This window comes from Apodemus sylvaticus, chromosome X (assembly GCF_947179515.1).
Source record: "Apodemus sylvaticus chromosome X, mApoSyl1.1, whole genome shotgun sequence".
Classification (NCBI taxonomy): Eukaryota; Metazoa; Chordata; class Mammalia; order Rodentia; family Muridae; genus Apodemus; species Apodemus sylvaticus.
Genome location: NC_067495.1, coordinates 56,528,451 through 56,672,629, shown reverse-complemented (window position 1 = coordinate 56,672,629; position 144,179 = coordinate 56,528,451). Strand labels below are relative to the sequence as shown.

Here is a 144,179-nt window from a genome sequence, read left to right as displayed (position 1 = left end):
TCCTCCTGATTGGTGGTTGTTAGGAAGTGAAGTGTCAGGGGCAGGCTTGCAGCCTGGAAACTAATGCTAGATGCAGGCTTGTTGGGGAGTAACTCTAGTTCAACATTAGGTCAGGTTCTCTAAGATGGAGTCTGAATCTGAGATCTGGTCTCTGAAATCCACCTTTTAAATGTTTGTAATTATACCCATAGATAAATGGTACCCTTGGCCTTAATCCAAAAAACAAAATGGACAAACAAACAAACAAACAAACAAAAAACCCTCTTTCCAGTGAATAGTGGTGAAAGCAGAGACTCGTGGATGCATAAGGTTCTAACAATAAGAGATGAATGAGTGCTCAGCCCTAACAAAGACATTTATATCATCTCCTCTAAGGGTCAGGGAACATTGTGAAAGATGGGAGAAAAAAAAAACATAAGAGCTAGAAAATAGAGAGAAATATCATGAATGTCATCTTCTGCACAAGACTCAGTAGCTGCTAGTATATTTGTCTGCAGAAGAATAGACACATCAAAATTCAGGCATTAATAGATGAATAGCTTACAGGGTCCTATCCCTCACTACTGTTTTATTTACTACTAATAGATTCATGGAAGGGGGAAGTCATCGCGTTTGATTGTCTTCCCATGGCTCCAAGTGATGCTTTGAATCCAGTGGTCACACAAATGACCCTGGTAAAACTAAACAGGTCACAAAACCAAACCTTAAGCTTATGAAGGTGGAAAAAGGACTAGTAAGAGAGTGAGTGGAGGCTGGAGAAATGGCTTAGTGGTTAAGAGGTCCTGAATTCAAATCCCAGAAATGACATGGTGTCTCACAACCATCTGTAATGGGATCCAATGCCCTCTTCTGGTGGGTCTGATGAAAGCTAAAGTGTACTGATATACATAAAATAAATAATTTTTTTAAAAAAAATGAGAGTGGATGGGTTGTTTCATAGGAATATGAGAGACATAAGAACGATGTAGGGAGAGAGTAACCAGATGCATTAAAAGCATGTATGAGATTGTCAAAGAGAAAATTTAATAAAAGGGTTGTTCTTACCCACTTCACCTTCAGCATTTGCTTTGTTTCTATGTCTGCTTCAACTCCATCTCTTCCTTCATGGTCTCACTTTGTCACTTGGACAACTTGGGGAGCACCTAGGGCCACCTTTCTAGAAATAGTTCAGGTTGACAGCAACTACCACCACCAAGCAATAAAATAACAACGAAAAAATAGTATATGTTTGCTGCTCTCCAAGGCCAGAAAAGGGTGTAAGATGACCAGAAAATTGATTTTTTTAGATGGTTTTGGGCTGGCATGTGAGTATTGGGAACCAAAGTCAGTTTCTCTGGGAGAGAAGTTCTCTTAACCATGAAGGCATCTCTCCAGGCCTTGAATTTATTGTTTGATTACCTGTTATCAAGTATCCCTTGGGCCTTTTTTGTACGTCATTAGTTTTGATTGGTCCTCTCTCTCACTCCTTCCTCTACTTATCTTCTACTTCTCCACTTAAACCTCTCTGCTTTTTTCCTGTCCTTTTTCATAACACATGTTCTACTACTCCCCTCAAGTCTCTGTATCTCTACTTCCACGGCTCTCTTTCTAGTTTTATGGCCCTAAACACACTCTCACCTAAATGCACACATATAAAAATTAGCAGCCAGGATCCTTACCTGAGATATAATATGTGGAGTTTTTTGATCTTGAGTTACTTCAGTTATGATAAGTTTTCCAGTCCCATTCTTTTACTGATAATTTCATAATTTATTCCTTCACAAGTTAATAAAATCCATTATATATATATCACATTTTAATTATCAATCAGTTGATGGGCATGTAGGTTACTGATTCCATTTGCTTGTTCTTATAAATAGAAAAGTAATAAACATGAATGTGCAAGTACCTCTATTGTAGGGTTTAAAGAGACCTTTTGTTATTGTTAAGGCCTAGGTAACTGTTATCTGTCTAGTCTGCCTTTTTGTGATGTTAGTAATATAAGGAAACTTTTTCATGTTATTTCTATTGTTACTAGGAAACTTTTTCATGCCCAATTTAATTACACATTCTGTTATGTTCTGTGCTCTTGGAAACCAATCACAATAGAAGTCAGTTTGAACTGTTTGTATATTTAGCCACAATAAGCTTGGACCCTAACCAACTGCCAGGCAGCACCTCCTACACCTAAGTATAAGCTATGGTTTTTGCATTTATAAGCTGCCCCTGGGATAGGCCCCAATGTAAGAGAAACATCTGTGCCAATATAAGACGCTATTTAAAATAAGACTTCCCTTTTGAGTAGGGGTCAAGCAAAGTTTAAGTTCTCAAGATCTCTCCGGAAACTAACATCATACTTACCAGAAAGAGACATGTACATGAGTAACTGACATCCTGATTGGCAAATTAAGACATGAATATTAGGTAAGGCAAATCCTCTGCCACAGTTGAATATCCCAACCAATGGGAATGTCATAAGTGTACAATGAAGATATATTACTAAGTAAATCCCTTATCCATAAATCCTGATTGGTTAAATAACTTGGCCCAGATATTTACAGATCTCTGATTTATAGGATCTTGACTCAGCATCTCAGTTCAGCTTCTGAGTTGATCAATCCTGGGGCAGATGCTCAATAAACTCTCCCTGTCTGACTGAGATCAGTGTTTGTGTGATTTGTGAAGCAACTCCTGGACCCCAACATGTAAAAGATTTACTTTCACTTGTTGAATTTTCTTAATTCTGTTTGACAGTTAGAGAAAAAAGCAAATAAAACTTTTGATGTGATTTTTAATGTATCACATGAATAAAGCATAATAAAGGGACTTAAAGGGTAGGAGTTTTGCCTGATTCCTGAGCACCAGGCCCCTGTCACTAGCCACAGCCCCCCTATAGATTTGTGACCATCAGTCACAGTAAGGGGCAAGTCCACTTGTAGAAGACATGACCTGTGGTAGCATAGGCTCAAGCCAGATCTCTATTTTAATGAGGTCCCTAAAATCCTGGAGGGCTTAACCAATCAGCTTTCCTTCCCAGACATTCCTCTCTGAAAAAGGTTTTTAACCCCAGGCACACCCTGAGAAGTGGGCTATGTATGGTTTTACTCATCTACTTTCTGCCAGGGCAATAAATGCCTTCAGATCATGGACTGCCTCTTTTCATCAGGATCCGCCTTGGGGAGCCATGGAGAAGGCTTTCGCCTGTAGAGCAGCCATCTGATCTCCCATAGAAGACCTCTCTGCACTCCCAGACACAGCAAACACCAAGCCCAAGCCAACCGTCACCAAGCCAAGGAATCTCCACCATTGGACCAGCCAGAGCTCAACCTTTCACACCACATCCCTGCCTGCCCCTGGCTAAATCCAGCCTTTGGTGGCCCCTACTCTGTTCTCTGCTCTTCAGTGGCGCCTGGGTGTCTGAGAGCCCAAGAACCAGATGGCCCCTGGGGACCCCCAAATGAGCTCTGGCTGTCCCTTGCCTCAGACTGTGCTTCCCCACCCCAGAGCAGTGTCCCAGGGCTGCCCTACAGCCCAACACCTGCCTGGTCAACTTCTCATATCCTGTCTCCCTGATCAGCCGAGCCTTGTGGTGGAGCAACTGAAGAACCCATAACCCTACATGTGTGTATATTCTATAGCAAGAAGGGGGAAGAAGGGAACTAATAGGAGGAGGGAAGGAAACAGGATGTCACAAGAATCTTTCTAGAATAAGCACTCTGACACCAATAAAAAAGAAAGAGACACTGGTGGACCAAAGCCAAGATAGCTTTGGTACGGGTTCCAATTTGTATTCTCATTTTATACTCTAGAACCACAAGTTGGGGGTAGGCAAGCAAGCAAGATCTTACAGAAGAGTATGTGGCAGCCAGCAGATTGTTACAAGCAACAGGTCATTCTGTTCCAGGTAGCGAAGTGAAGCCATGCTTGGCAAATATGCAGTACAAGTAGTGCTTTAAGTAAATCACTAAATAAATCAATATCTAATAATTTGTCTTTTATATTTTATTCTACTTCAAGAACAACATGGTAATGGGAATTGAATAAAGTCAAAATATATATGACATACTTGAATGTATGATGAAATTCATCACTTTACACACACATATATGTACATACATATAATTCTAATATATATTTGAACAAAAGTTTTAAAAAAAACTAAGTAGAAAGCAAATCACTGGTTATAGGGAAAAGAGGTAGGACACAGGATGTTGAGGTCAGATAAATTACTCTATATGGTGTTAACATATCATGAAGTATGTTTGTTGATATACATCTATCCAAAACCATGCAATATACAATAAATACCAACTGTTAAGTCAAAGGTAAATTACAGACCTTGAGTGAAAACTATTTTAAAATGTAGGTTCACCAACAGTAGCAAATATGTGTGTGTGTGTGTGGTGGGTGACAATTTAGAAGGCTATGCATGTGTGAGGCAGGAGATGAATGTCATAGTTTTATGCATTTCCATTTTGTTGTGAACCTAAAATGTCTCCAATAAAATTTGTTTAAAAAGAAAAGGAAGAAAGTGATGGATGGCAGTGTTATGGACTAATAAAAATACTTAATTTCACCCATAGTGAAATAAATTAAAGTAAGATTTCAATTCTCAGCTATCAGATTTAGATGTTCTACTTATGATTGAGCATTCAAACACATAAAATTTTTATAGACATTTTCTAATTGCCTAATTTCTATTCTGGTTGTGTAGAATAGTGACTTTCTCTTGACTCTATCACTAACACTTCTTAACCTAAATGAGATATCAATATCACTCTGTGGTGGTTTGAATATGCTTGGCTCATGGGGTATGGTAATGTTAGGAAGTATGGCTTCATGAGTAGGTGTGGCCTTGTAGGAGGAAGTGTGTCACTGTGAGGGTGGGTTTTAGATGTCTCCTCCTATGCTGAGGTTCCACCCATTGTTGAAGACACCCTCTTCCTACCTGCCTGGAAGTCGGTCTCTACTGGTTGCCTTCAGATCAAGATGTAGAACTTTCAGCTCCCTCTCCAGCATCATGTCTGCCTAGATGCTGCCATGCTTCCTGTCATGATGATAATGGATCTCTGAAGCTATAAGCCAACCCCAATTAAACGTTGTACCTTATAAGAGTTGCCTTGAATTAAATCTTTTAAAAGAAACTTAAAATCATAAGAGTTGCCTTGACCATGGTGTTGAAAGGATAGAAAATACAGCCTAACTCTCTAACGGCCCCAAGAAGTCAGAAGTTTAAAATGCTATCTCGCTCCAAAGAAGCTCTAACTCCAGCCTTCTAAGGAGCCCCAAACACTTCATATTCCAGAGCCTGCTCTTTGTGCTCTTTGTTAGAAACTAGGTAAAAGGTCGCATTCCAGAGCCCGCCCTTTGTTTGGAGCTAGGCAAAAAGGCCTTGAGTAGGTGATCCTGGCCCCATAAGGTGACTGGAAATTAGCTAATTATCTGCTTATCTTGCTTCTGTAAACTGCTTATGCTATTACCCCCACCCAGGAGTTCACGCAGCTATAGACCTCCAAGAAAATAGGAAACTAATTGGTCCACAGAGTGTGGGCTCCTATAATTTAAACTGATTGGCCTAAAAACTATGGAGTGGTACAAATCGCTTGGCTAGCACTACACTGACTCTTGATGCTAAGGAATGATTGGTTTGTGATTAGCGGGCTTTGTTGTAAACTTATAAAAGCTGTCCCAATTCTGCACTCAGGGTCCCACAGTCCTCTACCCCTGTGCAGTGTACGACTGTGAACCCCAGAGCCTCTGGCCCTTAAAGAGGAAACACAAAAATCCCTTAAAGAAATATAGAAGATCATGGGTCAACAGGCAGAAGCACTTAAATAAGAAACACAAAAATCCTTTAAAGAATTACAGGAAAACACAAACAATCAAGCAAAGGAACTGAAAAAAACCATCCAGTATCTGAAAGTGGAAGTAGAAACAATAAAGAAATCACAAAGTGAGACATCTCTGGAGATAGAAAACCTTGGAAAGAATTCAGGAGTCATAGATGCAAGCATCGACAACAGAATACAAGAGATAGAAGAAAGAACCTCAGGTGCTGAAGATACCATAGAAAACATTGACTCAACAGTCAAAGAAAATGCAAACTTCATAAAGCTGGTAACCAAAACATCCAGGAGTTCCAGGACACAAGGAGAAGACCAAACCTAAGGATTATAGGTATAGACAAGAGCTAGGATTTACATCTTAAAGGCCCAGTAAATATCTTCAACAAAATTGTAGAAGAAAACTTCAATTTTATCAGAAAATGTTTGTAATTCCCCTTTTAATTAATTTAGTAATGTTTTTTATGTCTACCATTTTATCTGCATTATTTTTTCATGATAATCTTCAGTTTTAATATGTCTTTCTATAAACTTCCTCTATTTTATCAGAAATGTTTTCAATGTAAATCTTTGATTTTATCACAAATGTTTCTAATTCCACCTTCAATTAATTTAGAAAGAGTTTTTATATCTACCATTTTATATGTAAAATTTTCCATGAAATAGTCAATTTTAATGTGTTTGTCTATATATTTCTTGAATTTTTGGGGGGTGTAACTCTTTTTTTTTTTTTTGGTTTTTTTTTTTTTTTTAAGACAGGGTTTCTCTGTGTAGCCCTGGCTATCCTGGAACTCACTCTGTAGACCAGGCTGGCACTCAGAAATCCACCTGCCTCTGCCTCCCAAGTGCTGGGATTAAAGGCGTGCTCCACCGCTGCCTATATTTCTTGAATTTTACCAGAAATATTTTCCATGTAAATCTTCAATGTTATCTGAAAATGTTTATAATTCCACCTTCAATCAACTTAGAATTATCTTTATGCCTATCATTTTATCTGTAAAATTTCCATGATAATCTTTAATTTTAACATGTTTTTCTATATATTTCTTCAATTTTATCAGAAATATTTTTCATGTAAATCTTCAAGTTTATCAGAAAATGTTTATAATTCCACTCTCAATCAACTTGGGAATGCTTTTATGCTTACCATTATTATATCTATATAAAATTTTCCATGATAATCTTCAATTCTAACATGTTTTATACATTTTTCTACAATTTTATCAGAAATATTTTTCATGTAAATCTTCAATTCTATCATAAAATGTTTCTATCCCATATTTCAATTAATTTAGCAATGTTTTACATGTCTACCACTTTACTCTTTAATTTTCCATGAAAATTGTCAATTTTAATGTGTTTATCTGAAATATTTTCCATGTAAATCTTCAATTTTATCATAAAGTGTTTTACTTCCCCTTTTAACACATAAAAATAGAAAATATCTTGTATAAAAAATTAAATAAAAATATTTTACACAAAAATTAACTTTATTTCCATTTACTCCAGGAAAAATGGGTTCAGAAGTGACCTAGTCAAGATCATACAGTCAACATTAAGGGATGACTCCTATGCCCACTTAAAAAATGTTTAAATTCTAATCCCTAGTACCCCAAAGTGTGACTCTATTTGGAGACACTGTGATTAAGTTAAAAGGTGGCCATTCCTGTATGCCCTAATCTAATTGAAGGATTAGTGGTCTATTTAAAGGGAGAGATTGGAAAAGAAACAGGCAGACAGACTAACACAAAAAAAGACCATATTTAAGCCATAAGCAGACTTTGAAAGAAACCAATTCTCTTGATACTGTCCCAATGTAACCCTTCAAACTGAGAAAATGAAATGTCTCTTGCCTATAAAATCACCTGATCCATATGTGGTATTTTGTTATAGCTGTATGGATGGATTAAATCTGCAACACTGATATTCAAAGGTGGAACTGATATTTATTTCTTGAATGGAATAAAGGAAGAGGCAGAGAAACAGGGGAAAAATGTGAAAGCAAATTTGTTTCTAGGTGTGACTTGAAATTGCATCTTGGTGCCTGATTTTAAGTATGGGCCACTAAGTAAATGATTCTCTTCTAAAGTAAAATTAAAAATTGTGTTCTCTTTTTATTTAATTTTTATTTTTTGAGACAGGGTTTCATGTATTCTGAACTGTGAACTCTGTATATAGCCAAGGATAACACTAAGCCTCTGATCCTCTTGGATGCTGAGATTACAGGAAGTGTGCCACACAGCTGGTTTGATGTCATGCATGTTAGGAAAGCACACTGCCAACCAAGATACATCCATAAGTTCAAAGCTTCTCATTTCCTAAGAAACCACTTATAGAGTCACCATTTTGTACAGAGGAAGGCCCTGGTACAGATAGACAAAGGAATCACAGATTTAGAAAATGTGGCAAACTTTCTTCTGGGTTCCTCCTGGTCCTTGTGCCCTGAGAGCTGTCTGAGGTGTTTAAGGCCTGACAAGAACTAACCCTAAAATTAGAAGAAGACCATGATTCCAGCCCAACAAATACATTTAAAAGCCCCAGCATGAGAGGAGAGACAGAGCTTTGGCTTCCTGGGTGTCCCCTCTGCTTTGCAGGAGGTCTTTGTCTCCGTGTCCCTTGCTGTGCCTGTGCACATCTTCACCTTTAATAAAAGTATTTTCCATCTGTTCTGCATGCTGTTGTGTCTGAGATTTTTTCCCCTGCTGCTATCAGTCGTGCTTGAGAGTTTTTCCTGCCTGTTAATTATTTAGCTTGAAGCGGGGAAAAAAAAAAAATGAATCCAAAGCTGGCCCAAACACCTAGAGGGTGATAGAAACTTAGAAAGTGGTTCCAGCCTTGAACATTTAAAAGTGGGGGTGGGGAGTGAGGTTTGTTCTCATGTTTTCCTGACTTCTAATTTCATGTTCCTGTGAATGTATCTGTGATCACTGATTGACTGTTTGTTTGTTTGTTTGTTTGTTTATTAAATCCCAAATGCTGCCCCCCCTTCTGATTCCCCCTCACATGTAGGGAGAGGATTCCCTACATCCTCTCTTCCCTTCTACTCTGAGAGGGTGGGACCCCCCCCTGGGTATACATCTATTCTGGTGCAACAAGTCTGCGAGGTTAGGTGCATCCTCTTCCTCTGAGGCCACACAAGGCAGCAGCTTTAGAAACAGCCCCCGCTCCAGGTGTTGGGGTAACCACATGGAGACTGAACTTCATATCAGCTATATATGTGCAGGGGGCCTATGTTCAGCCCATGTGTGTTCTTTGGTTGGTGGCTCAGTCTCTGAGAGCTCCCAGGAGTCCAAGTTAGCTGACTGTTGATCTTCCTGTGGGGTTCTTGCCCCCGCCCCCGAGAGCCTTCAAGCCTTCCCTTCAACTCCTCCATAAGAGTCCCTGACCTTATGTTTGGGTTTGGGTCTCAGTCAGCTGCCAGGTGTAGCCTCTCAGAGGAGAGTTATGCTACACTCCTGTCTGCAAGCAAAATAGAGTATCATTAATAGTGTCAGGGATTGGTGCTTGATCATGGGATGGATCTTGAGTTGGGCCAGTTATTGGTTGGCCTTTCCCTCAGTCTCTGCTCCATCTTTGTCCCTGCATCTCTTTTAGACAGGGCAAATTTGGAGTGGAAAGATGGGTTTGTGTCTTTATCTCTCACTGGGGCTCCTGCCTGATTATAGGAGGTGGCCTCTTCAGGTTCCATGCCCCCACCACTGTTAGGCATCTAGGCTGAGGTCACCTGCATTGATTCCTGGGAGCCTCCTCATATACCATGTCTCTGGGACTTCCTAGAATTTCCCCTCCCCCTCCCCCACCCCTGCCAGCTGCAGATTTCCATACATTCTCCTAACCCTCTGGACCTCTTGCCTGTGTCTCCTCATACCTGATCCTGACCCCCCTGTTCCCCTCTCCCACCCAGTTCCCTTCCTCCCTCTGCCTCCTATGACTTTTTTATTCTCCCTTCTAAGTGGTATTGAAGCATACTCACTTGTGCCTTTTTCCTTGTTTAGCTCTTTGAGTCTGTGGGATGTATCCTGTACTTTATGGCTAATATCCACTTATCAATGAGTACACATTATGCATGTCCTTTTGGGTGGGTTACTTTACTCAGGTTAATATTTTCTAGTTTCATCCATTTGCTTGCAAAATTCATCATGTCCGTGTTTTTAATAGATGAATAGTATTCCATTGTATAAGTGAACAACATTTTCTGTATCCATTCCTCTGTTGAGGGACGTCTGGGTGTTTCTAGCTTCTGGCTATTATAAATCAGGCTGCTATGAACATAGTGGAGCATGTGTCCTTGTTATATGTTGGGGCATCTTTTGGCTATATGCCCAGGAGCAGTATAGTTGTGTCTTCAGGAAGAACTATTTCCAATTTTCTGAGAAACTGCCAGATTGATTTCCAGAGTGGTTGTACAAACTTTCAATCCCACCTGAATTGGAGGAGTGTTCCTCTTTCTCCACATTCTCACCAGCATGAGCTGTCACTTGAGTCTTGGTTCTTAGTCATTCTGGTGGGTATAAGATGGAACCCCAGGGCTGTTTTGATTTGCACTTCCATGATGACTGAGGATGTTGAATATTTCTTTAGCTGCTTCTCTGCTTCTCAGACATTCAAGATTCCTCTGTTGAGAAGTCCCCCCACCTTTTTTATTTTTGTTTTTTAGGATTTGGTTTTTTCGAGGCAGGGTTTCTCTGTGTATCCCTGGCTGTCCTGGAACTCACTCTGTAGACGAGGCTGGCCTCAAACTCAGAAATCTACCTGCCTCTGCCTCCCAGAGTGCTGGGATTACAGGTGTGCACCACTACCTCCCGGCTTCTACCCCATTTTTTAAATGGGTTATTTGGTTCTCTTGAGTCTAACTTCTTGAGTTCTTCATATATTTTGGACATTAGCCCTCTTGGATATAGGGTTAGTGAAGGTCTTTTCCCAATTTGTGGGTTGTCATTTTGTTCTATTGACAGTACCTTTTTGCCTCACAGAAGCCTTTCAGCTTCATGAGGTCCCATATCAATTGTTAATGTTAAAACCTGAGCTATTGGATACGGATTTCGGCGGCGGCGGCGGCAGCGGCAGCAGCTGCAGTGGCTGCTCCAGCTGAAGGGCCATCAGCAGTGGAACCAAGGCGTCACAGGGACCAGTTAGGCCCTGCGCCCACGACCACTGACCTTCGCTGACCAGCCGGACAGCAAGCAGCTGCAGTTGTGCGGCGCCTTTCCTGCAAGGAGGCCACTTCAGAACTCAGCCTCCCACCAGTCAGGAGAGGCGCATCCATCTTGGTTCCGTACTCCACGGATCGGACTGAGGTACACAAACATAATCCGAGGCCAACACCGCGGTGGTCTGAGCCCGACGGGCGTTGGCCTGCACCCAGGCCCTGGGCGGGTCGGGGGGCCATCTGGGTGTCAACCCAGGCAGGAGGTTTTTTTGCACAGGCCTGCGAGCGCGCCGCCGCCATTTTGCCTGCAGGACGACAGAGAGCTCAGGCGGGCAGACCTGTAACAGGCATAGCCTAAGGCTAACAAAGCGGGGGTCCAGGCCCCAAAAGGCACAGGACTGACCCCAAGAACTGGGCGGCTTGGTGGGCCATCTGTGAGTCAACCCGCCCAGGTGATTGTTAGCAAAGCAGACTCTCCCAGCGCTTTCAGGGAGCGCGGGCGCACACGCCCGCCATCCTAGTCACCTGGCAGACCCAATTAACAGTCATAGCCCTAGGGGAACTTTGCTCGGACCTTGGCCTCCCAGGCTTTTGCCTGGACTCAGGGACTGGGCGGCCAGGCTAACCTTGTGTGCGACAGCCCGGTTGGCGGATCGGCTGCCCAGCGGAGTGAGCAGAACACAGGGGAGGTCACAGTAGCATACACCGTCTGCACTCCCTGGGAGTGCACACGGGCTCCATCTGCTCCACAGACACAATCTGGGGCAAGGCCTCAGGCAGAAGCCCTTAGCTCTACTCTCTCCGCTTCCGGATCCAGATCAGTCTGGGCGGCAGCATTACATCTCCAAGTCCTGCAAGTGGCTAGCTGGGCTTCCAGGCGGCCAGCTGGGAGAAGTCAGTGTGCTCCAGTGAATCCAGCGGGCCCCAGCGGGAGCCTTCTGGTGCCTGCTTTGGGATCTGAACAGCCTGGGCAGCAGCACACTGTCTACAAGCAGTGCAGGAGGTAAGCTGTGCACCAGAGGCCAACTGGGAAGGGGCAGCTTGCACTGGTGAGTCCAGCACTGAGAAGATAAACTAACACCAGTGAGAACTAGATGGCAAAAGGCAAACGCAGGAACGTCACTAACAGAAATCAAGGCAATATGGCAACATCTGAACCCAATTCTCCTCTACCAACATGTCCTGGATACCCCAGCACACCAGTAAAACAAGATTTGGATTTAAAATCACTGGTCATGATGCTGGTACAGGAACACATGAAGGTCATACATAAAGAAATTCAGGAGAAAATGGATCAAAAGTTAGAAGCCCTTGCAAGGGAAACACAAAAATCATTGAAAGAAATCCAGGAGAATACAAAAGCCAACAAGGAGGAAATGCAAAAAACACTTAAAGAAATACAGGAGAACTTTGCTCAACAGGCTGAGGTCATGAAAGACGAAACACAAAAATCTCTTAAAGAAATACAGGAGAACTTTGGTCAACAGGCTGAGCTCATGAAAGAGGAAACACAAAAATCTCTTAAAGAATTACAGGAAAACACAAACATGCAAGTGAAGGAGCTAAGCAAAACCATCCAGGATCTAAAATCAGAAGTAGAAACAACTAAGAAAACTCAAAGGGAGACAACTTTGGAGATAGAAAGCCTTGGGAAGAAATCAGGGGACAGAGATGCAAATATCAACAACAGAATACAAGAGATAGAAGAAAGAATCTCAGATGCTGAAGATTCCATAGAAACCATGGACTCAACAGTTAAAGAAAATGCAAAATGCAAAAAGCTTGTAACCCAAAATATCCAGGAAATCCAGGACACAATGAGAAGAACAAACCTAAGGATTATATAGGCATAGATGAGAGTGAAGATTTACAACTTAAAGGGCCAGCAAACATCTTCAATAAAATTATGGAAGAAAACTTCCCTAACCTAAAGAGAGAGATGCCCATGAATATACAAGAAGCCTACAGAACTCCAAACAGACTGGACCAGAGCAGAAATACTTCCCGTCACATAATAATCAAAACACCAAATGTTCTAAACAAAGAAAGAATACTAAAGGCAGTAAGAGAAAAAGGCCAAGTAACATATAAAGGAAGACCTATCAGAATTACAGCAGACTTTTCACCTGAGACTATGAAGGCTAGAAGGTCCTGGGCAGACCTCATGCAGACTCTAAGAGAACACAAATGCCAACCAAAACTACTATATCCAGCAAAACTCTCAATCACCATAGATGGAGAAACTAAGATATTTCATGTCAAAACCAAGTTTACCCAATATCTATCCACAAACCCGGCCCTAAAAAGGATAATAGGAGGACAACACCAATACAAGGAGGGAAACGTTACCCTGGAAAAAGCAAGATAGTAACCTTTCATCAAACCCAAAAGAAGTTAAGCATTCAAATTTAAAAAATAACGTCAAAAATGATAGGAAGTAACAATCACTATTCCTTAATATCTCTTAACATCAATGGACTTAATGCCCCAATAAAAAGACACAGACTAACTGAATGGATACGTAAACAGGACCCTACATTTTGCTGCTTACAGGAAACACACCTCAGGGTCAAAGACAAACACTACCTTAGAGTAAAAGGCTGGAAGACAATTTTACAAGCAAATGGTCTCAGGAAACAAGCTGGAGTAGCCATTTTAATATCAGATAAAATTGACTTTCAACCCAAAGTCATCAAAAGAGACCCTGAGGGACACTTCTTGCTGGTCAAAGGAAAAATACAAAAAGAAGAACTGTCAATCCTGAACATCTATGCACCAAATGCAAGGGCACCCTCTTTCGTAAAAGAAACTTTATTAAAACTAAAAGCACACATTGCACCTAACACAATAATTGTGGGTGACTTCAACACTGCACTTTCCTCAATGGACCGATCAGAAAAACAGAAACTAAACAGGGACAAAATGAAACTAATTGAAGCTTTGGACCAATTAGATTTAACAGATATATATAGAACATTCTATCCTAAAACAAAAGAATATACCTTTTTCTCAGCACCTCATGGTACCTTCTCCAAAATCGACCATATAATTGGTCACAAGACAGACCTCAACAAATATAAGAAGATCGAACTAATCCCATGCCTCCTATCTGATCACTATGGAGTAAAAGTGGTCTTCAATAGCAACAGAAACAACAGAAAGCCCACATACACGTGGAAACTGAACAATACTCTACTCAATGATACCTTGATCAAGGAAGAAATAAAGAAAGAAATTAAAGACTTTTTAGAACACAATGAAAATGAAAACACAACATACCCAAACCTATGGGACACAATAAAAGCAGTGCTAAGAGGAAAACTCATAGCCCTGAGTGCCTCCAAAAAGAAAATGGAGAGAGCATACATTACCAGCTTAATGACACACCTGAAAGCCCTAGAACAAAAAGAAGCTATTTCGCCCAGGAGGAGTAGAAGGCAGGAAATCATCAAACTCAGGGCCGAAATCAATCAAGTAGAAACAAAGAGAACCATACAAAAAATCAACAATACCAGGAGCTGGTTCTTTGAGAAAATCAACAAGATAGATAAACCCTTAGCCAGAATGACCAAAGGGCACAGAGAAAGTATCCAAATTAACAAACTTAGAAATGAAAAGGGAGATATAACAACGGAAACTGAGGAAATCCAAAAAATCATCAGATCCTACTACAAGAGCCTATACTCAACACAACTGGAGAATCTGGAGGAAATGGACAATTTCCTTGACAGATACCAAATACCAAAATTAAATCAGGACCAACTAGACCATCTAAACAGTCCCATAATGCCTAAAGAAATAGAAGGAGTCATAGAAAGTCTTCCAACCAAAAAAAGCACAGGACCAGATGGCTTCAGTGCAGAATTCTACCAGACCTTCAAAGAAGAGTTAACACCAATACTCTTCAAACTATTCCACAAAATAGAAACAGAAGGAACACTACCCAATTCCTTCTACGAAGCCACAATTACGCTGATACCAAAGCCACACAAAGATCCAACAAAGAAAGAGAACTTCAGACCAATTTCCCTTATGAACATCGATGCAAAAATACTCAATAAAATTCTTGCCAACCGAATCCAAGAACACATCAAAACGATCATCCACCATGATCAAGTAGGCTTTATCCCGGGAATGCAGGGTTGGTTCAATATACGGAAATCCATCAATACAATCCACTACATAAACAAACTCAAAGAACAAAACCACATGGTCATTTCATTGGATGCTGAAAAAGCATTTGACAAAATTCAGCATCCCTTCATGCTTAAAGTCTTGGAGAGAACAGGAATTCAAGGCCCATACCTAAACATAGTAAAAGCAATATACAGCAAACCGGTAGCTAGCATCAAACTAAATGGAGAGAAACTTGAAGCAATCTCACTGAAATCAGGGACCAGACAAGGCTGCCCCCTTTCTCCTTATCTTTTCAATATTGTACTTGAGGTACTAGCTCAGGCAATTCGACAACATAAGGAGATCAAAGGGATACAAATTGGAAAGGAAGAAGTCAAACTATCATTATTTGCAGACGACATGATCGTCTACCTAAGTGACCCAAAGAACTCCACTAGAGAGCTCCTACAGCTGATAAACAACTTCAGCAAAGTGGCAGGTTATAAAATCAACTCAAGCAAATCAGTGGCCTTCCTATACTCAAAGGATAAGCAGGCTGAGAAAGAAATTAGGGAAATGACCCCCTTCACAATAGCCACAAACAGTATAAAGTATCTTGGGGTGACTCTTACCAAACATGTGAAAGATCTGTATGACAAGAACTTCAAGACTCTGAAGAAGGAAATGGAAGAAGACCTCAAAAAATGGGAAAACCTCCCATGCTCCTGGATTGGTAGAATCAATATAGTTAAAATGGCCATTTTGCCTAAAGCACTATACAGATTCAATGCAATACCCATCAAAATCCCAACTCAATTCTTCACAGAGTTAGAAAGAGCAATTATCAAATTCATCTGGAACAACAAAAAACCCAGGATAGCTAAAACTATTCTCAGCAACAAAAGAAAATCTGGGGGAATCAGTATCCCTGACCTCAAGCAATACTACAGAGCAATAGTGTTAAAAACTGCATGGTATTGGTACAGTGACAGGCAGAAGGATCAATGGAACAGGATTGAAGATCCAGAAATGAACCCACACACCTATGGCCACTTGATCCTCGACAAAGAGGCTGAAAACATCCAATGGAAAAAACATAGCCTTTTCAACAAATGGTGCTGGTTCAACTGGAGGTCAGCATGCAGAAGAATGCGAATTGATCCATCCTTGTCTCCTTGTACTAAGCTCAAATCCAAATGGATCAAGGACCTCCACATAAAGCCAGACACTCTGAAGCTAATAGAAAAGAAATTGGGGAAGACCCTTGAGGACATCGGTACAGGGAGAAAGTTTCTGAACAGAACACCAATAGCGTATGCTCTAAGAGCAAGAATTGACAAATGGGACCTCATAAAATTACAAAGTTTCTGTAAGGCAAAGGACACCATCAAGAGGACAAATCGGCAACCAACAAATTGGGAAAAGATCTTCACCAATCCTACATCAGATAGAGGGCTAATATCCAATATATATAAAGAACTCAAGAAGTTAGACTCCAGAAAACCAAACAACCCTATTAAAAAATGGGGTACAGAGTTAAACAAAGAATTCTCACCTGAAGAACTTCGGATGGCGGAGAAACATCTTAAAAAATGCTCAACTTCATTAGTCATTAGGGAAATGCAAATCAAAACAACCCTAAGATTTCATCTTACACCAGTCAGAATGGCTAAGATTAAAAATTCAGGAGACAGCAGGTGTTGGAGAGGGTGTGGAGAAAGAGGAACACTCCTCCACTGCTGGTGGGGTTGCAAATTGGTACAACCACTCTGGAAATCAGTCTGGCAGTTCCTCCGAAAACTGGGTACCTTACTTCCAGAAGATCCTGCTATACCACTCCTGGGCATATACCCAGAAGACTCCCCACCATGTAATAAGGATACATGTTCTACTATGTTCATAGCAGCCCTATTTGTAATTGCCAGATGCTGGAAAGAACCCAGGTATCCCTCAACAGAAGAGTGGATGCAAAAAATGTGGTATATCTACACAATGGAGTACTATTCAGCCATTAGAAACAATGAATTTATGAAATTCTTAGGCAAATGGATGGAGCTAGAGAATATCATACTAAGTGAGATAACCCAGACTCAAAAGGTGAATCATGGTATGCACTCACTAATAAGTGGATATTAACCTAGAAAACTGGAATACCCAAAACATAATCCACACATCAAATGAGGTACAAGAAGAAAGGAGGAGTGGCCCCTGGTTCTGGAAAGACTCAGTGAAACAGTATTCAGCAAAACCAGAACGGGGAAGTGGGAAGGGGTGGGTGGGAGGACAGGGGAAGAGAAGGGGGTTTGCAGGACTTTCGGGGAGTGGGGGGGGCTAGAAAAGGGGAAATCATTTGAAATGTAAATAAATTATATCGAATAAAAAAAAAAAACCTGAGCTATTGGATAACTAAAGGAGATGATCAAGGGGACACAAATTGGAAAAGAAGTCAAAGTATCACTATTCACAGATGATAAACATTTATGTTTAGTTATCCAATTGCTCTGACTAGAACTTCATGTACTATATTGAATAGGTAGGGAGAGAGTGGGCAGCCTTGTGTAGTCCCTAATTTTAGTGGAAATGCTTTAACTTTCTCTCCCTTTTATGTTTTCTATTGGCTTGCTGTATATTGCTTTTATTAAGTTTAGGTATGTGCCTTGTATTCATGATCTCTCCAAGGCTTTTGACATGAAGGGGTGTTGAATTTTGTCAAAGGCTTTTTAAACATCTAAAGAGATGATCAGATGATTTTTATCTCAGATTGTTTATACAATGGATCATGTTGATGGATTTTTGTAGATTTCACCATCACAGCATCCCTGGGATGACACTTGGTCACAGTGAATTATATTTTTGATGTGTTCTTGAATTCAGTTTGTGAGAATTTTATTGAGTATTTTAGAGTCAATGTTCATAAATGGAATTGGTCTATGTTGAATGCTTGTGTTGTTTAGCAATCAGTGTGACTGTGACCTCATAGAATGAATTTGACAGTGTCCCTTCTGTTTCTATTTTGTGGAGTAGTTTGAAGAATATTGGCATTAGCTCTTCCATGAAAGTCTGGTAAAAATCTGTACTGAAACCATCCGGCCCTGGCCTTTTCTTTTTTCCCCCATGGGAGACATTTTATGACGGCTTTTATTTCCTTGGGGGTTATAGGATTGTTAGTTAGTTTACTTGGTCTTAATTTAACTTTGGTAAGTGGTATCCATCTAGAAAATCATCCATTTCTTCCAGATCTTCCAGTTTTGTGGAGTACAAGCTTTTGAAGTAAGACCTAATGATTTTTTTTTTAGTTTCCTCAGTTTCTGTTGTTATGTCTCCCTTTTCATTTCCAATTGTTTTAAATTTGGATACTGTGCCTTTTAGTTAGTTTGGCTAAAGGTTTTTCTATCTTGTTGTTTTTCTCTAAGAATCATCTGTTGATTTTGTTGATTGTTCTCTTTGTTTCTAAATGATTGATTTCAGCCCTGAGTTTGACTATTTCCTGCCACCTACTCCTCTTGGGTGTGTTTGCTTCTTTTTGTTCTAGAGCTTTCAGGTGTGCTATTAAGTAGCTAGTATGAGATCTCTCCAGTTCCTTTATGAAAGCACTTGGTGCTATGAACTTTCCTCTTAGCACTGCTTTCATTGTGCTCCATAAGTTTAGGTATGCTGTGCCTTCATTTTCATTGAATTCTAGAAACGGTTTAATTTCTTTTTTCTTCTCCAACCAAGGGATGATTGAGTGGAGAGTTGTTCATTTTCCATGAGTATGTGGGCTTTCTGTTGTTGAAGTCCAGCCTTAGTCCGGGTGGTGATTTGATAACTTGCAAGCAGTTATTTCAATTTCCTTTTTATTTGTTGAGGCCTGTTTTGTGACCAATGATATGGTCAGTTTTGAAGAATGTACCATGAGGTGCTGAGAAGAAGGTATATTCTTCTGTTTGGGGGTGAAAGGTTCTGTAGATATCTGTTAGATTCATTTGGTTCATAACATCTTTTAGTTTCATTGTTTTTATGTTTAGTTTTTGATTTGTTGAACTGTCTATTGGTGACAGTGGGGTGTTGAAGTCCCCAGTATTATTGTATAGTGTTTGATGTTATTTGAGTTTTAGTAATGTTTCTTTTCCAAACGTGGGTGCTCTTGCATTTCAGGGAAAGGTGTTCAGAATTGAGAAGTCCTCTTGTGAATTTTTCTTTTGATGAGTATGAAGTGCCCTTCCCCATCTCTTTTGATTACTTTTGGTTGAAAATCTGTTTTATTGGATATTGGAAATGATACTTTAGTTTGTTTTTTTACTCCATTTGATTAGAAAACCTTTTCAAACCCTTTACTCTGAGATATTGTCTATCTTTGTTGCTGAGGTATATTTCTTATGTGTATCAGAATGATGGATCCTGTTTATGTATCCAGTCTGTTGGCCTATGTTTTTTTATTGGTGAGTTGAGTCTATTGATTTTGAGAGATATTAATTACCAATGATTGTTACCTTCTGTTATTTTTATGTCGGTGGTGGTACTATGTGTTTGTGATTCTCTTGGTTTTTCTGAGATGATTAATTTCCTGTGTTTTCTTGGGTGTACTTACCCTCCTTCTGTTGGAGTTTTCCTTCTAGTATCCTCTGTAGGGCTCTATTAGTTGAAAGATATTGTTTAAATTTTGTTTTGTCATGGATTATCTTGGTTTTTCCATCTGTGGTAATTGAAAGTTTTGCTGGGCACAATAGTCTGGGGCTGGCATCTGTGGTGTCTTAGAATGTGCAAGACATTTGTCTCAGATCATCTGGCTTTAAGACTCTCTGTTGAGAGGTCAGCTGTAATTGCTTATCTAATGACTTTACTTTCTTTGTATTCCGTCTGTTCCTTTAAAAAAATTATTTAGTGTTTCTTTTAAGAAAGCATTTCATGTAGCCAAGTCTGGTTTCAAAGTGGCTATATGGCCTTGAACGTTTGACCCTCCTGTTTCTACCTCCCCAAGTGGTGAGATTATGTCTTGGGTTGACAATTTTTTGGTTGAATTGTGTGGTTAAATTGACTTAAAAACGACTAAGAAAAATATCAGGGTTGAAATATAGTGCAGTAACAGAGCATATCATCCCTATATACAAAGCCTGGCTTCAATACTTGGTAAGACAGTTTTATAGGAAAATTTCAAAGATAAAACAGATGTATCTCAAAAATTATCAACACCATTCTCGTTGCATCTCTATCCTTTACTTTCACAAATATCTAATTTATTTTTCATAATTTTTGGATTTAAAATTTCATACAGTAAATTACATACATTTAATGTGTAAACTATATCTCAGCAGTTTAGCATTCATTTTGCATGGGCATACCCTGATATTCAATCCTTAGAGCTGCAAAAATAAGTGAGTAAATAAATAAATCATAAAATTCGGTAAGATTTCACCTGTAAAATCATGACCCCAAACAGCAGCAATAGCACCACAATACATGTTAGTTGCATCAGTCATGAAAACACGTATTTTTAAAGTGCAGGTAAAAATACAATAGCCACATGGGGACCACTTTTGGAGAAACTGGTTAAGAGGCAAATGTGAAGGGCACTGGATGCTCATTTTCTTCCCTTCTCCAGCAGTTTAGTAGAGGGCTGCTCTGGACTGAGCTATCTGTGGAAAGACAAGGTCTTTGGCTAATGTCAGCATTCCCAGCAGACAAGACTTTTCCTAGGCTCCTTTGTATGCAGACCTTGATCTTGGGCATACACAATCCCGAGCATTGTTCTTGTTTTCAAGATCATTGATAAATTTTTTGTTACTCGGAGAAAACTATTCAGTGCCTAGGCAAATTTTCTGGGGTGGAGTTAAAGTTCACTTTTTTCTTAGAATGCCCACAGTGGTACAGTGGCCTGCTAAGTAGACAAGTTCCTCTTTGCTGGAACCTTGTATATGGTTCATATAGAAGATTTGTAACCAACCTCTGCTACAGAACAAGGAGAGTTCAGAAGACGGCTTGCACTACTGCTCTTTGGCTTGCTTGTAAGTGCCCCACCCCACAATGAATTCTAAGCTATACTTGTATTCTGTGGTATGATCAAAGTGGACTCCCCAAGTAAGAGCTAAATTGTGGGGAACGGAGACATAGACGCTGAGAGGCATAGAGACAGAGAGGCCACTGGAGGCATAGAGACTGAGGGAATGAGAGGCCAAGGGCCATAGAGACAAAGGAGCATAGAGACAGGGGAACGGAGATGCAGAGAGGCTCAGAGATAGAGGCTTGGCCAAGCCCAGTAATAGAGAGCCCAAGGGGCATAGAGGCTGAACTATAGGGACAGAGAGGTTGAGGGGTCCCATGATGGTGAGGGACACAGAGATATAGGGACAGAAGAGTTGAGAGGCATAGAGTCTCGGGGACAGTGATGCAGAGGGGCTTAGAGACAGAGGCTAGGAAATGCAGAGGGACAGAGAGGCCAGGGGACATAGAGATTGAGCTGTATAGAGACAGAGAGACTACGGAGGTCATAGAAGATGAACTGCATAGAGGCCACAGCGGGCAAAGAGCCCAAGCTCCACGGAGACAGAGGCTAGAGGGGAGCATAGTGGCTGAGTTGCATAGGGCCAGAGAGGCCGTGTGTGTGTGTGGGGGGGGGGGCATAGAGTCTGAGCTGAATAGAGACAGAGAGTGCATGGGAGCATGAAGATGGAGTTGCATACAGAGAGGCCACGGGGGCAGGCATAGAAGCTGACGGAAAGAGAGGCCTGGCGTCATAGAAACAAAGGGGCATAGAGAGGGGGACAGAGATACACAGGCGACAGAGATGTAGGTACAGAGATTGAGGGACATAGAGGCTGGGCCCTATTGAGACAGTGAGGCCATGGGGGTCATAGAAGCCAAGCTGCATAGAGATAGAGAGGCTCCACAGGGCCATTGAGGCTGGGCTGTATACAGAGAGAGGCGCCACAGCGGGGGTGGGGGTGGTATGGGGCGTAGAGGCTGGGCTCTGTACACACAGAGAGGCCAAGAAGGAGGGGGCATAGAATCCAAGCTGTATAGAGACAGAGAAGCCAAGGCAAGGGGCATAGCAACTGGGCAATATTAAGACAGTGGCGAAGGGGAGGGGATAGATAGAGGTCAAGTTGCAAAGAGGCAGAGAACGGGGTTGGGGTGGGGGATGGGCATACAGGCTGAAGCAAAGAGATGCCAAGGGCCATAGAGACAAAGGGGGATAGAGGGATAGAGAGGGACAGAGATGCAGAGGGCCACAGAGATCAAGGATCCGTGAGGTCGAAGGCCAGACAGCCACAAAGAGATAGGGACAGAGAGGCTAAAGGGCATAGAGTCTTGGCAACAGAAAGGCTGAGGGACAGACAGGGTGAGTGGCATAGAGGCTGAGTTGCATACAGTTTGGCTTCAGAGGGCATAGAGGCTGGGCTGTATAGATACAGAGAGGCCATGGGGAGGGCATAGAGGCTGAGTTGCACAAAGACAGAGAGACCGCGAGGGGATGGGGGATGGGGCATAGAGGTTGAGGCAAAGAGAGGCCAAGGGCCATAGAAACAATGGCACGTAGATAGATAGATAGATAGATAGATAGATAGATAGAGATATATATTAGAGAGAGAGAGAGAGAGAGAGAGAGAGTCAGCTGACAGGGATGCAGAGGGCCACAGAGAGGATAAGGAGCATAGAATCTCAGCAAGAGAAAGGTTGGGAGGCAGAGGGACATAGATGCTGAGCTGTATAGAGACAGAGAGACCACGGAGGTCATAGAGGATGAACTGCATAGAGAGGCCACGGGGGTGGGTGGTGGTGGCATAGTGCCCAAGCTCCTTGGAGACAGAGAGGCCAGAGGGGAGTAGCAAGGCCGAGGTGCATAGAGACAGGCCACGGGGGAGGGGGTGGGGACAAAGGCAGAGAGTTTACAGGGGGCGTGAAGACCAGGCTGCATAGAGACAGATAGGCCGAGGGGGGACATAAAGGCTGGGCTCTATATAAATACAGAGGTCACAGGGTTTGCATAGAGGCTGGGCTCTGTACAGAGAAGCTTTGCTGTGTAGAATCAGGACACAGGGAGGAGACATAGAGGCCGAGGTGCACAGAGACAGAGAGGCGGGGGAGGAGGCATAAAAGCTGTATAGAGACAGAGAGGCTTTGAGGGCTATAGAGGCTGGGCTGTATAGAGACAGGCTACAGCGGGGGGGGGGGGGGTGGCGTAGAGGCTGGGCTCTGTACATACAGAGGGCAAGGCAGGGCATAGAGTCCAAGCTTCACAGAGACAGAGGAGGGGGAGGAGCATAGAGGTTGGACTGCATAGAGACAGTCCACGGGGGTGGGGGGCATAGAGGCTGCAGGAAAGAGACCGAAGACCATAGAGACACAAGGGCACAGAGGCTGGGTTGCATAAAGCTAGAGAGGCCACGGGGACATAGAAGTCAAGCTCCATAGTGATAGAGAGGTTCTAGGGGGCAATAGAGGCTGGGAGGCTACAGGGGTGGTATCAAGTCCAGGCTGCATAGAGACAGAGATGCCACAGTGGGGGCGGGGGAGGCATAGAGACTGAAGGAAAGACAGACTGAAGACCACAGAGACAAAATGGCATAGAGAGAGATGCATAGGCTGCAGAGATGGACAGAGGCTGAGAGGCATAGGGGCTGGGCCCTAATGAGACAGGCCACGGGGCGGCATAGAGGCCAAGTTGCATAGAGACAGAAAGACTATGGGTAGGGGTCATAGAGACTGGGCTGTATCCAGACAGAAAGGTGAAGAGGAGAGCATAGAGGACCTGTTGCAATGATACAAGGGGAGGGAGGCGTGGGTATACAGGCTTAGATGCCAAGGGCAATAGTGAAAAAGGAGCCGAGAGACAGAGATGCAGAGGGACAGAGAGACTGAGGGGCATAGAGTCTCAGCAACATAAATGCTAAGGATCAGATGGCAGAGGCTTAGCTGTAAAGAACAAGAGAGGACACCGGGGTCCTAACTGTATAGAGACAGAGGCCACAGTGGGGTAGGAGGCATAGAGGACAGAGAGGGGAGGAGGGGAGGCTGGGCTGCACAGAGCCAGAGAGGTCACGAGGTTATAGAAGCCAAGCTGCACAGAGATAGAGAGGCTCCAGATGGCCAGAGGCTGGGCTGTGTACAGACAGAGAGGCCAGGAGGAGGTGTTTTGTTCATGAAAAGGTAACGGGGGGGATATGTCCTATGGAGGTGTGGTGAGGTGTGGGGGAAGGGGGTGCCTCATCGGCATCCCTTCCCCCTGAGGGACCAGACATACGACGGTATAGAATAGAGTTTATTCAGGGCAGGGGGAGGGGAGTTAAGAGGGTAGTGGAGGCAGAGAAAGACGGAGATAGAAGGCAGAGAAGTAAAGGAGTGGAGGCCAGCCATGAGCAACTAGAGCCAGAAGGGGGAAGAAGGAGAGGACAGAGCAAGACAGAAGACGGGCAAGCATCCCCTTTATATTATAGTGAGTCTTTTATAGTACATCAGGTAAACCTGACTGTCGCCAGGTAACTGTGGGGCAGAACCTACCTGGCTGTTGCCAGGTAACTCTGCGGTGGAGCTTAGACAAAATGCTAAGGGTGGGGCATAGAGGTTAGATAGCATGGACAGAGGCTGCGGGGAGAGGGGCGGGGGGTGGCAGGCAGGTTCGGCTACAGAAAGGCAGGCCATGGGGGAGGGGCATAGAAGCCGAGATAGAGGCCCCAGGGGTGCATAGAGGCTGAGGGAAAGCGAGGCCGAGGACCATAGAAACAATGGGGCATAGAGATAGAAGGACTGAGATGCATAGGGCTACAGAGATATTGGGACAGAGAGATCGAGGGGCATAGAGGCTGGGCTATATAGATTCCGAGAGTCCACAGGGACCATAGAGACGGAGCTACATGGACACAGAGAGGCCACAGGGTGCATAGAGGCTGGGCTGTATAGAGATAGAAAGTCCACAGTGGTATGGGGGGGGGGGGGGCATAGAGTTCCAGCGGCCTATGCTCTATAGACAGAGGTGAGAGAGGAGGGAGCATAGAGGCTGGGCTGCATAGAAACAAGAGTCCGCTGTGGGGCGTAGGCGCTGGGCTGCATAGATACAAAGAGGTCATGGTGGTCATAAAAGCCAAACTTCATAGAGATAGGCCCCCAGGGGGCCAGAGAGGCTGGGCTGTATATGCGGGGGCTCTATACTGACAGAAAGGCCATGGGGGCTGAAGAGTGGCATAGAAAGTTTGCTGTATAGAATCAGAACTCATAGATGCCTAGCTGCATAGAGACAGTGAGGCCACAGGGGTCATAGAAGCCGCGCTGCATACAAATAGGCTCCCGGAGGCCATAGAAACTGGGCTGTATATAGACAGAGAGGCCTGTGGGTGGGACATAGAGTCCTAGCTGCATGGAGACAAGCCAGAGGGGAGCATAGAGGCCAAGCCGCACGAGACAGAGAGGCCATGGTGAGAGAGGGAGCAGAGAGAATGCGCCACGTAGAAACAGAGAGGCCACGGGGTCATAGAAGCCAAGCTGCGTAGAGATAGAGAGGCTCCAGGGGGCCATAGAGGCTGCACTGTATACAGAGAGACCGGTGTGGGTGGGGCCTAGAGTTCTAGCAGCGTGGAGACAAAGAGGCCAGAGGTCACGGTGGGGGAGGGGAGCAGAGAGAATGCGCCACGTAGAAACAGAGGCCAGGGGGTCATAGAAGCCAAGCTGCGTAGAGATAGAGAGGCTCCAGGGGGCCATAGAGGCTGAGCTGTATACAGACAGAGAGACCAGTGTGGGTGGGGCCTAGAGTTCTAGCAGCCTGGAGACAAAGAGGCCAGAGGTCACGATGGGGGAGGGGAGCAGAGAGAATGCACCACGTAGAAACAGAGGCCACGGGGTCATAGAAGCCAAGCTGCATAGAGATAGAGGGGCTCCAGGGGGCCACAGAGGCTGAGCTGTATACAGACAGAGAGACCTTGTGGGTGGGGCCTAGAGTTCTAGCTACGTGGAGACAAAGAGGCCAGAGGTCACGGTGGGGGAGGGGAGCATAGAGACAGAGATGCAAGGGGAGGAGGGGGCATAGAGGCTTGTCTGCATAGAGACAGAGAGTCCATGGGGCTCATAGAAGCCAAGCTGCGTAGAGATCGAGAGGCTCCAGGGGGCAACAGAGGCTCGGCTGTATACAGACTGAGAGGCTACTGGGAGGGGGGCATAGAGTCCAAGCTGCATGGAGACAAACCAGAGGGGAGCATAGAGGCGGAGCTTCATAGAGATAGAGAGGCGTGGGAGAGGGTATAGAGTTTAGGCTACATAGAGACAGAGAGTCCACGGTGTGTGTGTGGGGGGGTGGCATAGAGGCTTGGCTGTATAGAGAGAGGCCACGAGGTTGAAGCATAGAGTCCAAGCCGCATGGAGACAGAGGCAAGAGGGGAGCATAGAGGCGGAGTTTCATAGAGACCAAGAGGCGGGGGGGGGGGGGGGGGTGTATAGAGTTTAGGTTACATAGAGACAGAGAGTCAGGGGGGAGTGGCATAGCGGCTTGGTTAAATAGAGAGGCCAGGAAGAGGAGGCATAGAGGTCGAGCTTCATGGACATAGAGAGGCCACAGGTGGTGCATAGAGGCTGAGGGAAAGAGGCAGAGGGCTGTAGAGACAATGGGGTGTAGAGATAGAGTGACAGATGCATAGGGCTACGGAAATGTTGGGACAGAGAGGCTGAAGGTCTTAGGGGCTGGGCTCTATAGATTCTGAGAGCCCACAGGGACCATAGAGCCCAAGCTCCGTGGAGACATAAAGGCTGAGCTGTATAGAGACAGAGAGGCAGTGGAGGGGGCATAGAGGCTGGGCTGTATAGAGACAGAGAGGCCCCTTGGGTGGGGGTGGGGTGGGGATGGGGGTAGAGACTGAGGGAGAGAGAGGCCGAGGGCCATAGTGATGATGTGGCATAGAGATAGAGGGACAGAGATTCGTTGGGCTACAAAATTGTTGGGACTGAGAAGCTGAGTTGTATAGAGTCAGAGAGTCCACTGAGTGGGGGTGGGGACATAGACATAGAGCCCAAGCTACAGAGCGACAGGGAAGCGGGGCGGGCCATAGAACCTGAGTTACAGAGACACAGAGTGACCACAGGGGGCATAGAGGCTGAGCTGTAATTGACACACAGGCCTCGGAGGACATAGAGCCTGGGTGGTGTTGAGACATAGAGGCCGAGCTATATAAGGACAGAGAAGGCTTGGGGGAGTGGCGAGCACATAGAGGCTGAGAGAAGAGAGTCCGAGGGCCATAAAAACAAAGGTGAATTGAGAGAGGCGGAGGTGCAGAGAGCTCACACATAGGGACGCAGATGCTAAGGGGCATAGCGTCTCAGCAACGTCTCAGTCAGAGCCTGAGCTGCCTAGACACAGAGTCCATTGGGGGGGACGGGGGCATAGAGGCCAAGTTCCTAGACACAGAGATACCAAGGGACATGGAAGCCAAGATTCTTAGAGACACCAAAGGAAAGAGGCTGAGGAAAAGATAGCCTGAGGGCCATAGAAATAAAGGAGCGTAGAAATAAAGGGGCAGAGAGGACGCAGAGGAATGGACGAATAGAGGCGGAGCTGCATGGGAAGGGGCCTAGAGGCCAAGGGGCCTAGACACAGGGACTCCAATGGACATAGAAACTGAGCTGTATAGAGACAGGTGCTGCGGGGTGGGGGTGGCATAGAGCCCGAGTGAAAGACATGCTGAGGCCATTAGAGCTATAGGGACAGAGAGGCTGAGGGGCATACAGGCCGAGCTGCATGGAGGTGGAGTGGCCCGGAGGTTGGGGGAGGCAGCATAGAGGCTGAGAGAAAGAGCCTGAGAGCCATGGAGAAATAGGGACAGAGGCTGAGCTGTATGAAGACAGAGATGCCACGGAGGGCATAGAAGCGAAACTGCATAGTCAGACAGGCCACAGTGTGTGGGGGGTGGGTGGGAATAGAGGCTTAGCTGCATAGAGACAGGCCTAGGGGAGCATAGAGACAGGGGCAGAGAGGTTGAAGAACATAGAGTCTCAGGGACAGAAATGCAGTGTGGCATAGCGACAGTGGCTGGTAGGTGCAGAGGGACAGGGAGACCAAGAAGCTTGTAATCTGAGCTGTATGGAGACAGAGAGGCTGCGGGGCATGGAGGCTGAGAGGCATAGAGACATAGAAACCAAGGGGGAATAGAGGCTGAAGGACATAGAGACAAAGTGGTTGAGAGGCCGGGGAAGGCAAAAGTAGGAGAGGCTGAGGGGCATAGAGACAACAGGATAGAGAGGCCAAGGGGCATAGAGGCTGAGCTGTATAGAGATAGAGAGGCCTGGGGAAGGGAGGGGCGAGGGGCCTGATATGCCCAGGGCCATAGTGATAGAGGGACAGAGAGGTTGCGGGGAATAGTCTCACAGAGATGCAGAGGGGCTTAGAGACAGAGGCTAGGAGGACCTGAAAGGTAGAGGGACAGAGGTCAAGTATCATATAGGCTGAGCTGTATAGAGAGGCAGAGGCCTGGGGAAAGGGCAAGGGGCCTGATATGCCCAGGGCCATAGAGATAGAGGGACAGAGAGGTTGAGGGGCATGGAAGCCAAGTGTCACGAGGCCACAGGACGGCAAGGGGCATAGACTCTGAGCTGTATAGAGACAGAGAAGTTGAGGGGCTGAGGGCCATAGAGATAGAGGGACCAAGAGGCCGAGAGCTCTGACAGGCCAGGGGGCATGGAGGCTGAGAGGCACAGAGACAGAGAAGCCAGAGGGCAGAGAGACCAAAGACTTAGAGACAGGTTGAGGAGCCAGAGAGTTTGAGAGCCATTGAGATAGATTGGCAGGGGCATAGAATGTTGAACAGAAATGCAGAGGGGTTTAGAGACAGAGGACATAGAGGCTGAACTGCATAAAGACAGAACAGGAGGCATAGTGGCTGAGAGCCGGAAGAGCATAGAGACAAAGAGGTTGAGGGACCAGAGAGGCCAGGGGGTGCTTAGGGGCTGAGGAGCATAGAGACAAAGGGGCACAGGCTCGTGCATGAGAGCAGGTGGTGGTGCATAGGGGAAAAAACACCCCAGGGGCGGGGGGGGTACAGAGGTGCAGCATGCCTTAGAGTCAAAGGCTAGGGGAAGCTGAGGCACAGGCCAAGGGGCAGAGAGTCTGGACTGCAGAGAGACAAAGAGGCATAGAGATAGGCTTAGGGACAGAAAGGCCAAGGGGGAGAGAGGCTGAGCTGCACAGAGACAGAGAGGTTGAGGCTCCCAAGAGGATGAGGGCTATAGAACTGGAGCAGCACAGAGGCTGAGGGCCTGAGATGCTAAGAGGCACAGAGACAGATGCTCAGGGACAGCAGCTAGGGAGGATGACAGGCCTAGAGGCCGAGGGACAGAGGCCAAGGGGCGTACAGCCTGAGGGAAGGAAAGGCCCAGGCACATGGAGGCTGAGAGGCATAGAGACAGGGTAGAAAGAACAGATGCAGAGGGGTTTAGAGACGGTGGCTGAGGATAAAAGAGGCTGGGAGACAGAGAGACTGTGGGACATAGAGGTTTATGGGCAGAGATGCAAAACAACTTAGACACAGGCTAGAAGAGGCTGAGGGAAAGAGGCCAAGGGCATAGTGACTGATGGGCATAGACACATAAAAGTTGAAGGGCTGGAGAGGCTGCTGGGCATAGAGACAGGAATAGAAAGAGGCATTGAGACAGAGGGGCACAGAGGCAGAGACACAGAGAGCTTAGGCACACACACAGAGGCCAAGGGGCATAAGGCTGAGGGAGAGGGTAGGAGACGATGTGGGGCATAGAGGTGGAGAGGCTGAAAATCAGAGGCACAAAGACAGGTAGAGGCAGAGAAGAGGGCTGGCTACAGGGCAGAGCCTGGGAGAAGAGGCAGAAGCAGAGGAGCAGAGGAAGGAATGCAGAGGGAGACAGGCTAACGGGTAGACAGGCAGAGGCGTGGAGGCTGAGGTCTGGAGACAGGCAGAAGCAGAGGTTGACAGGCAGCGAGCCACACAGGCCAATTCAGAGTGGAGAAGTAGATAGAGATAGAGAGGCAAAGGTAGAGAGGCAGAAGCTGAAATACAGAGGCAGAGCAGGGGTAGAGGGGCAGAGGGAGATGCCCAGAATGCTAGAGCAGAGAGACTGGAGAAGGGAGAAGAAGAGGCAAAAGAAGCTGAAGCCGAGTTGGAGAGGTAGCAAGGCAGAGAGGCAGAAGAATGCAAAGGGAGAGTGTAGGGGGACAGGGTGATACAAGGCTTTCTCAGGGGCCCCATTGAAAGGGAAAAAGGGAGCATTAGTTGTGTGTCCTTGCTCAGGTGCAGTCTGGCGCTCGGGGCCGGGCATCAAAGGAGTCAGAGTTGCAGTTTCTGGGATCCGAGTCTTCCCTCCAGGCTGTGGTTATCAGTCCCGCAGCAACTGTGTCTGAGCATTCTGTGTTCTCTTTGCCATCTTTGTATCATTTAGCTTTCTGCTGGCCTTGACTATCCATCCCTCTCTCCCCTGCCAACAGTAAGTAAGAAGCTGTGTGGCTTAATAAACTTGCTTGGCATAAGACAGCTTGGGCAAGAACTCCTGAGCCAAATTTTCATGTCTTCTTCATCTTCTAATTTTCTGCTGCTTCTTCCTCGAAGCCTGTCTTGAAGAACAACTCATTGGCCCACCCCAGTCGGCAACTGAACAGGGACTGGAGTGAGGAGAAAAGGGTAAGTATGACTGCAATACATAGATAAATGAGAAGTCCGTCCGAAGGGACTTGAAGGAAAAGGTGATGGAGTCAGAAGTGACACATGGGGCAGAAAGAGCTCAAGGAACACTTTCTTTGTCTACAGATGCTCCATCTGCTTCTTCTGCATTGTTGATCTTGTAATTTTCTGAAGCTTTTTAGAAAAGTTCTTCATTTTCATTTAAAAAAATAAATAAAGCCCCTTGGTTCCCTTAAGAAATGTCTGTTAATTTAAAGACATGGGGATGCACAGATGAAACTTTAAAAACCAGAGTATCACTTATTTGGGCCATGTGAGTTTCCCATTGATTGGTTAGCACTATGGAATTTTATATATGATTGTTTAGACCCACACTGTGAATTTGATTCATTTGTAATTCAACACCCCTTTGAAGCTAGACAGTTTACTCCAAAACAGACTGGGGGGGGGGGCAGAAGGTAGAAAAAAATACAAATCAAAAAAATAGAGATAAAAGGCCCTGAGGACAAGGAAGCAGCTTTAGTTTCTTGAGTTAATTTAGCGCCATGATGTCTCAGAGGAACCTTCTTTTTTGCTTGATGGTATGGTTATAAAATCATCTGAAGTGGCTCTTACCAGTTTAACTGATCGAAAAGTCCCTCCTTCATCAAATAAGGGATCATTAGGTCCCCTATTATAGCCTCCTGACCTTCATTTTCAGAAGCCAGGTTAACCTGAACCTCCTGTAATAACACAGTCACATGTAAGATGGTAAAGAATCTAGAAGCTTCCAGGACTAGGCCTAGGTTAGCCGACTGAGGCAGTAAGCCTCCGAGATGGCATTTACATCAGGAGAATAAAATTTACTTTTACACCCTGTTGCATGGTAAGACTTTTCCTGGGGAAATGCAACACACATGCCTATTCACTCCAGATAGGGATGCCACAGCAGCCAAAGTAAAGACCACCAAAGTCCAACCTAATGAAGCAATGGATTTTATTGAGGTTGCTTACAGGAATATGGGTGAGGGGTTACTCCCAGGAGCGGAAATGACTCAAAGACAGCTGCATGACCAAAGCCCACCCCACTATGAGTAACAGCTCACAAAGCTGGGAACCTGGAGTACACGGCTCAGCCTGCAGGCAGTGCAACAGCTTGGAGAGTGTCCTTTCCAGGCAACTCAGCTGGTTTCTGCTTCTTCCTGGCAGTTGGTCTGATGTTAGAGTTGTCTTTGCAGCCTGGCTTGTCTGAGAGCAACTCTCAGCAGCCTTTACTGTTTACTCTGGCAAGGAAAGGGCCTAGTGAATCTGGCCAGCTTCAGGGACTTCCTATGATCAAATTAATGCCAATGCTCAACAGTTTTCTCAGAGACTGTCTACCATAGACCTCTGAGGAATTTTCATAAATTCTTCGAGTCTGGAAGAGCTCTCTCACCCATTTGTTTGTCACCTCTTACAGGAAATGAGTCACTTTATTGTTGTGGAGACATGGAAACTTTGTCTGTTTGCTTCCACTCCAAGCTTTGAGGTTATTCCCTCAACCTGTGAATATTTATGTTGATAGTTTATTTATTGGACAATTGGACAGGTTTCCCAAATACTTCCTGGTGCTTTTATAAAATGGACTGGGGATAAAGAACTATTTAATTTGTTTCCGCAGGTTCAGCAACAGTTCCAAAATTAGGAGGCACCTTATTTTCTCCAATACATTCGAGTACATTCTGGTCTCCTTGGTCCTTTGGCAGAGGTAAATCAAATTGTACATGTAGCTTCTCACCATCTTATTCAGGTGCTTACTGAGTCTGTTCGATTTAAGCAAGCTACAGAATCTCATGTACTGCCTCATCAACCATCTGCTATATTTTGGTGTCAATTTCAATTATCTGGAGAACTGGCACAACAAATTGTTCCAGACTGCTCTGCTTGCATAGCTTCTCTGCCCGCTCCTTGTTATGGTGTTAATCCTCTAGACTTATTGCCTAATACATTATGGCCTGTGGATGGATGCAAGCTGTTGAACATTGCATTACACATTGCCTGCTGTCGTTTTTTTTGTAGCTAGCCTTCCAAAAATGTTGAAACACAGATAATACTCCTTTATATATTTCTGATGCCTTTAAGAAGTTTTGTACTACCTACCACCTTCAGAATAGTGCATAAAAGAGGTATGTATCCCTTACAGTCCTCAAAGACACATTAAACATATTAAAACATATTAAACATAAAACAAGCATAAAACATATTAAAGTTTTGCTTGAAAAAATAGGGATATATATATATATTTACCCTCCTACTCCTGGACAATCTTGCCAATCATACTTTATTTTATTTAATTTGTTTGAGAATGAATCTACAGGTATTGACAGCTGTATAGCATTTAAGGGGTAAACAGTCTCCCGAAGGAGAGGTTGTATGGAAAAATCTTGCTACAGGGAATTGGTACAAGCCACATTCCATGCTAATGTATGAGAAAGGTTATATCTGAGTTTTCCCACAGGAAGCTGATGGTCCGTCTTGGGTTCCCGAGAGTCTTGTCAAACACTCCCAGGCTGCATCACAGGCGCCAGAAGTTGAGGAAGCAGAAGATGATGAGTTTCAAGGCAGAGCAGAGACCAAAGCGTCCTATCCAGTCTACCCAGAAGCGTCTGTTCCAGGCTTGGAAACAGATTAAACACTTCACCGCTGAAGGAATTCGAGTGGTCAAGGACAAAGGGCAACGTGTTTCTCCTACTCGCTTAGTTTCAGCAGTTCTGGCATTATTCTCTGCCCCGCTGGTAGAAAATGTAGGGGTCTATTGGGCTTAGGTACCTGATCCCACTTTGGCCCACCCAGTTACTTGGGAGGATTCAGCAACTAGAGCATTTACTAATGATTTAGTGTTTTGACAGTCCTGATATTTCCCATGTTGCCTTGCACTGTGCTCTTCTCCATCATTCCTATTTATCACTGTGATGTGTCCCTCTAATCCAAGTGATCCGAAAAGCTTATGTCTTTGGGGTACAGGAGAGTTTTCTAATCATCATCAATTTAGTTTTCTAGTCTCTAATCTCTCACAAGTTACCCCATTGGATGGGCGTGTCCAAGCATGCAATGAATCCTGTGCCCTGGTTTTCAGAATGGAATTCCCACTCCATGGTTCTAAAGAATTCTGTGCCTCTGAATGGATGACCTGAGGTCAACTTGTCTTGGAGGTGACCACCTGGTCTGGATGAAGATAACTTCTTAGGTGCTGGGGGCCATGCAGGAGGAATGACAAATGACTTTAGAACTCATGGAATTTGGCCCACAGGTTACCCTAGCCGCATGGGTGAGCCCAGCCCCAAGGACCACGTGTCCTGAGGACTGTTACAGAGTTCTGCTCGGCTTGCTGTCCTCACGTCCCTCTTGATCTAAGAATTGTATGGAAACTTTAAGGGGGCTTCCAGCCCCTCACTAGGCAGTAAGTATCTCTGGCACTCACAATAATAGTGCTTGATCTCTGTCAGGCATTGCTGCTGGAGCAGTTAGTGATTCAGTCACCACCCGAGGAAAGGACTTAGAGACGTACATTGTCAGCAATGACCACCACCCTTAGAAAGCATTTGGAAAAATAAAATTGTTAGTGAAACTAGGTTGAGATATTTTTGCTATTGACTCTGGTGTAAAACAATCTTAGGGAACAATCTGAAGTTCAGAAAGGCACACTAGGGGCCTTTTATGGTCAGGGAGCAGTGGCCACACTGGCTGACATGAGTCTCACTAAGGCTGGACTAGTGATAATTGATTTCTTATGCTCAGTTTTGCCCTCAGCTTGCTGATACAGTTTATTAAGAATTGCTGATGAGTAGATAGGCATTTTAAGGCTTTAAGATAGATTTGACTGATTTTTATATAAAAGTTTAGATTTGTGATTTCTTTTAAGATTCTGACAAGATTACTTTTAAAGATAAATAATAAAATAATTACTCCTTTCTTTGTAACCGCAAAACTGCTGCCTGCCAGTAAGAGAAACTGGCTGAGAAAATTACCTTGCTTGCTCACACGTTGTTAATCTATAACAAGTTGCTTAGTTACAAATGTATGTGGGTTTTTGGGAATAATTTGTTTTCCTTGCCTGTTCTATGTAATGTTATTTTTTGTAAAGGTATTGGAAAACACATTTGAATTTTTATAACCATTCACTAGAAGAAAACTAAAATGTAATCACATTGTAATCATATAGTGCTTGAAAGATTTTTCTGGGATATATAAGCTATGGAAGAAAGAATAAAGTATGCGGTTGGAACACTCATCAACTATGTGTGTGTCAGGTTTATGTATGTAGTGGGTTGGCACATTGTTCCTTCTGTCCATCAACTATGTGTTTGTCTATGTGTTTGTGTGTGTGTGTGTGTGTGTAAGTTTTGAGTGAATGGGGGCTGGAACATTGTTCTTTCCATCCATCAATTATGTGTGTATGTGTGTGTGTATGCATATATATATATGTGTGTGGTGTATATACATATACACCACACACATGTATAAAGCTTGTCTGCATGTGTCTTGGAGCTTGTTGCACCCACTAATTTATGTATGTACCTATAAAATGTCTGGAGTCTGTTTGTTGGCCCCTTGCTCTAACCATTCCATGTGTGAATGTGTATATGTCTGTCTGTAGGTCTGTATGTCTGTATATATATGCATGTATGTTTGTGTATATGAAGTTATTGGACTCTGCCTTTTGTTTCATCCACTCTGTGGTGTGTGTGTTTGTGTGTGTGTGTGTGTACATGTGAATTTTCTCTTTTTCATTCTCTTTCCCACCAGCCCCTAGGAGTTAAAAGAGTTCATAGCTTTTCTACTGGCCTCAGGGAGTGCCAGCCCCAGTAAATTAAACTTTGTTCCTTCAGAAAAGGGAACAAAGCTACTCTGCTGAGTAACTTTAATGCTGGCTGCACATCGGCTCCTGAAGGCATCTGGATCCATCCCTGTCAGCAGCTCTAAGCACTGACCCCCAAGGGCTACCTACCTCAGTGTACCCACACATGGATGCCAAAGCTGGTCATTGGCACTTAGGAACTTCTTATTGGTCACACCCTCTTATAATGTCTCGAGAGAGAAAAGTTCAGTTGGACCCTTGGCTGTTACCCAGAGCCCTGGACAATGTGGCCTTCTCTCGCTTCAGCAGCCTTTCTTTGCTATGGTTCCCATGCCCCTTAAACATACACAGTGTGGTGGTTTTGGCAACAGGTTTTCCTTGAACCACATCAAGCTTTTAAAAGAAAGTGGAGATTTTTAGGTCAGGTTTCAACTAACATTTCTTGTGGTAGTAAATGCTTTATAATCTGCAGCTGTTCCCACAGTGGGCTGTACCCCAAAATTGCAAACTTCCCATTTTTTTAAAATCTACTTGCTTATAATGCCTTTGTAGAAGAATGTGTATATAACAAACTGGAAGCTAAGTTATATGTCTTAAAAGTTGTGGTATTGCATGTAGAAGATACAGTACAAGCAATACATCATTTAACAGCATCGTTCTAGGTTTAGATATGTCTGTGTTACTCCTTTAAGCTATAATGAATCTGAATGGAAATGGGAAGGAGTTAAAAATCATCTGCATAGAACATGGTATCATGAGTATGTTAGGTTTTATTTATTAATCCTCAAGAAATAAGTTAGTGACCTGGGCCATGCTCACCCTGTTTGGGGTTAGCCAAAGATTTATTATACAGGCTACAAGGATTTAGCTCCTTTAACATACTTCAACATTCATTCAGTATTATGCCCAGATTACTTGTGTTAGTGATTTCTTAGAAAATATTAGGAGGCATGGCTGGAGAGATGGCTCAGTCTTCCAGAGGTCCTGAGTTCAATTCCTAGCAACCACGTGGTGTCTCACAAACATCTGTAATGGGATCTCATGCCTTCTTCTGGTGTGTCTGAAGACAGCAACAGTGTACTCACATAAACAAATAAATCTTTTTCTAAAGAAAAAAAAACAACATATTATGCATTTGGTAATTTAAGGGGTGTCAGGGTCTCTTAGACATTGAAACACTAACAGCTCATCTAGCTTTAAAAAATAAGGCCCATCCATGGCTCTCTCCGGTCCTGATGAAAAGACATTGGGCTGACTTGGCCAGGTCCTTGCTGGGCCTGGGGGCCGGGCGTCAAAGGAGTCAGAGTTGCAGTTTCTGGGATCCGAGTCTTCCCTCCAGGCTGTGGTTATCAGTCCCGCAGCAACTGTGTCTGAGCATTCTGTGTTCTCTTTGCCATCTTTGTATCATTTAGCTTTCTGCTGGCCTTGACTATCCATCCCTCTCTCCCCTGCCAACAGTAAGTAGGAAGCTGTGTGGCTTAATAAACTTGCTTGGCATAAGACAGCTTGGGCAAGACCTCCTGAGCCCAAAGTTTCTATTACCTTTATTTCCTGATCCTTCCCCCTCAGAGACCTTTACTCGAGAAGAACTTCCTGGTCTACGTCAGTAGAAGCGGAAAGGCAGAGGCAGGTAATGAGGCAAAAAGTCAGAGGAGAGGGGAAGACGTGATGGGAAAGGCACAGAGGTAGAGAGGCAGAGGTGGAGCAACAAAACCATCTGTAGACTGGAAGAGGCATGGTGGGAGACGCACATCACTAGACGGAGAGGCAGAAATATGGGCAAAGACACAGAGGAGCAAAGGACACAGAGAGGCAGGGCGGAAATGTAGAGGCTGAGTGACAGGCAGAGACTCCGACAGTTGAAGTGGAAAAGGTAGAGGCAGAGGGGCAGAGAAAGAGTAGAGGCAGGGAAGCACTGGCAAAGGGAGAAGCAGAGAGGCAGAGGCAGAGGGGAGAGGGAGAGAGGCAGGGGTGAAAAGGCAGAGAGGCAGGGTGTAGATGCGGGGGAGGCAAAGAGAGGCAGAGGGGAGACTGCAGAGGCGGGGAGCCGGTGCTATAAGGAGAGAGGCTAAAATGCACAGGCAGAGGCAGAGATTCAGAGAGGCAGGGACAGCAGTGGGCGCCAGCATGCACTTGGTACACAAATATACATGCAGACAATCCTCAGACACATAAACTAAATCTTGATATTTTTCAAAAAGAGAATCCAGGAAACGCCACAGTAATGCCTTTGTTCAGGGACCATCCAATAAATAAATGTCAAACACAGCTAACTGGTGAGAACAGAGTGTGCTAAACGCTGGGGAGTCTTGTTTTTATAGTTCTCATGGCCTTAAGTAGTGTAAACAGGTAGATCGCAGCTCGGTTTTAAACTGAGCCTAGCCTTAGAGTTACACATAATTTAAGAAAACACTTTGTCGCCGGGTGGTGGTGCACGCCTGTAATCCCAGCACTTGGGAGGCAGAGGCAGGCGGATTTCTGAGATTGAGGCCAGCTTGGTCTACAGAGTGAGTTCCAGGACAACCAGGACTACACAGAGAAACCCTGTCTCGAAAAACCAAAAAAAAAAAAAAAAAAAGAAAGAAAGAAAGAAAGAAAGAAAGAAAGAAAGAAAACACATTGTCTTAATTCTTTTGAATTTTTTACTTATGTGTATTTGTGTTGGGGTATAGTATATGAATCCAGGTTCCAGATAAAGCATTGGTGTTAGGTCTCTGTGGAGCTGGAGTTAACAGGTGACCTACACCCCAGTCTTCTGCCAGGACAGTATGCCATTATACCTACGGAACCACCTCTGGCTCCTTTACCTACTGTCTTAACAGTCCCATAGGAGGCCCCAGGCCTGAGCTTCAGCCTTCTCATTTGTAAATTAATAAAGACAAAACCAACTTCAGTAAAAGCCAAAATGCACAGGACAATTAGAGGATTTATTTTATTCAGGCTATCGTCATAGTGAGAATCCTTAAAGAACAACACAATAGATGGCTTTGTGGTGGGAGAAAAACATGAAAGTCGTCCATGAATGTTATGGGGAGTCGTATAGAAGCAAGGGAAAGAGTATTAACTGAAAGAATTTGCACAGGGAATGTGGTAGATAACTGGAGTCTAGACTAAAACCTCATCATACAGATAGACAAAACAACAAAACAAAACCCAACTCAGAAAAAGGGCAGAGACTTGTCCAAGGTCACACTGATAGTGGCAGAGGAAAGGTAAGATTATAACCCTGACTCTATACTCTCAAGATAATTCTAATTCCAGTCACTCAGGCCTCAAATCCCTGTGCAACAGGCATATACCAGCTTACATATTTCTTATTAATGCTTTTATTTAACCTATAAAATAATTGGTTCCGTTATGACATTTTCGGATTTTTTTTTTCGAGACAGGGTTTCTCTGTGTAGCCCTGGCTGTCCTGGAACTCACTCTGTAGACCAGGCTGGCCTCGAACTCAGAAATCTGCCTGCCTCTGCCTCCCAAGTGCTGGGATTACAGGCGTGTGTCACCACTGCCCGGCTTCAGTTATGACATTTTCATGCATGCACTTTACTCATATTTAACTTCCTGCCCCATTACCATCATTTATTGGTCCTGACCCTTCTCACACTGTTCTCTTTCCTTCCAAACAGGTTGGTATTAAGTTACTCAGTACTTGTCAAGAAAGCCGTTTCTGGATTAGTATCTGTTCTTGGAGACAAAAAGAAAAAAAAAGCACCTTAACTAAGGAAGTACAGTAATCGAGAGCAATTCCTCCGTTGACCGCCAAGGGGCGCAAAGGTTTTTTTTTGTTTTTTTGTTTTTTTGTTTTTTTGTTTTTTGTTTTGTTTTTCTCTCTTTGCAATCCAATCACACTGGTTTCTGTCTGGGACAGACGACGCTCAACGGCCAGGAAATCAGCAGAACCTAGAAGCTGAAGCGACTGTGTTTCTGGTAGGGTGGCTTTGTGAATGAACACTTCCGGCAGCGAGTGGTGACAGAATCCTGCAAGCGGGACTAGTGTCCCACGTTCCTATTGGCCACAGTAACCTTGAGAGGCGGGCTTACGTCGGGGTCGTGCTCTCCAATTGGTTGACGATCTGGGTGCGGTTTGGAGAGAAAGCTGTGTGAAGCGCGCGGCAGTCTGCGCACTTCACTTCAAGTGGGAAGCTGGGAGTTGGCCCGGTCTTGGCTCCAGGGCGATGGAGCGCGTGTGCCGTGCCTGGGACGGGGAGTCCTTCACTGAGGACCAGCCAGAGTCGCCGAGTCCCCAGGGCTCCGTAGTCTCCTGGATCAGCAGGGCTGAGTGGGAGCAAGTGACGGTTTATCTGTTCTGTGATGATCCGAAATTGCAACAGTACGCGCTGAACCGAATTTCAGTATGGAGGAGCAGGTAAGGCGGCCGGGTCAGCCCTCGTGCCTGGGTGCTGGTGGTGCCTCACTCCTTCCTTGTTCAAATTCCCCAACAGCTATAAGGCAATTTCGGGGAAGAATACCTTTGGGAAAGTTACAACCAAGCTCCTGTATCCGTGAGGTTTAAATTTTATTTCCAAAATGCAGGGGACCTGAGCCGGGACTAAAAGGAGTAGGTGGATACGTCAGAGTGGCTTTCTGGTTCCAGTTACGGATTGGACTGTCACCGTTTAGATTAGATTCAGGATTGAGGTGGCTCAGTTCATTTGATGGGGTGGGGGGGGGCGGGGCGGGGCGGGATATAGAGATTTGGGGCTTCCGTAACTAAATCTGAGGGGGGAGAGAATGGACTGTGTCCACACAACTGTTGATGAATGTAGTACGAAAGATGTCTTGTGTACCCCAGCCAGCTTCTCAATTCCTTTATTACTGTTGGATCTCAGGGACTGTACCCCATCGTTTCCACAGTGTTTTGTATCTCCGCTCACTTTTCAGTATGTCATTGGGGTATAGTGCAACAACCAAGCTTTTGTGGTAGAGGATGGAACAAACTAAGGATTTTTTTATGATGGTGCTGGACTGTGGCCTCTTTAGGTTAGGCAACGAACTGCCCCTGGCAGTGGCTTCTACTGCTGACCTGGTACGATGTAAGCTCATCGATGAAGCCGGTACCTTGGGCCCTGATGAACTTCGACTGCTCTATGGCATGGCATTGGTCAGGTAAGACCTGCAAGGGTAAGACTGGGAGGGGTTGGCTTTGGGAACTGGGGGTGGGTAAAACATGGATTTAAAAGGCGTGGTTTGGGGCGCTTCCGGGAGGAGGTGTGAAATTCAGAACATTTCGTACATGTTGGGGGAGGGTTGCCACTGAGTTTTCTCATGTGACAAAGCCTTATATTGTTCAATTTGTTTTGATGTCTCCCCGATTGTCTTGTTTCTGTCATTTGTCTATGTTCCCCATATTGTTTGATGTAGTCATTTATTCTGACATCTGCCATATTGTGGTCTAACATATGTCATGATTATTCTAGACCAAAGTTGCCAAGACCAGAATAGTGTCTTATTTGTCTGTCTGTGTTGTTTCAGTACATAACATAACCCTTAGTAAATGTCGGGGTGGGTAGGGACTCTGGCTGACACTAAGCCTAAGAACTCTCTCAACCCAGGTTTGTGAACCTGATCTCAGAGAGGAAGACAAAATCTTCTAACTTTCCCCTCAAATACCTGGCTCAGGAGGTATGTGCGAAAGGTTGCATTGCTCATTCTCTTTCTCTGGGAGGGCTTCCTAAGGAGGTCATAGGGTAAGGTATGCAAATGGACCAGTCTCTCTCAGCCCCGCCAGGTAAAGCAGTAGTAGAAGCCTCAGACTCTCGGTTTCCAAGCTTTTTGTTGCTGTTAACTAGTGAAATAATGGGTTCCACTAGGATATGTGTACATATATCATCATTCTTTGTCTTTATTTACCCTTCTCTGTTTTCACTCCTGTCCCCCCTCTTCTCTCAAACGATCCTCCCTGTTGCTTGCCGTCACATTCCCTTAGCCTTCCTTGTCCTCCTCATCCCTTTCATTGTCCCTTCCTCCCATGCCCACACCCCACTTTCTGTCTTCTTTGCCCTAAACATATATACACACATACATAAATTTGACTCTAGATTCTGCGTGTGACAAAAATTTGGAAACACTTGTCTTTCTGAGTCTGGCTCATTTTCTTTGTTTCATATACTGATCTTCAATCCCGTTTGTTTCCCTGAAGATACCATAACTTTCATTTTTCTTTATAGCTGAATAAAATTCCATTTTGTGTATGCCCCATATTGTCTTCATGTGTTGATAGACTTATAGGTTCATTATATATTGTAGCTATTGTAAGTCAGGGTAGCAGTAAGTGGGGGTGTGTATGTATTTCTGAGGTATGTTGACTTAGAATCCCTGGGTAAATGTCTAGAAGTGGCAGAGGTGGATCATATGCTAATTTTTATTTGAGTTTTTAGGAACCTCCGTTTGGTTCTCTAGTGGTCATACTGGTTTATGCTCCTGCTAGCAGTGAAGAGGGTACTCCCCCCACATCCTCACAGCATTTACTGTTGCTTGTCTTTTTAATGATACCAATCCTGACTGGGCTGAGATTAAGTCTTGAAAAAGTTTAATTGGTATTTCCATAATGACTAAGCCGTTAAGCACTATTTCAAATATTTATTGACTATGTATGTTTCTTTAAGAACTATATATTAGTACATTTATTGATTAGATAATGTTTTATTGTTTAATATTTTAGATTCTTTACTACTAATGCTCTGTATGATATATACTTGGCATAGATTTTTCTCCCATTTTCTAAGCTGTGCTATCTCTTTGCTCTGTTATTTTCTTTGATGTGCAGAAACTTAAAAAGTGTCATGCAATTCATTTGTTGAGTCTCAGGATTATTTCTTGTGCTGTTGGAGCCCATACCAGCAAGTTTATGACTGGATGATTGAATGTCCAGTTTTAAAGAAGATTGCTCCCTTGTTTCTCTTATTGCGGTGGGTGTGGCCAGCTCTGCTAGTTTGGAGTGGCCCAGTGAAAGCGAGGAGCCCGACCAATACCACTGGCTAGGGGCACAAAAGAGAGTAGCAGTCAAATGCCTGCCCTCAGGGAGCCAGCAGTCTGAGGAAAGAAACAGCTCACCCAAGCAGCAAAAACATGCCAGATATTTCTGGCTTCAGTAAGTATGTTAGTTGTATAGGGGTTTGACGGTAGGTGTGTTCTCAACCATGAAAAAAATTTTTCTGAAGCTCTTATGAGAGGCAAGGAAGAATAAAGGTACCTAGGAAGAAGGAGAGGGCAAAGGGAAAGTGAGAAGGTTATTAGTAATGCTCGTCACAGAAATCTCTTGGAGAATAGCTGGTGGTTGGAGGTAATTGCCTTTTCTCATGTTAAGACAATGAGCAGTAAAATATAGTCAGGGACCCTGGATTGTAATCTTGACCACCTCTAAGACTGGAAACTTATCTGGGATGGATAGCCAGGGTGATTCATCCCTGGCTTTCTGCAAGCTTTATTATTTTCTCATTTTTAACTAAACTCATTCTCCACCCCTAATCAGGTGAACATTCCAGACTGGATTGTTGAGCTGCGCCACAAGTTGACCCACAAGACAATGCCCCATATAAATGACTGCCGCAGAGGTGAGTGCTGGGGATGTGGTGTGCCCCTGGGCCTGGGCTGGGTGGCATTTGGGGAAGAGGAACAAAGAGGGAGATTGTATCTGGTATCAGGACCAGGTGAAATATATTATAGACCCTTTTTGGTTACAGTATAAGGCTTGGCTTTCACAAGCTTACTGATCACAATATATAGCCTTTTCATAGAGAGAAAATTCCATGTGGAAAGTATGAAAAAATGAAATCAGGATTAGTATTACTTTGTTTTATGCTTTAATATGGCTTGGGAGTGTACTATTCTGGTTCTTTTTGAAACCTCAGAGTTATTTTTATTTATGTACATGAGTGTGTGTTTGCTATTTGTATGTGAATACCTAAGGCCAGGAGAGGTTGCTGAGTCCCTGAAATTAGGGTTACAGGCAGTTGTGAGCCACCAGCTCTGGGTGCTGGGATCTAAACCTGGCTTCTTGCAGGTACAGCAAATGCTCTTAACTGCTGAGCTATCTTTCTAGCCTCTGTTCTGGTCCCTTTTGCTATTTTAACTATAGGGTATTGCTCTCAAACTTTTCTCGGTAGGTAGCATAGTAGTCTGAAGGGGGGAGTTGAGAGGTGTAGACCATAGTGTCATGAACTCAGGCATTCCTATGTTCATTCCATCTCGATCAAAAATCTCTTCCCTTGTAATCTCATCCTGATTTAGTCTCTTCCATTGTAATCAGGAAACCAAGACCTATTAAAGTGACTTGGTTAAGGCCTTGTAAGTAGCTGGTATACCTAGGTTTAAGTTCTCCCATTTACCACCCCTTGCTTTGGCACCCATGTCTAAAGCCAGCATTATATTCCACCCCCCAAGGAAAGATACCAGTGAGCAAGAGAATATAAGAGATGATACATGCAAGTATTTGAGATTCGAGCCTTAGAGCCAAGTCTCTTCCTTAGATTTTCCTTTTATGCATACAATATGAGAATAGAGGTCCAGAGAACAGAGGACCTGCTAATTACTTGCCCATAACTGGTTCTATGGCATATCCCTCAAATCCACCCCTGCCTCTTCTAGGTTGCTACTTTGTCCTCAATTGGCTCCAGAAGACATACTGGAACCGTCAACTGGAAGACAGCATGAAAGATTCCTGGGAGTTGCAGGTAGAAGACGACCAGGTCGAAGCAGAAGAACCTGAACAAGAGGAAGGTGAAACTATTGTCGATGATGTAGTTGAAGAGATACCAGAGCTTCAGGATGATGACAAAGGTGAAGAGTTGGCTATCGAGGATGATGCAAACACTAAAGACAATGAAGAGGTGGCTCCTCATCTAGAACCATCTCTAAGACATAAGGAGTTGTATGGTAGGTATTCATGGGGCAAAGAGGGGTGCATGTGCCTGGAACACTCAAGCTTGGGGTCAGTACTGCTTTTTGTTCCTTGATAGACTATTTTTTGTATGCTGTGGTGGAATCCCAGCATAAAAACAAATCACTGTCACAAACTATCTTATTGGGAGAGTTTCCATAGTAAATGGATATTACATTTGCCCCACCATCTTTTTTGAATTATGTGAAGTAAATCGGGAAAAAAGTTTAGTTGTCAGCTTATAACTCAAGGTACCTGAAGCTCAGATTCACAGAGAGAATGAGAGGCTAGGCTTCCTTCACAGTTTTTCATTCTGTTTTCAGAGAAAGCACGAGAATTGCTGGTATCCTATGAAGAGGAACAGTTTAAGGTCAGTATCCTTGGTGCGGTGTGCTATCCCATGTCCTAGCCATTTCTTCCCTCTTGCCAGCTACCTGAAAGAGAAGTCTTGAGAAAGAATTTGAAAGTGGCAAAGCATGAGGGAACTTCTCAGAGAATTTGGAAGAAAAGTGGAAAAGCATAAAGGTACTTCTTGGAGAGGGTGGGAACTCGAAGGAGACCAGCAGAGTCTAATCAGATGATCCTGTGAACTGATGGAAGAGAGCAAGCAGATAATGAAGTTGATGGACTATGCTGTGGTGTAGAGAACTGGGAATGGGGTATAGCTGTAAAGCCCTGTGATTCTCACGATGACCAGCAGGTGGGGTTTAAGAGTGCCCCTAGATCAGATGAGACTTAAGGTGTTTTATAAAAGGCTCAGAAACCATTTAGGTTCTTCTCCCTTTTTCTTAGACAGATTGAAACCTTGTATAACAGAAGGGACAGATTCAGGGTTATATACAGAGTTTATGGCAGAACTAGGATAGGAACTTGGGTCTCAACAATTCTCTTGCTCCTATAACTCATTTCTCCCATTTGCTCCTTACCCTTTGGCCCAAAGATCTCTGCTCATCTCAAACCAAATGCTTCCAATTGGCACCTAAGTTTCAGAACTTCTGATGTTGGGGAGCCACAGAGGATTTGGAGTGGGGAGAGTGGGAGAAGAAGAAAATCTAGTTATTTTTAGTTGCTGGGCTTATAAAGGAGTTGTGGGCCCACCATGCATGCTTTGTCCTGTTCCCTTAAAGACAGTGACAGTCCTATGAGAAAAGATCCTGGAGGGGTTTGGGGTGGGGTCCTTGACAGAGTCAGACTTCTAATTGGACTCTTTTTGCTGTCAGGTGCTGGAGAAATACAGGCATTTACTTCAGGCTATTAAGGTGTGGAATAACCTTTCCCCACGTGTACAATGTATCCTAGAAGAACTCAAGAGCATTTCATGGGAGAACAGGTTTGTAACTTGGTAACTCAGGGTTGCCTGTTCTCTACAGTAGAGGGTAATAGCCTCATTGAAATTGGGTTTCAAGGTAAGACATAGTTGGTGATGTAGACCTGTAATCCTAGCTACTGTGGAGGTTGAGTAGACAGATTGCAAATTCACAGCCTGGGCTGCAGAATGACTTCAAAGCCAGTCTGGGCAGCTTAGTGAGATCCTGTCTCAAAAATAATAGTTGAGGGGGAAAAAAGAAAAGTGTCTGGGACTATAATTCAGTAGTATCACATTTGCCTAGCTAGCATGTACAATGCCCTAAATTCAATTCCTAGTACCAGAAAGAGAGGGTAGTCATCATGTTCTAGCTAGCTGATTTCTACTGTAGGAAATCCTAGAGTTATCCTCCTTTATGAGAGGTGATTATGTCTTCTGGATGATCTGCTTCCAACTCTGCCAGCTATCAGGCTGCTATGATGAGTTAATGAATAACCAGAGTTATAAATGCCTGCAGTCCCTGGCAGCCTTTTTCCTCTGTCACATGGAATGTGACAGACTTGACAAGTAGACAAATGCTTTTGATATATAACACTTTACCACCTGGTCTTGGGCACTGCTAATCTGTTTTTCCAAACAGCTCTTGGAAGATGTCAGTACCTTTTGGGTAATCAGGGCCAGACAGACAGAGGACAGGCCTTCTTGGGGCATGGCTGCTAGAGGCTAGGCTAGGTTCCCTCCTCTCATTATGGCTGTGTGTTTCCCTGCCCACAAACAATGCTCAATTCAACCAGAGTAGGCAAAACTTGTTGCTCTTGTGTATTCTGCCTAAACTGAGTTGGAAAGAGCTTTGGAGAACTTGTTGCCAACAAGCTGTGGAAGAAGGCCCAGAGTGCTATGTTTAATGGTAGAGCAGTGGCCTAGCATGCGCAGGGCTGTAGTTTAGATCCACAGTGCCAAAAAGGAAAGAAAGAAGATAAAACAAAAAACTGTGAAGGCGGTGCTGGCCCTACAGTAAAGGAAAGTTAATAGAAATCTACGATGCAGAGTTGCAAAGAATCTATACTAGAGCTGATGTAGGTGAGTTTAGATGAAAGCTTGCCATGTAAGCTGGGATTCCTCTTGTTTTCTTGTTTTTATTCCCAGAAGACTAGTCCCAAAGATGATGGTGCTGTTTTTTGTTTATTTGTTTTGTTTCTGAGACAAGGTCTCCCTGTGTAGCTGTGGCTGTTGTAGACTAGGCTGTCTTGGAACCCAAATAGAAATGTTCCTGCTTCTGCATCCCCAGTGCTTGGGTTAAATATCTATACTCCATGACACTCAGTTTCATTAGGTATTTCATTAGAATTTACCCATGCTAGACTTCTTAGCTCTACCCTTCAGCAAAAGTTTGAGGGACAGCTTCCCCAGCAGCTGGGAAAAATGACTTCTGCGCCCTACAGAGTGATAACTGCTTTTTTTGTGCTGAGCAGGCAGCTGGTAGGTTACTCTTCGGATTCTCATCTGAGTTGATGAGGGATGAGGGTAAGGGGAGTTGTGTTCTCAAGCCTGGTGCTGGATCAAAGGAGCTGACTATGTTGTCATCCCTCTAGATACAGGGACATCTTGGAAGCTTGGCTCCTGCTAGACCTAGTCAGCTAGGAGAGGCTCTTAGCAAGCCAGTAACTGTGGAGAATCTGCTGTTGCTGGTTTAGGTTTGAGCTAGCTGAAGTTGAGAAATCTCCCCTGCTGCTGATGTTCTCGACCTCTCTAACTTTGATCTGGTTTCTCAGTAAGGACGCCTGAGTCATATCCAGACTAGAAGTTACATACCTAGCATTTCTACTTCTAGAATCTAAAAGAAGAAGGTAGCCAGTGTGAAGGATAGAGAAACAGACAGGAGAAACAGAAACGTTATAGGAACTGAGGTCTAAAAGCGCATGGTCATCCCAGGCATTTAATTTCTTCTGTCAGCCTAGGACCTTTATTCTGTCACTTGAGTTACTCAGTTACCACTGCCCTCATTTCTGGGGCTTAGGTCACCACATGCTTGGTACACAAGTGTTCAAAACCCACTTTGGTCTCAAAATTCCAGACTCTGGCTCAGTCCCTGTCCCAGAAACCTGAAGCCTAATAACTTTGTCTTCTGATTAGTCCCCACCACTGGTACTTTAGTTATTTGAACCAGAGACATTAGCTGTTTTGGAAGTATTGCAGGAATAGGTGTCTTTTTGTCAGTTTCATTCTAGTGTGCCTTGTCATCCATCTTCTTGGTACTGGGAATTAGACTCTGGCCATTATGCACAATATGTTAAGTCTTATACCATTGAGATACAGCCATATTCCAGACCCTTAAGTCATTTCAAATTTTAACAACCAGTGAATCATTCCAGCCTATTTGGAAAAGTCACCTTTTTTATTCTTTTGAGACTCATTTTTTCTATATTACCCAGGGTGGTTCTGAATTTAATGATGCTCTTGCCTCAGTCTCTGAGTGTCCTGAGTAGCTGGGACTATAGGCATGTGCAACCATGTCTCTCTAAACTACTATTTATTTACCTTAGGGATGCTGTGCTGGATGCTTTTCTAGATGATGGCTTCCTCATTCCCACTTTTGAGCAGTTGGCAGCTTTGCAGATAGAGTATGAAGGTAGGGTCCTGGGTGTTTGCTGAAACCCTAGGGTTCCGTGTTTATTGTGTGGGAACTCCAGAAGTGGGCTGGAGTGTGGCGTGGGGTGGGGCTGAAATGTAAGCCCTTTTGGCTGCACAAGAGTAGATAGTCCTGCTGATGTGTCATGGGACTTTTTTAGGTGGCGTTGAATCCCTTCAGGTGGGTTGGAATGGGTAGGGTGGGGTTTCTTAACACTGTTGTTATGCCTTGTCAAATATGATTTAGCCACTAGCTAGAGAGCTAGAACAGCAGCATTGGAGGGGCCTTGAGAGGTCATCTAGTCCAACATCCTCATGTTACAGATGGTCAGACTGAGGTCCAGAAAGGGGAAGTTACTGAACCAAATTCACACAGTGAGTTATTGACGAAGCTGAAGTCAGAAAGAGTTCTTTTTTTTATACTTGGTTTTGTATCTATCAGTTGTTGTTTGCCAGATACTAACTGGTTTCTCTTTCCCTGCTCTTCTGCTTTCCTTCCCTCTTGTCCTGCAATGGCAATTTTTGTTGTTGGAACTTGGGTGTGTCTGTTTTCTTTGGTGTGCAACTTTTTCTTCTCTTCTGCCCACCCCTCTTGCTGGCTTGCTTTGATGCTCATTCTCTTGATATTGGTCCCATTGCCCTTCCCGTCCATCAACGGGTATCCCTCACAAACCAGAAAACGTCGACGTGAATGAAGTGTTGGTGCCAAAGCCCTTCTCTCAGTTCTGGCAGCCCCTGCTCAGGGGCCTGCACTCCCAGACCTTCACACAGGCCCTGCTTGAGAGGATGTTCTCTGAATTGTCTACCCTGGGGAGCACTGGAATCCGGCCTACCTACATCCTTAGATGGACCGTTGAACTGATTGTGGCCAACACCAAGACTGGTGAGGAAAACTAGTCCTAGTCCCAAGACCCAGGCATCCCAAGCAGAAGCATCTGTCAGTGTCCTCAGCTCTGCCTTTAACTACCTTGTTAAAAGTTTAGAGTTGCCAAAGAGTGCTGTAGGAATTAAAAGAAAAATCTCCCTTTTCCTTTTTCTTCTCAATGTCATGGAAAGGTACTCTGGATGCTTTGCGTAGTTAGAAATTACAGGATGGAAATTTGGGAAGATGGAGTCTAATCCCTTTTGAAGTTGAAGACTGGGTGGAGGACCCACATGGGTCTTTCTCTTAAGCCTCTTTGCTTTCTTTCAGGACGGAATGCTCGGAGGTTTTCTGCAGGCCAGTGGGAAGCAAGAAGGAGCTGGAGGCTGTTCAATTGCCACGTCAACCTTGACTGGCCTCAGGTGATCGAGGCCTGCTTAGGCTCACCTTGCTGGGCCAGCTCTCAACTCCTTCAGGTGTAAGTCTTTTTTTTGTTTGTTTGTTTGGTTTTTGGTTTTTTGGATTTGGTTTTTTCAAGACAGTGTTTCTCTGTATACCCCTGGCTGTCCTGGAACTCATTCTGTAGACCAGGCTGGCCTTGAACTCAGAAATCCCAGAGTGCTGGGATTACAGGCACGCGCCACCACTGCCCGGCTTCAGGTTTAAGTCTTAATTCCCTCTGGTAAGAGGGTATGGCCCTGGAAGGCTTTTTTGGTGATGTCTAACCCTATATCCCTTCCAGTAACAGATGAGAGCATTCAGTCTGGAAGTGGGAGGTAGGATGCTGTTGCCTATAGTCACTGAGTCCAGTGGGAGAATGCTTAGCATAGTGGCCTGCACAATGTAAGTGTACAATAAATAATAGTGTTTATTAGTGGACCGAGGTCTTCTGGCCCAGCCTAGTGCTATCTCCTCTGTTGGCTTCCCTGAGTATAATGTTGAAAGTTACACAACAATCCCTAATGCCTTCTTAGCAAAGCAAAGGTTTAACCTGACATTCAGTGACATTCTTTCTGTTTCTGGACCTACCTATCATGGTAACTATATCTCTTTGGAGACCCCTTCACTCTGTTCTCTCTCAGTTTGTGGTCAATTGGAGTGTTGTTTTGATTCCTGTAAATACCCATGGTTACCTTCTTTTTCCTCTTCTCTGTCAGTTCCTGGCCCTAAGCTACTTCCCTCATTCTAGAAGCCTTTAGTACCTGATTCTCTTCCTGCTTGCTAAAGGAGTATTTGTTTTGAACAATTAATTTGACCCCTGCATTTCCTCAACTCCAGAGATTTTCATTCTTCACTGTATACAGCAGCATACTTTATCACTCAGAACTTTCCTCTGAAAGCCACTAGCCCAGTATCCCACTTGGTGGCCACCATGTCTTGTCCTTTTGGTTTCTAAACTTCCTATCCCTTGACACTGCTTTTCCCTTGTGCCCCAACCTCCATCCCTTTATTTCTTTCCTTCCTCAGCCTTGTCTGTAGTTTATCACTTCACTCATCCTCAACACCTTCTGCTCTACTAATCTCTTGGCAGTATCTGACTTCCAACTCTCAAGCTGGGATTGATTTCCCTGCTCTGGTTCTTTTCCATCTTCAGCCTGGGTAGCTGAATTCTCCCTGAGAATTCCATAGCACTGCTCATTGCTGCCACTGTAGAGTTACAAGGTTCCACCTCAGGCCAAGATTCAGTGCTCTGTCTGACCATTTGCTTCTTGACCACTTTGTCTTCAGTCCTGGACTATTCTGAACATATACCATTGACTTGAAGTCTATGCTGTTCTCCTGTTTCACCCTAACTTCCTCCATGGACCCAGTCTCCCTCATCCTGAGCTTCAGCCTCCAGGAATTCATCTGTCTCTAGAATCAACACCGACAATCTTAGTCTCTTCTGTCTGGGCTCTGGAGGCAAGTATGCCAGCATTGTTATAGCCCTACCTCATTGGCTCCTTGGCTTAGCTGGTTATTACCCTTTATGAATGTGTCTGACATTTGGGTTTTTTTTTCTTTCATCTTAAAAGAGTAATAATAACCCAAGTAACATCTGCTTTGCCCATGTGTTTTTGGGCATTTATTTTTTTCTTTTCCCATCTCCAAGAAATGGTTCTCATCTTTATTTTTTTCTCACTCTTTTTCCCCCTTAGCCTGCTGCAGTTTGGTTGGTATTCAGTCCCAAAGATGCCTTGACCTAATTACCCAAACCAGAGCTCCTTGTTAATCCCTGTGTCTGCTTCATTAATACTGGATGCCACACCCTCCTAGAAATGCTAGTGCTTATTTCTGGTCTATATAAACTACTCATCCCATATCTCCTTACTCCTGTCCTTTCCTCTACAATTCGGTTTCTATTGCTCAACTGTATGCTCAATATCTGCCTTTGGATGGGCAGTTCAACTCCAGAGTGATGCTCCTTGACTATTAACAGATCTCACTCGGTGGTAGCTCAGCCTAGCCATCCTATTGATTCCTGAATACTTCCCAAATTTGAGATTTGTGTTGCCCTGTCTCCTCCCTGGCCTGTGTGTCTCCTTCTCTCTCCTAGACTAAGCTTTCTTTACAAGGACAAGAGCTCTGCATTAGATATCTGTAGTCCAGCACATTACACAAATCTAGTCACCATACAGGCCTTCGTAAATGCCCTTTATCTGAAAGCAATATCCTCTTCTATCGGAATGAGATGACCTAGCATCTGAGGAATGAATGAAGTGGGGAACTGGATGCCAAGACTGTATCAGTTTTTTCACCCATCTGTTTGATCCAAAAGTCTTTCTTGAACCCTTAATGATATCTGGACTACAGATATATTTACAAAATAAAAAATGTATCCTTACAATCAAGTTTAGGCAAGGCAAGAGCTCTAGGAGATGGGACCAAGCTGTATAGCCACATTGCCAGATGTGTGAGCTCAGGACTATAAATTAAGTGACATGAATAAGAAACTAGGAATCAAATTAGCTGTTTCTAGAGGAGTCAAGCTAGAATGTCATTTGAACATTTCAAAGAGAAAAAAAAAATCAACCCAAAGCTTTAAAGTATAGAAGGAATATAGGATGTGTGTGTTCTTGGGAGGGAGTGAAAAGAGCACAGAGAAGTGTGAGTAGGTGGCCTTCAAGATCCTTTCCAATCCTAAGTGCCTGCTGAGTGAAGTCTGAACCACAGAGATCTCCCAACCCAAGCATATCAGAGGGATGTGACACATGCCATTGGTAACAGTGGGTCACTTGGGTACAATTCCTTGTGCATAGATCTTACTTTTCTCAGAATCAATGAATTCAGATTGATTCACCTATTTACAGAGTAGGAAATAGAGGGGTTATGCCTAGGTATGCTGCACATTGGCTTAGGGCCAGAAATCCCTTTAGCGGGTCCTTAAGTCTGGAGTTTTCCCGAATGTTTCACAGAAATTGAACTCTGGCAGAAAACTTCTGTTAGTGTGTGAATACAGAACTCTGGTGTTTTTTTTTTTTCCTCCCAGAGGTAAAAGTATAAATGGTGCCATAGATAGTTAATTATCAGGTATCGTGCTTTTTTTCTTAAATAGGCAATTTCCTTTAAGTATAACACATTTTACAGATAAGATATCTAGGATTGAGGGTTGGCATACCTTAAAATCATCATAGTTAGTGGATAAGAATCTGGCTTGAGTTCTGTGGATCTAAACTCCACCTTCTACCAGCCTAAATGCAAGGCCTCAGTCCCAGGCTGTGACAGGCACACTGGGGGCAGGGGGTTCATTTTATGACTCCTCTCACCACAGCACCTAATGGGCAGCCTGGAAGCTAGGGATGGCGATGGGTAATGAGCAGCAGTGACAAGCCATCTTGCCAATCTTGCCAGCACCAAGTGCCCGGGGATATTTATTATTAATCACACTAATGGAGGACAGGGAGGGGGAGGGTTTCTTCCTGGCTTTTCTTTACATAAAGCTGTAAACATTTCAGGATCTTCCCCCAGCCAGGAGATCAATTCAGTTTGAACCAGTGTCCTCTTGGAATATGAAATGAGTCCTGCCAACAGGGACTCCCAGTCTAGTCAGTAGATTTCAGCTCTGTCCCCAAAGACACACCACACGTGGCCAGTCTGCATGCATGGCTTGTGTTCCCTCCACAAAGCATGCGTGCTTCACACTTCTAGAAGGATGTGCCCCCTCCCTCCCTCCTTCCTTCCTTCCCTCCCTTTTGCTGTGTGTCCCACAGGGCAGGCTACCTCATAGAGGCCAGGTTCTGGGAAGTATGTTCACCTTCATCCTCCCTAGCAGTCCTCTCCCTAGCAGCCCTCTGTCACTTTAGTGGTTTTGCTGTTAGCACTGTCTTGTATGTGCACAGTATCATCTTGTTTAATACCCCTCTGTTTGACCATCTCTATTGGTCAGCAAGTTGGGTCTGCTGCTCTGTGTCTGTCTTCTACAGCTCCCTCCCTCCCATGTCTCCCAATAGAACCTGAGGTCCACCCTTTCCAACCGGTTTGAATTGTGAAGACAGGTGCCTCCATGGTCTTCTTGCCTCTTAAGTTGCACTGCCCTGCCCTTGTGGTCCTCCTTGTGGTTAGCATGGTGACCTTCAGAAATGGCAACTTTGACCTGTCCTCGGAGTTGGCAGGTGTCCTGCCCCATAATGCACACACTTCCCTTCCCAGCTTTTCCTTCCTCCAGCTCCCCGGCACAGATCTTACCCTTCAGCCAGGCTACTCTGGCCACAGGCAGTGAGTGCCCTCTTGCCCCTGGGCCATCTGGGCCTCACCTCCATGAAGCCCTCCCCTAGTCTCTACACCCACCTCATGTTCCCTGCTTCCCCTTAGCTCCTATAGCATCTGCAATCAATTCACAGTGCTCATCAGGCCTCCCCTCCACGTTGGCTTTGTCTGGTCCACTGCTGCTGTTTTCTTTCTTTCCCTCTTCCAGGCTGGGCTGTAGCTGCTTCCGTAAGGAATCACACATTGTATTCCATGCAGAAGAAGCCATCACTCTGCCCTCCATATCCTTGGCTCCTAGGACAGATTCCTCCATTGTTCTCCCATTCTCATTTCCAGCTTTGCATGCCTGTTAGCTCATTTGTATATTTATGTAGTGTTTCAGTGCAGATGAGTAGCTATCATTAATTGCTTGCCATTATGTGCCAGGCACTCTGCTAGGCATTCTCTGTGAGCTTTCTTATTTCTTCCCCTCAAGAACCCTAGAAAGTGAATTCTGTTATTGTCTTCATTCTAATGAGAAGTAGTAAGAAGTAAAACAGATGTGCCAGAGAGCTGGTTCAGCATACATGGTCCTGTTGGGTTTTGTGTTCTGTCTGCTCTGTTGTGCTGCCTTTCAGAGGCAGGTGTGAAGTTTAGAGAGCATGTTCCAACTCCAGAGTGTTGAGCTATAAGGTGACTTTGTGACATTGACCTTTTCTCTACTCTATTCCTCTGTTTGCTTAGAGTCTTCAAAGCCATGGGAGAGATCATGTCAGATGAAGATCAGGAGAAGCTGCTGGAAGTGTGTTCCATTTATACTCAGAGTGGAGCGACCAGCGTGGCAAAGGCAACGGAAGGTTCCTCCTCCTCCTCCTCCTCCTCCTTCATTGGGAAAGCTCCGTACACATTGGAAGCCTTAAAACAGACCCTACAGCTACGTGGTGCCAACTGTGAGTCTGAAGAAAGTATTCAGCAGAAGGAGCAAGGCAGCCTTAAGGATGTCAAGCAAGAGGAGGAGAAGGAGGAAAAGGAAGTCGAGGAGAAGGAGGAGATGGAGGAGGAAGAGGAGAAGGAGGAGGAGGAAGAGCAGGAGCAAGAGGAGCATCAGGAGGAAGAACAGGAGTTAGAGGAAGAAGAAGAGCAAAAGGTCTTTCAAGATCAGATGGAGGCAGATGTAGAGGAAAGTGTTGACTTAGAAGAAGAGGAAGTAGATGAGGATGAAGATGATGAAGATGACGACTATGATGATGATGATGATGAAGACAGGATGGAAGCGGGAGAGTTCCCTCTCCTACAGGAATCCTATGTTTTTGAGAATACTAGGACCATGTCTCGGAAAAGAGAAGCTTTGCAGGGTTCAGCATGGCAAGTAAGCTCTGGTAAGTAGTCCTTACACCCACTTTCATTTTCTTCCGACATTGACTCCCTCCATTCTTGATGTGCTCCTCCTCTCCTTTCTGTCCCCCATTGCCTCTCCTCCCACCTCTCCTGAGATTGAGTGTCACAGTGTAATCTCAGACTTGAGATCCTGTGGCCTAAGCCTTCTGATTGCTTATCCCAGTATCCTAACAGCTTTAACTATTTTTGAAATCAAGATTGCTTGATCTCCCCTCTTTCAGCCTCCTGAGTTGCTAAGGTTATAATTTTGATAGTACTGTGCTCTGATGGCCGACGCAGGAGGTTTTCCTTCACCCTAGAGAATAGATATGAAAGGAATAAGATGTGAACAGTATATAGCCTCAGAGGCAACTGGATCCATGAATGGCAAGTGGCTTCTCTCTTGCGTTGGAGTATATAAGCATCAGGGACTGCGGTCAGACTGATTGCTGTTTCATTTAAGTAGCTGTGTGTGAGCCCTGCGCAGTAAAAGCAAAAGAATTTGAAAGGTGTGGGGTAAAATATATTAGATCACATGCTTTCATGTACACTCAGTGTGGTAAAACTGGGTTTTGCTATGTCTATTCAAACCCAGGGCACTAAGTCAGAGAAACTGGATCAAAAGAAAATACGGAGTGGTTCAGATTTTAGATGTTCATCCAAGTCTATGAAAGTGCAGCTCAGAAAGGATACAGGGAAGCTAAGTGAGGAGGAGGGAGTACATCAGTCTGCTCCTCTGAGGGTCAGTCATTTCTTTGAATGGCTTCATCTAGTTTAAGAAGGAGGAACCTCAAGGGAGGCAGACATGGAGCAAGTACAACAGTCAGTATGGAGTGGTACATGTATAAACATGGACACCAGAGGCAGGGACATGGCCCATGTACCTGCAGAAGAGAACAAAAATAGCTGAGCCCAGTGAGGAGTAAGATAAAATGAAACAGGTATCATTGAATAAGCTCATGGGGAAAGCTGTAGCTTTGCCCTAAGAGGACAAGTTTGGAAGTGTTGTATTAAAACTCAGGTGGGAGTGCTAGGAGTGAGTAAGCACATTGTGTGTGTGTGTGTGTGTGTGTGTGTGTGTCCACGTGTGTCCACGCATATCCACACCTGATAGGTAAATTCTGACTTAGTGACAAAAAAATTTTTTCTTAGGGCAAGGAAGGCTGAAGTTGGAGTTTTTGTAAATAGCAAAAGAGAAGGGAGTTGGTACAGGAACAGTTGTGTCTGTGGGGTGGGGGGTAGGGTAAGATTTGGGTATAAGAGAAAAGTTGGGGCTGTGAAAAGAATCTCCAATAGGTCCTAGTATAGTATCTATTTTCTGAAGAGGAAGCAGAATCAACTAAGAACCATGAGATCCAGGAGGTAGCTCTGTGAGGGAAGACCTGGGAGCCTGGGGGAGGGGTTTATGACTAGGCAGTGAGCTAGTCATTTTGAGTTGTATCTGTGCTGTTACTGAGGGGATATGTATAAGAATGTCAAGCTAAAGAGACATGGGCAATAATATACATAGGTTTGGAAATAGTCAACTCAGTGCTATTAGAACCCAGGGAGTGATCCTGTGTGTGCAAGTATCTATGTTATTGGGTGCTAGAGATCCAAGTTCCTGTAAGGGTCAAAGTTAGAGAGATAGGCAGTTTGGGGGTAGCTCTTCTCTTTGTGTGTGTACAACTCTGGGAATCAAACCCAGGAAATCAGCAGGCTAGGCAAGTGCACTTCCACTGAATTATAACCTTAGCTCATCCTTTTTGTCAAGTGACACTTACTTGTGTATATTTATGAGGTACAGTGTATAATTTGATATATAATACATAACACGAGAACAATACTTGAGTGGTTTCTATGGTTGTTGCATTCAGAAAATTGATCCAAGGCTAAATGTCATACATCCAAAGATGTGTGACAGAATTATGTTTCATCCCAGAGTGGAACATCTTCACGTATGTATGTTTTGGGGAAGTTGTAGATTATGAATTAAGAAAGGTTATGATGTTAAGTACTTCCCTCTTCTCTCCTTGCTCTCATTCCTTTCTCTCTCCCTTCTCTTCCTCTGTGCAGTTGTGTGTGTGTGTGTGTGCGCGCGCGTGAATGCATGCGTGAGAGTGCGTGCGTGCATGTGTGCATGTGTATATGTGTGATGACATTAAGATAGCCAGGAATTCTACCTATAAATGAGTTGTAGGAGGCAGAAAGTGGAGTAGGTGACATTCATTGAATGGAATGTGTGTGCTTCTCTGCATAACATTGTGGGGTAGAATATGTTGTGTTTTGTTTTTTCTGTGCATCTTGAGGAATGATGACCTTGTACAGAACATGGAAGCATTTTACCTGAGTTAGTATCTTTCCTTAGGTGTGTGTGTGTGTGTATATATCTTTGGACAAGGCCACTAAGAAAGAATGTCATTCAAACACATCATGGGGGGTATAGCTGTATAAACAATTTCACTCAGATAATCCTCGGTATTGGTGGGTATGGAGAAGGCGTGCTATGAGAATTCTGCGATTTCTATTAATTTATGCCTTTTTATGCTTTGCCATATCTGAAGATGTCCCTGTTTATGTGGAGATCAAACTAAGAAGAATGTGAGAAGGGACAAAAGTGTCTATAGCTATGTGTATGTGTGTAAAATGTAAGCATACAGGGGTAAGAGTTACAAAGTGCTAAGATGTGCAGAGAGATGTTTTTGAGAAGTGGTAACAGTGAGGACAGAACCAGGGGATATGCAGAAAGTCCATGCTGAATTGGCTAAGAGGGCTGGGTAGGTAGATGGGGGTAGGCCTGTGTATCAGTAGGAAACCAGCTTATCAACCCACTTTTTTCTGTAAATATTATTTGATATTTATCTTTTAAGTTTTCATGAAAGTATACACTATTAAGCATACTCCCCATCATACCCCCTTATCTTCATTTCATAACTCTTCTCATTAGTTCACCTCATTTTCCTTGATAGTTGGAATTTCTACATTAATGTCTGACACAGTACATATGCATCTTTATAAGATCTAGAAACCATAAATGAAATAAAGCATACTTGTCTTTCTGAGATTGGCGTACTTAATGATTTTCTGCAGCTGCATCCATTTTCCTTCTGAGAGCTTAAAAAACCTTTGATTTTATGTATACTACATTTTCATTAGTCACTCCTCTGTTCTTAGACACCTATGTTGGTTCCATGACTTAGCTACTGTGAGCAGTGCTGTATAAAGCATTGATGTGCAAATATTTGTGTGATATGTTGATTATGGAGTCCTTTGGATAAATACTTAGGAGTGGTATACCTGGGTAGAAAGGTGATCTGGGTTTGTTTGGGGATATTTCTTCGTTTGTTTTGAGAAACCCCTATCCTGACTTTTACAGTGGCTGGCTAGTTTACATTCCTATCAGCAGTGTGTATCAAAGTTCCCTTTCCGTATCCTTACCAGCATTTATTGTTAGTTTTCTTATGTTTATGGTTTTCTTAATGGTTGCCATTCTGTCTGTGGTAAGATGGAATCTGAGTGTAATTTTGAGTATAATTTTGACTTTTCAAAAGCTCATTCTTTTCTCCTCTCTTTGTTCTACAGAAGATGTACGATGGGATAAATTCCCTCTAGGCCGACTGCCAGGTCAGACTGAGGATCCATCAGAGCTTATGCTGAATAATTATGAGACCATGTATCTTTTGGACCAGCCTGTAATAGACCACCGGCTAGAATCCCGGAAGGCCAAGAGTAGGTGGGTACCTGTGGCAGTGGGATCTCTCACCTCTTTGATTGCTACCTTCTGGATAAGAATCAAAATGGGATAAATGAGTCAGTGGCTGTGCCCCTGTTAGGATCCCTTTACCCTAATGTAGGGAATTGATGAAGTTGCCACACAGATGATTTGACATCCCTTCCAGGTTGAGACCAGTTTGTTTGTGCCAAGTGTCTGTGTATGCACTGGTCTTTGGGCCATTGGAATTGAGAGTCCATTCCTGTTCTGCTTGCTTATTCCCTAGGAGATGACTTGAACTTCCTTTCACATGGGCATTCTGGGAGAGGGTTCTGGAAGCCAGTATCCCCAAATCAGATGAACTGAGGAGGTAGCTGTGGATTCCAGTTAGAAGTAGAATTCTGTTGATCACACTATTAACCCTGAGATTGTATTATTTACTGAGAAAATCTTCTTCTAGTTGTGGTGTGGCTCAGCCCTTAGCACTCACCTTTAATCCCTCATAAAGACAGAATGAGGCAGAGAATTAGAACAGATTGCTAGAGTTAGTATGAGGCCAAGTGAAGCCATTCAGGAGAGGCCTGCAGAGAAGCCAGATTGAATCAGTTGGTGTGTAGAGGAGTTTTGAGCCACAACAGCTGAGTTGACCAGCCAGCAAGAGCTTAGAAAGAGCTAGAAAGGGTGAGTTTATTCAGCAGTAAGTCCTAGAGTCTGAAAAAATTCTAGGCCTAGATAAGAATGTATGGAGGCTGGAAGCTTCTAGGACTAGGCCTAGATTAGCAGATGGAGGCAGTACGCCTCAGAGGTTACAATTACCTCAGGCAAATAAGTTACTATTACAAGATTCCATTGTTAGAGGCCCTATTCTCTTCAAACTAACCTGACCCTAGGAAAGCTTGGCCCAAAGAGTGCCTGGGCATAAAGGGGGAAGTGTGTGCTGGCAGAGCTGTTGACTTGTCCCAGCTTGTTAGCCCTCTGCCATTAGTAGTTGATAGATAAAATGCCCACCTTAATTCTTAATTCTCTCCTCAGCCTCAACCTTGACTTGACTATGTGACTTTGGGCAAATCATTTCTTACTCAACTCTGGACTTCAGTTTCCTTGTTTGTAAAGTTATGGGTGATGGGAAGGGTGGGACTAGAGTACTTCTGAGGTTTGTTTCCACAACAGTAGTATAACTAACGATCTGCCTGTGTGAGCGAAGGATGACACCTCATCTAGTTGTAAAGTCCTTTGACCTACAGGAAGCAGGGACTTGAGTATTTTGAGCCAGGTTAGAGAGTCAGAGGATACTTATGTACCTCAAGCAGTCTTAAAATATGGGGTGTAGTTGGGCCATCTTATCTCTATATCCCAAGCCTCACCTTGAGCTGTTAACTAGTTATTAGACGTGAGAGGGATCCAGCCAAGTCTTTGGTACCCTAAGCTCTAGGCCTTGGAAAGAGGTCCTGCTGAGGCCACCTCTTTATCTTCATGGGGCTGGGGTGGGACTTCGATCCCTTACTCTCAAGCAGCACCATTCTGCATGCCTAGATTCTATATAATGCTATATAAACTATATATAGTTTCTAAATAATGCTTGCTTTTAGTTTTACCTTTCCAAGTTCTGTGGCTTCAGGCTGGGGGGCAGAGCCACCCCTGATTCTCATCTGAAATCACTTGTCAGAGTAGCTCCTGTCTCTTTTATAGAGACAGGTGGGAGGTTGGCCCTTCCCACAGGCATATGCAGGTCAAGTTCCCTTAGCTCCTGCAGAGTTTAGAGCTGTCCCTGTCCCTGACCAACTGCCTGTTCTCCCTGCAGCCTATGTTATCGTGGCAGCAATAGCATTTCTAGCAGTAGCAGCGGTGGCGGCAACATGGAGGGCCCTCTCTGGAACCAAGGACAAATGTATGGGCTCAAAGCTGGCCTGCAGCTCTTCTGATGGCTGTCCCGATGCAAGTGTCCATGTAGCCCTGCCATTGGCACAGCTCAGTCCAGAATCTACCCATGCTACAGACTGTACAACATGAGAGGTGGATCAGCCTTATCAATTCAACTTTATACCACAATGGGAATTTGAATGATTTTTCCCCCCATTTTCTGTTGTGTTTTGAAAAGTAATAAACAGATTTTTGTCATGGTATTTGTGAGATGAGAGATGTGTACATTGGGGTAGACCAGTGTAATTCTTCCTTTGTTTTGTGGCTATTCTAAAGATGGTGAGATGGTAAGAAGACTCTTGAGTAGAAGTTGGAGCCTAAGTCCTATGAAGTACACCAATTCTGATTACTTTCCTAGCTAGCCTGTAGGCATATCTTCTGCCTGCCTCCTTAAACTTATTTTTGTGTCCCCCTCCCCTGTAATGTGGGCAAGCCTACATAAAAGCATCAGAGCCCCGAGGAGAGGCATAGCTGGCTGTAAGCCTAGTGAACATCTGAGGCTCGGGGCTAGTGAGGACAGGAGGTAGCGGAGTGGGAGGAGGGTCCAGTTTTTAGTAAATAAGAAACAGGAATTGAAAGCTAAAATATGTCATACTTTGTCATTCTCTGTCCTTGGCCTAGAAAAGACACAATCTCCTGCAGTGGGCTTTGGAGCTTTATGAAATACCTTAGTGATGTCAGGATTCCATGAATCCACCAGCACAACAGACTGGTTCCATGTAACCAAGCAGGGGTTGACAAAGCAAGCTTGTGTATTGGGTTAGACAAAGGTTTTTTCCCAGTGCTTCACTTCCCACAGTGACAAAGGTTTTCTGGCATATTGGAAGCTGAAGCTAGAAAGATCCTCAATGAACTTCTAGATTAAACATCCAAGAGGGAACTTGAAAATATGAGTATTCACATACTGTGCTCTGGGGGATGGTGCCAACAAGCTCTCAGTTCTAGTTTACCGGAGAGTACTTCTCACTTTACTGCATATGTTATGGGAACTTACATGATATATGATATTGCTTTTTAAAGATTAGTTTTTCCACTAGAAAATACTTTTGAAAATAATAGATCTGGTATGGCTGCTCCTACCTCCACCCACCCACCTCAATCCCCACCAACATATATGTACACTGTTTACCTATTTTTTCCAGATTTCCTTACCCCTAACCTAGTCCCCAAGTATGTTTTTTTGAGATACAGTTTCCCTGTATAAAAGTCCTTGGCTGTCCTGAACTCACTTTGTAGACCAGACTGGCGTCCAACTCAGATCTTTCTGGCCCTGCCTCCTAAGTGCTGGATTGTTTTTTGGATTTGTTTTTTTTTTTTTTTTTGTTTTTTTTTTTTTGGTGTTTTTTTTTTTTTTTTTTTTTTTTTTTGGTTTTTTGGGGTTTTTTTTTTTTTGGTTTTTTTATTTTATTTGAGACAGGGTTTCTCTGTATAGCCCTGGGTGTCCTGGAACTCACTCTGTAGACCAGGCTGGCCTCAAACTCAGAAATCCACCTGCCTCTGCCTCCCACAGTGCTGGGGTTACAGGCGTGCGCCACCACTGCCCGGCTAGTCCCCTGCTTTTTAAGTGCATGGAGATACTGAGATAGACAAATGAGAAGTGACCGATCGGTGGCCAGAAAGCAGTTGCCAGGTTGGTGTAGGTCAGTGTTTTCTTGAACATCATCTGGTTTCATATTAGAAGTCCAAATTATTAGATCCCACTCCTGACATGAGTCAAAAATGTTGGGAATAGGCCATAATCTATCTATGGTTTTGACATAGTGATCTGTACCAAGTGATATGGATGCATCACTTGTCAATTAAAAAGCCTATGGCCCATGGCTTATGGCTTAGGCAGGAAGTAGAAGGTGGAACTTCTGGGAAGAGAAAGGATTCTAGGGTAGAGCTAGGCTCAGGAAGATCCGCCTGGGAAAATGTGAGGAAAGGTACCTGAGCTCAGGTAACCAGCTATGTGGTAGAATGTAGATTAAAATAGGGTTATTTTAGATACATTCTAGTCAGAGAAGAGCATAGCTATGGCCAAGGTATTTGTAAATATATTTTGAATTTTAATCTTGTTTCTGGGAACATGGGGTTGGGAGGAAAAGACAGGACTATAACTTCAACATGATGTGATTATTTTGATGCAAAATGAAGTTTGAGATGCCGAAAACCACAGGTTCCAGGCATACTCCAGGACTTAACTGGAACGACCTTGGACAAATCATGCCATAATCTGCAGGGTATTTATCTCGTTTGTAACAGGAGAGATTAGAAAATGGCTTTTCAGAATCTGGGAAAATGGCTCAGTAGATAAGAGTGCTTGAGGACCTGAGTTCAAATCCCCAGTACCTGTATAAAAGTCCAGGCATGGCTGTATCCCAGCATTGGAGGGAATGTCACCTGCATTCCAAGAGCTTTCTGTTTAGCCAGCTTAGCCAAAGTGGTGAGACTCCAGTTCAATAAGATATCTTGTCTCAAGGCAATGAGGTGAAGAGCAACAATGGAAAACCCTTAAGGCTTCCTGGCCCCGACATGTGCACACACAAGTGGGTGCATACTCTCACACACGTGCACACACCATACACATATAGACTTTACACATGCACACACACATACACACAGATGAAAAATGTTTTCTGGGAAAAAATTGGTAAATCCCACACTATTACCTCAGAGTATGGAACAGTGCCTGATACATGACAGGTCCTCAATAAATATTCAGGGAATGAACTGTTTTTTTTCTGAAGCATATCATGTTTTATCTATGTGACTGACTGGCGGCTATACACAAACCTTGTCTCGAAAGAAAACAATGAATTTTCCAAGCACACCTATAGTTCCAGCACTTGGAAGGCAAAATCAGAAAAACTGAAGAGTTCGTGGCTGTATACAAATTGTGTGTGTGTGTGTGTGTGTGTGTGTGTGTGTGTGATGTTCAAGGCCAGTCTAGAGTATGTAGCAAGGCTTTTTCTCATCAAAAAGCTAAGGGCTGGAGATGTACCTCAGTGGTAGAATGCTTACCTAGCATTTTAAGACTTTGAGTTTGATCCTTAAAACCACAAGAAACACAAAAATCAGAAGACTTTGGTAAAGTTCAGGTGAACTCTGGGAGGGGGGCTGGGGATCTGTTCCCCATTGTTTAATAGTGTAATTCAAAAGGACATATGCTTAGTATTTCAGGAACAGATCGGAGTGTGCATGTCTGTGTGTACAATTACTTGTTGCTGATGTGCTTAAAGAAAGAGCCATCAGTGATTAGTAGACAAAGTTTATGCAATAAATGGGTTTACACTTCATTGTTTTCAACAATACAGCATTTTCATCACAATTATAGGTGAAACAAATAAAAACCTCATGAAGTCATAAGTACATTCATGCGAGTGAGAATATTGTATAAAGCATTGCACATGCATTATAGAGGCAGACAAAACTGGGGAAGGGTTATATTTTCACTCACCTCAGGTTGGCTCTGTGTATTTTGTCATTGAGACTTACATTATGTTTGGGTCAAACAAGGAACCCAAAGTGGTTTTATAAAAAGTTTACAACCATTAAACAATACTGTTTAATCCCACAAATGGATAAAACAAATTACTATAGCTCAATGATACACAAACCAGGACTAAAAAATAGTCAATCTGCCTATGTGTATAGCTAGCTATAATACAATAGATATCAAATATGCTGAGTCTTCACAGAGGCATTGACTACTTTACACAAGCAAGTTCTAGAAATACACTGGTTTCAAATGAAAACTAACACTAGTGCCATTTTGGTTGAAGATTATGCACTCTTCAGTTTCAAACTTGAAGAGAAGCAAGCTAAGAGGTGGAAGAGAAGGATGACGAGGAGACCTGAGCGGGGGCTCTCTGGACAGCTTGGCATTACTTTTCCTGTGCAAATCCAAACCTCATTTACAGAGCAAAACAAACTTATTGAAATTGTTGGCCCTCCACAAGGGCACTCGTACAAAGCCGCACGCTTAGAGCACAGATAGAATGTTAACTGAGAGCCTCTTCACAGCGAACTGTTCCACGTTAGAGGGAAACTGTAACAAAGATTAATAGATATTAATGGTTGAATTGTTTTATAATTTATTCCGAGATTTAAAAAAAAAAGATTGTGGAGAAGTAGTCTCTTAGAAACTAGAAGGGGTTTGAGAGGAGAAGAAAGGGGGAGAAAAGTCATGCCATATGCTTCACTGCTTAGAAGGCAAGTTTTACAGACCATTTCCATAGAGCATCTGTCATGGTCCTTTCCATACCTGGTACCTTAAGTGAGTTCAATAGTCCTGTGTTACCTTGGAAAAGGCTCCTCTTTCTTTGAGCTGTCTTATAGAAAGGGTGCTCTGGATTGACCATGCCCTGCCAGAGTCACATTTCTCCTTTAGGTGGAAATGAAAACAACAATAATAAGGTCACAACAAGAAAACAAAAATCAGAAAATACAAAGTCTAAGGCCTGGACAGGCACAGATTTACTATGAGGTTAGAGAAATCAGTGAAGGAATTCAAATGACAAAGCACCTCTTACAGAATCCGCTGCTTTTTGAAGACCACACAGAACACTATGCCTTAACCCCTGCTGTGCACTTGGAGGTAAGTACCTGAAAGACAACACACTTAGCCCCTTGAAGGGTGCTACCGAGGTCTCAATGCTCTTCTTTATTCGCTATTTTATAATTATAGACAAAATGGAAAAGTCAAGAAGTATGCAGATCTTGATATAAAAAAATGTTTCTCTAATGTAAGAACCAAGTTGGATTTATGCATTCATATTTATACAGCTCCTTAAAGATTCTTACATATGGTGTATTACTATTGACACTTTATAAAAATCCCTTTTATAAGGACATATTAATTTAATAGGCTAAAGAGAATCACAATGTTGCAGATTATACACACAATAGTTGTGCATCTAACAATAAAGAGGCCTTGAAAACTGTATTTGTCTATAAACTACTACTGCCCTTTGGAAATAAAAGCTCCCTCCTGACCCCTGGGCTACTTTCCTGTGACACACGGTGCCACAAATATGGTGAAAATTAAGTACTAAACATAGTTTAAGATGAGTTTTGTATATTTGTTTCTATACAATCAGGAGAAAAAGAGATACAATTTGTATCAACAAAAGGTCATTTCTGGTTATTTGAGGCATTGCTTTTAGCTGCTTTGGTTCATACACATTTTACAAGGAGAGAAGAATGGCAAATCCTTTCTTAGAAAGTAAAAAATACATATGCTATCTTTAAAAAATTCCCCCTACTGGGAGGAGCTTACAATTTTTTTGAATTTTAAACATGAACATATTTCAGATGAATTGCAGCTGACAAGACGAATCTTGGGCTTTCCCGCAAAATGGGAAGCCAATGGACACTGCAGTGTCCTTGGTAGGAAGATGAACTAATTGTATAAAGGCATCAGAATATTCTGAGATTGTCAAATACCCTGATCTAGTCAAGGGGAAGATTTAGAAGATCCAAGAAGTTCAAGATATGAAGAGGTGCTTGTGTGAGATCACAAGCACTGCAGAGGCAACTGTCAGTTTTTATGGATTTATTTGATAGAAAAATATGGTTACACTTTATCAGTATACTGGGCAATGGAACAGTTAGAGGGTAGGAAGAGATAGATGTAACATACTAAGTGAATCCTGGTTAAGATGTACTATTTATCAACTTTCACAGAGAGAGAAAGCTGGAAAGCAGCATGTAAGCCATTATCAAACCACCAGAAACAACCCTGACTACAGCCTCACGTTCAGAGTGTTTCATAGTAAGAAACATTTATAGGCAGTATTACACCTTCTCATGAAGAAACAAAAGGCCAAGGCCAGGCCTTCTCAACTCTCATGAAAAAGGACTGTAGAAGTAAGTTCCAGCCTCAGAAATTGGGAGCTGGTCATGGTTCAAAATGTTGAAATATACAGTGAATTCAGAAAGGAGGGCCCATTTAATGCATCTTAAAAAAAACCAACCAATACATGCCCCTTTTTAGAGGCATTCAGCTACAAATGATTCTACCTAGAGTAAGATTCAAATTGTGCAAATGGTGCTGCCTGGCCCAAAAGTCAGACCTTCTTTAATAATGCATCTCGGTCTGAGCTAATCCAGTGCGCCCTCTTTGCATGACTTTGAAGTGTGTAACAGAACAACACTTCCCCTTTGGAAACTGCTTTGTGCCACCTAGAAAATACCCTGGTTTTGTTTCCTAAAGAAATTCTGCTCTATTGATGACTGATCTTATTGCTCAAAGGGTAGACAGCTAGAGAGAGTGGCTTGTATGCCTCTGCGCTCTCTTTCACTACACTTTGTCCTATAATGTTGAATTGGCCAGAAGTTCCAACTCTGTAGCTATCACTTTATGCCATCCCTCCTGGGATAAAGGAAGTAGATTCTGGTCCTGGTCCAGCTCTTTAGCACTTGTGTATCATATATATATATACATATACATATACATATACACACTAAGTGTTGAACATGAGCTTATATACTAGTTCCTCTAGAGAAGGCTTCAGCCTGACCCCTATTTTGCTAAGGTGAAGAGACTTTCTGAAAGCTAAGAATGGTTAATAAATGTGGTCATGTAAAATATGTAGAAGAAATTCAGCTGCTTTACTCTGGTCTTTAAGAAAGCAAAATTTAGATGTTGCCATGTGATTTCACTTTTGAATCGAATTGAAACTATAAAATGTGACAAAATCAAGTTGTATTTGTGATCTATACAGATGTAAACTATAGACTGTATAGAGCTTACCATCTCATTACTATAGAAATGTTGATACCAGAGATACAAACACATCTGAAACCAAATACATAAATTCATACATGCAGTAGAATTGCTAAGAGGAAGGTTCAACTATTTCTCTAGAAGCCTCAGTGTGACCCTACAGTTGGTTAAAGATATTGAATGATCAGATACCCATGCAATAAAATCTTTTTACTTTTGATTTTAAATATTTCTATAAAAAAAAACCTTAAAGGTTAATTCACAATACAATCTGATCCTCATGTATTTGCTTTTCTAAATTGGTAGATGATCCATACATATGGAATGTGTGACTGAAAAAAACACTGGTAGCTGGGTGTGGTGTCATACACCTTCAATCCCAGCACTCTGCAGGCAGAGAAAGATGGCTGGCTCTCTGAGTTCAGGCCAGCCTGGTCGACATAGCAAGTTTCACGAAAGCCAGGGTTACAAGGTGGGACCCTGTCTCAAAAAAACTAAAAAAGAAAATGGAAAGAAAATAATGGTAATGAGTTCCCTTGGGGTTTCTTGTGCACTTAGGCCTCCTGGGTTTTGTCCTCTATTGTCTCCACACTTTAGTGGAAAAGGGCATGGGACATTGGGCCAGAGAACTTAGGTGTATGTCTTGACACTCATTTACTAGCATCAAGCTTTGCTTCCTTCTCTATAAGATCGAATGTTTACTGAGATCTACCTCACAGAGTTGTTATGTACTTAAAAGATAGAAATACTCTGTAATTTTAAGAGCACAACACAAGTTATTACTTACTAGAATTATAGACTCAATGTATTAGTAGTATTCATATTTATGTAAAGGAATAAGTCCTATGTCAGGTCAACGTGCAGCTCTGAGCTTGGCAACAATCAAGGCTGCCAGTTGCTGAGCATCTGCTGTGTGGGGATTCTTCTCCATCACTGCAAGAACAATGTTAGAAGGGAAGATGTTGCAGAGGTTCTTGTATGTCTGATATTGATGCTCTGGTATCATGTGCTCCCTAGAATCATTGCACATTCCAACCCAAGGATTCCTCCAAAGCTGCTCCATTTTTTCAGGCATGCTCCTTACCATGACTGGTTCATAACATGGTTGCATGAGGCTGTTACCTAAGGGATAGGAGTGGTATCCATAGGAGTCGGCTGTACAAGGCAGTGGGTCCCAGCTAGCATGCTGTTCCCTGCACAGAGGAGGCCGCCTTTGCCTCATGGGGTTGCTGTCATAGAGGCGGGAGTCAGAAATGCTGTCCATGCGAGTCATCACCAGAGCACGGCCTGGCTGGGAGGGTCCCACAGGATGGATATTGGGTGGCATGGTGTAGTCTCCAGGACAGCTAGAGTGTGCTCCAGTTGCTGGATTCTGGGTATGCACAGCTAAGTGAGGGATTGACTGCTTGTGGGGTGCTTGCTTGGAATCTTCTGAACCATAACTTTGAACTCTCGCTAAGGCTTCATGGTAACCATGGGAAAAAGGCTGAAGATGGTTATGAGATGCTGAGCGGTGCAGCTTCAAAGTGCCTTCAGGATGGGCATCAGCTACAGCCAAGTACAGGTTGTTGTAAGAGGAATAGTTGTCATTCCTGGTATGGCTCATGTGACTGTCGGTACATAGGCCAGGATTCCGAACATATACCCCCTGGTTTGCCTCAGACATATAATATTCATGATTATGCATGTTGTTGATGCTCACTTTGGAGAAGTCACTTAACACTGAATAGTAGTCATGGTCCCCCATGGTCTCAAACTTTGGGTATTGCTCAGTATAGTTAATAGGGGTGCCATGGCTGTTCGTAACCAGGATAGGTGGATATTGCATGCTGACCATGTGTTCCAAAGAGGCCTTTTGATGGGGAAAATGAGAGGACCCTGGCACTGGGCTGCTGGCTGAACGGGTGTTTAGTGCACCCACGGCATGGCTTTTGGGGGGAGGGATTGTGGGGACACTTAAAGCGGTCACAAGTGAAGGGACGGAACTGGCCTCTGGTTTACGGGCAATGGACAGCCACTCCTCAGGCTCTACAGCCACAGACCGGATGCTGGGATCTGATTGGCGCTTGGAGGCCACACGTTTGATCTCTGAGGTTATCTCACCTTTGGCAGTAGACATCCCTGTGCCACATTTGGCCAGGGTGTCTTCACTCATTATTTTCACTGTGGACAGTTTGGCACTGATGCGGAGCTCATCAGCCACCGAACGCTGGGGTTGGTTGGCCCGCTCTGGATGATAGTATTTGCACTTGTGGCCGTAGGTACATTTTTTGCCTGAAAAATAATGCCTTGGAGTAAGACTCTCTTTCATAGTCGTGCAACCCTCTGTGCCAGAAATTGTCCTAACAATCTGACCCCTCAGGTTAGAGTTACACTGTTCAGGGTTAAAGTAGAAAATTAACTCTCCACAAAGAAGAGAGACAGACAACATCAAGGAGTCACCACACACTGTGAAGGGAGGGAGAGGATGTAAGTGGAAAGCTTTGGAGGAAACTGCAGTGTGAGAGCTAAGAGCCGAGCTGGGGACTGGCCTTATTTTTCTGGTGATGGACAACTTTTCTTAGGCATAATCTGTGTGTTGAGACAGCCTAGAAGAACAGAAAGCAGAATGATGCCTTGCAAGGAGCACAAATATGGAAGGCAGTGAGAGCTAGGCTTCGATTTCAGTCCTTTACTGTGTGGCCTGAACAAGTGACTATTTCCTAAAGCTCATTTTTCTTCCTTCTTGGTAAACTAGTTTTATAACTGTGTCTATATGACAGGATTATTATAAAGATGAAATGAGACAACACACATGAATTGTGGGGAAAAAAACTCTACACCCCTCAACAAGTGATTATTCAACAAGTTCAAACATCCAAAATAGCTTCAGACCAAGCAGCTCATGTTGCAATGTTAGGCTCACAAACGTGGTAGCAGGGGAGATGGGATGGATGAGCACAATAATATTTAAGAAAGCTAGAGTTTAAATATTCAAATAAAATAAAGTGGAGGCAACTGAAGTACGACTCAGAAGGAAAATAATAGAGTTAGTTGACAGGAGGCATAGTCACCTGTCTAAGAAATATGATCATGCTTGGGGATCCCTTGGAAATTGCCCCTTCTATTTCCACAGGCTATATAGTTTCTGCGTGTCTTTACTCCCAGCAATATCACTCAGGACTTAGATGCCTAGAACACATTTTAACAAGTGACAATTTGGTATGTTAACAAAGGACAACTATTTCCCACCTTCAAATCTAGTTCCCCTTTCTTCATGCAGTTTCTAGGATGGCTCTTTGTACACCTAACTGAGAGTGCATAAGGACACAAATTTTCACTCACAGAAAGTGGACATGTCAAGATTTCTCACTTGAAAGAGAAATCTGAAAAGGAAAATTATTCAAAGAATCTGTGTGTTTCCCTTAGTACAGAACACAATTTTATCCAGAAGTACTCACCATAAGGACATGGTTGCTTCTTATGCTCAGGAACCACAGGTCTCTTTCTTAAGAAATTCTCAAGGCTCGGACCATGGCGTCCAAGAGGATCATCTGGTGGCATAAATCTGAAAGCAAGACAACAAGAGGTGACTGTCTTTCTTTCTGTCTCTAGCACAGTTTTTAAGAGTTCAGGCCTCCCTTCTCCCTTACTTATACTGCAGTCATAACATTCTAATTGTGCTTTCCAGTTTCCATCTATCTTCTGTAAAAACAGTATTTCTTCCCTTCGGGTCTGATCGATCACACAGAAAGGATGATTTCCTTGTGCATCATTTTTATGGACTATATGCAGCCGTCACACTAGAATGAATGTTGGTTTCCCCTAGCACAGCAGCCACTTTCACACATTTGTAGATTTATTCATAGTGTTCCTTTCGCATGCCACACCCAGAGGCCCTCTTTATTCTGTAAAATTCATTTCAAAAGACAAAGCAATTTCTTTTTTTTCTTTTTATTCAATTCTAACACCCTGTCATTATTTTCTCTTTACTCTCTCTCTCCCTTTCTTCTCATATACTTTGAGCCCCTTGATAGTGAGTCCTGCTTCCTATCTAGTCTTTTATCTTTGGAGCAAACCAGCACAATTCATGCTATACAGTGTCTAATATATGTTGATTGACATGTAATGCATCACTACCAGTAATTTGTACACAACTGTTTAGAAAGAAACTCACTTATCATTCACAAAAGAATACATCAGCAACCGCTCTTCTATAAACTTCTTCCATTCTGGCTTTTCAACTTGAAGGTCTCGGTAGTTATCATTGGACACAATGATGCCATCAGAATCAAAAGCCAATTTGACTATGAAGCGATCATCATAGCAGACCACCCTTCTGCCTTGGACCCTTCTCGATGGTGTGAAGACCAGAATCTTTTCCTTCTCTAGTTTACGTAGAATATCTTGATCTGTCAAAACATGTTTATGCCACATAGCAGAAATCATCTTTAGAAATTAACTGTACTATCCCCATATTACCAAAACAAAATGATTTATTTTTACTTGGAGAACAAGTGTGCTACCTTTCTGGCTGTGACATTAAATAGAATTGTGACCTTAGATAAGCCATCTTCTCTTTCACACTTTAGTTTTTCTTTCTTTCACACTTTAGTTTTTCTTTCAGTAAAATTAATAACAAAAAACAACCCTAGATTCCAACACATTTAATTAAAAAAAAAAAACTATCTCAAAGAGTAAGAACTGACACTTGGTATAACATTGTTTAAGACAATCTCACTATGCAGCCCAGGCTAGCCTGAGGCTTCAGATTCTTCTATCTCAATGGCCCAAGTGCTGGGATAACAGGTGTGTGTCGCCACACTCCGGCTTACTCTAGCATACTTGATCCTTGTTTTGCCCTTTGTCTGAAGCACCAGATTCCCCCCCTGTGGTTCGGGGGTCGAAACCCAAACTCAAGAGCAGAGTAGGCAACTGTTCTACCACTGACCCCCACACACCCCTAGCCTAGCTTCTTGACTTTAAGTTCAGAAATAGCAAAGGCTGTGTCTGTAGGGAGGCTAAGTCAACAGAAGACTTTTGTTTTTTACTTTTATCTGAAAGACAAAACTGAGGTGGGACAACAAGCTATAGCATTTAAGTAGTTGTACAGTGTGTGTGTGTGTGTGTGTGTGTGTGTGTGCTATGACACATGTGAAGGGGTCCAAGGGCAATTTGTGGGAGTTAGTTCTCTTTCCACCATTTGGTTTTTAAAATCAGGTTATCAGACTTGGCAGCAACAGCCTTTACCTGCTGAGCTATCTTGCAGACTATTTTGGACCCCATTGTTTAGAAGAGAAAACTTGCTTACTGGGGTTGAACAGAACTGAGATTTACTGGAGCTTTACTGGCCTGCTTTGCAAACATAGACAGCTCAACACAGAACTTAACCACCCACTCACTGTACTTTCTGAGTAGTTACGTCAGGAATGAGATGGTGGTAATCAGGAAACTGAGATCTGTATGTTCTTCAGTGCTATGCAGAGCACATATTATGTGTGCTGGAAATGTAGTGACTGAGCTGCCAGCATGAGGTGCATAGCAAAATTCTTGTCAAATTTGGGCACCTTTATTTTCAAGAGCTCTTTCTTCCATAAAGGAATATTTAAAAGTTCATTTTAGAATTGCACTAATATAAATATAACCATAATCCAATTAAGTGTATTATTGTACATTTATTTTTATTCCCTAGTTTTTCTTATGTGAAAAAAAATGAGAACATTTTTGTGGAGCTTTAAAAACTGGGATGGGGCTGGAGAGATGGCTCAGTGGTTAAGAGCACCGACTGCTCTTCCGAAGGTCCTGAGTTCAAATCCCAGCAACCACATGGTGGCTCACGACCATTTGTAATGAGATCTGATGCCCTCTTCTGGTGTGTGCGAAGACAGCAATGGTGTACTCATACACATAAAAACTGGGCTCACCCCTAGGTTCTGAGGCTTCTTTGTCTCAGACACTAATTGGTTTTTCTTGTTTTTGGCCTTTTCCTCCTCTCTGTTACCCCTAGTTGAAAACTCCACAGTTGTTTCTCTGACACAAAATAAGATTGCCTGTATATCATGTAACCTTTAATTTCTTGGAAAAAAATCAGTTTTATATATATATATATAGCCATATTTGTTCTCTACTGTCTAAACTCTATGATCAAATAGGCTGCTGTGTTACTCACTATATAGAGCAGGTTAGCCTCAAACTTGCCATCATCTTGTCCAAGTCTATTGAGGACTGGGATTGCAGGTCTGTGCAGATTTCCGCAAGAGCAATGTTTTTTTTTTTTTCCAACTATATGCTTTGTAGTTTTCCAAATGTAAATTTTTATTTAACTATCACATACCACAAAACAAGGATGGTTTCATATGGATCATTTTTATAAAAAAAAAAAGTGTTCTCACTAAAAGACATTTTAAGCATACTTAACTTAGAAAAAGCAATTATCTACGTTGGGACCATCTGCCTCTCTCCAAACTAGCTTTTTAGCTTTGACTCTCGAGGAAAAGTTTTTTTTTTTTTAATTTTTTTTTTAAAATATTACCTGTAATTGGTGCATCAGGGCGGGATTGCTCCTTTCTCCATGCTGGTACAAATACAGTGATATCTTTATGACCTTTGTCTAGAAACCAATCCACAGCAAGTTGTATTCCTCTGCAGGAGAATTCTTCTTTATTCCCATGACTTCAGAAACAGAGAACAAGAGACAAAAGGGTTCATAATAGCAAGAAACACTTTACCAGTGCCTTTCTCAGTGCTGGGATTAATGACAGATATTTTTATTTATTTTTTCATACATTTTTTTGAGTCAGGGTTGTACTATATAGCTTAGGCTGGCTTTGAACTCACTATCTACAGCCTGGCTTCCAGCTTGTGGTGATCCTCTTGCCTCCCAAGTACAGAGATTAAAGAGTATTAACATAATTCCTGATTAATATTTTTTGATGATGCCAAACATATATACAAATATGTGTACATACATACATATACATACACATACACATATACATATTCAAGTGCAGATGATCAAACTGAGGACTGTCACAAGCTTGCTATTATTAAGTCATACCTCTATGCCACAAAATACATTTTAAAAGAGAAAACTGTATTCTTTTTATTTTACTGTTGTATTATTATAAACTTTACCCAATGGCCAAGGTGATTAATAACAACTCACAACTTACAGCAAGCATGACAACTACTATTAGTCTTATTTTCTCCTTTCCATTTCTGTTGCCACCTTTACTCAAAGATTTGAATATTCACAACAGATTGAAAAAGAAGGATACTTTTCAGGGGATTAGAAAACATTTATATGGAGCATAGTTGATGTGGAGCTTAAACACATATGCACGAATGCATACACTCATGCATAGCACTGCACATTATTAGAGAAGCCTCTTCTGTGATGCACTCTCAGTCATTAAGCACATATATTAAGCTTAAAATGACAGTGAAAATGACAAAATAAATATGTTCTTCTTCAACGTCTAAAATTTCCTCCAAAGTCAAGCATTTATTTTACAACAAAAACATGATTCAATAAAAGAAAAATCTATTTTCATAAACATCGTGCAATTAAAAACAAAAATTAACCCAGGAGGGCTGGAGAGATGGCTCAATGGTTAAGAGCACTGACTGCTGCTCTTTCAGAGGTCCTGAGTTCAAATCCTAGCAACCACATGGTGGCTCATAACCCCTAGGAATGGGATCTCATGCCCTCTTCTGGTGTGTCTGAGGACAGCATATGTAAATATAGTCCAGGAGGTAGAGGGCAGAAGCCAGCCAGGCCTCCTGCCCTTCCTTATGAGGCAGGCACCACTACAATGAACAAGTATGTGATGGAGAGGTGGGAAAGATAGAAAAAAGGGTGTGTGGTAAGTGCGCTGTGAAGAGAGGTGGAACTAGAGATACAAAGGCAGTGATAGATGAGAGAGAGGCTGACAGCTGCCCAGTCACAGTCAGCTGGGCTGTGTACAACAGCCCTGAGCTTAGGCAGAAGCAGACTGAGCCCCCAAACATGCCACCCAGCTGTGGAATTGTCCTGGTTCCTGGCAGCAATGGAGGGCAAGATGAGGAATGGTTCACTTCCTGAATTGGACCTCTGCATGGTCCATGATGCTACTAGAGATCATGTTCACATCTGTGATCCACGCTGCCACCCCAGGCTGTGATAGAAGCCTGTGGTCCATGTGGATGTATGTGATCTGTGCTGCTGACTGAAGCCTTGGGCTTTGCTGCCTGTGTTGAGAGGTGTGTTGATGTGAGTTGCCTGAGGCCATGTTGAGGTCCATTGTCCATGTAGTAGGTCAGTGGTCCTGATATGGCTGGGAGCCTTGTTGAAGCCTGTGGTCCATGTTACCATGCAAGGCCATGAGGTTATTCATGGTTGTCGCTGCAGCCAGAAGCCGTGTTGACATCCTTGGGTTGTGCTGCCACCTGAGGCTATATTGATGTCTGTGGTCCTTCTGCATCTGAGGGCAGTGTTTGTGGTCTATGCTTTTGTCAGAAAGAGAAACCACGTGGAAGGCCATGATCCGAGCTGCCTCTTACTAAACAGATAAGGAAGCTACTTTTTGTAGTGATATTGACAGCTGTAGATGCATAGTTGAGAAAGAGGGATGTGGAAGACTTCTGTGACCTTTCCCCCTTTCCCATTCCACAAAAGTAGCATTGAAGAGAACTCTTAAAAAGAGTGATAAGGGAGCTGAAATGTATCTGTTCACAATGGAAGGCTCACGGCAGGGGTGTGGGAGTAGAAGGGCTCACTTCTATTTGGGGGGGCAGGCCACTAAGAGTTTGACCATGCTCCAGTGAGAAATAGATAACACAAATTGGACTTATTTTATTTTTATTTTTCTTTTGGGGGAGCCACGAGGGATGGAGAAGACATGGAAGGACTGAGAAATGAGCATGATTGGAGTACATCATGTGAAATTCCCAAAGAATCAATAAAAAAAGATTATGAAAAACCTAAACTATATAGTACATTTTACAGTAACTTTGCCACTTGAAGCTTATGGTCATTGATACAGCATTAGGCTTTTTGTAATTTATTTTATGTATATTTATATACATTATATAATTTAATGTTGCTGATACAGCAATTTATTTTCTCCTCACTGAATATTAGGGTTTGATCCTTCGTGAGTAGTAGGATAATTAACACTATTAACACTGAGGATATTTGAAAAAAGCCATAGGACAGAATAATTTTATGTTTATTTAAATTTATACAATGTAAATATATATAACAAAGTAACACTTAGAGTAGCAACAGTGTATAACCCCAGCACTTAAGGGCTTGAGATATGTGTATCTCCAGGGCTGGATGGCCAGTCAGTTTACCCAAAATGGTTAAGTTCCAGTTTCATTGTGCTACCCTAGGTGGAGAAGCAATTAAAGAATGCATTCAAATAGCAACTTATGGCTTCCACAAACACCCACATGGGCAAGAACACCCACATACACACATCACAACATATACACATGAAGAAACCAGATGCAGGAGGGGAGGAGGTATGGGGAAGGGCAATGATCAATCAGAAAAAATAGGAATGAGGAATAAAGATATACAAATATAATACCATTCATGAAGATGAAGTACAATTTCTGCGAAGAATGTCATTAGAATGTTGGTGGGGATAACAATGAATTTGTAAATCACTTTCAATAATGTAGCCTTTTCATAGTACTGATTTTGCTTATCAAAGAAGGTATGTATTTCCATCATCTAGTATCTTCGATTTTTTCAGTTTTGAAAGTTGACTATAGAGTTCTATCACTTTGATGTTTATGTGTATTTATTTCTAAGTTACTTTGACAATTATTGTAAATGAAATTATTTCACCTATTTTTATTTCTGCACATTGGTTAAATAGAAAAGCTACCGATTTTTATATGTTGATGCTATAACCTGGTTTCTGAAATAATTTGTAATACCTAAGAATTTTCTAAAAGTTTATAGTCTCTCTCTCTCTCTCTCTCTCTCTCTCTCTCTCTCTCTCTCTCTCTCTCTCTCTCTCCTGTCTCTCTTCCTCCCTCCTCTCCAATAGCCAAGTTGACAACACTCAAATTGCCATCTACTATGCATGTGTGAACAGACTCGTGCTTCCTCTCTCTAGTTCTCTTTGGTCTAAAGCAATAATTCACCTTATTCCAAAGAAGACACACTGGGCTGTAGGTCATGACACCTTGCTTCTTGGAAAAACCTTGTTTGTTATTCCCACCACTGATTTGGAAAATATAACTGGTCTACCCAGATACAATTTTCTTTTATCACCCTCACTATGAGCCTCTTAAATTGTATGATTCTTCCACATTATGCTTTTTATCCTTTATCTTCTCAGTTTTATTAGATCTTTGAAAATTTTGTATAATCCATTTTAATTATATTCCTTCCCTCCAACCCATTCCTTGTATTTTCTTCCCTGACCACTCAACTTCATGTACTCTTTTTTTTTAATCCATTAAGTACTGTTGATGCTGCTCATATATTTTTGGATGGATGGCTTTAACTAGAGGTTGGTCTACCTACCAGGGGCTAAACCCTTAACAAAAACAAATTCGTCCTTTCCCAGCAGTGAGAAACATTTAATAGCCCATTATCTAGGGGGTGGGACTTAGTGACCACCTCCCCTATCCATGCTAGAAATTTGTCAGGCTTGAATTTCCAAAGATCTTGTTCACGCTGTTTCAAGTGCTATGAATTCATATGTATAAGTTCTCTGATGTGTTCAGAAAATAATTTCTTTTTAGATATCCACATCCTATAGTATTTACATTCATTCTGCCATGATCTCTGAATCTTAGGTTTTGTGTGTGTGTGTGTGTGTGTGTGTGTGTGTGTGTGTATTTATAGTACAGATGTCTCATTTAGGGCTGATTATTCCACAATCTCTCCTTCTCTGCACCTTGATCAGTTGTGTCTCTGTGTTAATCACCATGTACTGAAAAAAAGAAGCTTCTCTGACACATCTATAGGTGTCATAAGGATAAGTCATTAGGAGTCAGTTTAACATTATATTCATTTAGGAAAGTAATAATAGTAACTTCTCCCCTATGATCTATGACCTGTCTAGCTATAGATTCTAAGCCCAGATAACAGTGCAAGAAATGGGTTTCAACTTGTGAAATAGGCCTTAAATCCAAGAAAGTGGTTAGTTACTCTTAACCACATTTCTGGCACTATTGCTTTGGTGAACATGTCTTTCCAGGTCATTTTTGTAGCTAGTAGAGTACACAACTGAGTAAGACTGATGATTTCTTTTCTCTTGTGGTAACGTGCATAGCACCTTCTAGCACTATGAAAACTAGCCAGTATAGATGAAGCTTCTTCATCAGTAAGAGATTGATTTTTCCATGTTTAATGACTCAGATGTATATTCCATTTTTAGCAATAGGGTCTTGCCACCAAATTTTGAAAGGTAATCAAAAGTATTGGTAATAACTTGTATGGATTGTTTGGGATTTCTTGAGACCTTGTAACAAGCTTGCTAACAGCTCATAAAAATGTAACTCATTCTGGTCACTGGGCTTTTTATTTGTTATCTAGTGGTGTCTAGTAGAGACACTGGTGCCCTGTTATGAGATAAACCCTTTGAGCTTTTTATAAATGTGTATGTACAGATTTTAGGGGGATTCTACTATAGAAGGTCTCCATAGAATTTTTTTTTGTAATGTCTTTAGTGTTAGGTATTGTCTTAGTTAGGGTTCTATTGCTGTGACCATGGCAACTCTTACAAAAGAATGAATTTAATTGGAGCTAGATCACAGTTCAGAGGTTTAATCTACTATCAACATGGTGGCACACAGGCAGACATTGTGCTGGATTCCAGAGTTCTACAACCCTATAAGCAGGCAGCAGAAGAAGACAGTGGCACTATGCCCATCTGAAGTCTCAAAGCCCATTCCCAGTGGCATACTTTGATGTTTTACTTTTTGGTTCTGGGTTTTTTTTTTTTTTTTTTTTTTTTACTTAGAACCAATGTTTCCAGCTCTATCCATTTACCTGATTGTACTGGGGATTTTTGTCAACTTGACATATCCTAGAGTTTCTGGAAAGCAGGAAACTCAGCCAAGAAAATGTCTCCACTAGCATAGCCTATAAGCAAAACTGGGTCAATTCTTGATTAGTGGTTACTATAGGAGGATTTAGCCATCTGTGGGCAGTGTCACCCTGGGATGTATAAGAGAGCAAACTGAGCAAGCTACGTGGAGCAAGCCAGTAAGCAGATTTCTCCATCATCTCTACTTCAATTCTTGTTTTCAGATTCCTGTTCTGTTTCAGTTCCCACCTTGGCTTTCTTCAATGATGAATCTGATCTGGATCTATAAACCAAATAAGTTCTTTCCTGCCCAAGTTTCTTTCAGTCATGATCTTTATAACAGCAATAGAAAGCAAACTAGAACACATATGACTCTCATAGTTACATTTTCTTAGCTGCTGAATAATGTTCCATTGTGTAAATATACAAATATACCATATTTTCATTATGCATTCATTAGTTAATAGACATCAAAACTGTTTCCATTTCCTTGCTATTGTGAATAAAGAAGCAGAAGTGACTATGTATGTGCAAGTATCACTATAGCAATACTTGACTAAAAGTAGTAGTATATCTTGATCATATAGCAGAACTCTTCCTAGCCTTTTGAGGAACCTCCAAATTGATATCCAGAGAGGTTTCACCAGTGTGTACTCCTATCAGCAGTGAATAAGTGTTGCTGTTTCCCCACATACATAACAGAATTTGTCATTATTTGTTTTCTAGATCTTGGCTATTTTGTTTGGGGGTAACATAAAAACTCAAAGTTTTATGTTGCATTTACCTGACAGCTAGGGATGTTGAAATTTATTTAAACATTTCTCAACCATTTATACTTCATCAGTTGAGAGCTGTCTGTATGGCTCTCTGATCATTTTAAAAATGTCTGTCGTGTGTGTGTGTGTGTGTGTGTGTGTGTGTGTGTACCTGCCACAAGTGTGTGAATGAATGCCTGAGAAGGCCAGAGGCTTTAGATCCTTTGCAGCTGGAGTTACAGGTTTCTGTGAGCCACTTGACATAGGGACTGGGAATTGAACTCTTGTCCCTAGAAGAGTAAAATGTGCTCTTAACCATTGAACCATCTTTCCAGCTCCATGTCCCACTTTTTTCCTTTTATTTATTCACATTACATTCCAAATACAGCCCCCCTCTCCTCCTGGTTCCCCCTTGACACAGCCCCTCCCTCATACCCCCTCCCCTTTACCTCTGAGAATGGGGAGCTCCTTCTGGGTACCAATTCACGCTGGCACATGGAGTCACTGTAGGACTAGGTGCATCCTCTCCCACTGAGGCCAGATAAGGCAGCTCAGTTAGGGGAACAGGATCCACAGGCAGGCAACAAAAGTCAGGGACAGTCCCTGCTCATTGTTGGGGGACCTGCTGCACATATGCTACATATGTGTGGGGGGTCTAGGCCTGCAACATATGTGCAGGAGGCCTAGGTCCATCCAAGGTTGCTCTTTGATTGGTGGTTCTTTCTCTGGGAATTGGTAAATTGCATTTGCTAAGATGGCCATTTTCACAATATTAACTTTACCAATCTATGAGTGTGAGAAGTCTTTCCAATTTGTCCATTCAATTGCATTTCCCTGCCTTTACTTACTTGATTAGATTTATTCCATTAGATATTTGAGGCTATTGTGAATGGAATTGGTTTATTTCTTGGAATGTTTGTCAATTGTGTATTCTTTTTAATTTTGTATTCTTATGAATGCGTTTGTCAGCTATATGATATTTCTGGTAGAATCTTTAGTTTCTTTTATATATGGCGCCATTGTCTGCAAATAAGAATAGTTTGAGGGTTTTTTTTTTTTTTTTGGTCTTTTTCATAGTCTTGATCTCCTTCATTTGTCTTACTGCCATAGGTAAGACTCCTGGCACTATTTTGAATAGGAAAAGGAACAGCCAACATCTTTGTCTAGTTCCTAATTTTAGTGAAAATGTTTAGATTTTTTTTCTTCACTTAGCAAGATAATGGCTATAGGCTTTTTGTTTGTTGTCACTGTCATACTATGATTTGTCCTCTCTATTCCTAGACCTTCTAGGATTTTTATCATGTTGTTGAATTCTGTCAAAGTGTAATTCTGCATCTAGTGAGATAATCGTGTGATTTCTGTCCTTGAATCAATTTATGTAGTGAATTATGGTTATTGATTTACATATGCTGAACCATTTCTGCATCTCTGGGCTGAAGCCAACTGGATCCTACAGGATAGTATTTTTGAAGTGTTCTTGAATTTTGTTTTCAAACAATTTTATCAAAAGAATTTTCATTCATGTTTATTAGAGACATTGGCCTATAATTTTCATTTTTGCTTGTTGAGTCTTGGTCTGGTTTTGGTCCATGGATGATATTGGCCCCATAAAATGAACTGGAAAGTGATCCTTCATTTTCAACTGAATTCGAATTGAATCACTTCTGCCCCCCTTTTCTCTCTTTCAGTCTCTCCCAGCAATTCTCCCTTGAACACCCGTGCCATCCAATTCTCATGTTGATAACTTCCTTTCCATTGATTATATTTATTACATATATGTGTATACACAAATATATTTATTTATTATTATGCATTTATTTTATATATTTATTATACATATATATATATATATATATATACATATATAAATTTAACTAGCTGAGTCTGTTTTTGTTGTTTGTATATATACAGTTTCAAGGCTAACCACTCTGAATTTAACAGCCAATAAGAGTTTATCCCTGGGAGACACTAATTCTCATTCTCCCAGCAGTTCCTAGTTGCTAGTAGTTCTTTGTATAGAGATGAGAAACCTCAAAAGTTTCCCCATACCCTGTTAATATACTGCTATTGTTCTGGTCTTGTTGATGCAGTCATTTCTGGAGAGACTGTTTCCCAGTACATTTCTGGCCTTCTGGCTCTCACAATCTTTCTGCCTTCTTTTCTGTGGTCTTCTCTGAGTCATAGACTCAGGATCTGTGACGTAGATGAATCTATTGAGAGTGAGCTGCTGAAGATCCATTGATCTCTACATTCCACTGCTACTTTGTTAGATCAGCATAACTACTGACTACATTTTAAATCTTATCCTTATACCTTATCCTTACACCCTGAGATAACTGCAGCTACCATTCCTCATCAAAGATTCTTCTCTCCAGCAAATGGAGACCATCGCAGAAAGCCACAACTAGACACAATGCAGAGTTATTTTTAAAAGTTTTTTGAGATTATGATAATCTCTTGACATTTACTTTTTGTGGATATTATTTTTTAGTTTTAATTCCTTCTTCCCTCATATATTACATCCTGACCATAGTTTCCCCACCTTCTTTTTTCCTAGTTCCTTTTCACCCTCATACTCCACCATCCACTCTTTCTCTTCCTTTCCCTTCAGTAAAGCACAGGCCTCCCAGGGATATTAACCAAACATGGCATATCAAGACTAGGCACCTCCCCTCATATTAAGGCTGGACAAGGCAACTCAGTAGGAGGAAAAGGTCACAAAATCAGGTAGAAGAGTCCGAGGCAGCCCCTCCTTCCACTCTTAGAAGTCCCACAAGCTATACACCTGTAATATATGTGCAGAGGGCCTAGGTCAGACCCATGCAGGCTCCCTGGTTGGCAGCTCCTATGAGCCCAGGTTAATTGATTCTGTGGGGTTTTTGTGTGCTGTCCTTGACCTCTCTGGATTCTACAATCCCTCCTCCTCATCTTCAGCAGAATTCTCTGACCTGCACCTAATGTTTGGCTGTGAATCTCTCTGTTTCCATCAGGGCTGAGGAAGCCTCTCTGATGACTATTGGGCTAGGCACTGCTCTACGAGTATATCAGAGTATCATTAGGAATCATTTCATTGACTGTTTTTGTTTTGTTTTGATTTTGCCATTCCTTTTGGTTCAGAAATTCTACAGAAGCTTTTCAGTTTCATGTGGTTTTGTGGGTGTTATCTGCTCTTGATTTTATAGGGTCTTCAGATGCATCATGCATCAATTTGAAGTCTCTCATTTTTTTCCCCACGGTGGCACTCATGGATATAAACTTTCCTCTGAGAACTCCCTTCATTGTGTTCGATAGATTTTGTTGTACTTGACTTTGAAACTTTCCTTCTTTATTTCATCCTTGATTATATTTCCATTCAGTATTGTGCTGTTTAGTTTCTGTGAATTCATGTACTTTCTGCTGCAGTTTCTATTTAGCTTTATTCAGGTTATAATCAGATATAATGCTGAATATAATTTTAGTTCCCTATATTTGCAGATTTTGTTTTGTGTTGGACGTTTCATGGGCTGCTAGGATGTATATGGATTCTTTGGTACTTGAACAGAATATTCTATGCATATCTTTTAGTTCTGTTTGATTTATGATGTCATTTAATTCACAGATTTTTCTGTTTACCTTATTTCCAGATGACAGTAGTAGAATTCCTATTATGAAATAAACCACTATTATCCAAAACAACTTGAGAGGAAAGGGTTTACTTGAGTTTACAGCTTGTAAAGTCCATCATCAAAGGATGTTAGAGAAGGAACTCGAGGTAGGAACTTTGAGGCAGAATCTAAAGCAGAGGCTGTGAAGGAATTCTGCTTCCTGCCGTTCTCTCCATGGTTTACTTGCTCAGCACTCAGAACCACTTGCCCAGAGATGTCACTGGCCACAGTGGGCTGATCCACATCAATCACTGATTTAAAAAAAAAAAAGCCCCAAAGGCTTGCCCAAGATAGTGTCCACTATCTTGGGATATGGTGGGAACATTTTCTCAATTGAAGTTTCCTCTTCCAAAATGATTCTAGCTTATGTCAATTTGATAAGAACCAGGCAGCACAACCTGTTAGTTTATACTGCTGTGACAAAACATGATGAAAAAGCAAGTTGGAGAGGAAATGGTTTCTTCAGCTTACACTTCCATATTGCTGTTTATTGTCAAAGGAAGCCAGGACAGGGACTCAAACAGGGCAGGGTCCTGGAGGCAGAAGCTGATGCAGGGGACATGGAGGGGTGCTGCTGACTGGCTTGCTCAATCTGCTTTCTTATAGAACCCAGGATACTAGCCCATGCAGGGCACTATGCATAATAGTCTAGGCTTTCTCCCATTAATCACTAGTTGAGGAAATGCCTTACTGAGGCTTCTTTCTCTCTAATGACTCTAGTTTGTGTCAACTTGACTCACAAAACTATCCAGTACAACCTGTTTCTCAGAATGTTTCTGTTTTCCTCTTAAAGATTCAAAGTTTCAGGCCTTAAATTAATGCCATTGATACATTTTGAGTTAATTTTTGTAAAGGATGTCATATAGAGATATGGTTTCTTTCTCTATATAAATGCCCAGTTTTTACAATGTAATTTGAGAGAATATCTTTTCTCCAATGTGTAATTTGTAAATATATTTGTAAAGAATCAGGTGGCTATAGCTAAATGATGTACCTCTGGGTCCTTTATGCTTTACACTGATTTATTTCTTAGTTTTTATGCCGGCATCTTACTCTGCTACTATGGCTCTGTAAATTTTATGTTAGGGATATTATTACTTTTGCTCATGATTGACAGTATATCCAAGTCTTTGGTGCTTACTTATAAATTTTATGTATTATTTTTCTATTTCTGCAAGGAATGCCATTGAAATTTGAATGAGATTGCATTCAGTTCTTTGATACCAGTAATCTTCACAATATTAAATCTGCTATCCATGAACATGGGAGATCGTTTGTTCTTATATTTTCTTCAATTTCTTCCCTCAGTGTTTTACATTTTTAATTGCACATTTAGTGTTTTTATTATTATTTGGAGGGAGTGTTATTATTTTCTGGTTCAATCTATTTGGTGTTGTGAAAACTTCTTGAATATTTATACAGTGAATGGAAGTTTTCTATGATTTTGTTGAAACTATTTTATGGGCCTTGGAGCTAGTGTTCAAGACTCCTTTGGTTGTTTTGTGCCATGAAATTTTTAGATTAATGTTTTCTTTGACCAATGAATCAATTTCTTCTATGGTATCTTCTATGCTCCACATTTTCTTATCCATTTCTTATATTCTGTTGGTGATGCTTGTGTCTGTAGTTCCTGTTCTCTTTCCTAGGTTTTCCATCTCCAGGATTCCCTCAGTTTGCATTTTATATATTGTTCCTATTTCCATTTTCAGCTCTTGAACAGTTTTATTCATTTCCTTCACATATTTGATTGTATTTTCCTGTATTTATTTAGTAGATTTATTCATTTCCTCTTTAAAGGCCTCTATCATCTTTATTAGATTGGGTTTAAGATCATTTCCTTGTGCTTTGGCTGTGTTAGGATATTCAGGGCTTTGCTGTTGTAGTATACCTGGGCCTAGGTGGTGCCATATTGCCCTGGTTGGTTAATGGAATATAACTGAAGACCTAGAAATAAACCCATCCACTATCGACATGTGATTTTTGACAAAGAACCCAACACCATACAATAGGAGAAAAAGAAAGCATCTTCAACAAATGGTGCTTCTAATTGTATGTCTACATGTAGAAGAATGAAAATAGGTCCATATTTATCACCTGGTACAAAACCTAAGTCCAAGTGGATCAAAGATCTCCACATAAAGCAAGATACACTAAATCTAATAGAAGAAAAAGTGGAGAATTTCCTTGAACACATTGGCACAGCAGATAACTTCCTGAACAGAACACCAACATTTCAGGCACTAAGATCAATAATTAATAAATTGGATCTCATGAAATGGAAAAATTTCTGTAAGGCAAAAGACACCATCAGTACAATAAAACAGCAGCCTACATAATGGGAAAGATCTTTACTAACCCTACATCAGATGGAGGACAAATATCAAAAATATATGAAGAACTCAAAAAATTAGGCACCATCAATCCAAAGAACACAATTAAAATTTGGTGTACAGAACCAAATAGAGAATTCTCTAATGGCTGAAAAGCACTTAAAGAAAAGTTCAATGTCCTTAGTCATCAGAAAAATGAAAATCAAAATGAGTCTGAGACTCCATCTTATACCTGTCAGAATGGTTAAGATCAAAAACTCAAGTGATAAGACAAGATGGGAGTGGGCATCAAATGTTGTGTTTTATAAAAATAAAATGGGAAGGAATAATGTTTTGTGGAGATATAGTCAGATGTCTGACCTCAAGACCCAACTATATCACTCCTGGGCATACACCCAAAAGATACCCCACTACACCACAGGGACACTTTCTCAACTATGTTCATAGCAGTTCATAGCCAGAAATCAGAAACAACCTAAGTGACCCTCAACACACTGAGTATTATAGAACAAATGGGAAATAACCTTGAATGTCTGGGCACAGGTGACAATTTCCTGAACAGAACACCAATGACTTAGCCTCTAAGATCAACAATGATAAATGGGAACTCATGAAATTGAAAAGATTCTGTAAGGTAAATAACACTGTCAATAGGATGAAACAGCAACCTATAGATTGGGAAAAGATCTTCACTAATCAACAGAGGGCTAATATCCAAAAGATATAAAGAACTTAAGTTAGACTCCAAATAAAAATAACCCAATTAAAAATAAGGATACAGAGCTAAACAGAAAATTCCCAACAGAGGAATCTTGAATGGCTGAGAAGCAGTTAAAGTAATGTTCAAAATCCTTAGTCATCAGGGAAATGCAAATTGAAATGGTCCTATGATTCCACCTTAACCTAATCAGAATGGCTAAGATTAAAAAAACTCTACGACTAGCAGAAGGTATATTCTTTTACTTTAGGGTGAAATGCTATGTATAAATCCATTTGGTTCATAGCCTCTATTAGTTTCACTGTGTGTCTGCTTAGTTTCTGTTTCAATAATCTGTGTATTGGTGAGAGTTGGGTGTTGATGTCTCCCACTATTATTGTTTGGAGTTCAATTTGTGCTCTGAGCTTTAGAAAAGTTTCTTTTATGAATATAGGTGCCCTTGTATAGATGTTCAGAATTGAGACTTTCTCTTGGTGGATTTTTCCTTTGATGAATATGAAGTGTCCTTCCCCATCTTGCTTGATGAGTTTTGGTTGAATGTCTATTTTATTGGAATGACAACTCCCACTTGTTTCTCAGTAACAAAACAAGCCTCAACAGATACAAGAAGATTGAAATAATCCCATGCATATTATCAGATCCCTACAGACTAAGGCTAGATTTCGATAACAACAAAAACAACAGAAAAACCACATACACATGGAATCTGAACAACTCTCTACTCAATGACATCTTGGTCAGGGAAGAAATAAAGAAATTAAAGGCTTTGCAGAATTCAATGAAAAGGACACAGTGTACCCAAACATATGAGACACAATGAAAGCATTGCTAAGAGGAAAATTCATAGCACTAAGTGCCTCCATAAGGAAACTGGAGAGATCCTACACTAGCAACTTAACAGGCCACAAGAGAGATCTAGAACAAAAAGAAACAAACTCACTCAAGAGGAGTGGAAGGCAGGAAATATTCAAACTCGGGGCCAAAATCAACCAAATAGAAATGAAGAGAACTATACAAAGAATCAACAAAACCAAAAGATGGTTGTTTGAGAAAATCAACAAGATAGCTAAACCCCTAGCTAAACTAATTAAAGAGCACAGAGATAGTATCCAAATTAACAAAATCAGAAATGAAAAGGGAGATATAACAACAGAAACTGAGAAAATTTTTAAAAAACCCATCAGATTCTAGTACAAAAGCCTATACTCAACAAAACTTGAAAATCTAGATGAAATGGATGATTTTCTAGACATTATCACCTTAAGACCCGAAAAAAACGAGGGCGCCCCAGCGTCCCACACCTCGGAAGATGACACCCAAATCACTCGCGAGAAATGGTCTCAATGCAATAGCAAAAGGATTTTTTTTATTCCAGAACTCTGGGTTCCACAGCCATACACTGTGCAGGGGTAGAGGACTATGGACCCCCAAGTGCAGAATTATGACAGCTTTTGTAAGTTTACAACAAAGCTCACAAATCACAAACCAATCATTCCTTAGCATCGAGAGCCTGTGTAGTGCGAGCCAATCAATTTGTACCACTCCATAATTTTTAGGCCAATCAGTTTAAATTATTAAATTCTTGGGCATATATCCAAAAAAATGCCCCACCATATCACAGGGGCACATGCTTCACTACGTCCATAGTGGCCAGAATCTGTAAACAACCCAGATGCCCCTCAAAGGAAGAATGGATAGAGAAAATGTGTAACATTTACACTCAGCTATTAAAAACAAAGACATCATGAGTTTTGCAGGTAAATGGATGGAACTAGGAAATATCATCCAATCCAAAAGGATATATATGTGAAGTCCTCACTAATAAGTGGGTATTAGCTTTAAAAAAAAAAGTACAGAATACTAGGATACAATACAGAACTCAAGATGGTTAAAAAGCAGAAGGGCCCAAGTGAGGATGCTTCAATCCCACTTGGGAAGGAGAAGAAAACAATCATGGGAGGCAGAGCAAGGGAGGGATTTGGATGAGAGAGGGAAGGGGGAAAGGGGAACATGATCAGGTATCAGGGGATTGGAGACAGGACAGAAGCCTTGGGGGCAGCAGAATGAATGAAAATATGCAACCTCGTTGGGTGGGAGGTAAGAAGGGACCCTTTAGAAAATACCAGAGACCTGGGAGATGAGAGACTTTCAGGACACAAAGGGAGGGACCTCAGATGAAATGCCTAACAGTGGGAACAGAGTCAACTAACGTGAACCTTTCGCAACTCTCAGAGATGGAATCACCAATCAAAGATCATCCCTAGGCCTCCCTGCACTTATGTAGCAGATATGCAGTGTGGTCTTCATGTGGGTCCCTTAACAACTGGAGCAGGTGCTATCACTAAAGTTGTTGCTTGTCTGTGGAATATGTTCCCCAAACTGTGCTGCCTGTCTGGTCCCGGTGGGAGAGGATGTGCTTATCCCTACAGAGACTTGATGCCAGGGTTGGGGAATACTGGAGGTGGAACTCCATCCTCTCTGAGAAGGGCAGGGGATGGGGGACTGTGTGAAGGGGGCACCAGGAGAGGGGCGCCAATCGGGATATAAAGTGATTTAAAAATGAATAAAATCTATAACAGCCAGGGAAATATGATGCCCTCATTACTGTGCTCAGCCATCTTACTACAGGAGGCCCTAATAATCCCAAAGTACAAGAGAAAGACCTGAACACCAACCACATGAAGATAAATAGAGGTCTTAAAGAGGAAATGTATAAAGACTTTAAAGAAATCGAGCAAAACACAAACAAAAAAAATTTGGAGAAAATGAATAAATCCCTTAGAGAAAGCCAAGAGAATACAAATCATTAAAGAAAAGAATAAAAATGTTCTCAAAACATGAAAATGGAAATAGAAGCAATAAAGAAAACACAAACTGGCAACTAACCTGGACCCCTGGGAGCTCCCAGACAGAGAACCACATCAAAGAGCATACACAGGCTGGTCTGAGGCCCCCCCGCGCATATGTAGCAGAGGGCTGCCTTGTCTGGCCTCAGTGAAAGAGGATGCACTTTATCCTGTACAGATTTGATATGTCAGGGTTTGGGAGGGGGATACCCAGGATAGGTATCAATCCTGGTGAAGGGGAGGACAATGGGGGACTTTTCAAGGGGAGACTGGGAGGGGGACAGCATTTGGAATGCAAATAAATAAATAAATAAATAAATAAATAAATAAATAAATAAATAAGAAGAAAGAAATAGTCAACATCCTTAGCCACCAGCAAATCAAAACTACATTGAGATTGCACCTTACACCTGTCAGAATGGCCAAGGTCAATAACACAAGTGACAGCCAGTGCTGGTGAGGATGTAGAGCACTGAGAACACTCTTTCTTTGGTGGTGGGAGTGTGTGGGTTAAGTGGTGGTCTGCCCCAGGGTTTGGGCCATTGGGAGGCAAGACACAGGAGTTTTGGCTGCACTTACCCCAGGGGCGCTGGGCAGGTGTCAGGTTTTGAGAAACAGCTCGACACTGCTCTGGGGGTAGGGGAGCACAGTTTGAGGTCCCCGAGGACTGCTGGAGCCAGTTCAGGGATCCCTGGGCCCATGCAGAGGCCAGGGCTGTCAGGTTCTTGGACTCTTGGACACCCCAGATGCTGAGAATGGAGTGGGAGCCCATGGGCTGGATCTAGCCTGGGGCCTTAGGGGGGAAGAGGGAAGCTCTGGCTAGGTCTCACAGGGAGCAGAGAGTACTTGACTTGGTCAGCTGGCAGTCTGGCTTGGTGGAGGCCCTGGCTGGGAGCACTGGGATGCTTTCTGTGGGAGACTAGATGCGGTTCTTTAGGTGAAGGCCTGTTCCATTGCTCCCCACAGCGGATCCTGATGAAATGGTTTTAAAACATTTATTTTCATGGCAGAATGTTGTGATGAGTAAAACCATAATCCTCTTTCTTAGGGCGGGCCTGAGGTTAATACCTTTTGCAGGGAGGAGTGTCTGGTAAGGGGAATTGATTGACTAAGCCCTTCAGACCTTTAAACCTCCATTTAAACCTTCAGACCTCCGTTAAAATGGAGATTTGTCTTGAGACTAGGTGACCAGTGGAGGGGCTTGGGGCATTGTCCTTATGTGACTGATGGCCACAGACATATGAAGGCCTTGTATCAGGGGCCTGGTGTCCAGGAGCATGGCAAAATGCCTACAGCCCCTTGCAGGGTGACCTGCAGGGTCACTGGGGTTTCAAACCTAGCTCAACCAGAAACCAGGCTGTCTTTTATGGTCCCAGAGTAGTGCAAACTTTTATAGCCACTATGCAAACCAATATGTTGGTTCCTCAGAAAACTGCGAATTAATCTAACAATAACTAGCTATATAAAAAAATGGAACTCCTTCCTACCTCAAGGATGCTTTGCTCAACCATGTTCACAGTAGCTTTATTCACAGTACCCAGAAACCAGAAGCAATCTAGATGTCTCTTAACTGAAGAATGGACAAGCAAAGTATGGTACATTTATACAATGGAGTATTACTCAGCTATTAAAAACAGGCATCATGAAATTTACATGTGAATGGATACAACTAGAAGAAATAATCCTAAGTGAGGAAACCTAGACTACAAAAGGCAAAGATAGTATGTATTCTCTTATAAGTGGATATTAGCTGTTAAATGACAACCAATCTACAATATGTAAATGCAGTAAGGTTAGGTGAAGAGTAGGGCTCTAGTGGAGAAAGTATGGCTCTCCCTGGAAAGGAGAAATAGGATATATTTTATGGGTAGACTAGGGGCAGGTGGGGATGGGAGTAGAAGGTATCAGGTGAGCGGTGTGGAGTGGAGGGAGAAAATATGGGAAGAGATGGCTGGAATTGGAGGACATTTGGGGAATGGTGTGGAAACCTAGTAGAGTGGAAGCTTCCTGGAATCTATGAAGGTGATATTAATGAGGTCTCCTCATTACCAGAGGGTAAGAAGTCTCAACTGTACATCTCTGTAGCCAGGCAAAGCTTCCAGTGGAGGGAACTGAATTGTTGGCCAAAGGAGTCTCTTGAAAATCTCCTAACAACCCAAACTGATGCAAAGAAAAAGGAAAGACCATGCATGTCCTTTTAGGTCTGGGTTACCTCACTCAGGATGATATTTTCTGGGATCCATCTTAATGGCAGGATCCATTTGCCATGATGTCCTTGTTCTTAATAGCTGAGTAGCATTCTGTTGTATAAATGAACCACATTTTCTGTATCCATTCTTCAGCTGAGGGACATCTGTGCTGCTTCTAGTTTCTGGCTAATATGAGTAAGCTGCTATGAACACAGTGGAGCATGTGTACTTGTGATATTGTGGAGCATCTTTTGGGTATAAGCACAGGAACAGTATAACTGGGTCCTTAGGTAGAGCAATTTCCAATTTTCTCAGGAACTGCCAGATTGATTTCCAGAGTGGTTAGACAGGGCCCCGATTAGAGGGATGGGGACATTAACAAACTTCAAAATTTTCTACCAAAAATTGTTCCAGTTTAAAAGAAATGCAGGAACAAAAATGGAGCAGAGACTGAGGGAAGGGTGGTCCAGTGACAGGCCCAATTTGGGATCCATCTCAAGGCAGGCTCCAAGGCCTGACACTATTACTGATGCTATGTTGTACTTTCAGACCAGAGACTAGCATGGCTGCCCTCTGAGAGGCTCTACCACCAGCTGACTGAGAAATATGCAGATACTTACAGCCAAGCATTGACCTGAGGTGGGGTACCACTATGGAAGAGTTAGGGAAAAAATTGAAGGAACAGAGGGGGATGTCAATGCCACAGGAAATCCAGTGGTTTGAAATAACCTGGACTTCTGGGAGCTCCCAGAGACTAATCCACCAACCACAGAACATACATGGGCTGGTCCAAGGCCCTAGGCCCATATGTAGCAAAGGACTGACTGCCTAATCTGGCCTCAGTGGGAGAGGATTTGCCTAATCCGCTAGAGACTTGAAATGCCCAGGCAAGAGGGGTGGTCAGAGGCATTGGGGGGAGGGAGCACCCTCTCAGAAATGAAGGGGAGAGGGGAAGAACTCTGTGTGGAGGAAACAGGAGGGGAACAAAACTTGGGATGTAAATAAATAAAATAATTAACTGAAAATACTGAGTATGTTGTTTTTTCATTTTCATTCAGTTCTAAAACAAAATTAATTTCCTTCTTGATTTCTGTCTTGAGCCATTCTTTATTTAGTACTAAGCTGTTTAGTTTCCATGAGTTTGTATACTTTCTGCTTTTTGGTTATTGTTACCTTTAATCCATGGTGGTCAGATAGGATGCAGGGTATTATTTCAATTTTCTTGTATCTGTTAATACTTGCTTCATATTCTAGCATGTGGTCAGTTTTGGTGAAAATTCCATAAATTACTGAGTAGAAAGTATATTCTTTAATGTTTGGGTGAACCCAGATGTCCCTCAATGGAGGAACGGATACAGAAAATGTGGTATATTTACACAATGGAATACTACTCAGCAATGAAAAACAATGAATTCATGAAATTCTTAGGCAAATGATTGGAAATGGGAAATATCATCCTAAGTGAGGTAACCCAATCACAAAAGAACACACATGGAATGCAGTCACTGATAAGTGGATATTAGCCCCAGAAGCTCTGAATACCCAAGACACAGTTACATATCAAATCATTCTCAAGAAGGAAGGAGAGGGTCCTGGTCCTGGAAAGGCTTGATGCAGCATTGTAGGGGATTACCAGGACAGAGGAGTGGGAGGGGGTTGATTGGGGAATGGGCAGAGGGAAGAGGGCTTATGGGACTTATGGGGAGGGGGGAACAGGGAAAGGGAAAATCATTTGGAATGTAAACAAAGAATATAGAAAATAATAAAAACAAAAGAAAAAGAAAAAAATTAAAGACTGTACTGTAAAAAGTCAAGGAAAAAAAGAAATGTTCTGTGGGCAGCTTATATATGCTTGTGAAAAGAGAAAAACAGTAAACATGGTCAGTTTAAGGGGCTTTCTGAAGATATTTTGAGTTGTTTACTTTGTGATTTTAAGAAGCATTCCTGCAGAGTGGAATGCTTTGCCTCCCCTTTGACACTTGTATCTTAAAGAGCTTTCCTCCGAGATGAAAGGTGTCAGTCAGCCAGTGTATTGCTGTGAAGAGACACCATGATCAGAGTAACTCTTATGAAACAAAACATTTACTGGGACTTGCTTACAGTTTCAGAGGTTTAGTCCATTCTCATGGTGGGAAAAATGGCAGCACACAAGTAGACATGGTGCTGGAGAATTAGCTTAGAGTTCTACATCTGGAGCCATGAACAGGAAGAAAAAGGAAATTTAGGTTGGCCTGGAGTTTTGAAATACCAAAGCCTACCTAGGGAAGCACTTCCAACATGGCTGTACTTCCTAATCCTTCCAAATTGTGCCACTCCCAGAGGACTAAGCATTCACATATATGAGCCTATGGGGCATTCTGATTCAGGCCACCAAAGAAGGTTTTAATCTATGTTTTGGTATAGTACAATTGGTAAAACCTCAGTCCATGTGCTCAGGGTATTCAAGGCTCAATTTCAAACACTGCTCCAAGAGTATATCATTTGCAGAAGCAAGTACAGCAAATAGATTGACCAAAATGCAGAAACGGTCAATTAAAAACAATGAGTGCTTCAACTCCAAAAATTCTTATCGAGTAGAGGAGCATGAATAGTATGGTAAGTATGAAGATATTAGTTATTAAGGTTAGGAATGAAATGGAAACAAGCAGAGGAAAACTAGAAACAGAATCTGTACTCCCTTTTGTTTTTTCACATTTCCTTTCTTCATTGTATCTGAAATGAGTGTTTTGCCACCATTACCCACTTCACAGGATGGCTGATCTCCAATTATCCCTTGCTTATTTTCTGGAGATTGTAGCAACCCAGAAATGGATGCACACATTGCATTCTTCCTCCTTGGTTTAACTTTTCAAAAGATTTATTTATTTATTTAATGTATATAAGTACACTGTAGCTGTCTTCAGACACCCCAGAAAACGGCATTGCATCCCATTAATGGTTGTGAGCCACCATGTGGTTCCTGGGAATTGAACTCAGGACCTCTAGAAGAGCAGTCAGTGCTCTTAACCATCTCTCCAGCCTCCTCTTTTACCATTGATTTAATTTTGATAGGTCATATATGCATTTATACATTTTAAAAGAAATTCTAAGTTTTTTTTCAAATATAAAATTTCAAGGTATTCTGTAATGATCCTTTAGTTTTCACAGGTGTTTATTTTAATCTCCCTCCTTTTGTTTCATTTTCAATTTTGTAAAATTGTTTTCTATTTCTTTTGATTAATTTGGCTAATTGTTTAACAATATTGTCTATCTTTTCAAAGAACCAATTTTTGTTTCATTTTCTTTTTTATTATTTAAAAATTGCGTACATGCATATAATGTTGAAATCAATTTAATACCTTTTTACTTGATTAAAATATAATTACTCTCTTATGTTATCTCTCTGGGAGCCTCTCTTTCTTCCCTCTAATCACTCATACACCCTTCACTCACTTTCAAATTCATAGTCTTTTATTCTTTAATTATTTTTACACATATATGTGAATAAATATATAAATTTAACCTGCTGAGTCTATTTAGTGTTGTGCAAATATACATACATACATACATATATATGTATATGTATATGTATATGTATATGTATATGTATATGTATATGTATATATATATATATATAAACATATTACACACTTGAGGTTGTATAACCATTTAGGGAGCTCATTTCTGGGGAAAATTAATTCTTCTTCTCTCAGCAAATTTTAATTGCCCATAGATCTTCATCTAATGATGAAGATACCTACAACTATCCCCCATCCATGTTGGCATGCTGACTGGTGTTGTCACTGTTCAGGTCTTGCTTAAGCACCCATACTGCTAAGATTTTCATTGATGTAGTTCACTATCCTATGTAGAAAACAACAATCTTGCAGCATATTTTTTGGATCTCTGGCTTTTGCCATTTATCTGCCACCCCTTCCATGATATTTCCTGATCCTTAGGTCTGGAGCTGTATCGTAGATTTATCCAGTGGGTCTCGAGTATCCCATAGATCTCTCTTAATTCTATTAAGTCTACAGTGAAGTTTTAGGATGAAGTTTGTTCATCTGGATGAGCTATCTTTTTATGAGAACAGGCTATGGTGATCTTCCACCATTATTGGATTGGGACCTCTCAGTTGCATTATGCTCATTATCTGTCTGATTTATGAAATAGGTTACATCAGTGATTGGTACATATTTACAAATGCATGTTTTCTTGATGGATAATTATTTTCATTAATATGTAGTAGCCTTCTTCATATCTTCTAATTTATTTTTATTTAATGTCTACTTTGTCAGATATGAGAACGGCTACTTCCTGCTCTCAGCTTCTACCTGCTCAGAATATCATTTCCTATTCTTTGATATTTGGTATGTGTGGATTTCTACCAATAAAACATGTTATTTACAGATATCAGATAAGTGGACCTTGCCTCTAAACCAATCTGCCTCTAAACCAATCGTTTACTTTGTTCTTTAAACTGGAGAGTTAAAACCATTTGTGTGCATGTGTGTGTGGGGGGGGGGACGGGACCATACACATGCCATAGCATCTATGTGGAGGACAGAGGCCAACTTGCAGAAGCCAGTTATCTTTTTACACCATATAGCCCTCTAAAGTCCTTCCTGTAGTGGATGTCCATATCCTTCCCTAGATTTGGAAGTTTTCTGCAATAATTAATTTTATAATTTAGGAAGATGTACTTATTTTATTATTATGATCATTTCTCCTGAATGACATGCATGCTTGATGCTTGCAGAAGTCAGAAAATGGCATTGGATCCTCTGGAACTGGAGTTATGGATGGTTGTAGGTCAATATGTGGGTCCTGGGAACTGAATTCAGGTCTCCAAGATCATCAAATATTCTTAACAGCTGAGATACCTCTGCAGCCCCTAATTTCTTAGTTTTGAAAAGATTTACTTTTTAAGTTTGTGTGTGTGTGTGTGTGTGTGTTCCTGTGAGGGTCAGAAGATGATGTCAGATCCCCTACCCTGAATGTATAGGTGGTTGTGAGTTGACTGATGTGGGTTCTAGAAACTGAACTCAGAACACCTGGAAGAGCAGTCAGTACCCTTCACTGATGAGATTTTTCTATATCCCATTCTTCCGTATTTTATTGAAAATGTGTTTCAAGCATGCAGTGTGTATTTTAGCTTCTTTTTCTACCCAGTGCATCCTTGTTTGCTGTCTTATATCCTGAAATTATGGAAAATGGTAGTTATGCTTACTCATTTTTTCTATTGTTGTCTGAACGTAATAATTCCTACTATTGCCTTCTGTTTTATCTAGATTATGAGTAATACATTCTGCTTTATTTTAACTTGATTTAGTTAGTTACTCTTTTCAATTATTTAGTCCATGTTTCTGATTTTCTGAAGCAACCCTTGAATTCAAAACTTCCTGTGATCGACTTAATTGACTTCCTTACTTTATTCATCTGTATGACGACTCATCCTTGGGGTCACTGGTCATTTTTCAAACTGAACTTTGACTTCTTTGTGTGGAAGACAATGGATTTAACCATTAGGCACTGTGGTCTTTCAAGAGTCATGTTTTCTTGCATTTTCCTATTTCTTGTGTTTTTTTAAAAAAAAGTTTTATTTATTTAATGCATGTGGGTACACTGTCACTGTCTTCAGACACACCAGAAGAGGGCATTGGATGCCCATTACAGATGGTTATGAGATACCATGTGGTTGCTGGGATTTGAACTCAGGACCTCTGGAAGAGCAGTTAGTGTTCTTAACCACTGAGCCATCTTTCCAGCCCCATCTTGTGTTTCTAAGTTGTGATTTGGGCATTTGTTGAGGTGAATGTCTCTTCTAGATTTATTTTGGGCATGTTTTACAGGTCAGCCTTATTTTGATGTCTCAACCATAACACTGAAAGAGAAGAAACCCAACTGCTGCTCTAGTAACACCACCAAACTAAGTTATAAGAAAAGCTACAATTTAAATTTACTAGAGGCCTGCTACATGCTAACAAGACTAGAAAATAAAATAGCAATGGTAATGGAGAACAAGCTGTGAAGTTATACATTCACTAGGAGAGATGTAATTTAAAAAAAGAAAATAATTTTATGAGATCCCATTTGTCAATTCTTGATCTTAGATGATAAGCTATTGGTGTTCTGTTCAGGAACTTTTCCTGTGCCTATGCCCTCAAGGGTTTTCCCCAGTTTCTTTTCTATTAGTTTCAGTGTGACTGGTTTTATGTGAAGGTCCTTGATCCACTTGGAGTTGAGCTTAGTACATGGAGAAAAGAATGGATCAATTCGCATTCTTCTGCATGCTGACCTCCAGTTGAACCAGCACCACATTTGTTGAAAAGGCTATCTTTTTTCCACTGGATGTTTTCAGCTCCTTTGTCGAAGATCAAGTGACCATAGGTGTGTGGATTCATTTCTGGGTCTTCAATTCTATTCCATTGGTCCACTTGCCTGTCACTGTGCCAATACCATGCAGTTTTTAACACTATTGCTCTGTAGTATTGCTTGAGGTCTGGGATACTAATTCCCCCAGAAGTTCTTTTACTGTGGAGAATAGTATTAGCTATCCTGGATTTTTTGTTATTCCAGATAAATTTGAGAATTGCTTTTTCTAACTCTGTGAAGAACTGAGTTGGGATTTTGATGGGGATTGCATTGAATCTAAATTACAAAGTTTCTGTAAGGCAAAGGACACCATCAAAAGGACAAAATGGCAACCAACAAATTGGGAAAAGATCTTCACCAATCCTGCATCCGATAGAGGGTTAATATCCAATATATACAAAGAACTCAAGAAGTTAGACCCCAGGGAACCAAATAACCCTATTAAAAATGGGGTACAGACCTAAACAAAGAATTTTCACCTGAAGAAATTCAGATGGCCGAGAAGCACCTTAAGAAATGCTCAACATCATTAGCCATTAGGTAAATGCAAATCAAAACAACCCTGAGATTTCACCTCACACCAGTCAGAATGGTTAGGGTTAAAAACTCAGGAGACAGCAGGTGTTGGTGAGGATGTGGAGAAAGAGGAACATTCCTTCACTGCTGGTGGGATTGTAAGATGGTACAACCACTATGGAAATCAGTCTGGTGGTTCCTAAGAAAACTGGGTATGACACTTCTGGAGGACCCTGCTATACCTCTCCTGGGCATATATCCAGAGGATTCCCCACCATGTAATAAGGATACATGCTCCACTATGTTCATAGAAGCCTTATTTATAATAGCCAGAAGCTGGAAAGAACCCAGATATCCCTCAATGGAGGAATGGATACAGAAAATGTGGTATATATACACAATGGAGTACTATTCAGCAATTAAAAACAATGAATTCATGAATTTTTTAGGCAAATGGATGAAACTGGAAAATATCATCCTAATCGAGGTAATGCAATCACAAAAGAACACACATGGAATGCAATCATTGATAAGTGGATATTAATTAGCCCTGAAGCTCTGAATACTGAAGATACAATTAGCATATCAAATGATTCCCATGAAGAAGGAAGAAGAGGGCCCTAATCCTGTAAATGCTTGAGCCAGCATTGTAGGGGAGTACCAGGACAGAGAAAAGGGAGGGGGAAAGATAGGAGAATGGATAGAGAGAAGAGGACTTATGGAACATATGGGGAGGGGGGAACTGGGAAAGAGGAAAGCTTTTGGATTGTAAACAAAGAATATAGAAAATAAAAATATATATTTAAAAAAAAGAAAATAAGGAATGTAGGCATGGAAAACAAAAAGGAAAGAACATGTGTTAAATAAAAGAAAGAATATTTAAAAAAAAAAAAGGAGAATATGAACTTGCTGAACCATGTCTCAAGCCACATCTGCAACACTTTACTGAGAAATGGAATGAATTCAAATGTAATGACTAAATTTTAGGGTAGAGAAAATTTCAGAAGGGTGCATCATTCAGGCTGCAGCATAGTCACTGTTCACTGAACTTAAGATACAAGGAAAGCAGGTGGCGTGGCTACCTCAGGGGTTAAGCGTACTTGCTGCTCTTGCAGATGACTGGAGTTCAGTTCCCAGCACTAAAGTTGTGCTGCTTCCAACTGTGTATAACTTCAGCTCCAGGTGATCCAATGTCCTCTTCTAGCCTCCATGGGCTCACACATTCATATACACATGTATACTTGAACACATACAAACAACCAAATCTTTTAAAAAAAGAAGGAAATGTAGAGCAGACAGGTATGAAAAATACTAAGTTTGTTCACGAAATGAGAGTAGGTTTAAAGTTGTGGAGAAGGAAGATGAAGCATCTGTAACTGTTAGAGATTAGAGACATTAAAGAAAAGTCTCCCTTGAATAAGAAAGGGTTTATTTTTTTAATGTCAAAGTTACATGTTGTGACAACATTAAAACATTTGTGAGGAGAGAGCTTAAACTAAAAATGCAGCTGAAGGGTTTCTCTGCTCAAAAATAATTGTCTAGGAAAGTGTTTTTCCAGGTTCAGCAATGAAGGCATACAAAGGCTAATACTGCTGTGATAGAAGTGAGCAAGACTCTTGACATCCCAGTTGAACTTGGAAGCATCTTACCCATGGTGATACTTTTACAGACATATGAAATGAAAGACATGGAAGTCATCAAGTCTTGTGCCAGCATTCCTGAGAGGTGTTGAGACCAGGCAATCTACTTGTAAGGGGTCCCTAAAAGTTCATTTCAGGAAACTGGGAAAGTGAAGTGTAAGTTGCAATGAAAACTCCAGGATTTTGGAGGTGCTGGTACAATAAGACCTCTACTGAGAAAATCTGAAGGTATCCATGGAGTCATTATAAATGGATATGTGTTACAGGGAACAGACATGGAGGAGTAGAGATTCTGAAGATTATTGGAACCCAGACGACATCATCAAAAGTCCCAGATACGACACATCAAGGTGTAGGATACCCCTAATAGGTTTTGCTTTTGCTGAATCTGAATTGTCCTTGCTATTATCAAATTCCTCTCTTTTGGAATGGGCTTGTTTATTCTGGAGCCTTGTAGGTTGGGAGTATGTAACTGGCTTTCTAATTTTATAGATATTCAGTTAAGAGATTCCCTTGAGTATTAGAAAAGATCTTATACTCTAGAATGTGCTGGGTTGGACTAAACGCACTTGAAACAGAGTCTTTAGAGTCCTGAGCTAGAATGTTATGGTCTAAAGTTATGTATTTGGGAATAAAATTGAATGGTAGAGTTGTAAACACTTTGTCACCTTGATCGAAATTGGAATTTCCATGAGTATATACCTCTGGCGCTGTCTGTGAGGTTGCTCCTAAAAAGGTTTAACTATCAAAGAAAGACCCATCCTGAGTGAAGTGCAGACCCAGACTGAACAAAAGGAGAAATGCAGCTGAACAGCAGCATTCATCTTTTTGTGCTTTCAGAGTGTGAATGCAGTGTGACCAGTTGCCTTAGGTTTCTGCCTCCATACCTTCCTAAGCATGATGGGCTGTGCCGTCAAACTGTGCCCAAACAAGGACTTCTTAAGCTCTTTTGTAGGTAGTTTATCATATAAATTAGAAAAATAACTAATAAATTCTCCTCCTTCTTTCCGCCTCTCAATGGTTCACTTCCTCCCAATAGCCTCCCCTTTTTCTGTGGTGGAACACCCCACACCATGTATACATATATGTATATATTTAAACTTAAGTTCTGCATATAAGAGAAAAATGTGATCTTTTTTTTTTTCCATTTCAGTTTAGACCTGTTCCTTCTCCCTCATACTTTTTCTACCTCTGTGTCATATATAATATTTATGCTTTTGTATCTATACTAGACACAAAAGAAAAAAGTCACCATTTTTTTCTTCCCAAATCTGAGTTATTTTACTTAAAATGAGAAATTTCTGGCTCAATTTCCTTCAAACAAAACACCTTTCTGTATATACCAGAACTTCCTTCTCCGTTAAGTCTACGGGCATTGAGACTGGGTGCATTGTATATCTTGACTCTTCTGAATAGTGCACCAAGAAACATGCAAGTGTCTCTGTGGCATTCTTGGATCCTTCGGTCATGCATCCGGGACTAGTATACTTTGACTACATGCTAGTTCTAGTTTTAGTTTTTGAGGAATCAGCACCCTGACTCTCATAGTGATGACAGTCTCACCAGGAGTCAGTGTATTAGGTTCCTGTTGTTATTATAACAAATCACTACATGTATAGAAATGACTAATTTATAGTTTGAGATCAGAAATCTAAAGTCAAAGTTTTGGCAAGTCTGCTTTCTTTCTTCAGGCTTAAGATGTTTCCTAACAGTTTTCAGCTTTTCGATTCTACCTTCAGTCTTGTGCTCATGGCCCTCCTCTTACACTCTTTCTCATTGCTGTAGCATGTCTTGCTATTTATTCTGATCCTGGTGCCTTCCTCTAGCAGCAACTCTTGGCTACTTTTAATCATACAAGGTAACATTCCCCAGCTCAAACTTCTTAAGTTAAAGACATATATTAGGTATGTTTTACTATTTAACAGGCATCAGATATATCTGAATATCTTAGTGGGGTAAATATTTATCCTACCATGGATAATCATCAAGTTTAGAAAAATCACAGAGATGTAGGTGGTACATCTTTAAGGGTATGAAGATAAGGAGAGTGTAATTTCTAGGTTGGGAAAGGACATGAATACAGGTAGTGGATATAGAAACCAGCATAATTTACAAGACCATTGAAGAGACTAAGATAAATTATGCAATTAAGTAGGAGGAGAAAAGTCCAGATCACACTTTTGCCTTGAAGGCAGAAAGAAAGATCCCAGTGTTGTGTATTAGTGATTGGGGGTTATAGAAACTTTCTAAGTGAGAGTTTAACTGGCAATGTGTAAGCAGTGGTTTTGAAGATGATCAGTCAGAATAGGACATTGACATTAACTATTTTGACTCTGTTGAAGCATCACTAATATCTTTCATCAAAAATAATTGAAGATAAATTGGTAGGAATTCCAAAAGAAAATTGAAAGGCAAAGGAAGGATAATTATAGACTCTATCCACCTATAGGAATGTAAGACACAAACAACAAAGACCTTCTTATGGTGCTTTGTAATAGAAGACAATTTCTATTTTAGAAGGAGTGGAAAAAATACATGAGGCTTACCTCATTGCCACATTACTTCCATCAATAACAATTGGTCTTAAATTATCACTATTGTCTATTTCATCTTCAAGAGACAATTCAGGGCTTGCAATCTCTCTGGAGCTAGCTCCTCGTGGCAATAACAGACTCAAGTTGACTTGCGCTTCTGAATCACCTTTGTTTCCAAGTCTGACAAGCTCTGCTAATACATCATTAATAAGTGATTCTGGGCCTAGTTTATTAAGCACTGATTGAATTTGTTCTTCTGCATAACCCAACTTTAGAGCAAAATCCATTTTGGCTTGGTATTCTTTCTCCAAGTCTAGCTTTCCATCCTGTAAAATGCTGCTCTGGGAAAAGCTTGGCCGGTCCAGGCAGGGTGACCGACAGAGTGGACGATGTGGCTTAGAGGGCATCTCTTTCTTCTTCAGCGGAATATCTAAAGATTGGTAGCTGTTGTCACTCTTAAAGCTCATCTGTTCAGGGTCACTCTCAGAGTTCACCCATTCTTCAGGGTCAGCATTGCCTCGGTCTGTGCTGTCCTCCTGCTTTGGCTGTTGCTTCTCTTCCCTGGAAGCGCTCTTCTCCATTTTTGGTGTCTCCGCTGCAGCTGTGGCCGTCATCCCGTTCACTGGGTGCTCTGAGATCTAATCAGCTATTTTTCTTTTTAACTTGCTTGGAATCCATGTACAGTGGCATCCCTGTAGAGTAGAATGCTGGGGGAGCAATGCTGCAAGAATTTGTCTGTTTGGTTTTGTATGTTCAGATGCTAGCAGTCTCTACAAATAAACACATATGGCATAATCATATATAGTAACATTCTGGGAAAACTACAAAATATACAGTTTTTCCCTCAGAAATTATAGATTCTCTTGAATTTGACTTCCCTGTTTACAATGGTATAAAGAGTCATTAATTCCAATAGTTCTAGATGAAATTTCAGTAGGGGTGATAAAACTATAACCCCTAAAACCATAGTTAAAATTATAATTATAAATTTGAGAGAAATTGTACTCTATCAGTTTTGTGTGTGTGTGTGTGTGTGTGTGTGTGTGTGTTAACAAGACTTGTTTTCTTTCTGGGAAAGTATTTCTAGGTACACAACAGATCCATCTTGTCAAGACTGCAATCTACTCCTGAAAAGCATATTCTCATTTATAAAATATTAAGAATCTCATTTTCTAGAGAAACTGAATAGAGATTAAAATTGCTTTTAGACAACTAAAGTATCATGCAAGGGAAACATTACAACGACATGTTCTAGATGTGAGAAAGTGTGTGGGTATACATGTGTGCAAACTCATTCATTACTTTATCTGCTACCTCTTTCACTCAATGTAAGTGGTAAACAAAAGGAGCAAAGCAGATATGTATAGTGATGCATACCTCAAGTTCCATTAATTCAGGAGGCTGAGACAGGAGGTTCCCTTGAGCCTCGGGAGACATATCCCTCCCCATAGGCAACAGAGGGAGACCCTGTAAAATAGAAAAAAAATCAACTCAACTTGTTTGATAAACATTAAAATATTAATTATAGAAGAGGATTAGATGCAATTTTATTTCTAATTTCTCATATACATACTCCATCTGTCCTAGAAGTTTTCAGTTTGTTTGTTTATTTATTTATTTATTTATTTATTTATTTATTTTATTTCATGTTTTGGGATTTGAGTTTTTCTTTTTTTTTCCATTTTTTTATTCGATATATTTTTATTTACATTTCAAATGATTTCCCCTTTCCTAGCCCCCCCACTCCCAGAAAGTCCCATAAGTCCCCTTCTCTCCCCCTGTCCTCCCACCCACCCCTTCCCACTTCCCTGTTCTGGTTTTGCTGAATAATGCTTCATTGAGTCTTTCCAGAACAAGGGGCCACTCTTCCTTTCTTCTTGTACCTCATTTGATGTATGGATTATGTTTTGGGTAATCCAGGTTGATTTGAGTTTTTCTTATGTGTGAAGTAAAGATGTTAATTGATATCTCACAGAATAATTATAAGGATTACATGAAAAGAGTGATGAAGATAACTTAGAAAAGTCAATAGAATGCAGTAAATTTCAACATACATAAAGGACGCTACAGATTCCACAGTGAGCAAGGTTTTTCTTTGGGACAGTGTCCCACACTATAGCCCAGGCTGGCTTTGAACTCATAGAAATCCTCTGGTTCAGCTTCCTGAGTAGCAAGATTATAAATGTAAGTTACTACATCTGTTTCAGAGTTGTTTTCTTTTTATATTTTTATTTAATATTTGAAAAGTTTCTCACCACGTAGCTTGGCTATTCTTGAACTTGTTATGTAGACCAGGATGGCCTTGAACTCATAGAAATTCACAAGCCTCTATCTGCCTAGTTCTGGAATAAAAAGCATGTACAAGTAGTGAAGAGATACTACACTCCTGCTATCTTAAGAAGTTTGAAAACATACATACGTGTTTTCCTGGACAGCTCTCAGTCTGTGCCTATTATTCTGGTATAATTAGTGAAATCCCCTCTTTCTCAGTTCACATTGTGGTTGCTCACAGCCATCTTAACTTCAGTTCCAGGGATTTTGATGCCTCTTCTAACCTCCATAGGCATTCATTCAGTGAACAAATAAAAATGAAGGCAAATACTCATGCACATAAAATAAAAATAAATAAATATTTGAAAAATACTGTGACTGTATTGGTCAATCTTCTACTGTTTTGAAGAAATACCATGACCAAGAAAACTCTTATAAAGGAAAATAATTGGGGCTTACTTACAATTTCAGAGGTTTAGTCTACCATCATGGTAGGGATCTTGGTGGCACACAGGCAGGCATTGTGCCAAAGATGTAGCTAAGAGTTCTATATCTGGATCCCAAAGCAGCAGAAAGAGAGAGCCTCTGGGCCTGGCTTGGGCTTCTAAAACTCCAAAGCCCACCCCTACTGACACACTTTCTCCAACAAGGCCATACCTATCCTAACAAGGACACATATCCTAATCTGCCAGTACATGAGCCTATGGAGGTCGTTTTTTATTCAAACCACTACATTAAACTCCTGACCCCCTATAGACTTGTAGCTGTATCATAATGCAAAATGCAGCTAGTCAAACTTCAAAAGTTCCCATAGTCTACCACAGGTTTCTAGCAGAAGTCATGGCCCAAATTAAATCTGGGTTAAATATCTGGATCAAAAATGTGTCTTTCTACCTCAAAGATTCAGATTAAAAGTAGATAAAAATCTCTCACAGGTGTGCCCTCCAATTTTGGGTTTTAGTTAATTATAGATGTAGTTAAGTTGACAACCAAGAATAGCTATTAGAGGGACAGATTCTGTTTAAATGGGGGTTTGATATAGATATAAAAATGAGTATCTGAATATAAATTGTGCCTAAATAGTTACTTAAAAGCCTATGGGGTTATGAGGTATACTTGAAGAAAATAGTAACAACTCCTGGACAACAAAAAAGTCTTTAAAATTATAAATATGTAAAAATCAATATGATAGAATGATTTGGTGAACATCACATGCATAATATTACTAGTGAGGAATGATAAATGAAAACATTGAGGATGGCTTTGAAAGGCTCATGAATGGGAGAAGAACTTAAATGATATTTTAGCTACAACTTGTAGCAGGAATTAAAAAAAGAATTGTATTTCATTGCTATTGAGTTGAAGAAAATCACAAATAATCAAAGACTGGCATAGTTTTGAAAATCAAATTAGTTCAATGAAATTGTACAACTGGATTAATTTGCTTTAGAAATTAAAAGATTTGCCACCAGATACCTATAACTTGGTTAAGATCATCCTGAGTCAGGTAACTAGACCCAAAAGGACATACATGGTATGTACTCACTAATAAGTGGATATCAGCCAAAAAAAAAAAAGTTTACAGAACTCAAGAAGGTTAACAAGCTGAAAGGCCCAAGTGAGGATACCTCAATCCCACTTGGGAGGTAGAAAAAAGCAATCATGGGAGGCAAAGGGAGTGAAGGAGGGAGGGACTGGGATAGGAGAGGGGAGGGAAAGGGGAAAAGGGGAACATTATCAGGTATGGGTGTGTGTGTGTGTGTGTGACAGGAGTGAAGCCCTGAGGGCCAGCAGAAAGAATGGAAACGGGCAACCTCAGGAGGTGGGACGTAGGGGGACCCTCCAGAATGTACCAGAGACCTGGGAGGTGAGAGATGCTCAGGTCTCAAAGGGAGGGACCTTAGATGAAATGGCTGACAGTGGGGAGAGGGAACTCCTAGAGTTCACCTCCAGTAGAAAGACAGGACATCAAGTGAGGGATGGGGTTGAAATGCCACAGTCAAAACTCTGACCCAGAACTGTTCCTGTCTGAAAGAACTGTAGGGACAAAAATGGTGAAGAGATTGAGGGAAAGGAGGACCAGTGACAGGCTCAAACTGGGATCCAGGTCAAGGGAAGGCTCCAAGGCCTGACACTATTAATGATGCTATGATGTGCTTATAGACAGGAGGCTAGCATGGCTGCCCTCTGAGAGGCCCAGCAAGCAGTTGAAAGAGTCAGATGCAAATACTTATACCCAACCAATGGACAGAAGCTGGGATCCCTAAGTTGAATTAGAGAAAAGCTGGAAGAGGCTAAGGAGGAGGGTGACCCCATAGGTAGACTAGCAATCTCAACTAACCCACACCCCTGAGATCTCTCAGACACTGAGCCACCAACCAGGCAGCATACAGTAGCTGGTCTGAGGCCTCTGACATATTCAGCAGAAGACTTCCAGGTCTGGCCTCAGTGAGAGAAGAAGGATCTAACCCTTGAGAGACTTGAGGCCCCAGGGAGTGGGGAGGTTTGGTAAGGTGGCAGTAGATGGGGTGGGGACATCCTCTTGGAGATGGGGGGGAGGGGGAATGGGATGAGGAACAGTCAGTGGGCAGACCAGGAAGGGGAAAATGACCCAACTTTAAAAAAATAACAACAACAACAATAATAATAATAAAGAAAATGTAAAAAGTAATATAATTAAAGCTAGATGATCTAGTATATATTCCTGGCATTCAGAGAATCAATGGGAAAGATACTGCTTCAAAAGAACAACAAAATAAGTACAGGTGAAATAGTGATCATTTGCAACTTATTCTAAAGCAGCAGAGAAAAAACATAAGCTGGCAAACATTCCAAATACCATCTCATGGAAATTTCATCAAGCCAAAAGGCCAGTTTTCTACTTTCTTCTCCTAACCACAAAGCTTTCATTTTGTAACAAAATTCATCATGTTTGCATTTGCACAGAGCAGTTTTCCATTCTCAGCTTTACCTTATTCCATTTCAAAATGTGGTACACAATGCTCACTGAAATAGAACCATCTTGCCATGTTTATTAAACTAAAATAGTTAAATGCTAAAATAATGTCCAATAGCCGTATAGAGTAGAGCTATCCAGAAACAACCAAATAGTAATCTTGATTGTCTTCAAGTGGCTAAGTTGCTTCCTTGTTTTGTAAGGATGCATGTTAATTAGTAAGTTAATTTCACTATATACCTTCATCCAAAACAGAGTTTGAACAGAATTACTCTGTATGGATTATTAAAGAAAATCTAAGAAATCTAAGTGCTAGGCATGGGTTACCACCCTACAAGTTATTGATTAGGAAGGGACAATAGAACTTCATAATACTATGTTACTGCCCTTGCTCTTGGTTGCCCAGAGTAAATAAATGATAAGGCCTTATTGATGAAAACAAAACATACTTTGGTAGCAGAACATAGAGAAACCAATTTGGAACTGGAACATACCATGTTAAATGAGATTCAGAGAGACAAAAATAACATGGTTTGTCTCATAGGCAGATGCTAGCTTCTAAATTTTATATGTTTATTTATGTGGCAGTCTGTGTGGAGCCCAGGAAAGGGAATAAAAGGGGCTTTAAGTGAGGGGAATCATAGTATATTATGTGATATGAAAGTGGAAGGGGAAAAATTGGTGGTATACAGGTTTCAATGAAGCCTGAGAACATGGAGATGGAGGAACAAAGGGGATTAACCCAAACTAAAACTGTATGAACATAAGCAATCCTGTTACTTAGTAAGGAAATTAAAAATAAAAGTCAAATATGGCAAAACTAACGGTGTGCTCTAAAAATATAAATTATTCGGAGAAAATGTGGCTATGCTGGGCGGTGGTGGCACAGGCCTTTAATCCCAGCACTCTTGCAGGCAGAGGCAGGTGGATTTCTGAGTTTGAGGCCAGCCTGGTCTACAGAGTGAGTTCCAGGACAGCCAGGGCTACACAGAGAAACCCTGTCTCGAAAAAAAAAAAAAAAAGAAAGAAAGAAAAAGATAATGTGGCTATATTAAATGAATGAAATAAAGGATATAGAAAAAGGTAACTACATACAAGGAAAGTTTAAATAATGGGAGGGAAAGAAAGTAGTGGAAATGACTGTTAGGGAAGGGAAGGGAAAATAACAAGATATACAAATTACATAATAAGAGTCTCTCTTGGTCTTTTGTTCTCATTTGTTGTGTTTGTGTGCTGTAATTTTTCTAATGTAGGGTGAATGACTGATGCTTCCCCCCACATACTGAGATTTTTCTGTGAATTCTTCCAAATTTGTCCTGTTGCCTGTGGTCTCAGCTACAGAAGAAATGGAGGATGCCCCAGAGTAGGGGAATCGATGGATGTAGGAGTGGAGAGGTTGGAGGAACACCCTCGTAGAAGCAGGGGGAGGGAGGATGGGATAGGGGGTTTGCAGGAAGGTGGGGAACCAGGAAAGGGGATAATATTTGAAATGCAAATAGAGCTGGCTGGAGATGGGGCCAAAAGCTGATGACTTTTGGCAATCAACTCTTTGTTATTCTGGGGTCAAAAGCAGCCGGCTTCTGGCAATTAACTCCTGCTGATAGCAGCAGGGGGAAAGAATTTGTTACTTGGATTGATTTCTCTTTGACTCAGGCCTCTCTCTGGTCAGGCAAGAGCCAGAGAGAAAAGAAAGGGAAAAAAGTGAGAACGTTCAAGCACACACACACAACACACACACACACACACACACACACGAACACACACACGAACACACACACACGAACACACACACACACACACACACACACACACACGCGCGCGCACAGTAGATGAAGATGATGGCTGAACCTTTGCTTTATTGTAAACTTTCTCAGGATAATTGATCACATGGTTTTCTAAGCATTTTTAGATTCCATAAATTCATACTAAGTTTAAATCAATAGCTCAAAGCTGGGCGGTGGTAGTACATGCCTTTAATCCCAGCTCTTGGGAGACAGAGGCAGGCAGATTTCTGAGTTTGAGGCCAGCCTGGTCTACAGAGTGAGTTCCAGGACAGCCAGGGCTCGAAAAAAACAAAAATAAATAAATAAATAAATAAATAGACAAAAAATTAAAAAATAAATAGTTCATGTCATAGATCAGTAAGATGTAAGAAGTTACAGCAGAATTGTTTATATGTCTTTCCATTAAGACTAACACTTGATTAAACAGTCATTATGCTATTAGCTCCATTATAAGTTCATTATAAGTTTAAAGCAATACTTTTTATTTTATATGTTAGCAACGTTTTTTCAAGAGACAAAATCTCTGCCTTGTGCCTTATTATTTTGAAGTCTTGTATAGATAAATTAGGATATAATCAGACTGCAGTGAGAATCAGCATCACAACACTGGCTCCCTTTCAGCCACTTCAGTTCCTTCCCATTCTATCACACTGCCTTAACTTGATGAACCTGTAAGTCTTTTGTTATATAACTTCTGCCCCATACTTTCTTTTTTTCTTTTCTAAACAAAAATAGTGACATGAATTGTTATGAAGCCTTCTTCCTGATGTGTCCAATCTTGTGTGCAGATTTTCTGCATAAATAAATATTGTGAATGGCTCCATTTCTCCCCGAGGAGCCATAGGCAGTTAATGGCTTTGTCTTAGTCAGGGTTTCTATTCCTGCACAAACATCATAACCAAGAAACAAGTTGGGGGAAGAAAGGGTTTATTCAGCTTACACTTCCACATTGCAGTTCATCACTAAAGGAAGTCAGGACTGGAACTCAAGCAGGTCAGGAAGCAGGAGCTGATGCAGAGGCCATGGAGGGATGTTTCTTACTGGCTTGCTTCCCCTGGCTTGCTCAGCCTGCTCTCTTATAGAACCCAAGACTACCAGCCCAGAGATGGTACCACCCACAAGGGGCCCTCCCCACTTGATCACTAATTGAGAAAATGCTCCACAGTTGGATCTCATGGAGGCACTTCCCCAACTGAAGCCCCTTTCTCTGTGATAACTCCAGCCTGTGTCAAGTTGACACACAAAACCAGCCAGTACAACTATCCTGAAAGGGTGATTATTTTCTTAGTGAAGTAACCAGTAGTTAGTTGGCCACACTATGAAAAATATACCCTAAACCCTGCTCCAGCAAGCAACCCTAATTAAGCACAGTTGGTTGCTAAAAGGCCTGCAAATAAGAAGGAAACATTTGGAAGAAGTAAGGATTCAGAAAAAAGAGAGAAAGAAAGAAAGAAGGAAGGAAAGAAGGAAGGAAGGAAGGAAGGAAGGAAGGAAGGAAGGAAAGGAAGGAAGGAAGAACAAGAAAAGAAAGAAAAAAGAAAGAAGAAAGACCAGGTAAAAAGAATGTGTTCAGTGAAAATGAGAGAGGAATTAGTGAGAGTAACAGAATGTGGGTATGATCCATCCATCCATCCATCCATCCATCCATCCATCCATCCATCCATCCATGCATCCATTAAGACCCTCTCAACAAGAGAAATACCATGCTTGGTACTGGAAACTTTGATAACTACTCAGTGCTAGTGAAATCTTGGTTATTAGAGGAGAATCTACAACCACTAATTTACTAAACCAGCATAATCCCTAACAACAATTTAAAAACATTTGTTTTTATACCCAGAGATAGGTGTAGTCTTCCTCCCTTTATCAAGGGTACTTCTCTTTGCAACAAATGGAAACCACAACCAATCAGAATGCAGTTGTGGATCCCAGTACTGATGGATGCATCTTTAAAACACTCCTTTACCTAAGGCTTAGGGAAACGTTAAAGAGTGGGAAGAAAGATTCTAAGAGCTAGAGGATCCAGGACATTGCTGTGAGATTGTGTGCATCAGAAGCTATACTTGTAATGTCCCACCAACTACTATTTTTAGCAACACATTAGTCTTGGCCTTGCTAAGAACAATAAATATAAAATAAAAGAACAACTAGTACAATGGACATCACATGATAATTATCTACTTAAAGTTAACCTTATTTCATTTTGTTCACATTCTTAGTATGGAAACTTACTGTCTACAAAGTAATTTCATATTTGTTCCTTAAACTTATTCTCACAAAACTATGTGAGAGAATGTTTTTCTGATAAGAGAATATTTGTTTTTGAGATAGTAAGTCAATTGCCCAAATTTACAGTCTGTAATAGAAGGCAAATTGTAATTTCAACTTAGATTTTTCTGACTTCATATGAAAGCTTTTTGACACTATTACAAGAACCTATGATTTGGGTGCACTTACTATATTTTAAAAAATAAATATGTGGTTAAAATTAACATATGTCATGAAGAAATTTTTCTAAATCTTAAGGTTGCATATAACAGAAATAGACTTATATGGTAAACTTACCTTGAAAATATCTAACTACTTCTAAATTACAATATCAAAGAGACTTCAATTCTTTGAGGAGTTGTCTAAATTTGTACATGATTTAGAAATCAGAATGAACTTTACATTGCTGTTTTTAGCTAAATAAATATTTCAAAATGGAAAGTTTCGTTTCTATAGTTACAAAAGATACACCTACTCTGAAAAATATGAATTCTACTTTTGTAATATATGAAACATGTAGAGGGAAAAAGAAAAAACTGTCACAATTAAAACTGCCTTTCTTTCTTGCATTTTTTCTCCTTCCTCTTTTCCCAGTTTCCTTTCTTCATAATTTTATTTACTTACTTCTTCATTAAGTTCTGAGGACCAAACCCAGGGTCTCAAGCATGCTGGAAAAGTATGCTATCACTGCAATATGCCCTACTGAAACATGTTTTCTAGACTGCTGAAAATGGTTGTTTCTTTGTCTAATGCTGTTTTTTTTTCTTTCACACTTATACACTAAGGCCAATGATATATTTTCTGAGTATATCACATGAAAAACTATTTTTGAAAAAAAATGAAAATGGAGTAGAAACTCTATACCCAAGAAAATCATGAAATCATATAGTCATGATTTGATCTTGGATATTTAGTTCCCTTAATTTACTGTGATAGAAGCTGGAAAATAAGCCCACATTGGTTATAGACACCTAGGTTTTGGTGATTCCCCAAACATACTTTTGACAAAAGAAAGCCTCTTTAACAATGCGCTCTGGGAAAAACCAAATATTCACACACAGAAGTTTAAAGATATTTTCCCATCTTTAATCCTATTTTAAAATTCAGTTCAGAATTATCAAGGACCTTAATGTAAGGTCTGAAACTCCTAAAAGTATACTTTGAGAAAATGCTTCAAGGTGTCAGCCTAGGAAATGACTTTCATGAGGAATTTTAATAGCTCACTAAATAAATAAATAAATAAATAAATAAATAAATAAATAACAAAAAAGACAATTGTGATTTCATGAACTTAAAAATCTGCTGCAAAACAAATGAATTGATTAATCAAGTAAAGAGGCAGTCTATATAATGGGAAGAAATATTTGCTAACTATTGATGTATGAGAAATAGCCATAATATGTAAAGAGCTCAAAAAAATGAAATACCCTAACCCCCAAACAACTTAATCAATAAATGGGATAATAAAGCAGACGTGCAGTTCTTAAAATATGGAGAGGTGGCCAATAATCATAAAAATGCTCAGCATCCTTAGCCATCAGTGAAATGTAAATTAAAATAAGAAGGAGATTCTATTATACCGAAGTCAAAATAGCTATGATTAAGATAAGTGCAGAGGATGCAGGGAAGAATCTTTATATACTGCTAAATGGATATGCAGATTAGTCTAGCTGCTATGTATATCACTATTGAGGTTATTGGAAAATATAAAAATAACATTACCCAGTATCACTCATCTGTATATATCTGCTGGACTATTATTCAAAATACCACAGAGATTCCTGAACATCTATACTTATTGTAACATTATTCATAATAGCCCTGTTATAAAATTTGTCTAGGTATCTGATAACAGATGAACAAGTAAATATTATGTATACAAATTGGAATTTTATTCAATCATGGAGAACAACATATATTATGTCATTTGCAGTAAATATGACTGGAACTAGAGTTGATTTTAAGCAAAATAGATCCTCAACTTACTGTTTCTCTTTTATTTTGTATATATGTTTTCTTCCTGTCTCAAGATTCTAATTTATGTTTAGATTTTTGCCTCATTAGTATTTCTAAAGCCATATTGTGAACATTCCTAGTTTTTTCAATTATCCATTTATAGGTTTTTTTCTAATGTGGTCAGAAAAAAATCTGATATGATTTCAGTATTCTTGAAGTTTTTAAGCTTTGTTTTGTATCTTATATGTAATAAAACCTGGAAAATTTCCCATGTACATTTAATTAAAAAAATTCTCTTATATAGTAGAATTTTTTGTTTTGTTTTGGTTTGGTTTTGTTGTTGTTTACTTTCTATTGATTCTTTGTAAATTCCACATCATGCATCCCAATCCCACTCATCTCCCTGTTCCTCCATATGTGCCCTCTGCTCTTGCAACCTACCCCCCAAAGAAAACAAACTTCTCACCATAGAAGCTGTGGTGTGTCATGGTGTGTCGCATCATATACCCTTTTGACCAAACAGCTTTTACTTGCAAATGTTCACTGCAGTGAGTCATTGGTCTGGTTCAAGGCCTCTGGCTTCTGCTACACTATCAATACTGGATCCTCTCTGGGACTCCTCTCAGATATCTTTGGTAGGATTCTGTTTAAGCTCCGCCCCACAGTTACCTGGCAACAGCCAAGTATGCCCCACCCTACAGCTGCCTGGCAACAGCCAGGTAGGCCTGGCCTATAAAAGAGGGTGTTAGGTCCCTCCCCTCTCTCTTATCTCTTATTCTTCTTGCCTCTCTTCATCTCTCTTACCTCTCTTATCTCTCTTACTCCTCTTTCCCCTCTTGGGCTCTCCTTTCCTCTCCCCTCTCTTCACATGGTCATGGTCAGCCTCCACTTCTCTACTCTCTCTCTCTGCCTTTCTCTGCCTCCACTACCCCATTAACTCCCATCCTCTGCCCTGAATAAACTCTACTCTATACCATGTCTGTGTGTGTCTGGTCCCTCAGAGGAAGGGATGCCTGGGCATGGGTCTGCTGGGGCACCCCCTTCCCCACACCGCCGTATACCACATTCTCTAAAACCTCTTTCTCTTTTTATGAACACAACAGTCCTGTTGTCCTGTGTTGTGGAGACCCTGCAGCTTTGTTTCTGTAGGCCAGCCCCTTCTCATGCTCCAGCAGTTCATAGATGGGGTAGATGGTGGGGTGAGCCAACTAACTCAAAGCCCTGGATATGGGCCTGGGTGGTAATGGAGTTGGTCAGCTCGATAGCTCTCCCATGCTTACACCACCTGGGTCAGTTCTCCAATGCTGGGGAGATGAGGGGCAGTGACAGCTCACCCTAGTGCTACAGTCATCACCGGTTGTAGCACACTTTCCCATGCTCACACCCTCAGGCTGGTTCACCTTCAACCCCTGCAACCAGGACCAGCTCTACTGTGCTTCCAAGGGTAGGTAGGTATGGGCCATTCTCCAGAGTGCAGCAGCTAGTGAGGGGAGGAGCCAGCTCTGCACAGCCATCAGACATACACATGACCCCAGGAGTCAGACCAGACCAGGGACACCTGCATGGCCTTTGGTGGTCACATGAGCCACAGACATTGAAAAAGACCTCTGCTGCTCCAGGACCACAGAGTCAGACATGGCTCTTGGTCGCAGCACAGGCCGGGACCTCAGGTGGCATCTCTGGCTAGTCACATCAGCCTGTTTCTCACTACCCTTGAGCCTCTGGTTCTGCCTCTCTTCGTTGTGCATAGTGTTCTGCTTCACTTTCTCTTCCATCTTGCTACCACTTACTTGCTCATCTTAGTGGTGCCCCACCTGCATAGCATGACACTGGGCAAGGCACCACCCATGCCTCCTGCAGGGGTTGTCTCTGGGGGTTGTTCTTTATGTTCTTGATTTATTTGTTCTATAACACTTTTTGAGTCCAGTATTGTGCTATGATTATTCTGTGTGGATAGGCCATCTATTTTTAAAAGTGAGGAACCAAAGTTAAAACTATTGTTCTATTTATATGTTAGCTTATAATTCTATTAATATTCACTTGATGCTTTTTGGTGCTCAAGAGAGAGATTATCTTTTAGGAAGTAGATTGTTGAACTTCGTTCTTAATTCATGAAGCATGTAATATATCCTTTGATTTGGGGTCCTAATCCACTTACATTTAAAATAATTATTTATAAATAATTTTCTGTTGTTTTCACAGTTATTTAGTTCTTGGTTTCTATGTTGTCCATATTCATATTTGACTAATTTTCTGTATTGACACAATTTAATTTTGCTTGCATTTTTATAGACATTTTTTGTGTTAACCATAAGGTTCACATAAATCAAGCTTCGCGAGTCTAATTTAGTGCAGTAACATATGATAACTCTACTTCTACTTATTCATATGTAATCAACGGTGGTACAGTTCATGTTTTTCACAGTGTATATCCATATACGTCTTTTGTAAATAGTTACTTTTGGTAACCTTTGGCTTTATATTCAAATGAGAAATAATTGATATAACACTATAGTAGTATTCCTTATTAGTCTATACAACTATTTTTCTATATTTATATGTAGCCATATGGCTTAGTATCCTTTGAATTTAAAACATTGCCCTTGGTGTTTCTTTTTTCTTTTTTTTTCGATATATTTTTATTTACATTTCAAATGATTTCCCCTTTTCTAGCCCCCCCACTCCCTGAAAGTCCCATAACCCCTCTTCCCTCCCCCCCCTGTTCCCCCATCCACCCCTTCCCACTTCCCTGTTCTGGTTTTGCCCTACACTGCTGCACTGAGCCTTTCCAGGACCAGGGGCCACTCCTCCGTTCTTCTTTTACATCATTTGATGTGTGGATTATGTCTTGGGTATTCCAAGTTTCTAGGCTAATATCCACTTATCAGTGAGTGCATACCATGATTGATCTTTTGAGACTGGGTTGCCTCACTCAGGATGATATTTTCTAACTCCATCCATTTGTCTAAGAATTTCATGAATTCGTTGTTTCTAATGGCTGAATAGTACTCCATTGTGTAAATATACCACATTTTTTGAATCCATTCCTCCGTTGAGGGACACCTGGGTTCTTTCCAGCTTCTGGCTACTACAAATAGGGCTGCTATGAACATAGTGGAGCATATATCCTTATTACATGCTGGGGAATCCTCTGGGTATATGCCCAGAAGTGGTATAGCAGGGTCCTCCTGAAGTGACATGCCCAGTTTTCTGAGGAATCGCCAGACTGATTTCTAAGATTTGCATTTCTCTAATGACTAATGGTGTTGAGCATTTTTTAAGATGCTTCTCAGCCATCTGGAGTTCTTCAAAATGTGTAGCCCAGGCTGGCCTCAAACTCGTGATCCTCCTGCCTCTGCCTCCTTCAGCAAATCCTACTGGCGTGGGCCACCACAACTGGCACCCTTGGTATTTCTTAAAAGGCAAGGTGACAGCTGGTCAGTGGTGGCACACACCTTTAATCCCAGAACTTGGGAGGCAGAGGCAGGCTGATTTCTGAGTTTGAGGCCAGTCTGGTCTACAGAGTGAGTTCCAGGACAGCCAGGAATACACAGAGAAACCCTGTCTTGAAAAACAAAACAAAACAAAACAAAACAAAACAAAACAAAACAAAACAAAACAAAAGGCAAGGTGATGTGGTTTCTCAACTTTTGGTTGCAAAAGACAGTATTTCTTCATTTTTGAAGTATGGTTCAGTTAGGCATAATATTCTTGTTCAGTAGTTTTTTTTTTTTTTTAAATTTCAGTATTTTAAGTATATCATCCTACTCCCTTATGTTTTTAAGATTTGTTCTGAGAAAGTGATAGTTTCATGAGTTCCTTTTTATGTGAAAAGTCACTTTTACTGCTTTCAAAATTCTTTCTTTGCTCTTGAATTTTAATCGTGTAAATAAACATGATCCTGTTAACAATGATTATTTTAAAAAGGAATCATGAATTGGAAAACAAGCATGGAAGGTTACATTGGGGGGGGGTTGGAGTGAGGAAAGGAAAGGAAAATGAAGTACTTACATTTTAATTTAAAAAATGAAAAAAATGAAAGTGACTGTGTTGTAAATTTCTTTTAATTAATCTCATTTTGATTGGTTAGCCTTTTTAAATTTGGATATTCATTTTCTCCCTCAGAATTGGGGTGGTGGTGCATTGTTTCCTTAACTAACCTTTCTATATCTTTCTTTTTTCTTCTCTCTTTGAAATTCCACAGTACACATATTGATCCATTTGGTAGTGTTCCATATGTGCCTTAGACTTTTAGATTACTTTTTCTACTCTGATTAAGCTGACAAAATTTCAAAGTTTTTTTGCATACTTCACTGATTTTTTTTTACTTCAGCTACATTACTTGTGGCAATACTGACAGTAGATGTCATTGCTATCCATATTATTTGCTATTTAGTGCATCAGCAACTTTCATAATGCTTAAGATAAAGTTAGTAGGATCAGAGCACTGATTGCCATCAACCAAGGTTAGAAAACCAATTCATGCGAGTACTAACAAGTATCTTCTTGTATATGTAAGTTTCTTAGTTTTTTATTATAGGAATATGGCTAAGAATAGTATTTTCTGCTAGTGTTGATGGGGTGATCCATAGCATATACAAAAAAGTAAATAAATTTGGACTCTATATCTTTCTTTCTTTCTTCTTCTTTTATTGGATATTTTCTTTATTTACATTTCAAATGTTATCCCCTTTCCAGGTTTCCTGTCTCTTGGAAAATCCCCTTCCCCTCCCACCTCCCCCTGCTTCTATGAGGGTGTTCTTCCACCCACTCCTGCCTCCCCACCCTCGATTCCCCTACACTGGGGTATCTATCTACATAGGACCAAGAATATCTCCTCCCATCCTTTGCTACATATGCAGCTGGAGCCATGTATACTCCTTGGTTGATGGCTTAGTCCCTGGGAGCTCTGGGGGGTCTGGTTGGTTGATATTGTTGTTATTCCTATGGGGTTGCAAACACCTTCAGCTCCTTCAGTCCTTTCTCTAACTTCTCCATTGGGGACCCCCGCACTCAGTCCAACGGTTGGCTGTAAGCATCTGCCTCTGTATTTGTTAGGCTCTGGCAGGGCCTCTCAGGAGACAGCTATATCAGGCTCCTTTCAGCAAGCATTTCTTGGCATCACAATAGTGTCTGGGTTTGGTGACTGTATATGGGATGGATCCCCAGGTGGGACAGTCTCTGGATGGCCTTTCCTTCAGTCTCTGCTCCACACTTTGACTCCATATTTGCTCCCATGAGTATTTTGTTCCCCTTTCTAAGAGGCACCCACGCTTAGGTCTTCCTTCTTCTTGAGCTTCATGTGGTCTGTGAGTTGTATCTTGGGTATTCCAAGCTTCTGGGCTAATATCTACTTATCAGCGAGTGCATACCATGTGTGTTATTTTGTGACTGGGTTACCTCACTCAGGATGATATTTTCTAGTTTCATCCATTTGCTTAAGAATTTCATGAATTCATTGTTTTTAATAGCTGAGTAGTATTCCATAGTGTAAATACACCATATTTTTCTGTATCCATTCCTCTGTTGAGGGACATCTGGGTTCTTTCTAGCTTCTGGCTATTATAAATAAGGCTGCTATGAACACAGTGGAGCATGTGTCCTTATTACATGTTGGAGAATCTTCTGGATATATGCCCAGGAGTGGTATAGCTGGGTCCTCAGGTAGTGCTATGTCCAATTTCCTGAGGAACCGCCAAACATTTTTCTGGAGTGGTTGTACCAGCTTACAATCCCACCAATAATGGAGGAGTGTAAGACAGGTACCTTTCCATTCCTAGGGCTAACTTTTCATAAGCACCACCTCCTGTAGTGCAAATTTCTCTTTCAGTTAACAATGGATAACAAGACATCATGAATGGATCGGTGAGTTTCCACTACTTTGCTAGGATCATGAACAACAACTAAACTTTTTCCGAAAGGTTAAAAAACTTGGAGTCTTGAGCATTTTGTCATAAACCTATAAATGGCTGAGCAGAATTAAGCATGTCAATAGTTCAGTTGTGTTACAAATGAATTAACTAGGTTGTTTCCCAGTATCCCTAAGGTTTCTTAATATTTCCATTTCAGTTAGTTTAGAATATCTGATATAAGATCACTAAAAATATCTCACTGAACAAAATTCTATATGAAATATATAACTTACTGATTTTTATACTGTGCTTCACTGAATTTAGAATCAAGCTTCCCTTTTCTCATAACACTAATTTCAACATTGTGTATTTATTTCCATATCTTTTGTGAGAAAAGATACTTAAAACAGAATACACCAAATTCTGGCCACTTTTGGGGTAACAACTAGATTTTATTCCAACTCACATTTATCAATTATCTCCCTAAGTTTCCTGACTAACATCTCTAAGCTATTCAATAACAATTGAGGAAAGGCCTCTTTCATCACTGCATTGATACTTAGTGGAAAAATGTAAACATGAACACTGAAAGGTGATCTTTGAGTTTAAAGAACTCAAGGTATATAGTATAAAAAAGCTTATCTGTGGCTTGACAGAGGTCTCTAGCACATATGTAGCAGATGTATAGCTCAGTCTTTATACTGGTCCCTGAACAACTGGAGCAGGGTCTATCCCTAAAGCTGTTGCCTATCTGTGGATCCTGTTCCTCAATAGAGATGCCTTGTCTGGTCTCAGTGGAGAGGATGCGCCTAGTCCTGCAGGTACTTGATGTGTCAGTGTTGGGTGATACCTAGGGCTACCTCCCCCTGCTTAGAGGAGAAGTGAAGGAGGGATCGGGGAGGAACTGTAGGCAAGCAGACTGGGAGGAGGGCAGCAATTGGGTTGTACAACAAATGAATAAGTAAACTAATGGGACAAAAAGAAAAAATATGTATATGTCAATCATGTCTAATACTCTTTCTTACTGCCCTATGAAAGGTCAGAAATAAGAGTTGGATGAATTCCTTACAGCTTGCTATAGGAATTTAATTACAAGACATCTCCCTGCTAATTCTGTTTTGTAAGAACTCCATTGTCAGTTCACAATGATGGCAGCATCACAATTATCATATCTCATTTTCATCAACTTGTTTTTAATCCCTTTTCTTTCTATTCAGAGCTTGCCATAATAGTACCGGTACTAGCTTTGATGGTGATTTATTGATAGACCTAGGCTGGCTTTTAAGGTGCTTCCTAGGTATCTTTCCTGTGGTTTTCAGCAGCTTTAAGTGTGCTGCTCCAGAGTACCATTTCTTAGGCATGACTTAGCTGAGTGACGTGGCCTGAGCAAGGATGAATAGGCATGGGTTCTAGCTGGCACATAATAGTGGTATAATCCTGCCACCTTCCTGGACCTTCCAGAGAGCAGTACTGATGCCAGGGATATGTCTGGTACATGTTGTATTTCCACTTTCTTCATTCAAATTGTACATGCATGTCTTTTTTTTTTTTCATTTGACCTTTTCTGTCATTTTTGTGATGGTTACTTTGAATATACATGTTGAGGCATTGTCTTCTCTGCAGCTCAGACTGGCCTTGAACTAAAGATTTTTTTTTTTTCTTAATTAGCCACCTAAGTACTGGGAAAACTGACACAGCATCATACCTAACTCCATATATTTTCTTGTCATTAGTATCCCTTTCTAAATATTTGTCTTGTTCCTTTGTTCTGAAAACATTTTCTTATTTCTTAATTTCCTTGAAGTCTTTGTGCTAGTCTATACAAAACATTCTTTTTTTTATTTGATATATTTTTATTTACATTTCAAATGATTTCCCCTTTTCTGGTCCCCCACTCCCCGAAAGTCACATAAGCCCTCTTCCCTCACCCTGTTCTCCCACCCCCTTCCCACTTCCCTGTTCTGGTTTTGCCGAATACTGCTTCACTGAGTCTTTCCAGAACAAGGGGCCACTCCTCCTTTCTTCTTGTACCTCATTTGATGTGTGGATTATGTTTTGGGTATTCCAGTTTTCCAGGCTAATATCCACTTATTAGTGAGTGCATACCATGATTGATCTTTTGAGTCTGGGTTACCTCACTTAGGATGATGTTCTCCAGCTCCATCCATTTGCCTAAGAATGTCATGAATTCATTGTTTCTAATGGCTGAATAGTACTCCATTGTGTAGATATACCACATTTTTTGCATCCATTCTTCTGTTGAGGGATACCTGGGTTCTTTCCAGCATCTGGCAATTATAAATAGGGCTGCTATGAACATAGTGGAGCATATATCCTTATTACGTGCTGGGGAATCCTCTGGGTATATGCCCAGGAGTGGTATAGCAGGATCTTTCGGAAGTGACATGCCCAGTTTTCTGAGGAACTGCCAGACTGATTTCCAGAGTGGTTGTACCAATTTGCAACTCCACCAGCAGTGGAGGAGTGTTCCTCTTTCTCCATATCCTCTCCAACACCTGCTGTCTCCTGAATTTTTAATCTTAGCCATTCTGACTGGTGTAAGGTGAAATCTCAGGGTTGTTTTGATTTGCATTTCCCTGATGACTAATGAAGTTGAGCATTTTTAAGATGTTTCTCGGCCATCTGAAGTTCTTCAGGTGAGAATTCTTTGTTTAACTCTGTACCCCATTTTTTAATAGGATTATTTGGTTTTCTGGGGTCTAACTTCTTGAGTTCTTTGTATATATTGGATATTAGCCCTCTATCTGATGTAGGGTTGGTGAAGATCTTTTCCCAATTTGTTGGTTGCCGATTTGCCCTTTTGATGGTGTCCTTTGCTTTACAGAAACTTTGTAATTTTATGAGGTCCCATTTGTCAATTCTTGATTTTAGAGCATACGCTATTGGTGTTCTGTTCAGAAACTTTCTCCCTGTACCGATGTCCTCAAGGGTCTTCCCCAGTTTCTTTTCTATTAGCTTCAGAGTGTCTGGCTTTATGTGGAGGTCCTTGATCCATTTGGATTTGAGCTTAGTACAAGGAGACAAGGATGGATCAATTCTCATTCTTCTGCATGCTGACCTCCACTTGAACCAGCACCATTTGTTGAAAAGGCTATCTTTTTCCATTGGATGTTTTCAGCTCCTTTGTCAAGGATCAAGTGGCCATAGGTGTGTGGGTTCATTTCTGGATCTTCAATCCTGTTCCATTGATCTGCCTGCCTGTCACTGTACCAATACCATGCAGTTTTTAACACTATTGCTCTGTAGTATTGCTTGAGGTCAGGGATACTGATTCCCCCAGAGTTTCTTTTGTTGTTGAGAATAGCAAAACATTCATCTTATATGCCTTTATAGATTTACTCTCAATAACTAGCCTGTTCAATCACAAATGCTTGTTCCCACACGCTTTTTTTTGTAATGATCTTTTTGCTTCTCAAGTATTTCAGGTCTCAAGAGTGATATGGGACACACGAATAGAGGACAGTGCCTTGAGAAAACTCCTAGCACAGTCAGAGTGTATAACCTTTGACTTATTTCTTTCTTACCTGTGGCAGGAGAACAAGGCATGGGAAAAAGTCATCAAGATAACTATGAAAGGATTCAGTTCCCAAAAAGACTGGACACGGCTCACCAACAGAGCTACATGCAACAAAACACATCAAGACTGAGAAAAATCCCCAAACATCTCTATATAACTATGAAATTATTTTATGTATTAAATTAAATTATGTATAAATTTAATAGAACCAATATAAATATGATACTTCAGGGGTATGTGTAGGGATTTTAAATCTTAGACCTGTCCTGGATGGCTCTCTGGCCCACTTCCATTCTTCAAAGTGTGTCTCTCTTGTTTAATCGACTATTTTTATTACTGTCCTGGCATTCTTGGTCCATTCATTTGCTTCAGGAAACATGAAGCTGAAAATCTCAGTGGGTGCCTGCCTGTACTCAGAAGCACAACTAAATTCATAATGCCACCACCCAGGAGGTAAAGTATATTCATATCTTCCCATTTTCAGTTTCCTTGGAACACTTGAGAATGTCAAGAAAGCTCCTGGAAAAAGCGAGAGGATACCCTAGGGGATATTGATCAACCCTTTTCCCTTTTCCTTCCAGAGTTTAAGAGTCCTGTGGCCTGTAAGAATGTAATGCTAGGATCCAGCTGCTGCTCAGGCCACAAATCTATAGCAGCCCTCTTACAGATGGTACCAATAGGCACCCTACTGAGATGTATATTGTCTGGGAATCTAGATAACAGATTTCCATTTGCCACCTAGGGAAATGAATTTACATCAAAGAAGGTATTGATGAGCCCCATCCTGCTCCTCACTCCCTTGCCTACATCCTGCCTTGAGTAAAAAACCCTGGTTGTGGCTCTTGTGAAAATTATCTACATCCCTTGAAAAGTATAAGAGTCAGTTCTTGGCCTTTTGGGCTAAGAGATCAAGTGTGAAGGGTAAGAAGAGGCCCACACTTTTGCCATTTGGGCCCAGATTTCCTCTCCTCAGAGCCTTTACCATGCTGTTATCATCTGTTTGTATGGCCACAATGTTATTAACTTTTATTCTAAACACTATATCCCCACAATCTGTCTCAGTATCCCAAGATGTTTCAGTGTCTGGACCCTCTTCCCTGCCATAATGGAATGTGAGCTGAGGCAAAGAAGTATTCATTGACCAATTGCTGCCTAAAATGTAGTTTAAGCATGCATACAGCTGCCTGCAGGGTTTGCATTTATTAAAATGCCCATGTGCAAAGACAGTGATCTAGTACTGAGCCTAGGAGATTCAAGGAGCTGCCTGCAAACTAGAGAGAGCAACCATGCAGTCACATGGACAAACAAGATGGCAATGAACATATGGAGATGGTCAAGATGGTGATAAAAAAAAATGATATCCACACAGAGGCTTGAGCCCACTAAATTTCTCAAGAATCACCAAACCCACAGATTTTTGTGAAGTGCCAGTATTTGCCCACTCCTACTCTTTCATTCTTCCTTTGATTTTTCTAGAGGTCCTCAGAAATGACAGAAGCATCAGACTCAGGGAGTTCCAATGAAAAATTGCAGCAGCTCTTTTCCATATCTTCCACTTGAGATAATTCTCTAGAGACTCACCCCCACCCCAATCCTTAAAAGGATGGATGCCACGTACCCACAGGCCTCACATGCTAACCACACCAGCTGACTCCTAGTTATTTTGTTCCTCATTTTACTACTACTATGCTTTATTTATTTCCATTCAATCATACCCCAAATGCCCTCAAATTCTCTCTATTAGAAATAACCTCAGAAACGCCCATAATACAGATAAGCATCCCAATATTATGGAACTTCAGTTCAGGAAAGATGATATGCATAATACCTTAAAACCTTGGTGGGAATCAAGAGGAATTAGGAAGTCAAACTGTAACTGGGTAAGACAGTACAAAGGCTCCTCCTTCTTGTATTCTTGCTCAGGTCATTTCAGGATTAACTAGAATCTGTTCTCCTTGATTAAGAAAATGTGGCAGAGGAATGCCTTATCTGGCATCAGTGGGAGGAGTGGTCCTTGGCCAGGTGAAGGCTCAATAGATGCCCCAACAAAGGGAAATTGAGGCGGGGAAGGTGGGAGTGGTTCTGATGGAGGGGCATATACTTGGAGGCCTGGGGTGGGAGTAGGGAGTAGGGTCTTTGGGGAGGGGGGAAATTGGGAAAGGTTTTACCATTGGAAATGTAAATGAAGATTATATTCAATAAATAAAATAAAAAAGAATCCTATGGAAAATTATCTTGGGATTCTAAATGTCAAGATGTCCTAGCTAATTTATCACAGCTTCTGTTAAACTACCTGTTTGTAGAGAACCCCTCCAGCTAACCTCTTATCTTAGCTTAGCTTCTGTTAAAACTGCTTGCTTCTTTTATGAAGCCTCCCTGCAGATGCTGGGCAAGGTGCCAGGAAGTGGATTCTGCCTTTAAAAACCCAATGTTCTGGATGGATACTTGGGGCCACACCTAGGTCCCTGAATACCTGAATGTGGTCCAAGCCAGCTGGAATAGAATTTTATTAGGCTATAAACTGTGTCTAAGTGGTCATCTCTCAGAAATCCAAAACCAGCATTTCTAGCTCTCCTGGGGCTACTCTAATACTTGTCTAGAGTATGATGATGGGAAATAAAATTCCAACCCATCAAACTTCCTTGAGGACTCAAAGTAAATGAAAGAAATTCTTTACTGTACTTCAGAGGCTCTGGTACTTGTCTCTCCACTTTGGGTCATCACAGAACTGACCTTCAGCTCCACTGGATGTTTAAAATGCATCCTTGAAAATTTGAATAGGATAGATCCTGAGAATTTAAAGAAGAGACTAATATTTTATTATAACACCTTATGTCCTTGATATAAGTTGGGTGATAGAGATTAGCTAAAGCCAAAATTACAACATTATCTTAAATTGGACCAGTTTTCTAAGAATCTAGGGGAATGATCTAAAACCCTTCCATGTCTCTCATCAGATCAAGGGGTTATATAAAGAACAAAACAAAACAAAACAAAACAACCAACCAACCAAAGGAAAATGAGCCACAAATGATAGCACCTCCTATCAACCATCTACTTCTATGCTTATAGTTCGCTTTTTAGAGGAAGTGCTTGGACTTTCTTGGACATTTAGAGTGCATGCCTCTTTTTAAATTAGGGACCTTCAACAATGCAAGAGGAAGACAGGAAGTTTCTCAGAGGATCCATTATAATTTACCAGGAACTTACAGACCTTAAATTTGGCTTATAACCTAATACAAAAGGACTTTTATTTAATCATTAATGTTTGCTGTCCAACTGGGGCAAAACAGAGGATTTGTGAAGAAGTAAATAACACGCAGCTATTACATTTACCCAGTGTATTGAACCTCCCAGATCAGGAATCCATTGCTTGGAATTTTAACACCCCAGAAGGGACCCACATATATAGAATGGCAATAGCATCATCACAAATGTTTAGAAATATATTAAAAACCCCTATTAACTATAAGATCAGAATGATAATTTAAAGAAGAGATCAATCTCTGACATGACTACATTACCTGAAAGTACCCAGTAATATAGACTGACAGATAAAAAAGTAAAGTCTCCCTGATTCCTCAAGTATTTATCTTGTTCTCTCCAGTGATAGACACAAAATAATATTTATTTTGTTAACATTAAAGTAACTATGTCCTATGTGTTCATACTTATGTTCATGTAATTGCTTAAATGACACTGGATATTAAGACAGCGTGGGGCAGTGTGTGTCTTGCCCCTAAAACTTCCCCAAATAACTTAGTAATAAAACTTGTAGTCACTTCATGTTTTTCCTTTTACTTGTGCGATAAGAATGTTTTTGGTGAACTAACTATAAAATGTGCATATATGTAGGACGGCAAGTGTTTTAGGGATCTTTTAAAAGGCCTGGCAAATACACACTGCCATATGAACTTAGTTACTCTTGACTTTCATAACCTATCACAGTGGCATATTGCAGTCTATTAAATGTATTACTGAGCCTTAAAGGGTTGTTTATATAAAAACACTAATTGGAGTCATAAAAGATTCATTAAGTCATAAATTAATCTTAAAATAATAGACTTTGATAAGGATTTCTTTCCAAAACAGGTTCTAAAGAGAACAAAGTTAATAAACATTTTCTTTAATTTTTAATAGCTATAACAGGTACCAAAAATAATGGGCAAGAAAGTGCTCTATATTGATTAAAGATTAGAAATCCTTTTGTGGGGGACAGAGAGATGGCTCAATATTTAAGAGCATTTCTTATTCTTACAGAGGACCTGGGTTTCCTTCCCAGAATACACAGTCACTTTTGGCAAACAGCCAATTATAACTCCAGTTCCTGGAGATCTGAGTCTTCCTTTGACCTCTAAGGCACCAGGTATACACATAGTGCACAGACATACATGCAAGTGAAACACAGATAAAATAAATACAAATCTAAAACCATTCATTTTTTAGATTAAATTCTATGGATTTCTTTTATAGAAATATACTTGATTAAAACTGAAAAAAATAAGAATTTTATTTAAGGCCATGGTAAACACAAAATAATGAATATATATGTTTGTCATAGTTCTTTTTCTTCAAATTTAAATTTCACAACAAATGATATAGGACATGCAATCCCAAGAAGTGAAAACATTAAGTTTTGGGAAGCTTGCTCTATGTAATAGCAGTGGATATGTTGTCTTAATAATAATCATAATGAACCTAAAAATCTTACATTTTAAAATAATTTTAATTAAATTCACAGTATTAAAATATAAAAACTATTAGCTCTCTACATATGCTCCCCATTTCTTCCAAACCAAGTTTTTCAAGATTACTTTGTTCGTTAAAGAAAAAATGATGTTGAACATGTTCAACATCATTAGTCATTAGGGAAATGTAAATCAAAACAACCCTGAGATTTCACCTCACACCAGTCAGAATGGCTAAGGTTAAAAACTCAGGAGACATCAGGTGTTGGTGAGGATGTGGAGAAAGAGGAACACTCCTCCACTGCTGGTGGGATTGCAAGATGGTGCAACCACTTTGGAAATCAGTCTGGCGGTTCCTCCGAAAACTGGGCATGACACTTCCTGAGGACCCTGCTATACCACTCCTGGGCATATACCCAGAGGATTCTTCAGCATGCAATAAGGACACATGCTCCACTATGTTCATAGCAGCCCTATTTGTAATGACACATTACTCTCTTTCTCTCTCTGTATATAAATATTTGTATTTATATATTATCAACATTAGTTTGTGTTTTTATATTGGTAACATTTGCTGATAAGAAATTAGGGTTCAGATAAAAGGTTTGTTAAATCATCCCAATTCCTTTAAGTTACTAAGTTTATAACATTTATTATTATTGTGTGCATATGCATGAAAGGGTGAGGCATGTACATTTTGAAGTCAAATGATAACTTTATTATTACATATATAATCTATACAAACACACATATTTATATACAAATTCAACCTGTAGCATCCATTTAGTGTTGGTGGTATGCACATATGTTCAGAGAAGGCCACCTGGGATTGGGTTAAATAGTTTTTTGGTGGCATCGCCCCTGGAGAAAACTGATCCTTTCTCATCAGCCATTAATTGCCTATATCACTTCATCTAGGATTGGGTCTTTGTGAGATTCTCCCACACTTATTGTCATGCTGACTGGTGTAGATGTACAGGTCTTCTTTAGATGCCTATATAGTTGAGATTTCATGGATACAGTTTCCCTGTCATATAAAGAAAATATCTCAAAGTAGGTATCCTGATGTAGGGGTTGTATTGTAGATGAACATTTCGAGAATCCCCATTCCATTTGTTTCCTTCTTTCCTTTCTCCCTCCCTCTGCCTCCCTTCCTTCCTCTTTGACACAAGAAGTACTTTGTCTTCTATCAGATATATGGCTGGAAAAGATTCCATCCCATTCTGTGGGATTCCTCTTTAGATAGGTCTTCTCTTTTAAATTACTATTGCTCTGAAATACAGCTTGAATTTTGATAGTAAAATCATAGGGTATTCTCTCCAATATTTTTTTTGTTATTGTTTGTTTTTTGAGACACCCAGTGTTTCTCTTTGGGGAAGGGTTGTTTTGTTTATCAAATGTCTTTTATGCTTCTATTTAAATTTCATGACCTTATTTTTTCTATTTAATGAAGAATGCCATTCAGAAGTTAATTGGAATTGCATTACACACCTGATTTTGGTATTAGAGCAATTCTATAAATAGCTTTTGACAGAGTGCTCATCTACACAATACTAATTCTATCAATCCATATGCATGGCAGGTTATGATGGTTGATCATGGTTCCTAACTTGACTGCATGTGGCATCAACTAAAACCCAAACTTCTGCGCTTCTATAAGAATTTTTCTTAATCAAGTTATTTGAAATGGGAAGATTTACCCTAGATCTGGGCCACAGCTTCTGCTGGCGATCTACATTAAAAAAAAAGACATGGAAAAAGGGAACTGCCTTTTGTCTGTTTGCCTTCATTCTCACTAGCAAGTTCATCTCTCCTGAAGTTGTTAAGTCCATCTTGTTAAGGATTCCAAGAATGTAGACTGAACAGCAGCCTTCCAGGAATCCTTCTGGATGTCAGTACAGATTTGGATTGCTGGGACAATAACTTTTGTGCACTGGAAAATTACCTGATTCTTAGCCTTTCTGTTGTTAGCCACTGTTGTACTACTCTGACCATACCCCATAAACTATTTAAATATACATATATACATTATATCGGTTTTGTTCATTTAGAGAACCCTTATTAATACAGAGGTTTTCTCATCTTCTAGTGCCTTCCTCAATCTCTGTCTCAGAGATTTAAAATTTTCATTGTAGGGGTCTTTCACTTCTTTTGGTAGATTTATTTATAGGTTTATTTTTGTGAACCCCTATTGTGAATAGGGGTGTTTCCATTATCTCCCTTTAAAATCATATTTTAGAAACACTACTGATTTTTTTGGGTAACCTGAAAGTTTTTTGAGAGTATCAATTATCTCTAGAAGTTTTGTGCTGGAATTTTGGGGATCTCTTATGTATAATATCATACCAACTGCAAATAAGAACAATTTGATTTGTTCTTTTTCTATTTGTGTCTCTTCCTTTGGGGTATTACTCTAGCTAGTGCTTCAAACACTATATTGTAAAGGAGTGTAAAACTTCATGAAATTCACAGGCCAATGGATGAAACTAGAAAATATCCTGAGTGAGGTAACCCAGTTACAAAAGAACACATGGTATGTAATTTCTGATATGTGGATATTAGGTAAAAAGCTCACAATACCCATGGTTCAATTCACAGACCATATAAGGAAGACCAAAGCGTAGTCCTACTTAAAAGGGGGAACGAAGTAATCATAGGAAGTAGAGGGCAGGCAAGAGAGACTTGGGAGAAAGAGAGAAGGGGGAGGGGATAAAAAGGAGGGCAGGTATGCACTCACTTTTTATCATGCATATCATTCAATCATGGTATGCACTCACTAATAAGTGGATATTAACCTAGAAAACTGGAACACCCAAAACATAATCCACACATCAAATGAGGCACAAGAAGAACGGGGAGGAGTGGCCCCTGGTTCTGGAAAGACTCAGTGAAGTAGGTATAGGGCAAAACCAGAACAGGGAAGTGGGAAGGGGTGTGTGGGAGAACAGGGGGAGGGAAGGGGGCTTATGGGACTTTTGGGGAGTGGGGGGCTAGAAAAGGGGAAATCATTTGAAATGTAAATAAAAAATATATTGAATAAAAAAAGGAGGGCAGGATCAGGTAAGGGAGGAGACAGGGAAGAAGTACAGAGGGTCAGGAAATTGAACAGGGGGTAACAATGGGGGATGAGGAGCTGGGGGAGCCACAAGAAAGTCCCAGAAGCAAGGAAAGCAAGAGCCTTCCAGGACCCAATGGGGATGACATTAGCTGAAATGCCCAATAAAGAGGGAGAGAGAGAACCTGTGGAGACCATATCCAGAGGTTAGGCACAGCCCCTGATTGAGGGATAGGGCCACCCACCCATTTTCAAAATTTTTACCCAGAATTACTCCTGTCAAGAGGAAATACAGGGACAAAGAATGGAACAGAGACTGAAGGAAAGACCATCCAGAGACTGCCCTACCTGGGGATCCATTCCACATGCAGACACCAAACCCAGACACTATAGCTGATGCCAAGAAGTGCTTGCTGACATGAACCTGATATAGCTGTCTCCAGAGCCTGACAAACACAGAGGCAGATACTTGCTGCCAATCATTGGACTGAACACAAGGACCTCAATGGAGGAGTTAGAGAAAGTACTAAAGGAGCTGAAGGGGTTTGTAACCCCAAAAGAAGAACAATAATATCAACCAACCAGATCCCGCCTCAGAGCTCCCAGGGACTAAACCACCAACCAAAGAGTACACATGGAGGGACCCATGGCTCCAGCCGCATATGTAGCAGAGGATGGCCTTGTAGAGTATCAATGGGAAGAGAGGACCTTGGTCCTGTGAAGGCTTGATGCCCCAGTGTAGAGGAATGCTAGGGTGGTGACGTGGGAGTGGGTAGGTGGGTGGGGGAGCACTCTCAGAGAGTCAGAGGGAGGGGATGGGGTGGGGGTTTGTGGAGGGGAAACCTGGAAAGGAGAAAACATTTGAAATGTAAATAAATAAAATATCTAATAAAAATGTTTCCAAAAAAAGAAAAGAAAAGAAAGGAAAGGAAAGGAAAGGAAAGGAAAGGAAAGGAAAGGAAAGGAAAGGAAAGGAAAGGAAAGGAAAGGAAAGGAAAGGAAAGGAAAGGAAAGGAAAGGAAAGGAAAGGAAAAGAAAAGAAAAGAAAAGAAAAGAAAAGAAAAGAAAAGAAAAGAAAAGAAAAGAAAAGAAAAGAAAAGAAAAGTGGAGAGAGTGAAAAATTCTGTCTCATTCTTAGCTATGGGCTTGTTATATATAGCCTTTATTATGTTGAGGTATGTTCCATTCCATCTTATTGTCTCTAGGATTTGTATCATGAAATCATGTTAGATTTGCTCAAAAACCTTTTCTGCATCTATTTATGTAAATTTTGTGCCTAAGTCCATTTATATGATTTGTTACATTTATCTACTCACCCATATTGAAACATTGCATATTGGGGATAAAGACAATTTCATTAAGGTATTGAGAATCTTTTGGATGCATGCCTGTATTTGGTTTTTTAAATACTTTACTAAGAATTTTTACATCTAGATTCATTAGGGATATTGGCATGTACTTTTCCTCCTTGTGTGTCTCTACCTGATTTGGGTATTAAAGTAAGACCAATTTGTAGAAGGAATTTGGAAGTGTTCCTCCTTGTTTTTGTTTTTTTTTTTGTTTGCCCTTTTTTTATTTTGTTTTTTTTTTTTTTTTTCGAGACAGGGTTGGTCTGTGTAGCCCTGGCTGTCCTGGAACTCACTCTGTAGACCAGGCTGGCCTCGAACTCAGAAATCCACCTGCCTCTGCCTCCTAGAGTGCTGGGATTGCAGGCGTGCACCACCACCTCCTGGTTGTGTTCCTCCTTGTTATATTTAAAAAATAATTTAAGAAATATTGCTTATCATTCTTCTTTGAAAGTCTGGTAGAATTTTGCTGTGAGTTTGGATGGGCCTGGACTTTTTAGATGTAATTATTTTTGTTAGAGTTTCAATCTCTTTATCCATTATGGGTCTATTGAGGTTATTTATCTCTTCTTGTTTTATCATTGGTGGTATCGATGAATCTAAAATTTTATTCATTTCTTTTAGGTTAAATAACTTAATGGAGCATAGGATTCTAAAGTATTCCCTCATAATGTTCTCAGTTTCTCTGGTGTCTGTTTCTCTACTCATCCCTGGTTCTGTTAATTTGGTTCTCTTCGTTTTTTAGGGTAATTAAACTAAGGCTCTGACAATTTTGTATATCTTTTTAAAGAGCCAGCTCTCGTGCTTGTTGATTTTTTTGTATTGTTTTCTTTGCTTTCATTTAGTGATTTTATGCTCTGATATCTTAAGTTACTTTTCTATTTCTATGATAAATACTGTTTCCAAGTCAATTTGTAAAAGAAAATAATTAATTTGGGGTTCCTGGTTCCAGATGGTAGAAGAACCTATGACTAACATGGTGAAAAGCATGGGAGCAGGTAGGCAGGAATGGCACTGGAGCAGCAGCTGACAGTTTACATGTTGAGCCAACAATTAAGAGGCAGAGAGAAAGGGAGAGAAAGAGGGAGAGAAAAAGGGAGTGGGAGAGAGGGAGGGGGAGGGAAGGTGGGAGAAGGAGGGAGTGGAAGAGGGAAAGGGAGGGAGGCCTGGGTTTTTGAAACCTCAAAGCCTACACTAAGTGACATACCTCCTCCAATAAAGCCTTATCTTCTAATCCTTGCCAAACAGTTCAACCAACTATGGACCAAGCATTCAAATATGCGAGCTAATAGAAAATAGATATTATTCTCATTCAAGCCTTCACATCTGATTTTCATTATTTCTTTATGTTTTCTAAATTTTGTTTAGTTTTGGTTTCAAAATTTTAAGTTGTATCTTTCTGATTTTTTAATGTGGGTACTCAGAGCTCTGGATATCCTTAAAAGTGTTTTCAGTGTATCGCAGACGTTTTGTTGCTTTGTGATTTTAGTTTATTTATTCCTAGAGTTTTAAAAATTTTATCTCTTGAATTTTTAACCAATTCAACATTCAATATTCAGTAGTCTGTATGAAATTGTACTATATCTTTTGGTGGTTACATTGAGTTTTATAGCATTGTCTGATAGAATAAACAAAGTTATTTCAGTTTCTTTTGTTTTGTTGAAAGTTGTTTTGTTTTAGGTCACAATATATAGTATTTTTTAGAGACACTTTAATTGGAGGTTGAGTAGAATATATATATATATATATATGTTTGTGTGAATTATTCTATTAATATTATATCTATCCAGTGTCATTTAATTCTGGTCTTTTTTTCATCTCTTGGTTTAGATCGCTTGTCTATTGGAGAAAATGGGGTACTAAAATTTTTTTTACTATTATTAGGTTGGAATTACTATGTTTCTTGAAGTTCAGTACTGTAATTATTTTTTATGAAATTGGGTGTGCCAGAGTTTGGTTCACATATGCTTAGGATTATGATCTATTCTTGGTATTTTTCTCTTGATCACAAAGAAACATCCTTCTTTATCACTTTTGATTAATTTTCATTTGAAGGCTATTTGTCCGAGATAACATGGTGGTAGTATCTGCTTGTTCTCTGGTCATATTTGCTTGAACCACCTTTTTCATCTGTTCTTTCATAATAATGAGTTATGTATCCCTGAAGGTAAGATGAATTGATTTTACACAACATGATTTTGTTTCTTAATCCATCCATCAACATTGTGTCTTTCCATTGTGCAGTTGAGGCTATTTATATTGAAAATAGGTATTAAAAGTTGTGTGTTTATTGCTTTCTTTTTTGTGTTCTCTTGGGTATACTTATTCTATCTAGTCCAAACTGTTGCTTCTAGTAGTTTCTGTAGAGTTGGTTCAGTAACATTAATTATTTTAGCTGTTTTATATCACAGGATGTTTTTATTTTCTTCTTCAACTATGGCAGATAGTTTTGTTGGGTAAAGCAGTCTGCGATGGCATCTGTATGTTTTTTGGATCTTGGAGTACATTGCTCAAGGCTCTTCTGGCATTTAATGTTTCCAGTGAGAAATCAGCTATTTTTTAGTGGGTTTTCCTTTATATGTGACTTGTAGTTTTTCTCACACAGATTTTAAAACACCATATTTGGTCTTGCTAGTTCGTATTTTAACTATAATATGATGTAGATAATTCAGTTTCTGTTCTTATTTGGTAGTTTGTATGTCTCTTTTATCAATAAGCCTATATTTTCCTCAATTTAGAGATTTTTTTAAAAAAATAATTCTTTTGAAAATCTTTTCTATACCAATCTTGTAGAGTCTCCTCCTTTTTCTCTGCCTATAATTCATATATTTAGTCTTTTCACTGTGTCCCAAAATTCTTACAAATTCATTTCCTGTGGGGTTTTTTCACATTTTTTATTGACTGTTCTGATTAATCTACTTAAGAATCTGGCATTTTGGTGTTTTATTTTCTGACTCATCCATAACTGTCTTTCCACTAAATTTTCTAATTGGATTCTTGTATTTTTGCAAGTTCATCTTCACCTCACTTTAAATTTTTCTTCAGTATTTCTATACCAAAAAGGAGACAGTATACAATAGATAGGATATTTAAGGATAAGCACTCCATAGTCTCCCTTTGTCCAATGGTGAGTCTCTATGTCTATTACCACTTACAGAAAAAAAAAAGAAATTTCTCTGATGAGGCTTAAGAAAGACTATTTCTATCTCCATACACTTAACTGAAAATTTCATTTTTCTTTACAGCCAAATAAATTTTAATTAGATACATATACTACATATTCATTATCCATTTATCAGGTGATAGACAGAGTGATTCCATGTTTGGTAATTGTGAATATGACATCAGTGAGCATGAATAAACAAATATCTTTCTAGGAGAATATAGTCTTTTGGGTATGTTTATATGAGTGGTATAGCTGGGTCATATAGAAAAGCTGTATCTATCCAGCTTTTGGAGGGCCCTTCACAAAGATTTCCATAGCGTTTATACCAGTTTGCACTTCTAACATCAGTAAATAAGTAGTCTGCTGTCCCCACACTCACAGCATTTTCTTTTCATCTTTTTTTTTTTAATCTTAGCTATTCTCATTGGGGTAATAAGAAATTATGGAATAGTTTTAATTTCCATTTCTCTGATTGCTAAGCATGTTAAAGATTTTAAAATATGTCTTAGTCATCTGTATTTCTTCTTGTGACAATTCTTTGTTCAGTTCCATATTTAATTGAGTCCTTTGTTTTCCTGGTGCTTAGTTTTTTTGAACTCTTTGTAAATTCTAGATGCTAGCTGATAAAGCCTTTTGCCCAGTTCTGTATGCCGCCTCTTCACTTGATGGATGGTGTCCTTTCGTGTACTGCAGCTTTTTAGTTTCATTGGGTCCCATTTGTCAATTGTTAGTGTTGAAGCTTGTACTACTTCAGTCCACTTCAGAAAGTTCCTTCTTCTGGTTATAAGTTGAAGCCTATTCTGTAGTTTCTCTTCTAACAGATTCATGGTATTGGGTCTTCAGTGGAGGTCTCTGATCTATAAGAAGTTGAGTTTTATATGGGATGAGAGATAAGGACTTAGTTTCATTCATTTGTACATAGATGTCTTTTCTCCTACTTATATTTTTGGCTTATTTGTAAAATATAAGATAGTTGTAGGATCACAGGCTTATATCTGAATCTTCAATTCTGCTCCATTCATCACTGTCTGCTTATTATTATACTCATATATTATATCTGATATATGCTTATTACATTCTGTTATTTTTATTGTCTTAATATATACTATAATGCCTTTTTATTACTATATCTCTATAATATAACTTAAAATCAGATGTGGTGATAGCACCTGAAATGTTTTTATTGTTCAATAATGTTTGGTTGACATGAGTCTTTTGTATTTTTATATAAAGAATTATAAGATTTTTTCAATTTATATGAACAATTGGGTTGCAATTTTGATTAACATTGCATTCAATCAGTAGCCTGGCTTTGGAAGAATGACCATTTTCACAATATAAAAACTATCAACCCATGAGCACATGAAAGCTTTCAATTTTCTGTTATCTTCTTTAATTTTTTTCAGCATTTAAATTTTTTTATTGTATAAGTCTTTAACATTCTTGGATAGGTTTATTTTTGTGCTTCTTTCTTGATATGACTGCCATTGGTACATAAAAAAGCTACTCATTTTTATGTGTTAATTTTGTAGGATGTGATATTTTCAAAGTTTGTAAGAATTTTTAGTGAGGTTTTTCAGGTATAGAATCATATTCTGCAAATAAGTATACTTTTATTTCTTTGTTTTTAATTTATGTCAACATTATCTTGCTCACATCATATTACTCCAGCTAACATGAGTGGAGAGAGTACAAATCATTTTCTTTTTCCTGATTTTAGTGAAATATTTCAGGATTTTAGCCATCTGGCATAATGTTGGCTATAGAATTGTTATATATTACTTTTTGTATGTTGACATATATCCTCTGTATCCCTAGATAATCTAGAGATTTTATCATAAAAGGATGTTGGATTTTGCTTATGGATTTTCTTCATCTACTAAGATGATGATCATGTGCTTTCTGTCTTTGAGTCTACTCATTTGTTAAATAATATTTATTGATTTATGTATGTTGAACCATTCCTGAATCACTGAGATGAAATCAACTTAATTACAGTAGATTGATTTTTTTGACATTTCTTCAGTCTAGAATAAATCGAGAAGTATTGGTTTTATTTCTCAGTTAAAACTTCTGCTAAAATTCTGCAATGAATCCATCTGAACATCTGCCATCTAAATTTTATTTTGAACATTTCATTCTCAATAGCTCTGATGGATCTGTTTAATTTTTATTTCTTCTGGTTTAACTTTGATAGTAAATAGGCATTCAGAATTTAATCTAAGTTTTGGGTTTTGCAATTTAGGTTTTGCTTTTATCTGATTGTAACTGTGCCCTGTCTCTTCCTTCTTAGAACAAGAAAGCATATGAATCATTATTTTACAAACAACCACAGTAGAGAAACTGAATATTTTTGAAGACACTGATCTTCAAATGCATTTAATGATGAATGTGTTTAAATATTTAAAGACTATAGTACTTCTAATATTATTTGCACTTTATATCATGGTGTTAATATGAGATCTTAGAGTTGAACATTTACAATGAAAAAGTTTTGGGTCTGTGTGTCGGTTCATAAAAGCTCAATTATCCTTGTGTTATTTTTTCAACTTGACATCTCTAAAGTTATCTAGGAAAAGGAACCTCAACTGAACAAATTCCTCCATCCAGATTGCTTGCTGATAACAGTGTAGGGAATTTTCTTGATTAACGATTGATGTGGAAGGATCCAGCTGATTTGGGTGACATTGCTCCCTGAACGGTGGTCTTGGGATGTATAAAAAAGAAAACCAAGCAAGCCAAGAAAATCAAGCTAGCAAGCAGCATTCTTCTGCAGCCTCTGTCTTGGTTCCTGCCCTGAATTCCCTCAGTGATTGTGACATTAAAGTTGCAAGCTGAAATAAACCCTTTCTTCCCCAAGCTACTTTTGGTCATGGTGCTTTATCACATCAACAAATAACTATGTCAAGACCTCATGGCCTTGAAATTCTCCATTGAATTTAGCTGTTACTCTGATAAAGCCTGTTTTTGTATGTGAGCTACAGTATTGTTTCTTTGTTCTGTACATTTAGTGTATTGTCTATTATAGAAAGTGTGAAATTTCTTTTATGTTTGTCTGTTTAGTATCATTTATCCTTTTTGCACTTGGAAAAGCATCTCTATATATTTTCGGACATATTCTAAGTATTGTTGAAATATTTTCTGTCTTTCATCTAGATTTCTTCTTATATACTTTTGTTTCATTGACGTGGCCTTTATGTTGTTTTAGAATTCTTAAATGTTACAGTCATATTTTCCTTTTAGATTAATAATTTTATTTGATTGAGTGATTCAATCCCTCTACCTTATTTTCAAGCCCTGATATCCTGTCTTCTATTTGGTACACATTTTTGGTGACATTTTTCACTGATCTTTTTATTTGATTTTCTGATTTTGTTCATTTAAAATCTAATTCCTGTTTGTGTTTCATGCAGACTTTCCATCTCTTTACAGAATTCTACTTGTATGTCCTGAATTGTCTGCCTTATTTTATTTATCTGTCTGCATTCTCTTGGTCTTCATTTCAGCATCTGTTCATATATCTTTTGAGTCTCTTGAGCATATTTATAACTTCTATTTTGAATCTATTGTCTTGTATGTCATATAAGTTGCTTTCTTTGGTGAACATTACTATAGTGATACTAATTTTTTGAGGAGACATATTGTATTTTTTCATTTGTTGTGTATGTGCAGTTGGATCTGACCATCTTGAATTATGTCATTAGCTATGTATTTTGGCATCAACAGCTGTCTTTTTTTAAGTGACAATTTGGATCTTTATTTACTGTTATCCCAAATTGGCGGTTTTAGGTCAACTGGGTAGTACTTAAGATTGGGCCATTCAGTGGTGATCTGCTATTCAGTATTAGTTGTGGTTCTAGCTGAGACAGACATAGGTCTAGCTTCTGATCAACAAAACCCCTTCATGATCTAGCAGATCCTCACTGTAGTTTTTCAGAAGTTGAGTGCAAGAGAAACAGAGGTGTGGGAAGAAGATGGAGAGAGTTATCAGTGAGGTGCAGAGATGCTCAGCAGTTCTTCAGTTTACTGTGTTAGAGTATCAATGAGTAGGGGAAAGGAAGGGATCCCTTGTGGAGTGCCAGGGGCTGAGTCACAGGTTCTCAGAAGGCAAGTACATAAAATCAGAGTGGGTGGGATGATATGGGGCTACCTGTAGAATGCCTGAATGGCTTGGTTCACAGGTCCTTGAGGTAGTGGGAATTGAGGTGGTACTACCTGTGGAATCCACAAGTCATGTAGCATTCAGGTTTTCAGTCCCATATTCATTAATTAAAAGTATGTGCATATTGTTGCCTTGACTTTGTTCTCCATTCTCAAAATTAACTTTTCTTTCTGGTCTTGACTTTCTGTTGTTGATTTTAATTGATTCTTTCATTTTCAGAATTTTTGAATTTTTTTTCCTGTGTACATATTTCTTTGTTGTATATTTTGTCAATGTTTTTGTACTTTTAAACTATTTTATTAAGTTTCTGAGAATTTCATACAATGTACCTTAACACATTCACTCCCACAATTCCTCCCTTTACCACCTTCTCAAACAGCCCATCCCTTCCCAATGAACTTGGAGGTTATTTTTTTCTTTCTATCCCCAACAAGATGAATTGGTATTGCACAGCTAGTCTTGGAATTGAGACCTGATCGATTATGTGGTCAGCTTACAGTAGTCACATAAGTTTTAAAATATCAAGATTTTCCCACTTCAGGTAGACCTTAAATGTTAATAGCTCCTCAGGTAGTAGTAGGATTTTATGTCCACCTTTCCTATTCTACGCTGAAATTTTGGCCAGTTTGGGATGATAGAAATCTTGTGCATGCTGTCACAATTGATGTCTGCCCTAAATTATTTTCTCTCAAGTAACCAAACACTTAATATACTATAGTGACTTTCTTTTCTAGGTCCTGAATTAGTTCTTTTAATCACTTGCTTCTGTATATCCTTTACATGATGTGTGATCTTTAAAACCAGAACTCTGAAATATTTTCCTGAAATTTTGGCCATTTTATTAACTTTGCTTTCTGCTATTGATATGCTGACAGTTTGTGATGGTGTCATAATAGAAAGGCATCTTACTTTCTTGTGCTAATTTGTTGTGTTTTGTGTGTCTTTTGGTATATATATGTACAGTTTCTCTACCTTTCCCCACTGTTTGTATATTTTATTTTTGGTGAGTTATTTTCATCACTCTTAGATTTATGTTCAGTAAAGGGGGGACAGCACTGACTATAGTAACAAATATCATTGCTTATTTGAGATTGTCACTCCTAAACTTTACTCAGTTTCTTAAGAGTTATTTATGTAGGGTTGAGACATCAGGTAATTTTTTTCCAATGTAATTTGGAGTCTTCAATTGGCATCCTCCTTGTTCAAGTCACATTTAGTCAGTCAATGTTAGTGATACTTTACAGGTGTAGCTTCTGATGTAACTAGGATACACAATTTCACAGCAAACTTCTAGATCCTTTAGCTCTTATAATCTTTCTGCTCTCTTCCTCAATGTTCCCTGAGCCTAGGCGCAAACATGTTTTGTAGATGTTGTAGTTGTAGAACCCAATATCAGTGGTGAAGACTACACTTATCTACAGGTATAGGGACAAATATTTACAGATTGTTGTCAGGGATTCAGCTGGTTCAATAAAATTAGTGGTTGAAGATTCTCTTCCAATAACCATGATCTCACTAGCAGTGAGTAGTGATCTATGTTTCAAGTACCAACCAGGGTAATCATTTTATTGAGCATGGTAACCCTTTTGTTAAGTACAATTAGAGAGCTATTAGTTACTACCAAGGTATGTGTGTCCTGTACTTTTATGCATGTCCAGTACTGTACCTTTAGGGTTATAATGTGATTCTGATCATTGGTGTGATTCATTGGTGTCATAGCTGGTAAAACTATTGGCTGCATTCCTCCTTTGGAAGACTGCATGGTGTTTTCTGTAGTGCATGGTATCTTATCCAATAGGGACTTATCTTTCACCTCTGGGGAGTAACCAAGGACCACAGAAAAAGACTGTGTGTTTGGGGACAAGCCTGGCTAACAATTCTTTTTTTTTTTTAATTTACTGATATATTTATTTACATTTCAAATGATTTCCCCTTTTCTGGTCCCCCACTCCCTGAAAGTCCCATCAGTCCCCTTCCCTCCCCCTGTTTTCCCACCCAACCCTTACCACGTCCCTGTTCTGATTTTGCTCTATACTGCTTCACTGAGTCTTTCCAGAACAAGGGGCCACTCCTCCGTTCTTCGTGTACCTCATTTGATGTGTGGATTATGTTTTGGGTATTCCAGGTTTCTAGGTTAATATCCACTTATTAGTGAGTGCATACCATGATTGAGCTTTTGAGTCTGGGTTACCTCACTTAGTATGATGTTCTCCAGCTCCATCCATTTGCCTAAGAATTTCATGAATTCATTGTTTCTAATGGCTGAATAGTACTCCATTGTGTAGATATACCACATTTTTTGCATCCACTCTTCTGTTGAGGGATACCTGGGTTCTTTCCAGCATCTGGCAATTATAAATAGGGCTGCTATGAACATAGTAGAGCATGTATCCTTATTACATGGTGGGGAATCCTCTGGATACGTGCCCAGGAGTGGTATAGCAGGATCTTCTGGAAGTGAGGTGCCCAGTTTTCGGAGGAACCGCCAGACTGCTTTCCAGAGTGGTTGTACCAATTTGCAACCCCACCAGCAGTGGAGGTGTGTTCCTCTTTCTCCACATCCTCCTGGCTAACAATTCTAAAGAGGGTTCTCACGTCTGGTATTGGGATTTTTGTTAGGTGATCTTTGACTCTTGGAGGGAGTGCCATCAGTATAGATGAGAAAAGTTCATTAAAACTACATGTGTATATTTACGTACTGAATTAAGTGTGTTATAATTTTTCATTTTTGGTAAATAGTTAATAGTCCATTCACCCATATCACTGGTTTATCTACTTTCCCATTTCCCCTGTATTTACCTCCCTCCCTTTCTCTAGCAAATATAATTACTGGTAACTACAGGAGAAGATAATTCTATCCTCTATTTTTATCCCGTGTAAGGTTCAAAAAGAAGTGACATTGAGTACAGTTCGGAAAAAATATAGTGTAGTGTATTTTGTTCATTTTTGTTTATAAAGTTAAGGAAATCAACATTTAAGTGACAAAGTGGGGGAGTGAATGGGAAAGAGTGGGTAAAGAATCATAAAGAATACACGTTTTAGAGATATGTACGGCAGTAGGCAAAATATTGAATATGAGGTTTAGAGAAAGAAATGACAGATATAAAAGTCTTTTCCCCCAAGACTTAAGTTACAACCCAATGACTATTGTACAAAGGTATAAATACTAAAAAATGAAGTAAAATTAAAAATTAAAATGGTAAAATATAAATAAGGAGGGTTATGTTTTAAGTCTATGTTTCTTCCTTGTTGAGAAGATACGGTTTCCCAACCCATGTATTGTCTTCATATAAGATGCTGTTGGTGGGAGATTACTACTTTCAGTAATTTAAACACATTAAGTTTGTCCTTCTGAAAGAATGATTTCTTTAGCAGAATATCAGTTTTCTGTGACTTCCTTGTCTGCTTTCCTCATGTTGCAAATCACAACCTTATTTCTGGTGGTGCTTTGTGGTTAGTTCAGATTATGCAAGGCTTTCTATGCCTGAGACTCTATAAAGTATGAAGGCCATGCCCACATGTATTTACATTTGCTGTTGTCCTTCCTTCCTTCCTTCCTTCCTTCCTTCCTTCCTTCCTTCCTTCCTTCCTTCCTTCCTTCCTTCCTTCCTTCTTCCCCCTCTCCCCATCCCTCCCTCCCTCCCTCCCTCCCTCCCTCCCTCCCTCCCTCCCTCCCTCCCTCCCTTCCTTCCTTCCTTCCTTCCTTCCTTCCTTCCTTCCTTCCTTCCTTCCTTCCTTCCTTTCTTTTCCTCTCCACTCTTCCTCTTCCTCTTCTTCTGGTGACGACAGCTTCACAATACTACAGGAGGTTCATTCACAGAGTTCTTACGATTTAGATTCTATATAGTTTGTTCCATATATGGTAGGTGCTGGGGGGTTGGAGGTGATGTGTTATGATCTCTCATCCTCAGACTCTTACCACAAGTCTGCTGCTGTCTCCACCATCTATGCTTCTTGGGTCTGTTGCTTTCATAAGTGTATGGTACAAAAACATGTTTTGCTGTGCTCTGTTGGTCACCCCAAGCCTTTGTTCCTCTAGGAAATGGAGATGGAGTG

General features: G+C 40.8%; 2 protein-coding genes across 3 annotated transcripts; one reads left to right on the top strand and one right to left on the bottom strand.

The window, feature by feature from the left end:
• The first annotated feature begins 39,591 nt into the window (after positions 1 to 39,591).
• Positions 39,592 to 61,035, top strand: Las1l (LAS1 like ribosome biogenesis factor). 2 transcript variants are annotated; one of them, XM_052170766.1, is made up of 14 exons: positions 39,592 to 39,871; positions 40,486 to 40,611; positions 41,058 to 41,127; positions 42,977 to 43,058; positions 44,092 to 44,379; positions 44,707 to 44,753; positions 45,604 to 45,713; positions 48,233 to 48,318; positions 48,642 to 48,692; positions 48,994 to 49,200; positions 49,510 to 49,657; positions 54,589 to 55,223; positions 58,783 to 58,933; positions 60,714 to 61,035. In XM_052170766.1, the coding sequence occupies exons 1-14, from the start codon at positions 39,681 to 39,683 to the stop codon at positions 60,832 to 60,834; spliced, it is 2,313 nt and encodes a 770-aa protein (XP_052026726.1). In that variant the 5' UTR covers positions 39,592 to 39,680; the 3' UTR covers positions 60,835 to 61,035. The 2 variants fall into 2 exon arrangements, with proteins under 2 accessions (XP_052026726.1, XP_052026727.1); XM_052170767.1 differs by lacking the exon at positions 48,642 to 48,692 and having other exon boundaries at positions 39,593 to 39,871.
• A 7,338-nt stretch (positions 61,036 to 68,373) lies between these two features.
• On the bottom strand, positions 68,374 to 103,841 carry Zc3h12b (zinc finger CCCH-type containing 12B). Its single transcript, XM_052171194.1, has 5 exons — positions 103,094 to 103,841; positions 74,053 to 74,192; positions 71,698 to 71,932; positions 70,982 to 71,088; positions 68,374 to 69,815 (listed from the first exon to the last, which is right to left on the bottom strand). The coding sequence occupies exons 1-5, from the start codon at positions 103,693 to 103,695 to the stop codon at positions 68,395 to 68,397; spliced, it is 2,505 nt and encodes an 834-aa protein (XP_052027154.1). The 5' UTR covers positions 103,696 to 103,841; the 3' UTR covers positions 68,374 to 68,394.
• Between the last annotated feature and the right edge of the window lie 40,338 nt (positions 103,842 to 144,179).

Bases quoted from the DNA above. Each gene is read 5' to 3' on its own strand.
- Zc3h12b (XM_052171194.1), bottom strand. From the start codon at position 103,695: ATGACGGCCACAGCTGCAGCGGAGACACCAAAAATGGAGAAGAGCGCT. The intron at 74,193-103,093 runs GTAAGCCTCATG...CTGTTTCTGAAG, and splicing joins GGAAGTAATGTGGCAATGAG to TCATGGGAATAAAGAAGAAT. The intron at 69,816-70,981 runs GTGAGTACTTCT...ATTATTTTTCAG, and splicing joins GAAGCAACCATGTCCTTATG to GCAAAAAATGTACCTACGGC.
- Las1l (XM_052170766.1), top strand. From the start codon at position 39,681: ATGGAGCGCGTGTGCCGTGCCTGGGACGGGGAGTCCTTCACTGAGGAC. The intron at 45,714-48,232 runs GTTTGTAACTTG...TATTTACCTTAG, and splicing joins AGCATTTCATGGGAGAACAG to GGATGCTGTGCTGGATGCTT. The intron at 55,224-58,782 runs GTAAGTAGTCCT...TTTGTTCTACAG, and splicing joins AGCATGGCAAGTAAGCTCTG to AAGATGTACGATGGGATAAA.